Source organism: Camelus dromedarius, chromosome 14, assembly GCF_036321535.1.
Source record: "Camelus dromedarius isolate mCamDro1 chromosome 14, mCamDro1.pat, whole genome shotgun sequence".
In the NCBI taxonomy this organism is placed as follows: Eukaryota; Metazoa; Chordata; class Mammalia; order Artiodactyla; family Camelidae; genus Camelus; species Camelus dromedarius.
In genome coordinates, this window is record NC_087449.1 from 58,537,262 (window position 1) to 58,679,430 (window position 142,169).

Consider the following 142,169-nt stretch of genomic DNA (forward strand, 5'->3'; position numbering starts at 1 on the left):
GAGAGACCTGGGGTGAAATGTGGTTGGGAGACATGGATCTAACATTAGCTGCCTGGATTCCATAGGAGGCTGGTACAGAGCTCATCACACTGCAGGGATTCTATGTGAAGAAGGATGCTAGGTAGCCTTCCAGCTGGTCTCAGACCCTGGGAAGAGAACTCGGCTGGGCTGGATGGACTCAGGTCCTTCATGTACGTCTTATTAATCCTTCTTATACACTTTCTCCCAACAACTCCTTCAACTTGCCCCTCTCTGTGTTCAGATCATCCAAGTAAAGCACCCAGCACCCAGCACCCTGGAATAACATTAAGTGCCCTCGTTTAGAGCCAGGGGAACACACATGGCATAGACGGTGCTGGTCCTTGCCCAGGTGCCCTTTTACTGGGCCAGATCACCTGTCCCCTAACCGATGTGAATGTTGCTGCCGCATCTTTCCTGGAGAACTGCCCTCAGCCCATAGGAGCCACTTTGACTGGAGGTGCTTGAGTACATATGACATTTACCCACCCACCCGCATCCCAGGGATAGCCTGGCAGCTAATGAATGACTGAACTGTGCAAACAAAAGTCCCCTGGTCTTAAGGAGAGACTAACTCCATGCTACAACTCACCCTCCTGAGCTCCCTGCAGTGTCAGGTTGAGGCTAGACTCCAGGTAAAACCTCCTCTCTGCTTAGCATGTTCCCCAGCCCTGGCTTGCTTCCTTCACCCTCTTACAGATGTCTCTTGAGAACTCTCCCTCAGTCACTCACCTGCCCAAGAATCTCCGTATCAGGTTCCGCTTCTAAGGCACTATGGAAGCTTCTGAGCTCTCTCCTACCTTCCAAATTCTATACACTGGGAGATGGCCACAGAGGGTTCTAAGTCTAGCAACATGAAAAGTTTGTCCTGTTGAAGAAAACTGAGGTCTCACTGGAGAGATGCTTGAGAACAGTATCCATTTATCGAATACTAATGAATCTTCCACTCTGCATCCAGCAGCTGCCTAGCCCTGGGGGACCCGGTGGGGAGCAAGAGAAATGCAGTTCCTACCCCGACCCTCTAAATTAAGTCAAACGGCTTCCTGACTGCCCCTTCAGTCCTTTTTAAAGGCAGCCACACAATGGCAATCAACTGAGTACATGGCATCTTGGAAATGCTTTTAATTTCTTTTTAATGTATATGTAACAGTTACGCCTGAGTTACAGAGGAAGCGCTTACAAGCAGGTAGTTAAAGCAAATGCCAGTTTCTCTTTCTAGTCTACTACTCCATATAGCTGAATAAATTATGGTGCGATTATATTTAAACACACTCCTTCGCGCCCACTCGCCCACGCGGACACCCCACTCACACTCTCACGCGCACACACACACACTCCCACATGGAGGAAAATGGCTGTGAGTCAAACACGGATGCAACCAAGTTGCAGTTCCTAGGAAGAAGGAATGATCTAGAGTGCTATGCAGATAGTTTCCAGGTAGAGGATGGGCCTTGTGAGAGCTGACAGAGAGAGCACTGGATACACAGAGGTCTCTGAGCATTTCCAGATGGCGGCCGGAGCGCCCCCCCGCTGGCCTGGGTTTGGTGCCTCTGCAGGAGGGGAGGAAAGATCCGTTGACCTCAAAATGCATCCATAGCGAAGGGCACCCTCGGGAGCTTGATGAGAACAACCATCAGAGAGAGGCCCCAGAGCGTGTCTTTTCTGGGCAACCACGGGGTTTCACAAGTTCCAGGATCCAAATCTCAGAACGCTTTACCCGCTCTGTCTCAAACAACATTGGATTTCAGTGGAGGGATCAAAGTCTGGGACCTGCCCGGTTCTCAGGCCACAGTCAGATTGGAAATCTGACCTTCTCGCTTGTCTTCTGGGCAAACCAACGTCTCTCTTGATTCTTCTCTCCTTCTCTCTCATTCCCCGATCTCTCTTCTCCTTCATGTTCCTCTGGCAAAAGAATGGCAAATGTAAATCACGGAAAACATAAAAGTATAAAAGCAGACCTTGGTTCTTACACATCACTTCTTTTTTTTTTTTTTTTTTTCCACAGCAAGAGAGAAATACCAAATGAAAAACAAAGCAATAAAAATGAAAGAACCCAACAGAGCCTGGAATGTATCATTTGAAACACACGATATGCAGATATATCCCTACAGATGGTCCCTGGCACTAGCACGACACACACTGCGGGGGTTTTCTTTCTTTTTTTAGTGTATATATTTATATATATAGATATAAAAGTCAACTTCCTATAAACGGACAGCACATCACCACATTTCCAACTAATGTACAATGAGCTCAGAAGAGGGCCCCCCCCCGTAGGCAGGACCAACAGCTACTTGTGATAAATTGGAGGAAACATCTTTCGTTTTGCTATGGACTCTATTTACAGGGATGGATGGGGGTGCTTCTGGGCCGGCCTAGCCACAGGGATTCAGGCCTTCTTTCTCAGCCTGTGGTCAACCCTCAAGAGTCTGAGGCCTTGTAACTCTCACTCAACATCACGTTTCTGGTGAAGTTGCAAGCTGCCAACACAGGAATGAATTTTATAGACCGAGTTGGCTAGACGCGTTAATACACTGGGTTTTAGGAAAACCTGTCAGGGTCAGGGTCTCTTTCTGAGGAGGGTGGGGCCCCTAAGGGAAGAAGTCCCGTTTTCTACCAAGATGGTAGCCTGGGAGAACTCTGGAGAAGTTGAATGTACTGAGAAATCGTTTGGTTTATTCCCATTTCACGACGGGGGGGGGGGGGGGCAGATGTTTGGGACCGGTCTTAGCAGTGGAATGTTACCTCCTGGGAGTGGGGCTAGTTTTCATGTCACCTGCCTGAGATCCCTGCTCTTGGGTAACATAGCATGTAAGTAGTTTCAGAGCATTTCTGATACAGTCCTCCAGGGGGAAAGATTGACCATTCAAGGAATGTGAATGAAGATTGTGTTGATTTTAAGGAAGAGTTGCTTCCTGGCTGTGACAGCTTCAAAAGCATGGACTGGGCCACCAAGAGACAGTACACTCTTCCTTCTTGTCCAGAGTTTGAAGAACCCAGAGTCTCCTGCAGTGAATGCTCCCATTGAAACCTTGGCTGAACTTGATGGGCCACACATGTCTGGGTGTCCGCTGCTATCAAAGAGTCTGTCCCCAATTAACAATAGGTTCCTCTAGACCAGAGAGATACAAGCCACCTTGGTCACAGTCCAGGACAGGCTTGATATTACTGAGTCCGAAGACAAGAAGCAGGTGAGCATTTGTCACAGGGGTGATTTCCATGCAGGAAAGTGTCCTAGTATCTTGCCAACCCAGCTCCCCAGTAGGGAGGAACTCAGGTCGACTTCCAAAGCAGCAGCCCTTTCCTTTGGGAATGTCTTGTCAGCTGAGGGCAAGAGGCATGGGTTGAGCAAAGAGGTGGCCTCAGGTGCCCAGGTGGGGACAAGCAATTTGGTCCGGTCTTCGTGGGTTCTGTGCTCTGTCTCCTGCCTCAAGCGCCTTTTACCCAGCAGCACTTGATCAAGACGGTCCAAGTGTAGATGATAATGATGGCGATGGTGAAGATGAATATAGTTGTGATAAACAGGTGAAGATGGTGAAAAGTTCTAAGGGAGGCCGTAGTCAGGGACTTGAACCACTTCCCAAAGGTCTCAGCTTGCAAAGAGAAGGGAGCTTGGGAGAGCACTGGAGTGGCCGAGGAAGGCGACTTTGCCCACTTCTCCAGAACCTTTGGTGACGGCTCCAGGATTGGCCGTCTGGCTGCACTGGATCAGGAGACAGAGGCATTTCGGCTGAGAGTGTGTCCACACTGAAAGATGCTGCTATGGGTGGGATAGGGACGTGCCTTCCACCCCACAAATGCCAGGGGGAACCAGTGGTCTTGTCTGTGAGGCAAGTAGTCCCTGATGATCCAAGAACCCTCCTCCAGAGCTCCAAGGGAAGCTCTCTGCAACGCCAGCAGCTTAAAGGAACTCCCGGACAGATGGAGGCCCCATTCCTAGAGAGTTGGGCAAGCAGGGGTTGGGCCTGGGTCTCCGAGGGAGGCTTTGTGAGAAGTCGAAGCTCCATGGGGTGTGGACTTGAAGGCACAGAGCCATAGAGCCAAAGGTTTGCCGCCTACAAGCAGAGGGACCCCAGTTACAAAACCCCCTTCCGAGCCTACCTCTTCTCTCACGTGTCCTCAGGACTTGATCCCCTGCCCCTGCATCTGATTCAGTGAATGAGAAAACTGAAGGGTTCTGTGGGCTCCCCAGGCCCTACGTGCGTGGGCAAGATTGAAACTGGACTTCCCTCTAAGAGCCCAAAGCTGCTTCTGGATGACTGCGTTGGGTCCTGGTAGCCTGGGCCGACCCATTGCTGACAAGTCCCACCCATACGGCCCCGTCCCCTGGCTAAGCCTCATCCTGGTCTTCCGAGTCCCCCTGCCTGGGCTAGATTCACCCCTCCACCCACTAGAGGTGCATGGAGAAGGTCCTGAAGTCCTCAGTATTCTTGGCTGATTCCCTGGGAAAACCCCAGGGCTAGGGTTCCCCCTCTGCTGAAGTCCCAGCACCCAGAGGAGGAACAGGGTGTGGTTCTGGCCCTGAGCCAGAGACCCCCCCCAGGAGGGCTGGCTCCCAGCACCTTCAGCCGGAGTGGCCCTGTGAGCGCCACCTCTGGCCGGGGGACCCACTAGAGTTAGGTACAAAGGGCTCCAGGACCTCATCCCAGACACCATCCTCCTTTGGGCGCCCAAGGCCCTCTAGTTGGGGTGACCTTTGGTTTCTGTGTCTGAGATGGCACAGAGACCATGACAGGATTTTGCTGGGGAAAGACTGCAGGCTGACCAGAGACCCTCCTGGGGCAAGAGTGAAGGGGCAGACTCCAAGGGGTCACTCCAGGTCCGTAACCACAGGTGAATGGTAGACTGGCTGCTCGTTTCCAGAGGGCTGGCCATGAGAAAGGAGTGGGCTCCTTTCCCGGGCTCTTAGGACCCCAGGGCAATGAAGGGACTGGGGCGGGGAGGCTCAGGGATCAGAAGGGTTAGGCTGGGACTTGGGCTGGGGCAAGTCGCCCCAGGGACCCTAGTAGGCCTGGCCAGTTTCCACAGGCAGGAGTCCCAGCACAGCCGAGTGCTCCCCCAGCTTCATGCGACGCTGTGTGGAGAGGCTCACGTTTTTGGCCAGATAATCAACAGCAGCTGGGGAAAAAAAAGAGAGAAACTCCTAGAAATTGAGGTTATTTTTGCCTATTCTTCAATCTGCCCTAAATCTATCCACCCACTCATTCATCCATCCATCCATCCATTCAACCATACATCTATTCATCCATTTATTCATTCATCAGTTCATCCATCCACCTTTTTGTCAATCTGTCCATCTCTGGTTCCATCTATCCATCCATCCATCTATCCAACCATCCATCTATTCATCCATTTATTCACTCATCAATTCCTCCTTCCATCCTTCTATGCATCTATCCATCTCTTCTTCCCATCCATCCATCCATCCATCCAACCATATAGTTATCCATCTATCCATTCACCCATTTATCCATCATCCATCCATTTATCCATTCATGAATTTGTCCATCTGCCCTCTATCTGTTCATCTTTTCATCCATCCACCCACCCATCTATCCATCTCTTCACAAAGCTCTTTCTCTCACTACCTTGCCAGTCATTCAGCAAATGCTTGCTTAACACTTGTTGTTTACCCAGCTCTCTCGCGGGATCTGCAGGGAAGTACAGAGGGTATCACATTGTTTAGTGAAGAATTAGTCCCTCTTTCCAGCATGCTTCTACATATCCCTGCTATGGGGGATGCCCATGGTACCCAGGTAGTAGTAAGAGCGAGGTCCTTCTGTCTCTTCTGGACCCTGAGCCCAGCTCATAGATGAGGCAAAGCAAGAACTATTACTCAGAAACCGAAGGAGTTTTTGCAGGTGAGCTTGAGGAGGAGCAGGAAGAGTCATGAGCTTGTGATTCAGGGAGCTGAGACCTTTAGCTTTGTCAATTTGGGTCACCCAGAGGAGACGGATGAGAGTCTGAGGGCGTGTACTCTTGTGTGCGTGTGTGTGTGAACGGTGGAAACAAGAATGAAGTCGTAATGGGCACAAATGTCCACACATGAGCAATTTGCACACGTACCCGTGCACAGATGTGGGTGAATTGTGTGCACCTGTGTGAGTCAGAGAACACTGGGGACACCTGTACCTTAGAGGTGACTGACTTCTACCTAGGCCAGGTACGTGCATCAGTGTGTGTGTGTGTGTGCACGCGCGCGTGCACGCGCAGGTAGGTATACATGTTTTCTGTCTTGACTGGACTAATTGTGCCCGCCGGAGGCTGCAGCAGAAATCTTCCCTTACCAAATGATGTGACTGGCATGTAACTGAGGCCTCTTGAGGCCCCGAGATGCCACCTCCCAAACTGGAATCCATGGCTGTGGCCAATCCAGCCCCCTGGGACCTCTTGGGTGTAAGGCAGAGGAAGATGGCGAGGGGGCTACCCTAGGAAACACGAGACCTGGCCCAACATCCTCTCCGCCACCTACCCATGGAGGGACCCTGTGACACTACATGCCTCCCCAAGGTTGGGGGCTCCTGCCAAAGGCAGGAGGGCAGAGCCAGGAGGTGATGGGTGTGGCTGGAGGCCAGATGGTCTGTATCAATGATTGAGTTACAAGGTGCCGTACTGCCTAGGGGCTCAAAGGATGTAGGTCAAACCCTGCGCCTGTCAACTCTTAGTGTGTGATTTGGGAGCACACCATCTCACCTTTCCAAGCCTCAGTTTTCTTCTAAAATAATGATAGCACCTGGGTTGAAGGGTGATTGTGAGGATTAAAAGAGAAAATGTACGTAAAGTGGTTCGTTAGCACTGTGCCCGGCACATAGTGAGTTCAGTAGGTGTGGCTCCTAGGACTGGGGTTTCATAAACAGATGTGACCTTTGATGGGGGCAGGAAGGGCAGGAACAGTGCATGGGGCAATTCAGGGTCCCAGCTACTTCCTGTTTATGAGGCTCTGGGCAAAAGGCTTGCCACTCCATCCCTGTTTCCTTCTCTCTAAAATGGGGAGAACAAATTCCAGCTTCCTTAAGGAGCAAATGAGATAATGTGCTTTAAGATGCCAGGCACAGAGGTCTCAGGGCATGGCCCTCTAGATTTCTAAAGGATGTGCAAATGCCTGGGGTCTTTCTGGAGTGTCTGGACCCTGTGCCCCTCAGCTTTCCCTGGGTGCTGCCTCTGAGGTCACTCAGCCTCCAGGCTTCCAGCTGATAGGACAGAGTGATGGTGGCCAGCTTGCCCTGCCTTCGGTCTGCCCCTTACTCTGGGTAAGGATGGGAGAACCTCCTATCTCTGGCCTCAGGGGGTGCCCTGCAGCTCTGGCCACACCATCTCTGCTACTTGGAGTCAGTCTTATCTGGGCTTCGGTCCTCCCCACAAAGAAGGCATATTGTCAGAGTGGTCAGAGGAAGTGGGGAGGGGAGCTGACATTTACTGAGAACTAGCTCCATGCCCTCCTGTTCTAAGTACTTTATGTGCGTCAGCTCATTCAGGTCTCACAACACTGTGAGGCTGCTGTTAGTATCATCTCCATTTGACAGATGACAACACCGAGGCCCTGCCCTGAGAGACTGCATAACTTGAAAGATCACATGGCTCCTAAGTTGTAGAACCATCATTCAAACTCAGGCAGTCTGACTGACAGATGATTGGACAAAGAAGTTGTGGTATATATATACAATGGAATACCACTCAGCCATAAAAAAGAATGAAATAATGCCATTTGCAGCAACATAGATGGACCTAGAGATTATCATATCAAGTGAAGCAAGTCAGACAGAGAAAAATGAATATCATATGATATCACTTATATGTAGAATCTAAAAAAAGTGACACAAATGAACCTATTTACAAAACAGAAATAGACTCACAGACATAGAAAATAAACTTATGGTTAAGTTCGAGGGGAAAGGAGGGGGGAAGGATAAATTAGGAGTTTGGAATTAACAGATACACACTACTATAGAATAGATAAACAACAACACGATATACACCAGAAACTCAATATTCAAAAGCTTGTAACAACCTATAGTGAAAAGTATATTAAAAATTATATATACATATATAAACATACTCGGGCAATCTAGTGCCAGCTGCTAACCACTCCCCACCACCTCCACCCAGCAGCCTCCTCTAGAGTCACCCCTGGGCTGTGCACAGCGCTTCAGAGTGCATGAAGCACTTCATTCCGCAAAGCCGGCTTTGGCCCCACTTTTCTACCCCAGAAGTTGTAAGTGACTAGTAGTCTAAGGGAGCAGCTCTTCCTGCGGGTGCGGCAGAAAGGTCTGGCTTTGAATAAAAATGATGAGAATCACAGAGTGAGCGTTTACTAGGTGTGAGGTGGACATAACCTCATGTAATTCTCTCAGCAGCCCCCAGGTTTTAGATACAGTTGTTCCCATTTTACAAACGTGGAAACTGAGGCTCAGAAAGACGGCTGGCCCAGAGGCACGCATGCAGCATGTGAGCTGGAGGAGCCCGAATTTGTCCTGCTTGTGCCTCTGGTCACTCTGTACCCTTCTCTTTAGCCTCTCCCTGTCACCAGCCACGGCCCTGCGCACAATAGGTGCTTTTCTAGGAAAAATCGAGAAGTCGAACTTTACTGACAAGCCAGCCAACTTCAAGGGCACCCGTCTTCCCGCAGAGCCTGCCTCTCCCTGGGGTCGAGCCGGGGTCCGGCGAGGGCAGGGCAGTGACATTTCTCATTACGGCCTCTGTCAATGGTCCTTCCTGTCCCTCTGTCCCTCCGTGTCTCCCCTCCTCTGCCTCGTGCCCGCGCCTGGGTTCTAAATGTCTCAAATTAGATTAATCGGGAGTTGGCAGGAGATGTGGTGGCGATGCCAACCAGTAAACAAATCTCAGCCGTCAGCGTCTCGTCAGCCCGCGGCCCCAGAGGAGGACACTTCTAGACACAAATTCTTATTAGACTTGTCAGATCTATTAAAATTCTTTTCACACTTCTGCGTTCTATCAGCCCCATCATTAGTACGGCCCTGGCCTCTGGGAACACCAGGGCCATATTAATCTGCCGTGCGCCCCGTCCCTGCCCCTCCGCCCCCACCCCCTTCAGGGACAGGGAGAGACAGACAGATGGACAGACGATGGCAGGGAGCAGGAAGGGAAGGTGTGAAGGGGTCCCTGGGAAGATGAGAGGCCCAGGGAGAGAGGCAGACTCTGCTGCCTAAGAGCCTGGCCCACGTGTTCACTCCGGGCACACCTGACGGTGAGGCTCTCACATCTAGAGGTGTGGCCTGCGCACATCAGTATGTACTGCCGGGTGACCTCAGGCGAACAGCCTCTCTGGGGATGCCATTTCCTCATCTGTCCAGTGGGAATAACCCCGCACACTGCACAGGATGGCCATGAGGATGGAATGCCAGACCCGCAGGAGATGCTCCATAAACGATCGTTTCTCCTTTCTTTATACACATACCTTTTGTATAGTTATACCCTGAAGCCACGGAGATATGCACATTAGTGAATATTCACACAGAAATACAGCTCTGTCCATGCACAGGTGCCTGTGAAGTTGTGAACGTGACTTCACACCCAGGTGAGTCTAGGTGTGAATCGTTACTCAGCATCTTACACAAGTTTGTGGTTTGGTACAAAGAGAACTCGGTTTGAAGTTAGGAGACCTGGAGTCCATCATTCACTTCCTGTGTGACCTTGGGAAAGTTCCTAGCCTCTCTGAGCCTTAGCTTTTGCATCTGTAACCTGAGGGCAAAGAACACCTACCTTGGGTGGGGTTTTTGCGAATTACATAAAATAAGGAACATGCATTTTGCCCAGAGCCCGATATGCCAGCCTCATGCACGGGACAGATGTGGGAAGATGACAGGTGGTCCCGGACCTACAGGGAGCAACTTGGAACATGAGGCTCTCGCACGTGGACTGTGGAAGCCCAGTCATAGGTGGATTTAGTCGCCCATGCACGTGGGGTGGTGGTCAGTGGGAACACTGTATGTCCCGGGGCTGTTTCAGAATGTCAAAGGTGAGGGGAATGGTACCATGGGAAACTCTCGAGGTAATGGAGTTGAATCCTTGGGCCCCTATTTCATAGATGGCAGGTCTGAGGCTTGGAGAGGCGGGTGACTTGTCCACGCCATGGTAGGGGAGGGGCAGACTTTCCCTCAGGCCCCTCTCAGCCCGAGCTCTGTGGGGTGGGGGAAGGGGTATGGGGTCTGAGCTGAGATTCCCTCTGGGTAAGGCTGGAGAATGTGGCCCAGGAGAAGCTCTGAGCTACCCCTGGAGGAGTCAGGGGAACGAGGCTGGCACTAGAGGGGAAGTGGGGGCAGGAGGGGGAGCGGCAGGGAGGAAGGCTGAGGATGGAGGACGGAGGAGGTGGGGCTTGGGGTGGGGTGGGGGTGGGGATGGGGAGGAAATCACTCCGGCCAGCTTTGCCCCAGCAAAGAGGAACAAAACTCCTTTCTCGCCTCCTGGGCCCTTTCCCTTTTGATCCTCCTCCCCGGCGGCCACCGTGCTGACTTTAGGGTTAATTTTATTTCCGAGTTGGGCAGGCGCCCCTGGAGGGGGACACGGGGCTCTGGGTGTGACTAACGCCTGCCCCAGGCTGGGGCTGCTGGAGCTGCTCTAAACTTTTTATCAAGAGCATGTGTCTCACTCAGTGCCCAGGAACAGGGGCTGGGCCAGGGGGTCACCCTGGGCCCCCTGGAAACACTCCCGTGCACCCGCGTGCACCCTGCTCTCAAACAAACAGGCACACACACGTTCTGTCACCCCCTGCACAACATTTGCACAGACACAGTCATACACACAGGCAGCAAGCATCATGTGTTCACACCCAGATGCACAACTGGACAACAGTGCACACAGCCACACCCAGGCACACACTCACACACCCGTACTTCCACTCTGCATACATAGTCTATGCGCACACGCATCCTCCCAGACGCACACTCACAGACACACTCCAGCATATGGATGTGCTGAACGCACATGCAGACGCACGTACATCCTTGTACACTCACACACACAGCTACACACATGCACGTATTATACCTGCCTGCATAGTGACATGCGTCAGACACACAGGCACTGACGTAGACACTGAGCCACACGCACACACCCGCGTGCACATTTAGACACACGTGGATATGTGTTATAGCTACATACCCTCACATGACCAAATGTGTGCACATGTGTACTCACATACAAACCCACATTCAACCAGGTGCACACGATACACTCATACTCATACACGTGTGAATCGTCACGCACCGCTCACTCATCCACACACCCACGCACCTACACACAAGATGCCTGCCCAAACACTCCCTCAACACGTGGACGGTAACAAATCCGTGACACAGGTGTCCCCACTCACCCAGATACGCATACGTGAACCCGCACACACACAGGGATGGGGCCATGAGCACAGCTGGGAGGTGGAGGCCGGCACAGCTGGCCCTCATTTAGCCGTGGAGGCCGCGGCGGTGAGAGGAGGGGGGTTGGTGTGGGGGGCAGGAAGCAGAGGTCAGGGGGGCCGGGCCAGGGCTGCAGCGGGGACAGAGGAGGCCCTGGGGCTGGGGGGTCTCGCCCTCTCGCCACACGCCCTTCTGATTCGTTTGACACCAGCAGGTGAGGCCTCTGCCGGAGGTGGGGCAGGAGGGCAGCCCGTGACCTCGGCTCGCCCGTCCTGGCCTGCCCTGCTGCTGCCCCATCCCTCCGGCAGCTGGAGGCTGTGCAGGCCTGCCTCTGGCAGCCTCTGGTCTGAGGGTCTGCTGTCCCCGTCTCCCGGCCAGGTGTCAACGGCACGGCGGCTGGGGTGGGCACCCGAGACCTGCTCCAAGTTTGGGGAAACCAAGGCTGAGGACGGGGTGGGGTAGGAGTGGAGGAAAGAGCTCAAAATACAGCTCTGCCCTACAGAGTGGGGCAGAAAAGGGCAGGGTCTCTCCCACCACATCGTCTAACATGACAGCCACCAGCCAAGTGTGGCCAGGAGCTGAATATTATCTTTTGATTTAATTTTATCTAATTTAAATTTAAAAACCAAAATTCGATTTAGCTTCATGGGTGGGAAACTTTTCAGTGTATTTAGAACAACTTGGCTGTGTGAGTCTACTTCCTCAGTTGTAAATTTTACGAAACTTAAGCGCAGACCGAGTATTTGCGGTGCAAACTTAGTGTCTGAATTAAAATGGGCTGGATTTCAAAGACACTGTACCAAAAAAAGAATGTAAAAAAATCTCATGAATGATTTTATATGGATTACATGTAAAATGATCATCTTTTGGAGGATACATATGGGCTAAATAAAATATATTAATAAAAATAATCTCCACTTGTTTCTTCTTATGTTTAAAAATGTGGCTACTAGGACATTTTAAATGACATTTGTGGGTCACGTCACATTCTCATGGGACAGCAGGGCTCTAAGACAATAGTAGCCTGAGTGCAGGGGTCCAACTCAGCAGCATCTTAGGACATCTCCTCTTTTCTGGACCTTAATTGCTTCACCTGTGAAATGGGCACCCCCTACCCCGATACCACCTTGCAGGGCTCTGAGAATCAGCGGGAGGTCCTTGGAGGGGGGCGGGGCAGGGAGAGGGAGGAGGATGCCCAGGGTGCCAGGCACTCACTCTGGCCATACTGGCCGTACTGGTAGCCAGCCACGGGGTCCACGCTGTAGCCGGTGGTGCTGTAGGTGGGCGGGCAGTAGGACTGAGACGTGGGCAGGCTGTCTCCCGGCTTGATGGAGTCAGCCCGCTGGCTGCAACTGGCCGAGATGGAGGTGGCGGAGTCCAGGCCGCCGTGCAGCGGGGAGATGGAGAAGTCGGCCTGCGGCTGCGGCGGCACCGCGCTGGGGTTGCTCAGAATGCTCATTACCTGCGGGGGAGACAGCGTCAGAGCCGGCCCTCCAGCCGGCGAGTTGGGGGCGCTTGGAGGAAGAACCTCGCAAGTGCACGTGTGAGCAGGGTCGATGTCTGGCTGGCCTGGGACAGGCCTTTACTGGAGTTGCTCCCTTGAGGTCCTGCAGCCTTGAGGTCCTCAGTTTACCTGGTTTGCTTGCCCTTGTGGGTAAGATAGCTGGTTTCTCTGGTTAAATCCTGACCCGTGGAACCTCCCTCCACTGAGAGTTTTTGGGGACAGGACCGGCCTAGTTTATCTCTCTATTTTCTGAGAGGTTCTGAGCAGCACCTTGTGTCTGTCTGCTGAATGAATGAATGCATACGTGCATGAATCAATGAATGAATGAATAAACGAGCCAGCTAATTATGTCTCTCATCGGACAGGGAGCTCCCTTAGGACAGGGACCTGTGTCTCCCCCATCAGACTGGGATGCTCCATCTTCCAACGCAAAGGTTAAACTCTGGACCTGTCCAACTTCACCCCCTATTCTGTGCTACGCCTGCTACACTCCTGACTTTGCGGTCCTACCCTCACTACACCAATGTACATGGCCAGGGCTTCCAAATAGCCTTCCAGGCACCCTTGATTCTGGCCACTCCTGGATGTCTATGACCATCACCTCGTTCCCTGCTTGGCCTGGTTTAGCAAACAGGAACTCAGCATCAGGGCTGGCCACTTGGACTGATAGGGTTAGGCTTGTCTTTAGAAACTCAGCTTCTCTAAGCTGGTGTTGGTTCATTGGTGTGTTCACTTATTCATTCAACAAACATGCACTGATAGTGACTATGGCTCCAGGCCTCAGGCTGGGCCCTGGGACTTCAGAGGAGGAAGAGCCATGGTCCCTGACCATGGCGGGATGGCCGTCTGGGTCTGGTGGGGGTGGCAACTAGCAGCAGACCATCAAAATATGCAGTGATGAGGGGTATGGAAAGGCAGCTCAGCGGGGCTGTGGGAGCCCAGAGGAGAGAACCCTTGCAGCCTGGTGGTCCAGTGACCGGAGAGAGCCAGGGAAGGCATTGCAGGCAGCAGGTGCACGCGGGATGAGAGAGCAGGGCTGTCCCAGTTGGTCCTGAGGCAAGGAGGGAGGGGTGGGGAGAGAGGCAGGCCCTTGTGGACCCGACCTGCAGGGCCAGGCTTTGGGCATTGGAGCAATGATCTTTTTTTTGGTGAGGGAGGTAATTAGGTTTATTTATTTATTTAACGGAGGCACTGGGGATTGAACTCAGGACCTCGTGCTCACTAAGCCAGCGCTCTACCACTGAGCTACATCCTCCCCCCGGAGCAATGATCCTTTTGCCAACTAGACACCTTGTGAAATTTTTCACCTTTCCATTTTTGAGTCATCCCTGCCGCAGGCCTGAGGCATGGCCGGGGTGAAGGGCACGGATGTGGCATCCTCAGGCCAGGGGCAGACACCGAGCTCCTCCACTTACTAACTGTGCAGCTGCCAGGAGTCCCTTAACACCTGTGACCACCCCGTCTTCGGGGCGTGGCTGGGAGGCAGAGATGGGCTCTGTGCATGGAAAGTGCTCTGGAATCAGCGGGCCCAGAGCCTCTTCTCCCCTCTTCCCCTTCTCCTTACCTTTCCCTCCTCTCCCAGTCCAGAGCCCTGCAGGGTTGTGCAGGGTGGAACTATGATGCCCATTTCTCAGATGGAGAAACTGAGCCCCATGAAGGGCTGTGGCTTCCCCAGATCTCACAGCAGGTCTGCAAGGGAATAGTCTAGGGTCCAGCTGGCCTGACCCCACTCACCTGATAACGTCAAGTCTGACTCTCAAGGATGGGTTAATTTAGGCGCGCAACCACGGTAGAGATTCTCACTCCAGATGTTTGCTCCCTGGGCAGCTGTTTTGGTGGGGGAGTAGGGTGGGGTCCCTCAGCCCTGGGGGGCCTGGCTCCTCCGGAATGCCCTGAGCACAGCCTCCCCAGACTCTTCCCGCAGTGCACCCAGCACGCTCCCCTCAGCCCTGGGGGTCACCCCTCCTCTGTCCTTCCATTCCCCACCCCCTCCCAGAGCCAAAGTCAAGAGCAGCTGGCCTGCTGGGGCTGGTCTTTGTCTCCATCAAAGCTGGCGGGGCTTAGGTGGGACTTCACAGGGTCTCAGCCCAGTGAGATGGCAAGGACACCAGGGCTGGGTTTGGGAGGAGATGTCTGGGCCACTCTGGGCAGTAGTGCTGGTCTAGGGAACTGACGTTCCCCAAACTCACTTTGTTGGTTACACTTCAGAGGCCTCTGTTTCGGCAGAGCCCACACAGGGTGCTTGGGTGCAGGTAAGAGGGGGTGGTGGTGGGTTGCAGTTTTCTAGCTGTTGACGTGGGGCCCTGGGGGCCTGAGGAACTTGCTAGGGGTGTGTGTTCGAGGGGCTGGTGGGGGGACTCAGGAATCTAACACTGCCCTGGGGTTAGGAGACCCGATTCTCTTCCAGGTTGCCTGTCAGTTTCCCAATCTCGACCTCACTTTCCATCTAAATTAAGAAAATCACCACCATCCCATTCCCTACTAACCTGCTCCTCCCTCCGAGGAGGCCTGGACCCCAAGAATAAACTTAGAGGCTCAAGGAAAGCACACAGGCCCCCTCTCCCTTCCTTCAGAAGGACCACTGTGGCAGTGGGGAGACTCTCGGGAGGGACTGCCAGCTTTGCTGAGACCCCAGTTGAATCCTTCCCTCCTGCAAATCACCAGGATGCTAAGGCCCGGAAAGATGAGATGGAGGGTTAGGGAGAGGATAGGGTGTTTGGGGGACGGGCTGGGAGCTGTGCCTAGACCCAGTACTCATCCTGCAAGGCAGATACCTACTGCCACCTAATTTGAGCACATCCCTCAAGAATTATCGGTGGCTCCTCAGTACCTTCCAGATGAACAGGTCACGGGGTTCTTGGACCCATACTTGCCTGTCCCAACTCCTCCCACCCCTTTCTACCTTGCACTTTATGCCTCAGCTATAGCAAAAGATATAGTGTTTCCTGAAGACATCCTTCATTAATTCACTTATTCATTCATCAAACATTTCACAGAGTGCTACTATGTGCCAGGCTAGAGATAGGGCTGGACTGTGAGATCTTTGAGGGCAGGATGGACTGTGTTTCATCCTTCATTGCAACCGCAGTGCCTGCATTGTACCTGCAACATACTATATGCTCAGAAAATCCTGTTGAATTCATGTATATTCACTTAACAAGTATTTATTGAGCACCTAGTATGTACCAGACACTGAGCCAGGTACTGAGATACAGTCATGAAGAGTAGCAGCTCCCTGACCTCCTGGAGCTGCCAGTCTAATGAAGGAGGCTGACAACAAACAAATGAACAAATAAATAATATAATTTCCCATACTGATAAGTGCCATGGAAGAAAAATTAAAATAAAGGGAGTATGTGGAGTAGCCAGGCAAGATCTCCCCAAAGAGGTGAGAGTCAGCAAGACCGAAAAGAACCAGCCAAGGGAAGATAGAGCGGGCTGGCTCTTCTGCCTGCTTTTTTCAGGCAGAAGAGCCAGCCAGTGCAAAGGCCCTGAGGTCAGAACATGCCTAGCAGATCTAAGACATAGCAAGAAGGTCCATGATAAGAGTGAAGAACCCCCAGAGCTGTGAGCCTTCTTGGCATGCTTTGTCAGAAGGGGCTCATGTGATGCTCAGTGGCTCAGGGAGTCTTGGACCCTGGGCCAGTAACAGACAGCTCAGAATGAGCTTTTTCTGTAATGGGATTTGTTCAATGGGATTTGCCCTGGAACATCAAATCAAATCCACATCTGGGATAGGTGTGAATGGGGGTGTGGGGTATCTGCCTGCTCTCTCCCAGAGTGCTCAGAGGCCTGGGGATCAAAGGGCTTCCATTGCATCCAACCCTGTGTATCAAGGCATGGCAACTTCTAAGCAAAGGGGACAGGACCCGACTGAAGAGAGATGGGAGGGGGAGCATTGAATGACTTCTCAAGCAAATGGGCTATGACTCCCATTCTGCATAAGGGGAAATTAAGGCCCAGGGAAATGAAAAGGCACCCGTGTGATCACTCAGCCAGTAAGCGGCAGAGCTGGGAACTGGACTCACGTCTTCGTGACCCTGAGCAGTGGTCCTTCCCCACAGCAAGCTGTGCTGCAGAACACGGAGAGAGCGGCCCTCGGCAACCCCAATGCAAAGAGCCTTGCGGGCCGACGTGGCCCTTGCCAGCCTCTGGCTGGCCTGCGGACCCCTGGGAGTCCCTCTTTGCCTGCGGAAGCAGGAAGTTTGCCCACAGTTAGGGGCCCAGCTGAGGTCTGGGGCCTGCAAACTTTTGAACTTGAGGAAGTCCTGGTCTGATGCGGTAATCCACCCCCCTCAAGAATGCTAAGACCTCTCCCCTGGTGGGTTTGACTTTTTTCCCTGTGACCTTGCTTTCACTAATGTATTACTTCTTGGTACGTTACCGTTACTAACTCAAAATCAATACCGACCTCCACATCTGTAAGGTTTTATCTGAAGGCAAATCTCTGGGCTGTCCGTCAGGCTGAGTGACAGCCATCCTTTCCTCTCCCCCTCAACCCGCCGTGGCCCCCACCCGCCCCCAGCCCCTTCCTCTCCCTCTGCTCTAAATCAGTCCCAGCCTCCACCAGACTAAATCAATAAGGGGCCCAGCTTCACCCCCCCTTCCGCCGCTGGGGAGAGGCTTGTAGGGTTTTGGGGGGTGGGGGCCCCGGGAGCCCAGCACCAGCCCCCCTTTCGCATCCTCTGCTCACTGCCCCCTCCCCTGGGACCTGCCGGCGCTCCCCGACTTTAAAAGAAGGGGATGGGAAAATGTAATTAACTCCCTCCGTTCCTGAGCTGGCCCCAGGGCCTGGGACCGAGGAGGCTGAGCTGTGAGATCTGCACCCTCTGTGATAACCGAACGTGGCTTTGGGAGCGAGGCTGCAATTAGAAGGGGTGATCGCCGTCATCGGGGCTCCGTGGCAGGGTCTGGGGTGGGAGAGAGGGGGCTGTGGCAGGATGCAGAGGGGAGAGGGAGGGGCAGGGGCAGAAACTAGTGAGGTCAGGATGGTGGACATGGAGATGAGGCTGAGGCTGGAATGAAGCCAAGGACCACCCTGACCAGCGACCAGGGGGCAGGTCGGGAGTCCCACCTCTGTGATGCCAGAAGGTGACCCTGAGGCCTCGCAGGGATAGCGGTTTCATCAAGGGCACTCGGCCAATCAGGGCTCTGAGGGGCTTCCCTGCAGCACTGGGGGCCAGAATATCTGCATTAGCATCCATGCTCTGCTGCTGACTAGCTGGGACCCTGGGCAATGTCTTTAACCATCTGTGCCTCAGTTTCCTCATCTGTATAATGGGAATGATAATAATTGTAGCTCCCTAGAGGGCTATTGGAAGGACTAAATGAGTAAGTGCACATAGAACTCTTAAGACACGTTGTTTGTTCTCAGTGAACGCAAGCTCTCCCCATCCCCTTCCTCTCCTTCACCCACCCCCCCCCGCCTCCTCTGCCACCTGGATTAGAAGGCACCTAGCTTGAGAGACCCAGGGAACTCCTCCCTGCCTTTTCCACCTCTTCTCCCTAGTGGGCCCGGCACACAGTGGGTGCTTTCTGAATGAAGCGTTGGTCTGCCTGCACTCTGGAAAGGGAGCCAGGTGTGTGTCATGTGGACAGGTCACACCTTCCTCTGGGGATGATCCCATGAGCCCAGCTCACAACTTGCCTTGGTCCCTAAGGGTCCCCGAACGTGCTCATTTGTGGAGAGTGGGTCACATCACAAGATACAGGGCCCTGATGGCGAATCTGTGAAGTCACCAGTTGAGAACTAGCACAGCCCAGAATTCACACACCAGAGCGGCATACCGCACGTCCACAGGGACACATGCCTGAATCCAGGAAGGTGAGACATCTCAAAATGCCTCTTCCCTGGATCATCAAATAGCTTTTCATAGAAACCCTAATAAACCGTCACGATAAACTTCACATATGCCCACCTACCTTTCTTAAACTCATCAATACACTTACACGCACGCCCCTGCATGTCAACACACCTAAAGACAAGCCTGGACACAACTTGGAGGCTGGCGCATCTTCAGAGATGGGGATACTGGGTCTCAAAGAGAGGCAGTGGTGTGCACTGGGGCAGAGTGTCATCAAAAGCCAGTGGCCGTGCAGCGGGTCCTGGGGTGGGGCTCACCACCGCCACTCATCCTGACCCCTGTCTGGCCCCAAACATGATTGGTGGCTTGGCACACTGAGCCCTTCTGTCTCCCAGGCTCAGACCCGAGGGCAGCCCTGGCCCACCCTCTTACTAATTCACCCCCTTGACTTCCACAAGAGGTGGGAGGGGGCATGTTTGGGGGGCAGTCTGTCCCCACTGTCAGGGAGAGAAGGCAAGGGCACAGCTTGTCAGGAATGGAGTGCCGTTTTTGTCTGGATTACGTGAAATACGCCTCTACAGACCACACACTGTCCCAGGCTGGGGGCTGATCTGGGGCAGCCCAGCTCACGACTTGCCCTGGTCCCTCAGGGTCTGGGGCCTGGAGTCCACCTCTGTGTCTAGATGAGCCCCATGGGACAGGCTAAGAGCTGGGAAGAAGGGACAGGGAGGCTCCGCTGGGGTCTGTCTGTTCAAATACTGTTTCTCCGCCTTGGCTGCCCGGTGCAATCGCCTGGGAGTCTTTCAAAATGATGATGCTAGGACCCCACACCTTAGAGACTCGAATGACTTGGCCTGGGGGTCTGCGCATCAGGCTTTTTCCCCAGCGGATTCTAATGTCAAGTCTGAGGACCACTGCATTCAGTCACTATTGTTGCTGCACACACAACAGGACTACACACCCACACCCACGTGGGTGACATCATGGGCACGCACACAAGATTCACACGGACAGTCGTACTGGAACGCACACAGCATTACACGGACGGGCTAACACGGACATATAAAGAATAATACCCACGAAAACCTGCCTGCCCGGCCACCCTCCACACACTTCACACACGCACTTGGGCAAACAGACCCACACACATTCTGCACACCGCAGCCTCTCAACTCCAGAAGCACCAGCTCGCTAATGCAAGCCTGTATGCCTGCCTTCACCCCCCACGCACCCCCAGCAGACACCCAGACACACATCACGCAGATGCACGCCCGCCCGGCCCTCTGCCTGGCCCCGGCTCCATGCTGGGATTACTGCAAGCGAGAAATCACCCACCCAGGCAGCCGCCCACCATCGCTCCCCCCCTCTCCAGCTCAATTCTCTGCTAAGAGGATCTGGGCCCCCTCCCCTCTCCCTGCCCCCTGTGGACAGCAGTAATGGGCTTCGGGTGCTGACTTTGAGCTTCCAAACAAGATTTCCTGCAGGTCTCCCTGTCCCCGACCACCTCCCCCACTTTGCCTGCCATCTCTCTGCTTATGGCCCTTGCCCTCCCCACCTCCCCCCACACCATCCACGTCTTACACAGCCCCTCACCAACCAGGAGAGCTAGTGCACAGGCAAGCTCCCCTCCCCTACCCCAACCCCAACCCCAATCCCAGCCTCCTGACTCCCGTTCCCCTCTCGTCATCCCCACCCAGTCTCCCGTGAAGGCTTCTCTGAGTCTGGCTGCTGCCACCCTCCTGCATGAGCCCGGCACCTTACAGTTTCCAAAGCATCTCCTTTTAAGCCTCATAGCTACTCTATGAAGTGCCGTTACCCCACTTCTCAGATGAGGAAACTGAGGCTTAGGAGGAGCTCACCCAGAATCACCTAGGGGTGAGTGACAGCACTGGGGCAAGAACCCTTGACCTCTGACTTCTAGTCTAATACTCCTACCTTGCACTTGGCTGTGGTCTTCATTTACCATAGGTGGCTCTGGGTCATTCTTAACTCTGTGTGTGTGTGTGTGTGTATGTGTGTGTATGTGTGTGTGTGCAGGCGCGTATGGGAATATCGCATGTGTCAGATTAGTGTGGGTGTGTGCCAGCATGTGCACATGAAAGTATTTTGTGTGTATATATTTGAATTTTCTAGGTGTGTTTCTGAGTCTGTGTGTGCATGGATATGAGTATCGTGTGTGCATGTGCGAGTCTGGCGTATGTGCATGCATGTACACATGGGAGCATAATGTGTGCAGGAGTGAACTTTGTGTGTGTGCTTGTGAGTTTGTGGGAGTATTGTGTATGCTTGTGTGTGAGTTTCGTGTGTGATTATCATGTGTGAGTGTTCTCTGTGGGTACCGCATCTGTGTCTGGGCACATGTCCGGTCTGACCCTCTACAGTTGACCTCACCAAGGGCACACACTGGGGCTTGGGGACCTCAGAAGCTCAGAGGGCACTCGGGATACACCTGGCCATTGACGGTCCTCTCTGGCCGGAAGGGGACTCCCTACCCACCAAGTCCACCAGCTTCCCTCTCCCTTCTACATGGAAGTTCAACACACCAGACCTGAAAAGACTCAAGAGACAGGCTCTGCTTGAATGGAGAGGAAAGCAGGGACCATCATTTTTGTAGAGGAAGGATTCAGCCAAGGCTGCACGAAGAACCTCTGGCTGAGCAGAGGGAGACCCTCTGAGAGACGAAGCCAAAAAAGGCTGACAAGCCTTGCGTTTGGGTCCCACTCAGAGAAAACTTTCAGTCCTCCTGTGGTCCCCCTCCTGTCTTAGGCACAGACCAGCCTTGACCTTGGATTTGACCAGGAGCTGCTGGAGGCAGACTTGCTGTCCCCTTCCCAGTGCCTGGCAAAGAAGGTGCCCAATAAACATTCTTTGAATGAGTGAATTCATGAATGAATGAATGAATTTGCTTCTCTGTTTATCTCCAGCACAGAGCCTGGCAGAGTTGCATGGATGAAAAGAATAAACAGAGGGTCACGTGGCATACTCACCCCCATCCCTCAACTCAACGGGTTTCAGAGTTCCCTCCCCATCCCAGGGGTCCTTGCAGTCTAGAAAATGGGAGGATGCATAGAATGACTTCCCACTCATTGTCCAAGAAGCTAAAGATTCACACACACACACACAAATTCCCAACGTTTGGTCTACAAGAGGTCAACCTCCAAATGTCTGGAAACATCTAGAAATATCTAGACTGGCGGGGGCACTGGCTGTGGACCTGGGCTGGCCCAAGTCTGAAGGTGTCTGTGCCACGATGGGCCCAAGGGCTCCTGGCCCCCGGCGGGTGCTGGAGCCGGTGGGGTGCGGTGGGATTTGGAGACCATCTCTGATGGCGCGATCATGGCAGGCGGGGGATTAGCGCAACTCTGCTCAGAGCGGCGGCGGGGCTGGGGAAGGAAGGGGCCGATCGCCGGGAAAGATATGACTATTTAAAGATAATGATTGCATAAATTTAATTAGCACACTTTCACGCGGCAAATGGCCGTTTTGTAATTAATGTATCTGGCCTTACTAAGCATGAAAGATCCCATCCCCTCCCCCTCCCCTCCCGCTCCCCCTCCTCTGCGGCCCTAATGAAAGACAGAGAGCAAGTGACAGAAACAGTTTGTCAGCGGCTCCAGGTGTCAGGGGCCTAATTGGCTGAGCTGAGGGGAGGAGGGGGAGCCGGGAGGGATGAGAGCGGGAGGGAGGGGGCCTGCTTGACTTTGGCCGGGCCCAGGTTGGGAGAGGAGGCGGGGGACCGGGAGGCCGGGGCTCTCAGGCCCCCTGGCGTGGTGGGGGAGCGCCCCTTCAGTAATTGCCGGCGACGAGGACGCAGATTGGCTGTGGCAGGGAGTGAGTGGTGGCAGGAAGGCCTCGTTAGTACCTGGGCAGACAAGCTGGCACATATCACAATGCGTTAAGGACTCCCGGCCATGATAGCTTTGCCCTCTCTGAGGAGCAAAGCCCCTTAAAGTGGGAAGGATGAAAAAGCAAATGAACAAATCTTAGTGTCCTCTTCTATAAAACAGGCCCTGGTTATCAAGAGGCTCCCAAGGAAACAGGATCCTAGCCTTCCATTGTTAAGCTACTACTATGTGCCAAGCACCTACTATGTGCCAAGCACCTACTATGGGCAAGGAGTACAGCCAATCACTCCTAGCACAGCTGTCAGAGGGATGCGGATTTTAATCCTTCTAGAAGTGGGATGCATTTCACCCTCCAGAGCTCCCTGCTGCAGCTGTGGTAGCAGCCAGGCAGCAGGCAGTGAGGCCCCCAGCTGTGTGCAAAGCTCCAGTTGAGGCCTTCTGAGAAGATCAAGAAAGGGCCAGCACCAAATCATCTTAGAGTCAAATAATGTGGGTCTGGGCTGTTCCATGCTACAGATCAGGAAACTGAGACTTGGGGAAGCTAAAAACTTCGCCCAAGTCTGTACAATTGGTAAGAGGGGCGGGGTGGGCTGGGATTTGAGCTCAGAAGGTGTGATTCCAAAGTCAATTCTCTCTCTAGCATCTCCCTCAGGGACCCACAGCAGGGCCAGCTTCATGCCTTTCCTGCCTCCCACTCCCATCCCCCGTGGGCCCATCCCCTGAAGGCTGCCTAAGACGCTTGCCTGGCACCAAAGGGAAGCCTCTTTGTTAGGTGAGTACATGAGTTGATTGCAGTAATGTCTGCCCAAGTTAGAGCTGTCTGGTTTTCCTGTAGGACGAGCAGGTAACGGGGTCCAGAGGGTTCCAGCGGCCATGCCTGCCCCATGTGTCGTGGCCACCTTGCTGGCTGTGTGCATTCTGATCTCTCTGACAATGACCATCCACCGTCTTCACCAGCAGCCCTCTGCCAGCCTTAGCCACCAGCCCCTGCCCGGGCCAGCCCAGCCCCTGCCCAGTTTTCTCAGAGGAAGGCAGGGCTGGGAGGCCTTGAGCCAGCCTAGGCCGGGTGGAGCAGGGCCCAGCCAGCCCTCTCCCAGACCAAATTCAATTTCAAAGCTTAATGAGTTTGCAGAGGAGCCGGGTGAGCTCACTGACGCCACTCCTTGCCGGCTGGGTGGTTCCCGGCCAGGCCACCGAGCTCGCAGTGGCCCGAGCGGGGAGAGCCCTGGGTTCCATCGAGAGTGGCGGGGGCACTGAGCGAGTGAAAAATGTCAGAGCAAATTGCTCTTGACAGCGTTAATATCTGCACCTCATAGCAATAATTACATGTAAATAAATAGCAAAATCACACTCAGCTGGAGGCAGCTTGGGGAGGACAGCCGCTGTTAAGGACCAGCTGGGGACCTGGGATGCTCTGTTCCATCCTTTTCTCTCCTTCTTAGAGTCTCCGCTCCCCCTCTCACCCTCAACCAGATTCTTACTGCAGCACGGGGCAGGGACCTCAAGATCCTGGCCACCCATATTAAAAATGGGGAAGAAAAAGGAAACATTTGGGTCCCCCTGTGTTCTCGTCCAGCCTAGGGGAACAGCTGGACCAGGCATCCTCCCAGCTCTTTCTCTCCCTCCCTGAGCATTCTACTCCATCTCCAGGTCTCTTTAGAAAGATGCTTCTGAAATCCACACCCCTTTCCTGGGAACCCCCTGGCCTTGACCTCCACACGTCTACCCTGATCCAAGTCCTCCTCCTCTCTCTATTTGCTTATGATTACATCCCCTTTTTGGGGCAGACTCCACGCCTCTAGTCACCTTTGCCGCCCCTGGTCAGCCTCAATATCTGCGATGCTACAGATAACATGGCGCCACTTCCTGGAGTGTCAGCTTGCCCCGATGCTAATTAATTTTATTACAGTGATCAACAAATATGGCTCCACAGTGGCAACGAATGCGAAACGAGCGTGCATTTTCAAGACAACACATGAAAGTCTGTTAGGCCCCCACCCCCGGGGCCTCGGGGGGAGCACACTCAACTGTTACCAGAAAGACTTCGGAGGGAAGTTGGAGGAGCCCAGTGCGCAACCATAGTTGCCTCTTGCTATCATGTTTGGGGGCCTCTTGGTTTGGTTTTGTGTTTTTGTCTATAAAGGCAAGGACCGTGTCTCGTCCGTGTCTGGATTCACAATACTTAGCAAAAGGCCTCTGGGGGTGTTTGAGGGAAGAAAGAAAAGAAAAAGGAAGCAAGAGGCTAGGAGGAAAGGGAGGAAGGAAAGGAAAGGCGTTGGAAGGTAGGAGATGGGGAGGTGGAAGCTGCCGCCCACGGATGGGATGCTCTCCAAGTGAGTTCAGGGATGACAGGGCTGGATTTAACTCAGGGTTCCACTCTCCCCTCCCCAGTGGGACCCAGAGGCCTGTTCTCCTGGGGCCCAACCTCCCTCCCACTTCCTGCTTGCACCACAGAGAGTTCCCACGAGTTCGGGCTCCCCTGCCCGGGCAGAAGGAGCTCAGAGGGCCCGCCCTCCAGCTACTGCGCTTGCACAGGGCAGGAACGCAAGCTTCATTCTTTGCAAAACAAATATCTTCTCTGGAGCAGCCCCCGCGTCCCGCACCGTCTTGTTTAGCTCACCGACTAATCCACTTATCGAGGATAAAGCGCCTGTGAATCCCTATTTGATAAAGGCAGCCACAAAATTAGCAGAAACGTGCCCACGGCTCCGATGTACCAAACAAACAAGAGGCTGGGGACAACGGGCGGCAGAGAGATGTTGTCTCTGTGCCGGGGGGGGGGGGGGGCCCAGGCTGGGAGAGATGGGGGGAGGAGATAGCAACTTTCTGCTGGCGCCCGCCGCAGGCTGGGAAGGCGATGCTCTGGGTTATTTGAGAAGGGGGTTGGGCAAGGTGGGGGAAGGAACCAGAATGGAGGGCCCACCCCATCCTCTACTGCGTGCGCCCCAAGGCAGCTGGTTCCTCAGCTCCCGAGAAAACGCTACTCCATGACCGCACGCTGCCCACGCTTCCTAATGGAACCATCTGTAACCCTCGCTAACGCTGCTTCAGCGCTTACTTCACACCAGGCAGCGTTCTAAGCATTTCCTGTGCTCACTCATTTACTCTTCACAGCGACCCTGTGACATAGGTGCGACTGTCATCCACCTCTTATAGATGAGGAAATGGAGGCCCAGAGAGGTCAAGTCACTTGCTCAAGGTCACCCAGCTGGTAACCAGTGCTCCCAGCTGGAGAGTTATGACCTAAAGCTCTCCCATTCAACCACGACCAATTCGAACTCAAACTGCATCTCCAACGATGGTCCACAATTCTGGCAGCAGTCCCCCAAACCACCTGGCAGTACCCCCAACTATTCATGGTGCCTTCCCCTGCCTCCCCACATCAGAGTCTTTAAGTGGCTAAAGTCCTTTGGGCCCCCTACCTGGCTTGATGACTGTCAGGTTCACCTCCCAAAGTCACTGTCTGAGCCAGTTATTCTTCTGCGCCCATGTCCACCTTTAGTGCCTCTGTTATCAGGGTGGTAGGAGCCCCCAGCGGGCCCCCAGAGGTCTCCCTGCTTGGCCCTTAGGGGCTCCGGGCGCTTTGCTGACATAGCCCCCAATGATGGCCACAGGATTATAGGTCTCACAGAGACGGGAAAACAGGGACTTGGATGAAAGCTCAGCTCATCTGAGTTTAACTGGCTCATCTCAGGGCGACTTTGAGGAGCGTCCTTCTCTGCTCTTAGGTCCAGGAAGAGGGAGCGACCAGGAGGGGATTCTGGAAGGCTTGGTCCTTGTGCTGCCCACACACCCACCAGCTCTGGCTTGCAGAGGAGGGGCTGGTCCCTGGCCTAGGGGGTGGGGACATTAATCACAGGGGAGCCCCTGTCAGGGTGGCATCTGGAACTAAAGAGAAACACTCGTCAAAAGGCCAAGACTTCTCACCCCGGGCTCCCAGGGCTCGGAGACCAACCACTGCCACACCAGGAGGCCAGGGATGGGAGTGGGGCATCTGGGGTTCAGGGCTGGGCAGGCCCCCTTTGCTTGGGAAAAGGTCCCTGCCATGGACACCTGACTTGTAGCAGGGAGAAGGGAGCTTGGAGAGTAGCTGGGCTCCGGCAGGGTCCCACATCCCACTGATGGAGGAACCCAAGGTGAAGTACCTTCCCTCCCCAAGGCCACACAGCTAGGTGGAGGTGGGGCTGGGATTCAAACTTGAGTCTGACTGCGGAGCTAGATCTGTGTTACCCTCAAGCCCTCTGCACCTGCCCCTCTCCAGCTCTGGGGTCCTCCCATCTGTCTCGGCTCCCTGTCCCCACCCCATTTCCGTGAGTTCATCTCCCTGCAACTGTGTCTCTGACTCTCCATCACTCCTTGCTCATTCCCATCATCCCTGGCCTTTCCCTGTTTCTCCCTGCCTTTTGCTTCCTGGCAGGTCCCTGTCTGCACATCGCTCTCTGTGATGTCCTTTCTCTCTCTCTTCCTGTTTCTGCCTCTCTGTCTCTGGGAGTCTCTCTCTCTGTCTGTCTCCCTGTCTCTATCTCTCCATGTGCTTCTCTCCCAGACTCTTTATCTCTTCCTGCCTCTCTCCCTCTGCCTCCACTGCTCCTCCATGCCTCCCTTTTCCTGCACGTCTGGACTTATCTCCCTTCTCTCCACCAGCATCTCACACCCCCCATTCTCTCTATCGCTCTGTCAGTCTGTCCATTTCCATGCCCCTCTGCCTGCCACTCCTATATCACTTCAGCAGGGGGCACCTCCAGAATCAGCCCCAGAGCTTAGTGGGCCAGAATTGAGAATGCCATGCCAGAAAGGCTGGGCTGGCACCCTGGTCCAGCTGATTGTCACCATCGCAGGCTGGATGAGCCCTCAGCCTACTTCCCCTGCTTCCCTGCTTCTTCCTTTGGGCCTCTGAGGGATTTCAGCTTCCCTCCAAGGCTCTCCTCCCCTTCCTCCTTCCTCTGCTGCCCAGGGTGGTCCATTCTGAGTCACTCAAGGAGCTGATGGGGCATCTGAGAACCAGGGAGTGGGGAGGGCATAACGCAGTCATTTCATCCAGGGCTTCTCAAACTCTGCACCTGCGAATCCTCTGGAAGCTTATCAAAGCACAGAGCAGACCTGGGGAAGCAAGGGTTCCGTTGTGACAGCCCGGCACAGAGGACTGAATCAAACCCCTGGCATCAGGCAGATGTGGGTTTTGGATTTCGACGTGGTTCCTTGCCACTGACCCTGAGCTTTGCTTCTTTGAGTCTGCAAAATGGGTGTAATGGTTCCAGGCCCTCAGGGCTCAATGAGGACCAAGTAGTGAATGGGGCAAAAGCACCTCGGTGACCCCTCTGGTTCCGAACACATCAAGGCTAAACAGTAAAGGTGCTAAAGGAGCAACTGCATTTCTTCAGGGACAATGCAGGTGGGGTCACAGCTGAGACAGCTGCTTCCCCCAGAGGCCTAGAGAGGGAGGTCGGAGTTGGCTGGGGTTGGAGTCAGCACCCACGGGCTCAGGGAAGGATGCCACGGAGTCAGGGGTGGGGAAGGGCATTATCTGTGGTGGGGAAGGGCAGGCAGCCCCTGAGGGCGGCTCAGGAACCCGCCTCTATTTCAGCCTGGTCGAGTCCCCTTGGTGTAAGACACCTGCCAGGGTGCTCACGGGAACGCAATCCTCTGATGAAGCAGCTCAGACCCCGATCTGGAAAGAGGGTGGCAGGCATGCTGAGCCCTCACACTTTCTGCTGGCCCCCCACAGACCAGCGGGACGGAGGGCCAGGAGCTGCGCAGGGGTAAGTATCCGTCACGCACCCCACCAGGGTCTCCTTATCTGGTGCTGGATGCTTGAAGGGATTTTTCAGGGCTTTGCATCAAGCAGGGATTGCTGTGTCGCTGGGTGCAGAGACAGAGGTGACTGGAAATGCTGTCCCTTGACCTTCTGAAATGATCCAGCCATTGCCACACCCACTGTGCCCTGGGAAAAGCCCTGCTAATCCCGAAGTCTTTCTAGGCAGTGAAAAGCCTGCAGGGCTACCGTGGGGGTCTCTGTTGCAAAAGGAGGCAGTGGGTTAACTACTTCTAGGTACGGTCTAAGCTGGAGACTGCTGGAGAGGGATCTCAGTTCAGCTCAAACAGCCCCATCCCAGAGTCAGTTTCTAAAGAAAGAGCAGGAGGGGTCAAGGTGCTGATGGGATGTTGACAAGCTAACCCCCTGCTTTGGATGTGCCAGGCCTTGGAAGATGCCTTCTTTAAAACATAGATTCCCCCAGGACCACAACAGACCCACTGGATCAACCTACCAGGGTGGAGCCTGGGAATTTAGATTTTTAACAAGCATCTCAGATCATTCCGATGCACAATGTGGGAACCACTGACTCTAACTGGATTAAATTACCCTTCGAAGAGCCCACTCCCCAACAGTCTTGACAAAACCAGATCCGGCCTGCACCCCCCAGAAGATGGGGTCCTCACTGCTTTATAAGGCTGTCCCTTCCATCATCCTGAGCTGGATTCTGCCTCCCCACGACCTCTGCCTCTTACCATCACTAGGACCACAGTGGCTCTTTCTGTCCCAAGCAGTCCCCTGGAGATTTAGGGTAGGATTGTGAAGGTTCCCTTTTGATCTCATTATCTGACCTCCAGTCACCTCCTGAACCTCCGATCTCCGCTTGCCAAGGAGGGTGGTGGGAAAGCAAAGAGGCACCTCTAGGTGATCAGTCCAGCCTAGCCTGGTGGCCCTGAGGAAGGTGTTTCCCACGTCAGGTGGATGCAGGGGCCACAGATCCTTCACCTCCGCGCCCCCTCTTGTCTGGGGCATCCCCTTCCCTCTGAAGCCTTCTGGCTCCTGGTTTGCTTGCTTGTCTCTTGCCAAACTAACTGAAAGGTCCTGAAGGCAGGGGCCATGGGGCCAACATGGGATGGAGCTCAGTGTCCAGTGCAGGCCCACAGCTGTTTACTGGACCCCTACTATGTGCCAGGCTTTGTGCTGAGGCCAAGGGCCATCGGAAAAGACTAGTCCTTGCTTTAGGGGGAGAGAGCAGTACCCAGAAAGTTAGAGTTCAGAGGCAAAATTGCTACCCTGGTCGGGAGTACAGCCACCTAGACTGGAGGATGGTGGAAGTGAAGAGGGCTTGGCTAAGTGAAGAAAGGGGAGGGTGAGAATGTTCCAGCAAGCGCATTGGCTGAGGGGACCAAAGGAATGGCCGGGGAACCGGGAGGAAACCCTCGCTGTAGCTGCCCAGGAAGTTAAGTGCCTGCCTGCAGAGCGCTGGCTCGTGCTCCGGCCCTGCCCCTCGGCCACCGGCCACCGTGCGCGCCCCAGATGGACGGGCCTGCGGAGGCAGGGCCCGCGCCCGCACCCGCACACCCAGCACCCGGCCCCGGCGTTCTGGGGGCGGCCAGTCTCTCTGCTGCTCCCCGATCCCAGGCCCGGGCCGCAGGAATTAAGCAGGCCGCCGAGCCCGAGCGCATCCTTATCTCGGGGAGACAGTTGTTGGGAATCACTTTGACTGAGTGGTTTTGTCTCCCCGCATTTTCCACTGTCAGGCGGCCTCGGGCCATGGATCAAAGGCGCGGCGGCGGCGGCGGCGGCGGCAGCAGAGCGCAGGGAGGGGCGGCCGCGCGGATCCCGCCGATCCCCCCCCCCCCCCCACCACCAACCCTCCCGCTTCCACGCCGCCATCCCCACCCTGGCCCCGGCCCCAGGTCGGCCTGGCCCCGGATCCGCGCCCAGCCCTGCCTGGAGCCCGCCGTCAGCGAACTGGAGGAGAGAAATGCGGGACAAGTGGAACGGGAGGAAAGGGGAGGGGGTGGCGAGAGGGGGCAGAGGGTGAGGGGACCGGGAGGGGCTGGAGAGGGAGAAAGAAGAGGTGTTCGCGGGAGAAACCGGAGCGGCATGAGAGCGATTAGGGGAAAGAGAATGGGGGTGGGGGGGTGGGGACTGGATTTGAGAGGAAAGAAGGAAGAAGGGAGAAAAAGGGTCTGACGCAGATGCAGCTGAAAGGGGAGAAGGAGCCGGAGATCTGGGGATGGGAGGGAGGAAATGGGGGAGGAGAGAACCAGGAAGCAAGAAGAAAATCAGTGCAGAAGAGGAAGCAGCAGTTAATTTCCCATCAGCTGGGCCCGAGAGAAAGTTAGGGGCTGAGGGACAGGACCTGAAGACAAGACTGTTTGGATGAGAGTGGGAGGGCAGCCTGGCTGGGCTGGGGGTGGGGTAGACGCTGTCCTCCCTCCAAAGAAAGCGCTGACTCTTGTCACTCAAAAGGAAACAGACGCACAGAGTGGCCATGCCTGGCTGAGGCTGCCCAGGAGTTGGGGTGGCACTCAGACCTGACCTTCCAAAAGTTGCCAGTGATGCTCAGGGGACACTGGCCCAGGTCTTGGAGGCTCCCAGAAGCCCCAGGAGAGGAGCTTCCTCTGCCTGTCTCCATCCCATCAGCTTCCACCCCATAGCAGAAGTCCCCAGGGCAGCTCAGAACACCTGTCCCAACCCCCTAAAGGTGTCGGAGAAACATTCCCATCTGGGGAGAGGGCCAGGAGAGAGAAGGGGCCGGTGGGGAGGATGTGGAGAGAGGGGTAGCCCTGGGGCTGGGGTTGGGGCAGGGCAGGAGCCTGGACAGGGAGGCCGGGAGGAGCAGGGGAACTCAAAAGATGCCAAAGGGAATTAATTCCCCAACTGGAGATCTGGGGCCTGGCCCTGTGCCAACTCACTGTGTGGCCTCGGAAGCCCCCATCTGCAAAGAGCTACCCCGCACTGCGCTGGATGCCACACTGCTCAGCATCCATCAACACATGGACCAGCTCTAGGAGATGGGAACTGTTTATTAGCCCCACTTTACAGAGAGGGAAACAGGGAGAGAAGAAGCCGTCTGGAATCACACAGGTAGGAAGTGACAGTGCTGGGGACTGGCCGCAGGCCCAGGGGATCGAGAGCTGCTGCCTGATCTGCCTGCTCTCCTGCCTCTTAGGGGGCCCTGAGAATAGCCGAGATCAAAGAGTTTGGGGCCCTCAAAGATCTCACCAGCGGGTGGCAAACAGACCCTAGCTAAGAGCATGGTCTCTGGGACCAGGCAGGCTGGGTTCAAGTCCAGGCCCTGACACTTGTTAGCAACTGACCTTGGACAAATTATTTAAACTGCATGGTGCCAGTGTCCCCTCCCTGCCCTGCCATTTGTAAAACAGAAATAATTCCAGACCTTGCCCTTCCAAAGGTGATGTTCTGAAGATTAAATGAGATAACGCATGTAATGAGCTTAGCACAACATCTGGTCTGTGGTATATGTGCCCCCCCCTCAGATTGAACCATTACTGTTATTACTTAATATTTGTCTAGTAATAGAAGCCCTTTTAATACACAGATAAAATATGATAAACACACAGGGTAAGGACAACTAATTCAGCATGAGGGGGTGAGGGAAGTCTTCCTGGGAGGGGCCAAGTCTTAAAGAGTAAGTAGGAGTGGGTTTGAAATGATGACTGGGTGATAGAGAAGGAATCCCAGGCAGAGGGAGCAGCAGGTGCAAAGGCTTGGAGGCAGGGGACAGCATGGCCCTTTGGGGACCCTCAAAGTCACCCCCGCCTCTCCTACCTGGAGTCTTGCCTGGCCTTCCAGGTCCGGTTACCGAGCCATTCCGGAGGCCTCCCTCCCGCTGGGGACCCCAGGGACGGACCTGAGCAGCTCTGAGCCTGCCCGCCGTATTAATTGCTAATCTCCCTCATTTTCTTCCCCTCTATCTGCCGGGACTGTCTCGTTCAGAGCCCTCGTGCTAATCAGAAAGAAGGACAAATCCGCTATTTGCATTTTTTCCCACCAAGCCAGGCAGGTCTGGTTGACTAAACCCCTCTGCCTGTTGGGAAGCCCACCAGGCCCAGGCTGGGGTCCCAGGAGGGTGGGGAGGAGGTGCAGGATGGAGAGGCTGAGATTCAACGTGCTCTTGTACAGAGAGCCTGCAGAAATCAAGGACTCTGAGCAGGAAGGTTCCTTACTAGCAGATGGTCCGTCTCTTTCATTGCACAGATAGGAACCTGACTTCTCCAGAGCAGACAGGCATTTACCAAGGTCTCACGGTGGATCAGGAGAAAAGTCTAGAGGGAGCTCAGATCGCCTGACTTTCCAAGCAGTGACCAGGCCTGGCCCGGGCTGACCTAGACCTCTAGTCTCTGAAAAGAATGGCTAATTCAATTTCTAATTAGGGCGAGGAGAAGCAGAGAGGGAAAAACTGTCACTTATTCAGCTCTTCCTATCTGCCAGGCATCGTTTCTGGTATTTCGCTTGAAAGTCTCATTTATTTCTCAAAATTCTACAGGATTAGTATTGGCTCTATCTTCCAGCTTAGGCAACTGAAGCTCAGAGAGCTGATGTAACTTGCCTGTGGTCACACAGCAAGTAAGTAGAGAGGACCTGGGATCCCAACTCCGGTCTGTATGATCATTTCACTGTGCCTGTGACGTGTCTGAATTAGACGCTGTTTTAATTTTTGCCATATTATTTGCTGCTGTCTAGTCTGCACCAACCTCCCACCCCTTCCCTTATTTTCCTCTGAGCTAATGCTGCCTCTGCTTTGAGACTCCTCCTCCAGGAAGCCTTCTTTGACCATACCCTCCCTTCTCCAAACTCCTCTGCTCTTCCTATCCTGTCTGATCAGAAATCCCCGGAAACTGTCAGTAAGTGATTCTCTCACTGCTCTTTGGTGGTGAGCGGGGGAAGTAATGTCTCGTCCAAAACATACTTGGTAAGAGCAGAGACAGCCATGTCTTTTTCTTTTTTTCAGCCCCTTCTATACGTTGTGTCAATAACATGAGCTAGACAAATGCATTTGAACTGAATTGCACGCAATGAAATTCAAGTGCAAACTAACTGATCAGCTGCCTCAGAAATCTCTTGGGTACAGAGCACAGTGTGTGTTGTCAGGCCTGCGAGGCACCCCAGGGGGTTCACCAGCACTTGCTGGATGCTTACTATGTGCCAGACACTGAGTTCTGTGTGTCACCAGAACGAATCATCACGCACAGAAGACTGCTGCCTCGCCTGCGATCCTACTGAAGACCATGGTCCCCAACACCAAGTAGTGCGTGGAAATACCCAGGTCTCTCCCTCCCCACTAGTTTACGCCAGGCCTTACTCTGCCCAGGGGGAGGGGCAAGGTCGGCTCCCGCCCACACCTTCTTAATGCACAGAGTCTTGATTGCTACAGGTGTATCAGCGGTGGACAAAAAGGAGGCCCAGAGCATCACTTGAAGACAGCCCTCAAGATGCCGTCTTCGCAGAATCCCATCTGGTCTCTAGGAAAGAAGGAAGGCCAGGGTTTCCCCCAGTGATAAAAAGGTCCTGAAGTCACTCAGAAACTAGGCACTAAACCAGTCCCCGAATTCCTAGCAGGGCCTGCACGCAGGCCTGACCCGCCCCCATCACTAGCATTCCAGAAAGTTCCTGATCCCAGTCTCGCCTTTCTGTCCCCCACCCCCTCCGTTCCTTCCACCCAGGAAAAGGGGGTGAGAAAAGCAGAGACGTAAACATGGGTCTGTTTTCACAGGAGACAAGGCGGTCCCGGCCTCCCTCTGTGGGCCGGAGCTGGGCCCCTGATTGACGTGAGCAGGTGGCGTTGTTTGGCAAAGAGCCGCCAGGGGGGAAATAACTCAGCTTTTCCCACTGAGGTAGGTTAACCACGGACAAAAGCAGAGCTGGATGTGAGAGCAGGATCTTGGCAGGGTCTGTCCCCCCAGGAGCTGGCCGGTGCCACGAGGATGCCCAGGGCCTCATGGCTGATTCTCGGAGCCTGTAGCCCATCCCTGTGCTGGGGTAGGACTGGCTGGGAGTCATGGGGAAGGGGCACTTAGCATGTAAGGAGGCCTGATGTGCTGAGTGGACACTCCCCAGGGCCCCCAACTGGTACCCTGATCGGCGCTGTGATGGGGGCTGGCAGATATGGCTGCTGGGGAGGGGGGCGATCTTGGAGCTGGGCTCTTACTGGTACAGGGAAAGCCAGTTACTGCAAAATAGCATTTGGCTTCAGGTCCAAGAAAATCTGGCCAGATTTTTGGTCCTTTCCACCAGCTGACCCTTGACCCCACACCATCACTACTGGTCACCATGAGAAGTGGGTACATGAGTGGGTGTGTGAGGTGACTCAGTTAGCTTTCCCCTAATCCTGGGAAAAACCAGCATCAGAGCCAGTGTCCTTCCAACTGAGACTGGTCACTCCTTCCATCCCAACTCATCCTTCCCTGGAGCCCAAGGACAGAGCAGGGAGATGGCCTTTCCTGTACTTTCTGCAGAGAAGGATGCTACCTGCACCCTGGCCTCCTCCCTTCCCAAGACTGGAAACCAACTCAAGCATTTTCCAGGAGTGGAGGAGAGAAGGAAGGGGGAAGAGATGGAAGACATGGGGCAGCAGAAAGGCAGAGTTGGGAGGCCAGGGCATGGATTGGGGAGAGGGTGGAGAATGCACACTTATAAAAGCACCTACTGTGTGCCAGGCCCTGTACTCAGATTCTCCCTTGGCTCTCACAGCAGCCCCTGAGAGGTGGGGATTATCCTTCCCACTTTCCAATGAGGAAAATGAAGCCCAGAGGGGTTAGGCCAGCTGTCCCAGGGGCACACAACAGTTTAGAAAGTGGCAGGACCAGAACAACAACTCAAGGCTGCTCGTTGGCAAAGGCCACACGCTTTCTCTTGCCCCAGGCTTCCTCCCACTCATGGGGCCTGCTGGAGAGACCTCCCGGGAAAGAAGAGTCTGGAAGAGACCCTGAGAAGGCAAAAGGAAGGAAGCTGGAGGCAGAAGAGCCGCAGGGAAGGGCGGAGCAGGAAGGGCTGGGCGGAGCCCAGAGAAGCGCTCGCTTGGCTGGGGTTAAAGCCCCCATGTTCCTACAACCCGCTAAGCCGGAGAAATGAATTCTGATCCCTCCAAAACCCAACCTTGGAAAATGTGCAAGAGAAGGGTCTCCTTTCAGGGGAGCAGGAAATCCTCCACACCTCCTCCCGACGCCCCGGTAATGCCAGGATGTCCCCAATCTGCTTTGAGGAATGGAGAGATTAAGAATAATAAAAAAATTGCAATAAAATATGTGTGAAGGAGGGGGTAATTGTGGACAAACGCAGCATTCAAATTCATTTTTCAGCTCTTTTACACACCATTTCAATCTTATTTTCTGCTTGTTAATGAGATCTTGTTGCCTGGGCTAGGCAAAACCTTCCAATATCAGGACGTAATTGCACATAATTTTCTCTCCTACCAGTGATTTGCATCAGTTTTTTAAAAATTCTGGGCTATTTAACACCCCACAACCCCCCTCCCCATCTTCCTGCCTACAAATCTCCCCCTCCCTCCTCCTTCCCTGTCCCTGGTCCAGCAAGACTCATTTTGAATGCTTATTATAAACGCAGCGTTGCCAATAAAGGGGAAGAAAAAACACATAGAGGAAGTGAGGGGACAGAAAGGCGAAGGGAGTTTCCAGTGGCCACCACAGGATGCCCGGCTCAGTTCCCTTGCGCGGGCGGACGGTCTTGATCTCATCCCGCTGGGAGGGTGATGAGAAGGTGAGCTGCATGGGTCAGGCAGATCTGCCTTAGAACCCCATGGCCACCACTCATGTGCTCTGTGGCCTTTAGCAAGTGACTTAACCTCTCTGTGCCTGTCTCCCCAAGTTCTGTGGGGCTGGAGTAACGTCACAGAAGTAAAGTGCTGGCCAGGGATGGGGGCATCCTGTAAGTGTTCAGCTGATGGAGTACCTTCCCCTGCTGGTTCAGCTTCCCTGGAGGCCTGGTGATGCCAGGAGGGCAGTGGTGGGAGTCTACTGGGGAGACACATTTAGGAGACCACATCATACAGAAATGAAAAGTCTTGAGCTTTACTCCTGCTGGTCTCAGAAGGAGGGGGAAGCTTGGCTTTTGAAGGTATAGACTAGGAACCTGGCTATGCTCTTAACTGCCACTGTGGCTTCAAGCCTCCATTTCCCCATAGGGACACAGGACCAACCTTACGGGGCAGAGACAACAGAGCAGCACGGGGGCTCTGTAGCCAGACCATTGGAAGCCTGGCTCTGCCGCTTCCCAGAATCTACCACAAGACCTGGTATGTGATGGGGCTTAATAAATCTTTGTTAGATGGGTGGATGGATGGATGACCCCAGACAAATCCGATGCCTCATCTGTAAGCCAAGGTCACAGGGCAACTGCCAAACTTCGCAGAGTGGAAGCAGGTAAAACGTTTAGCCCCATCTGCAGCTGGCCCGCGGGAAGCATTCGCTCCACGGTCACCGTAACTCTTTCGTGCACGGAAGGGAAAGGAGAAAAGAAAATCAAGATGCAGGGAAGAACAAGGCTAGGTCTACTGTGATCCCGGCTGTGTGATTAACTGCACACTTAGAGAATATTTTTCATTAGTTCTGTGTGGGGGAAATTGTAAATATGGAAATCTCTTTACAGGTTCCTGCAGGTTAAGCTCCAAAGAGAAGCAAAGGGGGTGGATGGTGAATGAGGGAGAATGAAGGACGTCGTGATGAAGCAAGAGGAACAGCGGTGATGAGACCGAAACACCCCCCTTCCTGTGAAGCAGCAGCTGGAGCCCCGGTGTTGGGTCCGGAGCCCTGGGTGTGGGTCCCAGCTTGGCTGCTCACCCACCGTGTGATCTGGGCAATTTCCTCCCCCTCTCTGGACCTCAGTTTCCACTTCCGACTCTAATAGAGTCTGCATCTAGGAAAGTACAGGGAGAAGGCAGCTCCAGTTCCAGGCTGCCCCCCGGGGACACATTACACAGGCCCCCGAGGAAACCCCAGCACAGGGCAGCCTGTCCGTGACCTCCAGCCCAAATGACCCTTGAAATGGCAGAAGCTTGCTCCCGATTTCTTTGCTTGGGAGCTTGGACTGGTCAGCACTGTGGCTATGAATGGCTTCCGCTGTCTGTCTCCCCCATCACGCTGGGGAGTCTCCAAGAGAGGGCTGTGCTTCCACCGTCAGATTGGGGTGCCTAAGGACAAGGGGTTTCTTTCCCAGCAGGCTATGAGTTCCTGAGGACAGGAGCTGGGTCTCTCCTCTCAGATCATGAGCTCCTCAGGAAGGGGCTGTGTCTCCATCATCAGACAGAGGAATCTCTAAAGGGCAGGCCAGGTGTCCCCTTTCTGTCTCTGCCCACCACCCCTAAAAGCCTGCCCTGTTCACAATTCCTAGATGTGGGCTGGTAGGAACTGATCCATCTGCAGGAATCAGATCACTCGAAGTGTTGTCACAAAAGCTTTTGTTCTAAGCTGTCCTGAGCTGGTTTCTAAGAGTTATTCCCAAGCCACTGGCCCTTAACCTGGAATGAAGGGGAGAGAGTGGGCTGGGGGCTGCGAGTCCCAGCCTCCGACAAGCCATCAGAGAGGAGGTCAAATGGGCAGTATTTGTTTTCCTTGCACCTCTTCAGAGGGCCCCAGAGCGGAAAGCCAGGGGTGTCCACGTGTTGAGTGCTGAGCCCCTAATCCTATCAGGCTGGGCTTTGGGGGTGGGTGAGGGGCTGGCCCCTAGGGAACCGAACCTCGAGGTCATCCAAACACCCCCTGGAGGCTTTTCCCCATCTGACTCAGTTCCGCCTGTTGGCTCCTAACCTGAGGGCCTGGCCTCAGTGTTCTTATCCATGACATGGGCTGAAGGAGATTTCCCCGCCACTGAGCTGAAGGGACTGGCTGCCGAGATGACTGCTTCTCGCTGCCTGCCAATCTCTCAAAAAGAGAGAAAGTGTGTGCATTTCTGGGAGGCAGGAGAGCAGTGTGAGTGGTTAAAATCTCAGGCTCTAGAGATGAGCATTGAATCCTGGCTTTGGCCCTCAGGTGGATTAACATACAGAAAACACTGAGAAGAGGGTCTGAACATCACAGGAGCTCGGAAGGTTTAGCTGCCCTCATTGGTCTGTATTAAATGTATTGTATGACTTGCTGTTTGATTCTGTTTATTGCTTCTCTGTCCTGTTAAACTGCCAGCTCCTCTAGAGCAGGGGTCCTCATCTCTCATGGTCACTGATTTACCCACGTGCGGAGAACAGTGCCTGGCACGTAGCAGGCACTCCGTAACTACCTTTATATTAGAGTCGGGGGACAGGCACGGAGCTGACATGAGTAAACAGCTTTTCCACGAGATTCTGCTGGGCAGTCTCTCCGTGGAGTCTCTGAGGCTTGGCAGTACCCACTTCCCATGCTGGGTCTGAGACAAGGACCTGGGTCCGCCTCCGGGGAGGAGGCATGTCCTCCCCAGGCAGCATCAAGCCCACCAGCGTGATGAGCAGATGCTCCAAGTGCAACCCTAATGTAATCCGTTTGGGCTTTTGTAAGAACCAGGGCCAAGGCTACCTGAGTGACAGTGGACCTGAGATCCTGGATGAGGGGAGATGGTGCTGGCCCCATAGCCCACATGGGGGTCCCATCCCAGATGGGGTTTCTCCTCTCCCTGCTGTTCAGGTGAGCTACAGAGAAACTCCTCATGGAGGAGAAACAGGACATGGTAGTGGATCTGTCTTGGTGGAGAACCCCCACACCCACCCTCCTGGGACCACAGAGATGTGCTGAACATGTGTAGTCGGCCTGCTCGGAAGGAAGACAGAGTTTACTGGGAATCAGAGCTCAGAAATGCCAGGAACTTCTGTATAAGACCCAGAAACGCCCCCCTCGCTGCCCCCTTCCTTCAGGAAGTGTTCGTAGCTCCACCCCGGCAGTTCACGTGCACAGAAGCACACAGCCTGCCCTGGCCCCCGTGACCGCCCTGCGAGCAGCCCCCTCTCCCTGCTCCAGCAGCTGTTCACCTCCTGGTCCCCTATGCCCCTGTCAGACCTTCCATTTGTCTTCACACCTTTGGTGGGAACCTCTGGGCAAGTCTCCGAAGTTCACCCAATCCATCATGCCCCCACACCCTCTCTGCCCTGAGGAATGGGGAGGAAACCTGGAGGGCCTCTTGGAGGATGGGTGAGGGTCCAGCTTGGACGGGGAGAAGGTTGGGATTGATCTGGCTGCTCAAAGTAGTGGGTCGGGTTCTCTTCCTCCTCCTCCCTCCCTCCCTGAGGCTCATTTCTGGGCCCAGCCAGTGCAGGACACATCCTCATTCTTTAATCCCACTGCTGAGCTATGTTCTAGAAGCCAGGGGCCCCTTGTATGCCAGTCTCTTCTCTGCCCTGTGAAGAAGATGCTGCTTTGATGATAAACCTCCACCCACACTGAGAAGGGTGGGCTGGGAAGAGCAGTGGTCAGAGAGCCAGGTGTCCTGGACTCTCAGGCCTGGCCCAGCCAATGTGTCCTGGGCCCTCCAACTGAAAAGTGGGATGGGGGGCCCACCTAATCTCAGTACCCCTCTTCAGATTTCCAAGTGATGCTTCTTCAAATTGTTCTGTAATATAAGGCCAGGCCTGGACCACATTCTCAGATGTGGACACCTCAGGTCTCTGCAGCCATCCTCACCTGGCTGGTTCTGGATCCCCTTGTGTCTAAACTTGGCTCTGGAAGGTTAGCTTAGCCGGTTCATCATCCTTGGCACTAACGAGATGGAGGTAGTGGCCTTGAACCCCGATGAGGCCAATTAGATTCTATTGGAAAAACATTCTGGTCTGCAGGCTGCGTCACCCCCACAATATGGGGCCCACGAGGATGTGGTGCTTTACCACTGAGAGCCTGGCCTTCAACTGCTTCTGTTCACAGGACACTCAACTCTGCACCGGACCTGGGCTAAGCGCTTTATGTATATCATTTCATTCGACCCTAAACAACCCTATGAGGTAGGTGCTAGCATTGTCCCCATGTCATGGATGGGAAAGCTGAGGTGTAGAGAGGGGAAGGGATCTTACCCACAAGTAAACGATGAAACGGAAATTCAGTCAGCCCTCAACCACACACAGGAATAGAGGCAAAAGGAATGAACACAAAACATGCAGAAAATTAACATTTGGGGGAATCTTTTAGACCAAGGGTAGCCTTTTTTCTGTAACAACCAGAGAGTACATGTAGGCTTTCAGGCCACGCAAAAGCCTGCAACATGATCTCTTTTGAAACTACTAAATTCTGATGTTACAGCACAAGAGCAGCCATGAGTATGTAAATGAATGGACATGGCTGTGTTCCAATAAAACTTTATTTACAAAAACAGGTTGTTGGATGGAAGTGGCCTGGGGGATTGTAGCTGATCTCCCCTTTGGCCCCTATTTTCCTTCAGGCAACAGATTTCTCATACCAACCATATTGTTCTGGTAATAGGGGGGCAGGAAGGGAACTGATGTTGATTTGGCCCCTATTTTGTTCCAGGCTCTGTGCTAAGCGCTTTGACCCATTAGCATGTTGAATGCAGAGAACACCCTTCTTAGGAGGTTATCAATTCTTTGTTTAATCACTCTTCTGTTAAATGGGGGATACACTAAGGCTCAGAGATGCTCTGAGTAGTGCAGCCTCACCTCTTCTACCACGTAACAGCTGTTCAGGTAAGTTTGCATTATCTGTGTTCTCACCACAGACACAGAGAGGTGTCTCAGAAGGTGGAAGGAAGGGTAAAAGGAGTCTTGGATTTAATTCCTTCCGCTAGGGATATTTAAGAGCCTGCTATAGCTACAAAAATGAACTCAGCAGTTCCTCCAGTTTGCTAGAACTTCCAGCATCACGGAGTCCTGTTCCCCAAACCCACCAATAACCACCACCAGCCTCAGCCTCATCTTTCTGACTCCATCTAAAGATGGTCCCGTGACTTTCATCAGCATCATCGGGCAATGAGTGACTTAACCAGCAACCAATCATATGCGAATGAATAGAGTTCCCAGACCCAATGGGAGTAGAGTTCCCCAGCTAGAACCGCCCCACCACAGTTCTCTCCACCAATAGGATGCGGTCCTGCCTTTTACTCATTGGTCACTCCTCATGAAAGGCGAAAGATGGAGCACAGGAAGAACTCCTGGGTCTAGAACAAAACCCCAACCACAGTCAGCATCCCATAGGAAATGGTGCAAGGCTTCCACCAGCACACTATCTGAAAATGCTTGACTTTTCTGGAGTGAACAGCCACGAAGAGGCTGGTGGGCCAGTTTAATAAGTTCTGGGTGGCTAACCGGTCAGGAGCAAGTCTATAATACGGTATCTGTCTCTGGGTAGCGAGAAGTATGGAAACCTTTTCTCTCCATCCGCCCACTGCATCACCCAGGTCTCCAGCTTGAAGAAGATAAACCCAGGGTAAAGGGTCACAGAATATAGACAAGTGAAAGTGGAAGGTGCAGTTCCGCCTCCCACTTAACTATTTCAAGGTGTCCAACAGCCAGTGGGTTTGGTGGAGAGCAGTGAATTCTTCCCCAAGGGAGAGCCAGCCTGTGTCCCCCAGAGCCCTTGCTGACTGGGCTGGCGAGCACCTGGCAGTGGGACCCGGGGAAGAGAGGCGAGGCCACCTACCTGAGGAGACAGGCCGTTGCTGACGGGGTTCATGTGGTTGGAGGGCGCCGCCGGGTTCATGAAGCTGTCCGAGTAGCTGGAGAAGCTGTGGCGGGCTCCGTAGGCAGAGCTGGTGTCCGCGGCTGCCGCGGCCGCAGCCAGCCCGCCCTGGTGCATGGTGGACGGCGGGAGGGGCTGGGGCCGGTGCACGGTGCTGCCGCCATCTGCGGAGAGACCCAGGAGCGGGCTTGAGCAAGCGGCCTCACCCCAGAGGGTGAGGGAAGGTAAAGCGCCTCCTGCTTGGAAGGTAGACCCTGAGCCTCCTTCTCCCAGCCTCCAGCCAGTGGAGGGAGAGGGGAGGCGACCGCCTTCCCTCGCTACTTGGGACAGGACAACGAGCTTCTGGGGAGGACACTGGGATTGGGCAAGCCTTGACTGACAGCCAATCAATACTCCAGATAACCTCTAGGCACCTACAGTTACCGGCCCTGATCTCAGCGGTTGACACATAGCAGGTGCTCAATAAACCTTATCTGGACTGAACGTCAGAGCTCGTTGAGGACTCTGTCAATCTGCCCAGGCCTCTCCTGATAGCATTTTGTGAGCACTGACCACTCGCCAGGTGCTTTTACAAATACTAAGAATGGGAAGCGAGAATATGATTACCATTTTACAGATGAAGAAACCAAGGCTCAGTGAGATGCAAGGTAACAAGGTTAGTGAGTGGGGAGCCGGGGTTTGAACTGCTGTCCTGTTCCTAGCTACTGGGCTGTTACTCCCCTCTGTCACGGCCCCTCCATGCAGCCTTCCAGAAGATGGGACAGTCACCCTTGGCAATGGTTGAGTTTCTTATCAAGAATCACAGGGAGGCCTCTCTCCTCAGCCTCCAGAATTCCAGCCTGCCGGTCCTTTAAGAGGGAGCCACGGGGCTCCATGAGGCAGAAGTCAAGTAGTGGAACTCTTAATGTGTGCTGGGGAGGGGGCAGAGTCTGGGACCGGAGCCAGGGACGGAGGGGAGCTACCCTTCTCTGCCTACAGGGCTCACCACCATTTCTTCTGCATTTTAATGAGACCCAGGAGATTGACATGACTTTACAGTTGGAGAAACTCTGTTCTGACCGTGTGCATGGAGGCTACCTTGCTCATCTTCCCCTGGATGCAGAGTGAAGAAGTTCAAGGGCAGAACCCCATCTCTTTTGTCTTAATAGTCTATCCACATGAAAGTAGACAAATGGTCATTAAAAAACACCCAAACCTTCTTATTCCTTCTTTGTTAAGGAAGGAGGCAGACGGGGGCCGGGGGAGGGAGGGTGAAAGGATATGGCTGAGATGCCAGGGTGGGGCTGAGCACTCACCTTGGGAGATGGTGGTGGTGGGGTAGGTGGAGTCCGGCAGCTGGTAGGGGGGCAGCGTGGGCATGCCGGTGGGCGGGAAGCCGCCTGGCAGAAGGTGGTTGAACGCTGCCAGCTGGTTGGCTCCTGCCTGCTTACGCCAACGGGCACGGCGGTTACTGAACCAGACCTGGGGGATGGAGAGCGGAGCATGGAGAGCCCTCAGCCTGGCTCCTGGCAGGGATCTGAGACATAGCTAGAACCGGTCCCCCGAGCCATCACCCTCGATCAAGCCGGCATCCTCTGCAGGAGGACAGTTTGCAGAGCGCTTTTATAGGTGCCATCGCATTCTGTCTTCTCGACCACCCAGTGAGGAAGTCATTATCATGACCTGCATCTTACAGATGAGCAAACTGAGACCCAGAGAGAGTGGGGAACTTGCCTACGTGACAGGGTGGGTCAGAGGCACAGCCAGGTCTGAGTGACTCTGTCCAACGCTCTTTCACTGTAGCTGCTCCTGCCCTGAAGGCTGTCAGTGGGTGACCATCCTTGTTCCGATACACGCTCACTCTCCACCTCCTCCAGGAAGCCCCCCAGGAGGAAGCCATACATCGAGAACCCACCTGAATGAGACCCACCTGCCAGACTCAGATGTAAAAGCCAGTTCTTGGTCAAGAGCCTGAGGCCCTGCTTGGCTTATGCTGCACGGGCCCCCTTGGATAGGAAAGCCCACCTCACACAGACATATACATAGACCCATGAGGCATGCCCTACTAGCCCCATTCCCCAGAAGGGGAAACTGAGGCTCACAGAGGTCCAATCACTTGCCTAAGGCCACACTGCTAGTCTGTAATGGATCAAACTTCAATCAGTCTGATTTTCTAGAACCCTCTTGTCTGAATTCGCAGCCAGTTCCCTGGGACCGGCCAGAGAAAGAGAATGGGCATGGGAAGTGGGGCTGCTCTGGGGAAACTCTTTTCTACCTTTGGACTTTGCACATGCTGTTCCCTCTAACCCTAATACTCTTCCCACTGCTGGTTCCTTGGCCTGCAGGGCTCAGCGGAAATGCCTCCTGCTCCAGTGATGGATCCCTGCATGAAAGTAAGTCCAGGCAGGTCCCCCCACCTTCTCAGGAGGCCTCCAGCTATGAGCTGCCTCACACAAACCATTATTGTCTTTATCTGTTTCTTGGCTCTGTGCCTTCCCTTCGAGCCTTGAGCCCCAGGGGCAGAGGTCAGGCATTCCTTGTCCACTGCTCACAGCTCTATAGGAGTACTTGTTGAATGAATGAATGAATGAATGAATGAACAGTGGAAGGCAGAGATGGCTCTAGTGGGTCTTTGCTGGTGCTGGGGCCACAAAGGCTCAGTGGGGAGCCCCCCTTGGTGAGTGACGACCTGGCCTCCCCTGGCATGGATCATTTAAGACCCCCAAACCTCTAGGCCGCGTCTGCTGACACGCGGGAAGGGAGTCTCAGGCAGGTGGCAGGTGCACATGGGCCCCTGGTATCATCTGTCTTTTCTCCAAGGGGAAAACAGAGTTCAGTTTTTCAAGCTGGATGGACAGAGCAGCTGGCTCTGACCTGCTTAGGATTCACAGAGAAAGGAGATGTGGCAGCCAAATCAGGATTGCAAACTGTCCGGAATAAAATGAAAGTCCTGGCTTCTCCGCACCTCCCCAGGGCAGCCAGGGCTCCCCAACGGGCGTCCTGGGTGGGATGGATGCCGACCAGTCAGACTGAGGCTGCCTCTGAAATGGTGAGGAATGGGCAGTGTTCCCTGCTCCCTGCTTCCAGGCGAGGGTGTGGGGAACAGTTTTGTTTAAATTGTGTTTACCAAAGGGTGGGGCTCCTGCCACTCCTTGGTGCAGACATCCCAGAAGGTGAGTGACACAGACTTAAATAACCCTGAACCAGTCCCTTCTCCTCCAGGCCTGGAGCGTGTGGAAGGGAAGGTCTCAGCTTGGCACTCACACATCCTTAGCGCCTTTCCAACACTTGCCAATCTCCCCATTTAATGCACAGAGAGGATGCCTTGGCGAGTGATGTTTCCTGCAAGACTTTCTCCGTGTTGTCTTGTTTCCCCCGTGTGTGTGTGTTTCCAACTGCCTTCCTTTTATGAGAGTGATACACACATTTATTTTAAAATACACTGAGGGGATTAAAAACTACAAACTACTATGTATAAAATAAATAAGCTACAAGGATATACTGTACAGCACAGGGAACATAGCCAATATTTTATAATAAATATAGATGGAGTATAGCCTTTAAAAATTGTGACTCACTATGTATACCTGAAACTTACATAGACTTGTTAAATCAACTATACCTTAATTAAAATTTACTTTTTAAAAACAGACTAATTTTATAAAAAAAGAACATGACAATACGGATAATATGCAAATGTGGCCAAAAGAAGGTTGGAGAGTGACTTCAGTTTGGGGCACGCCGCTACAGTTTTGTTGGACGCAGCTGTCCCTTCGGCAGGGGTCACCGTCCCTCAAATGGAGAGGACCCAAACACGCTGGAAGCGCTCTTCCCCCTTCCCTTCCTTTCCCTTCTCCTCCCTGCCTTCCTGACCTCCCTCCTCCTCATCTCAGACTGTTCCCAGGACTCCGATCCATGTCAAACAGGACAGTAAGGATAGATGGTGAGCATGACCTAGTCCGAGCCTTCAAGCTGCCCTTGGCCAGGTGCACGACAGGTGAGTCAAAGGACAGTTACCCTCCAGAGTAGTAAGCTCAGACGGGGTGGTATGCAAGGTGCTATAAGGAGGTCTGAGAAGGGGCTTCTAACTCCTTTCATAATCCAGGAGGACTTCCTGGAGGAGAGGACATGCCTTTTGCTTTTTTCTCTCACCTCTTCTTCCTCATTGTCCTGTTTCCCCAGGGCTGCCTCCACCCCAGCAGGCACCTCCGTCCTCCCAAAGTGTAACATGATGGTTAAGAGCCCGACTGCCTGGGTTTGAATCCTGCCTCTGACTCCTCACTAAGATGGACAAGTTCTGTTGTTCCTCTGTGTCTTACTTTCTTCGTTGCTAATAATAGCATCTCACTTCTAGGTGGCTCTAGAAGGAGCTAACACAGGCAAAGTGCTTACCCAGAATGGCATCTACATCTTATTCCTACACTGGAAGGTGGCTGGGCTTTCTGTGGGCTGAGACAGGGCATCTCTGCGAGATATCAGGGGCACCAGGCTTCGGAGAATGGCTCCTGACCCTTTGCTGGGGAGCAGGCTGTAGAGGAGGCAGAGGGGGGTCACATACTTAAGTGACTAGAACTCTGCCTAATTAAATGATGTCTGGCACACAGTAGGTGCCCAATATGATTGCCAGATGAATGAACCTGGAGTTTCAAGGGTGGCCAGAATTGGAACCACCAAAAACAGGTGGAATTTTAATAATAATGGTCCCCACTCATGGCCCTTCTGTGTGCCAGGCACTTCCTGACTGCGTGTGTGTATGTGTGTGTCGTGCGCGTGTTTACATGCAATCATTTAATCCTCAGAACAAAGTGAACCCTATTACTGTCATCTCCATTTTGCAGATGAGGAAACTGAGGGCAGAGAGAGTAAGTGATGGAGCTGGAATCCACACCTAGGCATCTGGCTCTGAGCCCACTCTGAACCACTCGACTCTCCCACCATCTCCCAGCGCCACTGAAATGAGGTGGCACAGGATTGCAAAAATCCCTGAACCACAGACTCTTAGAATCAGAGGCCAAGACACCAAAAGTATAGAGCCGTAAAACCTAAGCAGTGCTCAGGGGGCTTCAAGGACCCTGCCCCGCTGTCCACAGCAGGAACTGTCTCATTAGGGTCTCCGATCCACTGGACATTGTACTTTTTCTTGAATACTTCTGGTAACAGGGATCTCATCACCCCACAGGGCAGCTCTGATTGTTGATGTGTAAGGACCCTAAAACTTTAAGGAGACTTGGTGCTCATTTAGTTTGATCCCTTTATTTATAGATGGGAAGTTAAGTCTCAGGAGAGGAAAGTGACCTGTTGAAGGTAAGCCAACTGATCAGAGTCAGAAACCGAGGGGAACCCAGGCCTGTGGCTCCCAGTCTTGCACTTTCGTCCCTGCAGACCTTTATATGGGACTTTTAGGATATCCTCTTATCCACCCTGGTCCACCCCCTGGGGTGTCTCAGAGCAGCAGCGTTCTTCAAGCCTTCTCTTCTCCAGGCCAAATGTTCTATTATTCCTGTCTTGACTGTTTGGGTCGGCCTTTGTTCATTCTTTAAAAACTCAACATGTATTGATCCTCTGCTGGGATCAGTCCAAGTTCTCAGGCTAAGGGTTGGGGGGGAGACTGAGCCCCGTCCTGGGGCAGCTCATAGTCTGATAGGGGGAGTCAGCATGTGGAGGATGTCTGCTCTCGCCCCCCTCACTGTGGGTTTGCCTGGGCTCTGGCCGCTCCCCCTGTTCCCAGCCCCCCTCTATCCTTGGACCTTGAGTGACACCTGTTTCTGGGTCCCCTGGGCCAATAAAAGCACTGCCCTGACAGCCAGGAAATTTTACAAGGAGCAGTCAGGCTTCAAGGTGGTGGGAAGCAGCCGTGGTCGCCAGACATGGGAGTGAGAAAGCACCCAGGAATGTGCCCAGGAGAACAGCTGCAGGAGGACCGGGGCAGGGGAGGGAGGCCGGGGCTGGGGGCAGGCTCGGGTATCACCCCAGAGAGGCGGGGAGGGAATGAGGTGAGCCTGCTGCTGCCGCCGCCCCCCTCCCCTCGGGGTCCCCCTCTACGGCAGCCAAGGGTCCCCCACTCCAGGATGGGGGTGGGGTGGGCAGAGGGAAGGCGTTGGTTCCTGGATTGCTTAAGTGCCACTTTGCTTCCAGAACTTTGTCGCTTTCAAACCCCAGGCTCTGAGTCCATTTCCTTCTTCCGGATGAAAAGACCCTGGAGGGTTTGGAGTTCCAGGCCCAGCTCAGCCTCCCTTGAACTCTGTGCCCTGCCGCGTGTGGCTCCTCTGAGCCTCAATTCTGTGCCTGTGGCTTGGGGAGTGACCATCCTGACCTGAGGAGGTGGTCTGAGGTTCCCTTGGGTCAGGTGGGAGAAGCTCTGAGCATTGCCCCTGGCACAAGGCAGGTGCCCAACAAAGGCTGGCCGCTCCTCGGATAGAAGCACCCCCAGTGAACAGTTGGGGGCGTCCCTCTGCAGACCCGCCTCCCCCATTCACAGAGAGGCCAGACCAGGAACGAGTTCCCACCGGAGCGGGGCATCAGACCCCTCTCTTGCTCCTCTGCCCCCACCCAGCCCGAGCTCTTCCCAGCCCAGCCCCCAGAGACTCCAGGAGAACAAGTGTAGACCTCTCGGAATCTGAGAGCTGCCCCTGGGGAGAGGAAGCAATAACCCCTCGCAACTGCAGGCCTTGAACCTTAGGCAGATTGTGCTTTCTCTGCCCTCCCTTCCCCAGCCCCACTGATCAGGAACCACACATTTTGAGGGTGTGGAGGAGGTGTTCAAGGTCTGCCCACCCTCCCTTGGATGCTTCTAATCCATCAGGAACATGCACCCAGGAGTCAGCTTGCATGCTTCTCATGACAGGAGACTCATTACCCATCTTAGGAAGCCAGGCCTGTTCTGACATTTTCGTCCATTTCCTTCCTCCCCAGTCAGAGGTTTGGATTTTTCTCCTCCCTGAGCTGTCTTTTCTGGCTGAACGAATGGCCCTCCTTCTTCCCTCCCTCCTGCTTTTCTCCTCTTCTTCTCTGTCTCTCCCTCCATCCTTCCTTCCCTCATTTTCCTGAAGTACTTGTTGGCAGATGTGAAGGCAATCCAAGTCCTCACTGCCGCTTCCCTGGGGCTTGTCCACCACTTGGGCAGTCAGTTAATCAGCATTTGCTGCTCACTTACTCTGCACCAAGGGCTGGGGGCATTCCTTGCCTACACGGTCCGTGGACCACTTGCTGCAGAAATCCCCCCACCCCGGGGGGCCCACTAAACCTTCCAACCCGGGCTCCCCCTACCTCCTCAGTCCTGGTCTCTAGATGATGCCCACAGTGCAAACCCCCCCACCCCAGGCACCTCCTCACCTGGACGCGAGCCTCGGTCAGCTTGGTCCTCTGTGCCAGCTCCTCGCGTGTGTAGATGTCCGGGTAGTGAGTCCTCTCGAAGGCCTTCTCTAGCTCCTCCAGCTGCTCAGCCGTGAACGTGGTCCGACTGCGGCGCTGCTTACGCTTCAGAGGGAGGTCAGGTTCCGACTCCACATCCGAGCCCTCGTCCAGACGGTTCCCTACAGCCAGGCGAGAGTGAGGGAGAGAGTGGGGGCCCAGTGAGATGGAGAGGTGCCTTGTGCCCATCTTCAGGCCACCACGGCCCTGAAGATCAGATCCCTCCTGAGCACAGGAAGGATATTCACACAGCACTGTTCACCAGACTGAAGGCTGGGAAGCAACCTCCCTGTCCAACCTTAGGGGATTGGTTAAATAATTTACAGCCCAGCAATTTCATTAAAAAAAAAAAATCCCCTGTAGCTGGGCATTTAGATTATTTCCACTGATGTGGAAGAACGTACATGACATAGGACTCAGGGGATGGTTTCATGATGAAATACATTTGTCAACATTTCTAGAACTATGGTCTCCGAAAAAGGGAGAACTTCACAATATTTTCACTGTAGCTCAATAAACCTGACTTTAAAAAAAAGGCAAGGTACAATCCAGTTTGCAAAGCTCTATCCCACTTTTGGAAAAAACACGCTTCACACATTATAGAACATTATACTTGAAAGAGTAGCAAATGTTAACCTTCAGGGTGATAGGACTTTTGTTTGCTTTTTTAAACTTGTTTATAGTTTAAACTAACTTATAGTTCAGTATTTTTAAAACAATGATCATTTAAACAACGACCCTATTACATTTTGGGAAAATATTGCAAAAACTAAGGAAAGGAGGAAGCAAGAAGAAAGGAAGGGTCAGAGAGAGGGAGTCAATGCTTGTGCCCAGGGCCAGAGACAGGAAGCCTAGATTCCAGCTTCTTGTGATGATAGGAAGGCTACCATCCCTCCTCAGGCCTGAGTTTCTCCATTTGTAGTATGAACGGTTTGGACTACATGACCTCCACACCTGGGCCCTTCCTGGGATGTTTCAGGATCTTCTGGGCTGGAGGAGGAGACCTCACCTGCTGATCTTGGTCATGGCCATGGCTCCCATCCCATCATCCCCACCAATTTCCACCCTGGAGCCTGGGTGGTGGGTGAAGCCTTTGCTTTCTGTGCAAAGAGATACCAGGAGTCTGGGGCCAGCTCACTTCCCAGCCCTGGATGGGCTGTCAGGCCAAGAATCTACACCTGTAGGTCCAGGCGAGGGAGGCTGCAGGAAGGGCTTGATCAAGTTCCTCAGTAGTGAGGGCTGAAGACACTATTGGACTGAACTGACTTTCTGCCCCCAACAAGTTTGGGCCTCTTGTTCATTTCTGCTCCAGCAGAAGGGATGCTAGTAAGCAGTTCCCTAGCCAGGCCTCTGAAGCTGCACCCTCGGCAGCCCCAGTGGAACTGGAGTATGGAGGAGGGGCTGGTGAGAAGAGGAAACCAGGGAAGGGAGAGGGAAAAGAGAGGGCCAGCCATCAGAGATTATCTTCCTCCTCCCCACTTCTCCCTTCCCCCTTTTATTTTTTGCTTCATGTCTCTCTCCTCTCCCTTTCCATCTCCATCTTCGGTATTTCTGGACGCAATTCTACGTCTGGTCATTCATTCATTCCCGAAAGCACTGACAGAGCACCTGCTATGTAAACTTTGCTTGGAGAGCTCGCCTGAGTCAAACTGGAGAAGCCTCAGAGATCATGCGCTCACACCACAGATGGGAGAAACTGAGTCACAGATAAGTAGGACAAATGCCCAAAGTCCCTCAGCAAATGTTCACACACACGCTTGGACCCAGCTCTCCTGTCCCCTGTCCCGTTCTTATTCAATTGCTTCAAATGTTACTTACACAAATAAGGCCTAGCCTCCTCCCATAAGGGACGACCTTCCCCCAATCCTGAAAAAAAAACACCTAATGCAGACTCTTAGATGTGAAGTGGAGGTGAAGGGAAAGGCATTCCAGGCCCGGGGAAGAGCATGGCATGTTAACAGGCATGATGGAGGAGGCTACAAGGGGCCTGCATCCACAGCCGGCAGGTCATCCAGTCTTGGATGGATTCCTTTTCCCTCCAACCTACTAACTTGGCATCGAGAAGTCATCTCTGCTTTTTATTGGCCACTGACTGTGACGTCACACAACAAGGGAGCCAATGGCAAGGGTGCCCTGTCTTCATCACTGCCCGCCTTATCCCTAACGGCAGAGACCTGGGATAGGATCCAGCCCTTCCTCTGCCCTCTCCCAGCTGCCCAGCCCCCTGTCACTGAGAGGAGGCCACAATGGACACAGCTGGCATCCTGGGCTGCTTTCCCCAACATGTCTGGGGCTCAGAGCCAAATAGAACTAATCCCAAGGATTCATTTCCTGAAACTCACTGCACAACCTCAGTTTTCTGACATTGACAAGGAGAGCCCTTGGGGCCTCAGAAGGAGGAGGCAGAGATTGGCAGGCAAGAGAGGAGGCCGGCCCACGGATGGGGAATGGGGCACCAGGCTCCATCCTCCAGTGAGGACCCTTGGGCTCAGACAGGAGCTGAGTGGGGTGGGGAATCCGGGTTGTCGGGGACAAAACCTATGTGTAGACACTGTACTCAGATCTGTAAGGTCAGAATGGGGAGGAGACGGAGCGCTCCAGCCTGATGGAGGAGGCACAGCCCTATCTTGGGAGAAACCCCAGACGGATTAAGTCTTAGTTCAGTTCTAGAGCAGCGCTGTCCAATAGAACTTTCCATGATGATGGACATATGCTAGGTCCGTGCAGTTCAATATGGTATCAGCCACGTGTGGTACTGAGCGCTTGAAATGTGCCTCGTGCAACTGAAGAACAGAGTTTTTTATTTTACTTTATTTTAGTTCAAATTTACATAGCTGCATGGGGTTGGTGGCTGCCCCACAGGACAGCACATCTTTAGCACCGTTGGTCCCCCTTTTTAACTCAGGCTCTTTCTGCACACAAAAGTCTCCAGGTAGGATTGAATGCCATTGTTTGTTTTTATAATATTTGTCTTTATGGTTCCCATCTATTTGTAGGACATAATATGCATATTCTACTTAGAAAAGAATTAGTTTCCTTGAATTCAGTTTTTAAGGATACTTTTGGACAAAGTAAAACATTAAGGAAACAACAGGACAGGCCATAGGGTTGTCACCAAAGTCACATGTTAGCAAATGAGGTGCTGGGCGGATAAGTTCGCGGTGCTTCTGATACTGATCCTCACCCAGCCTTAGTGCCCATGCAGGCCCCCGTACCATCCAAATTACTGGCGGCTTTCCAGGTCCTCATGGAGTTCTGAGTTTATTTCTTCCTCATCTCCCTGGCCCTCCTGCCCCTTATTCAGAATGGATCTGGGAACTCCATGGGCCTAGAGAGATAACCAGATGGGAACCCAGCCTGGAGAAGACACAGCCCACAGGTCTCTGTGGATGGAAGAGATCTGGGAATGGTCCTCCAGGATGATGGTGGTTACCATAACAACCTTCTGGACAGTGAGCGGGGAGAGCACAGCTGTGTCCTGCTAGCTGGGAGATCCAGAGAGATTTCAAGAGAGCTGGACTATCGTCTGTGACTTTAGGCCCCTGGAAAAGATCTCCTGCCTCCTCCCTGGCCCAGCTCAGGGGAAGAGATCCCACCCCGCCGCCTTGTAGGTCTGTGTCATTCTTTGGTGTGCCAGGTCTATGAAGCTGGGACTGTTGGATCTTTTACAAATAGGGAAACGAAGCTCAGAATGGTTCAGTAACTTGCGAGAGGCCACAGAGCCAGTAAGCTCGTGCTTGTTCCTGGAGACGGATGAGGAGGAGGTGCAGATCGGGAGGGAGTCTGGGGGGAGTCTAGGGGGCCTCTGGGGCTGCTCTGGTCTAGTCCAGAGTCCTGGTCTGGAAGGCCTGACACTTGAATTCTGAGCTCTGTCTCTCCCCGTGCTGTGTGGCCTTGGACAAGTTGCATCGCCTCTCTGGACCTCCATTGTCTCAGATGTGAAAAAGGATGATGATGCATCCCTGCATGCCCCACTGGACTGCTCTGAGGACAGAATGAAATGAAGACCATGGGAGTCATTTGGAACCTGGAAAGGGCACTTGAAGGATTATCATTATTAATGATGATGATGATGACAGAAAAAGAAAGTGGGGGGAGGGGATACAGAACTGAAGCATCATAAGTAAGAAGGAACACAAAGATCCCTGATGCCACCGCATTCGGTTTCCAAAATGCTGTCCCTTCCCCCCACACCCCTGGGAACCCTTTAGCCTCAGAGTTTAATTAATCAATCGGATTAGGTGGACCTGGCCACTGAGAGGCCCTGCTGGCTGGAGCTGAGTCCTCCATGCACCGAAAGCTGGTTGTCGTCTCTTGGGGAAGCCTGTGCAGCTGGCACGGGGAGGGGGACCCGCTGGGAAAGTGGACGTGGGAGCGCATTCATTTAACAGAGGCTGGATTTGGGGTGGGCAGTAGGGGAGCAGCCTCCTGGCCCCCTGCAGTGTCTGCACTCTGGCTCTCAAACAGCTGTGGATGGAAAGGCCCCAAGGGAGGGTGGGACAGAGCCAGGTGCTGGCCTGGAGATAGCCCCAGGGAGGACTATGGTGAGGGACCCTCTCTCTGGGTTCCCAGATCCTGTCTCTGCTCAGGGAAGTGGGGAGTCCCATACAGAGCGAGGAAGAAACAGCCACTCCCTTGGGCCAAGCTTATGGGGGGAAAGCAGCCTCTGTCTTAGAAAGCTCTCAATCTGATGAGAAGGCATCACCCCGATGCTGGGAATTCCCCAGTCTGCTGGAGGAAACACTGCTTTAGATGAACTGAGGCCAGGACAGGCATAAAACAGGAAGTTCTGTGATTCGAGTGAGCCCCAGAGCAGCCTGAGGATAGGATAAGGGACAAGAGGGTGATGAGCTCTCTGGCTCATCAAAGCTTTCGGGTAGGCAGGAACGAGGTCTGCTCAGGGCAGAGTCCAGCCCAGGTTGGGTGGATGGAGGTGGACAGAAAATGGCTGGGGCAGATCTCCTGTTCTTTACCCGAGCCTCTGCCCTCTCCTTCGAAATCCACTAGCTTCCACAGCCCCTGACTCCGGAGACCCCACCCCTCCCTGTCCAGCTCTTGGCTTCCTAATGGTCCAGCCATGCTGTCTCATACCTCCCTGCCTTTGAACTCCAGCTTCCTCTGCTTGGAATGCCCCACCCTTTCATTGGCACACTCCTGCTCACCCGGCAGAACCCAGCTCGTGGGTGGCCTCCGCCAGCAAGGCTGCCGGGTCTATTCAGGCTGGTTTCGGTGACCATCCTCGGGTTCTCAGGGCTCATCAGGAGACACCAAACTTGCCTGTTTACAGGTCTCCTGGTCCCACTGGAACCCGGAGATCCTTGAGCGCACCAGGGCCTCTGCCTGGCACACAGCAGGGGCTTAACAGCACCTTCTTACATGAAGAGGGCTTAGCAGAATGATCACAAAGTTCCTTTCGAACTCTGACACACTGCAGCAGCCATCACCTCATACTTGGGCACGCACTCTACAGTTTACAGGCCCTTTCATTGTTCTAATGCAATCTCTCCCAATAACCCTGGAGGACCAGACAAGCAGGATCAGCCCCACTTTACAAGTGGCTGATGCAGTCTCAGGACAGCGGGGTTGGGGAGAAAACCCTCAGACGCAGGCCTCCCGGCCCAGGGAGAGCCAACTTTGCTACATTTCCGGGTGATGGGGAATTTGATTTCTGATCGTGAAAACCAAAGTGATGTCTTCCCCATCCTACCCCACCCCCAAACTTTCTTTGTTCTCCCTTTTACCAAAGGAAAAGCCCAGAACCAATATGGTCACAATTTCTGGACCCACCCAGTTCTCTCCCGGAAGGCAAGAGGGAGCCGACCCACCTCCAAACCACGTCCTTGTCATCCTAGACCCAGGGAAGCCAGCAGTGGCCTTGAGGTTTGGGGTCCTGATTTCAGCTCCCCCGAACTCAGAGACGCCCTCCCAGCCCGCTCCTGAGCTCGCCGTCCCCGCAGCTTCCCAGCCCAGCCTTTATTACAGTTTAACATAGGCCAGCTCGGAGCTGCGGCTGAGAAATGAATCACATAATAGTTGATATGCGTTTTAATCAAGTAATTCGGGCAGAGCCGAGAGCTGGCGAGTGTGGGCCGGGTGTCCCTGAATACCAAACAGGCCTGGGCGCAGGTCTCGGGAAAATGGAAAAGTCATTTACAGCTCAGCTGGGGGCCCGGCGAGCAGGGGCCGTGGCGGGCGGCCTCCCGGCCCCCAAACTGCTCAGCTGTAACCAGCGCGTGGTGCCTGCAGCTCGGGAGGGTCTGCGGGAGCCAGACCAGACCGCACACAAAGGCTGGGCAACAGAGGGTGGATGGAGAGATGGGGCTCAGAGCCCAAGTGACACCTCCCTGGAACCCTGGAAGCGACCCCTCCTGTCCTCCTCCTCTGCCCCCCAGACTGCTCTGGGATGCCGTTCTCAGCACCACCACCCAGGTGTCCAGATCGCAGACCTTAGTAACCCCTGTGCTCTCCCTTCATGACTCGCAGGCCACCAGCCCAGCCCCAAACCCGGGTGATTCAGCATCCAGGTTACCTGCCAACCCATCCCCCGCCCCACCCTGGCCCTACCCCAGCAACTGCACGGGCGGTGCCCTCCGCCTGGAGCACCCCTCCCATCACCCTCTTGGCCTGCAGTTTGCTGCCGGCCAGAGCCAGGCATTTAAAAGCACAGGCTCCCAACACAGTTTGCCTCAATTATGTGGATTTCATGTGTATAAAACATGGATAATAACGGGGATCCACTCCCCTTCTACCTCCCCGCCATCGGGAGCCACCTTCCTTGCTTTGCAGTTTCTCCATAGCTCAAGTCACAATTAGATGTGTCAAATATTTCACTTTATTGCCTCCTTCCCGCCTGCCCTCCACCTTCATCCTGGCTGTCACTACAGTGCAAGCTCCAAAAGGGTGGACATTTTGTCTTTTTTTTCCCTGCTGAATCTCCAATGCTTGGCACAAAGTGGACCCCGAATATTTGTTGAATGACTGGAAGAGTCAGTGAGTGAGTGTATCAAGGCTGTGAAAGAGTGCCAGGGGTGAGTGCAAGCATGAGCTTCCATGAAGCCTCATCCTTTTCCGACTCAGTTTGGGACCACTCCTCCAGGAAGCCTTCCTGACGGCGCCCTCTCCATCGGGGTCTGGGGTGCCCACCTCTGTGCTGTCATGGCCGGGGCTCAGCAAAACTGTCTACACGGCTTCATTTCAGTCCTGCTCTCCGAGAAGTCTCCCTAGGAGTCCGGAGGCCTTGGCAAGGTGGGGGTCCAAATAGGTTTTGTCTGACTCTGGATCCTATGCTATTTCTCAATGACTGAGATGAGTCAACACGCCCAAATTCACCCTGCCAACTTGAGGAGGAGAGGGCAGGGAGAAGAGTATCTTTAGAAAGCCAAGCTGGAACTCTCACTTTGTCCACAACCTAAATTTGACAAAACTTTCCCTTGTCCAGGAAATGCCCATCTAACCCCAGTAGGCTGCTTTTTTTTTTTTTTTTTTTTTAACTCTGAACCTTTGGTAGATGATTTGCATTACAAAATACGGGGCCCACTTGGAATATTCTCTGATTGTGGCTTCTATGCTCACAGTATAGTTCCGTCCTCAGGCACTAGAGGGCACTCTTTATACATCCCCTCCAGGAAGGGGCACATCCAGGAAGAAGGAAGTAGTACTGCTTGAAATGGTACTGTGTAGTTGCATCTCCAGAATTCCGAGCCATGTTTTCTCATGATGGATCAAGAGCTCTTTCTGCACTGAACTGTGAACCAAGGGCAAGTCTTGTGTAGGAAAGAAGAGAGGGGCAGTGGCCATGGGTGAGGAGAGAAGGCAGGACATTTTTAGCAGACACCTTAGAGGCAGAAGCCAGTCCACAATAAGAGGAGTTCAGCTCACAAACCCTTTTATGTTCTTCTTGTGACTTTAAGACAATCTTGAAGACAATCAGCAGTTTTCCTTTATTTCTTCGCTGGGTTATTTCAGTTGTTTACTCATGGAACCCATTTAATGACAAGAAGAGCAGTGATTGGTGCCGGGCAGATGGTAGAGTCCGCTATGTCAGCTCCATAAAGGGGGCTTGCCAACTGGGCCCCATCTTTCAGAGCGTGGCTGAGGTTGCCACCAGCAGGCACTGGGGGCAGGTGGACAGAACAGAAGCTGTGGGGCCAAATGGACTTGGGCTTGAATTCTGGATCTGCCTCCCACAGCTAGAGATGCTGGGTATGTTCTTTCACCCCCAAGCCTCATTCTCCTCCTTTCTAAAACGGGGGCAGTGATGGGAGTCAGGGAGGAAGGGAAGAGCAGGAAACTGTCTGGGGGTTGAGCTCCGAGAGCTGTGGGTGATGGGGCATCCTGGCTGAGCTGGCCCATCTCTCCTTATTCAGACAGAAGACTGGCAGGTGGGGAGCTGGCACTCCAGGCTCAGTCCTTGAACTACTGTGTGACCTTGACCATGTCATTTGTCCTCCTGGCATCTCCATTTCCCCCTCCACCCACTGGGAGTAAGAAGGGCCAGCCACCTACCCTTTAGAGTGTTGGGGTGGCTACACGGGTGGGACCTGAGAAGTACCAAGGGGAGTCCTGGATGCTGTGATCACAGCCCGCTCCCCTACTAATTCAGGAAAGTTGCTTTACTCCTCTGGGCCCCAATTTCCTCATCTGTAAAATGAGGAAAATCATACTACTGACCTCAAGGAGTTGTCACCCACAAGGATGAAATAAATTACTGCAAGACAAGGCTTACAACACCGCCAGGTATACAGTCAGCACTCAATATATGTTGTTGTTGTTGTTGTTGTTGTTGTTGTTGTTGTTGTTATTACATCCTCCCTGACTCCCATCACTGCCCCCGTTTTAGGAAGGAGGAGAGTGAGGCTTGGGGGTGAAGGAACACATGCAGCATCTCTAGCTGTGGGAGGCAGACCCAGAATTCAAGCCCAAGTCCATTCAAGCCTGAATACAATAAGAACTTTACCTACCTCTGTAGCCCCCAGAGGCAACCACATTTGCCTGGCCCCAAACACAAAGGCAAGGAATACATGCATGTGTGAATGAATGAACGAGTGAATGAATGAATGAATACCCCTTTGTCATTCCTTCCTTATTCTCCTCTGGTGGGGGCTTTGCACAAACCCAGCCACATCCACAGACCGCACATCCCATCCCCGGGGGAAGCCATCCCAGATGCAAGTGGTACCCAAGGAGAGGAGAGGGTACGAGGGTCTCAGGTAAGTGATTTAGCCGGGACTCAAATGCTGGCAGGCACTAAACAGCCAGAGATGGAGACAGACCTCAGGAAGCCGAGCTGGGGGAGGCCTCAAAGTCAGCGAAGGGGAAACAGCAGCAGCTGGGGCCCCAGCGGCCAGACGAAAATGCCCTGCACGGCGGCAGCGGGAAAAGGCAGCCTCACCACCCGTCAGCGCCCCACAAAGCCACTGTGAAAGGACCATATGCCTGGGAAGTCAAGCCTGCCCGGATCCTCCTGCCCCTCTCCCCACCCTCCTCTCCCCCTCCTCCATGCTGGAGCCTGGAAGGCTGCAGCCGTTGGAAAGGCAGCAGGGGAGGTGGGATGGAAAATTGTTTCAGGATGATGGCCCCTGTCTCCCTCCCTCTGTCAGATCCCCTGCCTCCAGGCTCAACCTTGAGGAAGGACTTAAAACTGGGGCTCCCTGTACCCCGAAGACTGGGCTCTGTGACCACACAGTCTCTGACAGCAGGACGGGGCATGAAAGTCACAGAGGAATAAACACAAAAATAGCTATTGATGTTCTGAGCTGCCTGTGTGTTTTTCCCATCACAAGGCATCTAGTCCCAGGATAACCCTAAGAGGTGAGTGCTACTATGAGCCCCACGTGACAGATAAGGAAACCAAAGCTCAAAGGGACTAACTGAGTGGCAGAGTGACAGTTAAACCCGGGTGGCTGGATCCAGAGGCGCCGTCTTAACCATCAAGGTGATACTTGTGAGCCTGGCATTCAAGGCCCTCCCTGCCCTGGCCCAAATATGTGTCCCCTGCAGGCCACTTCCAGGGCTTCACTCGCTGCTGTGGCCTGGTGAGGTGCCTTCCACTACTTCTTACTGTCTCACTTTCCCCCTCCTTCAAGTCTTGACTCAAAGTCCTCCTAGTCCAGGAAGCTCTCCATGACTGCCACACCCTGGGTGCTCACTTTCCTGGAACCCCTGTGGCATCTGCCCCCCCGGTGCCATCCTCAGCACTGGGCATAGACTCTTGCTGGGGACCGACAATGAAGTTCTAATGCTTGTGTTTTGTTTACCAATACACCTCATCATCCAGTTTGTAAAAGGTCTATTTGAACTTCCTGAGGATGGGAACTAGGCCTCCCTCATCAAGCTGGGGACACCCTGGAGTAGAGACTGGGCCTTCACAATAAGACTGGGAATTTCTTGAGGACAGAAGCTATACTTCTCCTATAAAAGGGCATTACCCCAGGGGCGGGGTGACTGGGCACAGCTCTGTGTTTCTATCATTCTAGAATGTTCTTAATAACAGGCTCTAACAGGAGCCATCAGTTAAACAAAGAAACCATGGAGCTTGCCGTCACAGACAACAAGGAGAAATAACTCAAGGTTCCCCAAAGTCAAAGGTTCTTTCTTGGGACTCTGGGCTGATTCCTCTTTCGTCAGAAGTCCTTTCTAACCATCCGACGTCTCCATCTCTCCTCATCTCCATCTTTCTTTAAATGGGCCTCCCAGAAAACTCTGAAACCTAACATTTTATTGAATATCAAGGTGCACCTACTGGGGGACCCAAGACCCACAAAGACAAAAGCTATAGCAATGAACGTCACTGCCACGGAAACAAGTAGATTTCTCAGCATCCTGCCTTTTGGAAGAGAACCGCTCTCACAGGCGGGCAGTGCTGCCGGCTGACTCTAGAGCGCGCATCTGAGAGTGAAGTAGAATTGCCAGAAAAACAAGCCGGACCTTGAATGTCGCTTAAGGGAGGCCAGCCCCCCTCCTTAGAAAAAGAAGCTTTACCTGGGAAGCCCACCTAACAGAACAGACTTCCCCTCTGTAGACCCACATCAAGGGTCTCAACTTGATTCACTTCTCCACCTATTGCTGCCTCCGAGAACTCCAGACTAAAATACAGACAGTCACTGCGGAAGTGCCCTCCAAACCTGCTACAGGCAGCCGTGGGCACCCCAGCTAGAGGAGGGGACAATTACCTTGCCCAGAGGCAGGTCCCCAGGGAGCCCGTAGGCTGATTGGAAAGACAAGGGGGTTCTGGATTGGAACTCTGATGTTTGTTCTTGACTTTGCGAGGGTCTAAACCCTTCTCTGGACCTCCTTTTCCCCATCCCTGAAAACCAGAGGTCATCCTGGGACTCTAAGAACAGCCCTGAGAAGGGGGCCTGCACTGTATCTGATTTATTCACCATTTCACACACCAGAACCCAGTACAGTTCTTGGTACACAGTAGGGCTTTTGCTAAATGTCTGTTGCTGGATGGAAGCATGATTTATGGATGGAGGTAATGAGGAGCTCCGGAAGGGACTGAGATTCTAAGTTAGGGGTGCAGGGTGGGCTGCAGGACACCCCAAGATCATCTGACTCCAGTAGAGGCAGGAAAGGATGGATTTCACCCCCTTGTATTCTGCCTGGGGCCAGCCCCGCTTCCCAGTAGTCCCCAGACCCTTCCTCTCTAAGGAGAAGGGGCTGGGGAAGGCGTTCTCCTCCTTTCGCCTCCCTGTCTCCCCTCCCCTCCCCCACCCTTCCCGGCCAGGCCAGAGCCAGTCTCGGGGCCCCTTGTGTCTCAGGCTGGTCGCTGGGCAGCCCGGCCTTTCATGGTGCATTCTCCCGCTGCCCCCTCCCCACCCTCTCTCCCCAGCAACCCCATCCTGCCGTGCCCCCATCAATCTAGGGCAACCCGGCCTCTCCAGCTGGCCTGGCCGGGCTGTTCCCAGGCAGAGCAGGTCCACAGTGGAAGATGGTGGAAAAATGTGGACAAATTTCTGATTTGCAACACTCTGGGAAAGAGTTTATTGCCATTGTTTGAGGACGAATGTATAAATAAAGCAAGGCGAAGATTGCAGGGGGAGGCTGATGAAAGGCAGAAAACGAGAAATTTTATGGCCATAAGGAGCGTACTCTAATGGTGATTTTTGAGGCACTGGACCATGGTAGTTACTTAGCCAAATGATCGCTGTGAAGCTGCGCAAGGCGGCTTATTTCTTAATTACTGTTCCGTATTATGTCAGGCGGACGCCCCAGCCCTGGAAAACTTGGTCCTGAAGCAGACACCAGCTCCGAGCCAGGTCCCGGTGCTGGGATGCTGATGGGTCTGTGGGAGGCCATCACCTGTGCCCATCAAGGGCAGGGGGTCCCCAGGGTCTAATGCCCTCTCCCCACTGCTCAGGCTCCTGTTCCCAGATATAATTCATCCTTTCAACACACAGGTGTCAAACACGTGTGGGTTCTGAGCCAGCTACGGGTGATACGACGATGAAATGGACACGATGCCCAGCTTCCAAAAGATATTTACAAGAAGCAGCTAGGAGACCATCTGGGGCTCCTTTTGCAAAATAAGCCAGAGGACAGGACAGACAGAGGAAGGAAGCAGCAGTGTGGTCAGAGGGGGGTTGAGGGAGATGAGGGACGGCTCTGGTGTGCTGTGTCACTCGGGCCAGGTACACAGCCTCTACGATCCTCTGTTTCCTCACCTGTAAAGAGAGGGGTGGGACTAAATTGTCCCGTTTCAGCTCTAACATATTATGGTTCCAAGATTCTAAGGCGCCATGATTCTGTTGCTCTTAGAGATGGTGAGTTTGATTTTTCAAAGGTGATCAGCACTTGTCCCGTTGAACCCCTTCATCTTGTTACGGTTTGCTTCCGTCACATGATACGATACAGTTAACAGAAAGATGAGGGAGTTGACCGTTTATTCAGGGTCTGATATGTACCAGGAACTCAGCACACATTATGTCCTCTCATAAAATCCCTGCCATCACTTCTTGGGGCCAGGGCTCTTGGGGAAATGCTCAGAAAGCTGCGGAGACCCCAGCTGCTCAGTGGCAAAGTCTCCCTGCAGCCCAGGCAGGTCCCACGCCTAAGCCAATGAATGCGTTTTAAGTAAACCAAGACACGTCCCCAGCGTCTCCTGCACCAGGGGTTCTCAAGCTTTAGGGCATCAGGATCCCCTGGAAGACTTGTGGAAACAGATTGCTGGGCTCCCAGGGGAGTTTCCGATTCAGTAGGTGGAGCCTAAGAAGTCACATTTCCAGCAAGTTCCCTGGTGAAGCCGCCGCCACCGCTGCTGGGGGCCACACTTTGAGAACCACTGTTCTGTAGTAATTCAGAGAAAAGGAGCAATAGCTAACAAAATCCACGCTACACTAGGGAAAGGGGAAACCACGCAACTCTTCTTACTATTGTCAGGTGGAAATAGAGGGGTTGAGAGAGGGTGCCAAGCCCACAGCCCCTCATGGCACCAAAACGCTAGATCTTTTTCACATGGTGGGGGTGGGGGGATCGGGGAGAAGACAGCCCAGTCGGGACGCAGCCAGGGGACAGTTCCACAGGTGAACTTTCTTCTCTGCAGTCCTTGCTCCTGCAACTTACCATGGTGGCTGGGTCATCAGACTTGTGCCAGACCTCAGCCAGGGATGCATGGAACCCTGACCAGGGCCCAGCCTGTCCTCCACCCACCCCAGCCTCTGAACCCACCTCTTTCTACTCCTTCTGTTCACCCCAGCTCCCGCCCTAAGCCCTCTTCCCCCCCCCCCCGCCCACCTTTATCCTCGAGTTCAACAATCAGATGTGCACAGTCAGCAGGGGACAGCTGCTTCAGCATCAGGAGAGTGACTTTAAAAGGCTGAAGTCAGGGACCACACCTGACACCTGCCTCCTCCCCGACCCCTCCTCCAGCTCCCAGCTTGAATTATTTGAAGGGGCAATGCTTCCGCTCCACGAGGACAAGGGTTTTTTATCTGTTTTGTTCACTGCTTTATTCTCAATGCCCAGAAGAGGGCCTGGCCCATGGGAAGAGCTCAACACAGACTTGTGGAATGAATGAATGAGGGGATAAATGCACATGTAAAGAATAAATGCAACCCCCATACACTGAGATCGGTGCCATAACTTGCAACTTTGCAACAGATGCCGACGAAGGTTCGCTCTTCAAGCCAACGTGATTATCGGTGGGTATGTTCAGATCATCCTGCACAATCATCTCATTAGAGATGTATTTATGCATCGCCAGACACCTGGCACCCCGCTGCAAGCCCCAGCTAGCCAGCTGAACAGTTCCAAGAGGTCTGGAGGATTGACGCTCTGTAAACCAACACATCGGTACTCTACTGAATCCCTGCATCCTTATCCAGATGTTTGGTCCACTCAGAGGCAGCCCAAATGCAAATGAGGTGTCTGAATGATGGCGGCAAAACTGCTGCGACGGCCCTAAGACCCCTGGGCCACCCTGGACCGTGAGCATCTCAAGGCAGAGCATCAGACATCTTTGGAAATGGGTTGCTGGAGGAGTCAGTTTTTAAAGGAGTTAAAATCCAATTTGAGCCTGCTGCTTACGCCTTTTCTCATTTGATGTGTTTTTGATAAAAAAATTTTTTTGATCAATAAAAATAAAATCTGTTGCTTGCACCCTGGGGCAATTATTGCCCTGGGCCCAGTTTGCTGAATCTCGATAGAATAAATAATGCTATTTTCCCCAAATGTGGCCAGCCATGGGTTAGTTACATTAAACTAGCAGGGAGAGGGAGGAATCTGAAAAGACAGGGTTCTCAGAGGGCAAAATCATGCTTCGAGATGGGGAGAGATCAGGCTTCTCAGTTCTGAGAAACAAGTGGCATTCTCCATGCGGACACAACAGTGATAACAGGCATTTGTGGTGCTTTTACCAGGTGCCAGGTTCTGAGTTTGGCACACATCACTGGCTTCACCCCACAACACTCAGAGCTGGCAGGCGCTGATATCGAACCGGTTCTAAGGATGAGACTCAGAGAGGGGCAATGACTTACCCAAGGTCACATAGCTCTATGCGACTGTGCCTGGACTTGAACCCGGGTCCATCAGGAGTCAGAACCACGGTCAGACCCCTGTGCCACTCTATCTCCCTTTCACTAAGTGAGCGCAGTGACATGACCTTGGAAACTGTAGGACATTCACAAGCCAATGTCTCTTTTCTACACTCCTTTGCCATCTTCCCCTCTCCCTGCAATGCCATTCTTTGCTTGCTCCGAATCACCCTGACAAGGCTGCTGAAAAGACCAGTGCTCTCTGGCCTGGGGTGGCATTGGTGGGAAGGGATGCTGCACTCAAGCTAGGGATGGACCTCGTGAGAAGATGCTGGATCTTGTGCTTTGTGAAATAAACATGGAAAGACCCACATCCGCTGTTAACCATGGTCCTGCTGGGTGTGCGCACGTGTGCTTACAGTTCCTGGAACTTTTACTCTCTGCTGTATATTTCTGAACAAAAAGTTGATCTTCCACTAAAAGAATCTGAAGTATCCCGCAAGAGGGCAGGGAAGGAGGAAGGTTTGGCGACCTCTGAACTAGACGTGTAAAACCAGGAGGCTAGGGGACCTGGTGGCTAGATTCAGAGGGTCAGTGGCGAAAGAGAGGGAGGTGGTGAAGGGAGATTCTGAAAGTGAAGGGGTTTATCACAGTGCCTAGAGATTCGGAAGTTGTCAGTGATGGAGGTGGGGAGGCTGGTGATGGCGGTGAACGAGGAAGGACAGAAACATACAAACACAGAGTGCCCGGGGTGTATCCGGCTCTGCTCAGACCTTCCCCCATTTCATCCTGACAAGTATACGGACAAGGAATTTTCTCATTTTATCATTCCCATTTTTAAATGAGGTAGCAGATGCTCATGTGAAGCCAACTCAAAGACATAAGGCAGAGCCAAAATTCAGGATTCGAATCCAAGCCAGCTGAGCCTCCCGGGATGCTGGGAAGGGAAGTGCCTCCCCCAAAGCCCAACCTTTACCCTCTCAGCCCTCCTCCCACGCAGCCCAGGGAGCCCCCCAACCCCAGCCTCCAGCTTTCACCCCCCTACAGGCTGGACCGCTTGCCCTCTAATTAGATTCCCCTGGAAATAAGAGTTCATTGTACCGTTCTGCTAAAGGCAAACTGATTTTACAATTTCTTTTCTTTCCTCCTCTTTAATAACTCACAATGTCTCAAGGAGGTTTTACTTAGGGCCTGCACACTGGAAAATTATTCTGTCTCTCATACACTCATTTTTCTCTTGAGGAAAATTGAAAACTGGATTTCTCCTCCATCACTGGCCCCCTCTCTTGGCCTGTCTTGTGCCCAGAATATGCTAGTCCCTTCTCAAATCCTTCCTTGCCCTTCCCTGCCTTGAAAGCAAGGCCCCCTGCCTTCCTGCCCCACAGCTTGGAAAGGCTGGCAGCCCCACGGATCTTGGGAACAGTGAGGAGTCTTTCAAAAGCTGAGAGAGGGAGCAGGCGGGAGAGCGAGCAGGAGGCAGGAGGTGGGGGAGCAAAGCGGTTTGCTCCACTTTGAGATGCATTTGCCTCCAGAGAACTGGACCGGCTCCAGCACTTTTGAGGTGGGAGCTGGGTGACGGCAGGGCCTTTATCCCATCGGGTTCCCGTTAAGTGTCAGGGAGTAAATTATAAACAAATGGGCCGCATTTCCATTTCTGAAAGCATCTCCAGCCCTGCCTTCGCTCTCCGCATTTAAGGTACATCCCCTTAAGTGGTTTCTGATGGGACAAGGAGCCAGGTGGATGGTGTCACACAGGCCGGGGCTGTCATCTCTACAGCCCACAGGCCCCACCGGCTGGCTGGCATTCCTTCTTCAGGCATTGGAGCCAGACTAGCGCCGATCTGAGCCGGATGGACAGACAGACAGACGGACGCCCCTGGGGGACTGCAGATCTGGGCTCTGAGTCGACAGGTTTCATAAATTAGGGTTTGAGAGCTCTGGCCCAAGGGGAAACAGGAGGGTGGAGCGGGTGCTCGCTGGAGAACAGGGCCTGGGCTGGGGCTGCACCGAGGGTGTGGCTGATGTGACCACGGCGGGGAGGGGCACAGCAGGTCCCTGAGCCTGGGTACTCAGGGGGTGTGGGACAGAGTGTCTTTTGCACCCTAAGCAGGGCAACACTCCCCACGTCACCCCACCTCCCAGCTCCTTCTGCCACTGTTCCCATTAAGGAGGATGGAAACGGGAGAAAGGCTCAGCTACACCCATGGGACAGAAACATACAAACACAGAATGCTCAGGGTGTGTCCAGCTGTACACAAGTCATTTCACAATAACTGGGACCATGGCCAGGCAGCCAGGTCCGGGCTCTTATTATCTCATTTGATTGTCTCCTGGCAATATCCCCACCAGGCAGGCACTATTACCCCACTTTACAGATAAGGGTTCTGGAACGCAGCGAACCCGTTACCGGCCATCAGGACAGCTCCCTGGAAGTGTGTTCTCTGTACCAGGTGCCGTTAAGGTTCTTTTGTGGATGAGTTCCCTTAACTATTGCAACACATGGCAACTATTACGATTCCACTGACAGATCAAGAAACCAAGGCTCAGAGAGGCAGAGTGCGGGTTGATCTCAGGGCTGATGCAGGCACCAACCTCTCTGCTTGGGAAGAGGAGGCTCCCCCCAGATGAACTTGGCCTCTCATGTTTGAAACCTCCTTTTTGTGTTGAAAGAGTCAGTTGGCTCAAGCTAGGAGCAACCTGAGAGATCATTTAGCCCCACCTAATTCATGGTCTGACAGTTGAGAAAACCGAGACCAGAGAGGGGATGTGACTTACCAGAAGTCACACAGCAGCTCAGTGGGAGAGCCGGGACTGGTGTCAGGCTGCCCTCTAGTCCCAGAGACACTTTCAGGGTACGTCAGCAACAGGGCGGGCGCGGGATGGGGGTGGCGGCAGGTAGCAGGGCTCCCGGGCAGGGCTCTGCAGAGGGTGTGGCCAGTCTGGCCACTATTTTTCCTAAGTCCTGGAACCACTGACTCGGATGCAGGTTCTGAGTTCTTACAATGCCCTAAATTCCTCCTGGCCCTCCCCTGCAAGCCCGGAAGTAATGCCTTTGGCTGCCACCCCCAGTCTGAGGGTGCTCTGAGCCTGGGTGGAGGAAAGAAAAAAGTGAGAGTGAGGCCAAGAGCCGGGAACTGAGCGGTGTTGGCCAGGCTGGGGATCGGAGCATTGTTCCTTTGTTCACCACATGGTACTAGAGGCTGCCAGCGAGAGATGGCTTTGGAGACTGAGAACTGGGAGTTTGAATCCTGGGTGACCTCGGGTTGATCACTTAGCCCCTCTGAGCCCCAGCACCTAGGAGGCAGGTGGGTGTTCAGGTAAAGCAAGTATCTGAGGAAGGGGAGGCAAAACAGACAGCCGCTGTCCCTCGCCTCCATCCCTGCCAAGGGCCCCCAAGGAAAACAAGACACAGGCACTTGCCACAATCTCTTGGGCCCTGACATGTTGCAGGAAGAAACTTGAGTAAGACGAGTCTGGCCGGGGAAGGGACTTGGCTATGGCTGAGTCACTGTTTGCTGAAGGTTACCTAAGATGTGCCCAAACAAGAACCAGCCAGGGTCCTCCCCTAGGGCCTCCAGACACACCTGCTCGCCCAAAACCAGGACAAAGGCAACCGTCCTCCTGGGAAAACACGCGCCAACCCAGGAATCATTGGGTCCAGAAAAAAGCTGATGTAAATGCATACAAAAGCAGGTGCTCCATGATTGGGAGCCATTATTATTTCAACAAGCATTTAATATGCACCTACTAGGTACCAGGCGCTTTTTCACATGCTCTCCTTTCTCAGCTTCCTGCCAGTCTAAGAGGTTTCTGATGGTTTCTGGTCATTGCAGGGGAGGATGCTGAAGCTGGGAGGGTGTGGCTCAGGCATCCATGTGGCTGGAACATCCCCATCTCTGACTCTGGGCCAGGGGTTCTCAACCTGGACCACTCATTAGAATCACCTGGGAGCTCTTAAAAATACGACCCACCTCCATTCTGATGTAATGGTCTAGGGGTGCAATTTGGGCACTGGGATTTTAAAAAGCTCCCCTATTTGCGGCCAGGGCTGAGAACTGCTGCTCTAGGGCTCTGGGCTTTGCTCCAAATCTTCCCACCTCCTGTTCGGCTCTGGGGGCAGCATGGTTAAGAGATTTAGAGCAGAAGGGAGAATCAGGAGCTGGGGAGGGGTCATGTGTCCCACTGACCTTGGCTGAGGGAAAGAGAAGAGCAAAGACTGACTCCTCCCCATCCCCCCGGTGCTGGTTGGGCTGGCTCAGGGGCAGGGGTCCCAGCCAAAGCTGGTAAGTGGGCAGGAGCTCCTGGGACTGGGCTAGGAGGTCATTCACAGCATCCCCCTGCCTCTACCACGTTCTCCCACCCCTGTCCTCCTAATCTTCCTCCTCACCCCCAGGACCTCATGACTTACAGGACTCACGTGTGTTTCCTTAAATCTAACCTTAGTCCCTCCAGCTGCATCCTCCAGAATTCATCTACTGGAATTTGTCCTCCTTGCATTCCATTGCTGTGTGAGGATCTAGGCTTCTTGGGAGGAGGGTTTCCCCTTATGGGACTGCTGCAAAGCCAGGGGTGTGTGTAGTCTGAAGCATCCTTCCTTCCCCTGCATCTCTCTGAAGGATGGAGATGAAGCTCAGCCACAGAACCAGCTTCTCCCCACCTCTTCCCTTTTTGTAGGATTTTACACTTGACCAAGAACCTCAGACTGGGTATTACTATTCTCCCTCATTTTACAGATGGGGATCAGGCCCAGGGCAGCAGCGTGGCTAACAGCACACACAGCTGGCTGTGGCAGGGTCAGGACCTGAACCCAGCTCCTCAACTCTCAGTCACTGAGTCAAGGGCAAGTAGTTGAGGTCCCACCATCTTTGATCTGCAGCATGAGGGAATAAAGTCAGACTGAAGGAAGAACTGCCCAACCTTAATAGTCCTAAGCTGTAGAATCAGCTGCTATGGGGAAGCTTTAGAATGTCTCAGGGGCCTTGCTGGATGACCCCTAAAGCACGCCTGCCCCCTAAACTTACCACAGGAGCCAAGCTTCCATATGCCCCCACCACCTAGCAGTTGGATATTTCCCCCCAGGTGAGTCAAAGGGGATATTCAATCCTGTTTCCTTTTCTCTGAACTTGCCAAAAGCTTGTTTGCTCTGAGAGGCCCGTGAGGCCTTGGCTTCCCCGGTTTCAAATAATTGACTTTCAAAGCCCGTCTTCAGGTGGAATGCTGCCACGCACCACCTGGGTGAAGGGCTGGGCCCCAGGGACTGTGCCAGGGAATGAACGGGGAGGTGTCTGGGCTCCATGATTGGTGGATGCCTCCCAGATTCATCTCTGGGCCCCACCAGCCCCTTTCCTCACCCTAAAGCCTTGTCCATCATCACTGGCTGGCATGGAGTCGACTCTGATTGGGGGTTGAGATGAGCAGGGCAGGAATGCAAGCCCCTCTGCACCCTTGAGGATCTTAGTGGGCAGCTAGTAGCGAGAACGCAGCATTTGCAGGTATGTTCATCAGTGCCATTAGCCCGTCTGGGGCTTCAGGCTGAGAGTACACCACCCCGCACCCAGGACCTCTTCTCTGGAGCGCCTGTGAGGTCCCCACGGGCCAGAGCCCTCAGGGTCCCCCCTGGACTGAAACCAGACCACTGTGTGTGGAGGGGGTGGGGAAAGGCCCGAGGTTTGGAGTTGCAAAGCTGGGTGGTGGTGGTGGTTTTTTTTTCCCACTCCAGATTAAATTATTATTTTGAAACAGAATGAGTTGAATTGGCACCGTCTCCGGAGAAGGGAGGTGCTGATAACCACTTCCTTTCTTTCTCCTACAGGCAACTTCACCACTTCTGCAGCTGGAATGCCCCCCGAGCCTACCCGTGCCCACGTTTGTGTGACTCCAGACACGAGACAGCTGCTTCCTCCAACTTCCGTGTTGGCTAGAGACCTGGGAAGGACACGTGCCACAGGTGTGTTGTCAAGGCCACTGGGGCGGAGAGCTGGGCCAATCTCAACCCCTCAGTCTGTCCCGGAGATAAAAATAATCAGCCACCACACTGATCAAGCACTCACGGTGTCCGGGCTCTCTGTTAAAGCTGCGTGCGCGTTATCGCATCACATCACCTAACCTATTCAGCCACTATCGGTAATGAAACTCCACCATAGACATGAGGAAACTGAGGCCCAGAGAGATGAGGTAGTTTTCCCAAGGACACACAGCAGAGTCAGGATTGGAATTCGGGTCCGGCTGACTCTGGAGCCTAAGAGTTTAGCCATCCCCCTACACTGGCATGTTTAGAATCACTAGAAGCAAAGGGTGGTATCTCAGGCTGGGCCTCATCCCTGATGGGAATGGTCCCTGGGAAAGGTAACTCATTGCTCTGTTTCCTCTTGTGATCAGGGGCTCACCTGTCTCAGGGAACACTGTGTGTCTAGGGGAGCAGGTCCTAGAATAGGGAGCTCCTGGCCCCTCTCCTCTGGGCCTTACCTTCCTCACCTGTAAAATGGGGGCAGAGAACTAACTGGTCCCAAAGCTCCCTGCCTCTCAGCCCCAGTCTGACACTCCATTGTTTACTGCGTGGCTTTGAGCTACCGGTGTCACTCTTTGGGCTTCAATTTCCCCATATGTAAAGCAGAGTGACAAGGCCACCGCCCAGAGGGTCATGAGGATCACAGCCTTGGAAGTGCTTTGTAAACTGTAAAGTGCTGGTCACATGAGAGGTCTGTGTTAGCTTCGTAAATGGACCTCCAGCATGGCGGTCTCACCCTCAGCCCTGAGAACAGCTCCTCTCTCCCTCCCCCAGCCCCCAGGCTTTGCCTTCATTTTTCCAGGTCACCAGCTCCCCATCTGTGAAGCCTCCTGGCCTCCTCCAGGTGTGGAAGACTCTCAGCAGTTGGGAAGGAAAAACCCAGATGTGGCTCTAGGCTGCGTGGGGGCCAGGAGAGAGGTCACCACCGCCTCAGAGGAACGAGATCATCTTTCCAGCAAGATGGAATCTGTCCCAGCCCTGCCACTAATTAGCTGTGTGACCTTGGGCAAGTCACTTAACCTTTCTGGGGCCTTTGCCCCTCCATCTGTGAAAATGAGAGGGTCAGACTAGCCGCTTCCAGAGCTGACATATGAGGAGGATCTGCTGCAGGAGGAGCTTCTTTCAGCTCCAAATCCCAATCTGAGTGCAGTGACTGGGGGGGAACTGTGAGTTTCAGGACCCTAGATGGGAGAGGGGATTTCGGCCCCGGGATCCCACGTCCTTAGAGCTGGTGGCTGCGATGTGGGCTTACATCCCCCTTTCTCTCTGCGCTCTCACTGGGAGGGAGAAGGGAAGGCTGTGGTACCAGGGAGCCGTCCTGGACGGGCTGGTAGCAGCCGGCCTTAGCTTCAAGGCCACGTTAAAGTCTCTAACCTTTTCTGGGAGAGTGTCAGCAGTGCCTGTCTTTCACTGTGGGACCAGGCAGTTCCTATCTGCAGTCTGTCCTCTGGACTCATCAGCAGTTGCATGTTATGATGGGGCCAATTCCTCCGCACACCCCAGAAAATTCCAGACGACTTAGAGTCCGAAAACCCAAATTCAAATTCCAGCTGAGCTACTTTTTAGCAGGAAGCTGAAAGGAACATTCTACTTCGCTGGTCATTAGTCTTACCATCAACATAGGAGCCGAATGGTTCCTTGAGCAAAAAGGTGAGAGTGACAGGCACCGGGCCAGGCATTCTAGCTCTCACCTGCCAGCTGGGCAGCGACAAATCAATCAACAAAACCCACTGCGGGTGAGGCCTCGAGGAGGAAGCACCCTCTTCTTCTAGCCTCCAGAAAAGGATGTCCTTGACACTTGAACTGTAAGTCTAGAGCAGTGCACACTGCACAAGCCCGCTCTGTCAAGATAAACGTATGTGTGGATGTGCACATTTCCCTGCAGAGAAATATCTAGAAGATCAAACTTCCAAATTATTCTCAATATTTAACTCCAGGGGACAGATTAAGAAAAGAAGGGAGTGACAACCTTTTAACTTTCTATATTCTTTGGGTGTTTGACTTTCCTTTTAGTGTTAAGCATGTAATTCTTTTATAATAAAGAACTAATAAAATGTTTTTGGATGTTAGAAACCAGCTTTCTTTTTTTCTAAAGGGTAAATACCTATTTGATTTATTTTTTTTAACCTATATCCAAAACTGGTAACACAGTATTACTCTTTTGTTTGGCTTTTTCCTCCCTCCTTTTTTCTAAATCAAAGTATATTTGATTTATAATGTTGTCGAAGTTTCTGGTGTATAGCACAGTGATTCAGCTATACACACATATTCTTTTAAATTATGTATTATTCCAAGATACTGAATATAGTTCCCTGTGCTATATATACAATAGGACCTTGTGGTTAATCTATTTTATATACAGTAGTTAGTATCTGCAAATCCCAAACTCCTAATTTATCCCTTTCCCCTCTCTCCCTGTTGGTAACCCTAAGTTTGTTTTCTACGTCTGTGAGTCTGTTTCTGTTTTGTAAATAGGAGAAACCAGCTTTCTGTTTTCTAATCCAAGCAGAACTCTTGACCTGTAGCTATAGACTCTCTCACAGGGCAAGAAAATAAGTGAATGAATGAATGAACTAAAGAAGAAATAAAGAAGCCACTACAAACTCCAAGACTTCAGAAAGGTTACCTAATTTTTCCACACCATTGAGCATCATTTAGAGCACCTTACAGATGGCTGGGCAGGGATCATTATTTTTAGGCTGGTTTTGAAGACAAAATCACCAAAGCTCAGAGAGGATGAGTGACTTGGCCAGGGCCCTGGTCACATGCTTTAGAAGTGCTCGTTTCAGGCTCTAGGAAGTCAAAGCTCCCTCCCTACTCCCAGCTCGGGGTCCTCCCTGGCCTGCCCGCAGCTCATGGAAGACAGGCTGCCTTCCTGGCTCTTGGGTGCTCACCTTGTCCTTGGCAAAGCACCCACCCCAGTTGTCCAGATCCTGAGCAGACTCTGAGGATGCCGGTGCAGGTAGAGGTCAGGCTGGGCTCAACCGGGGACCAAAAAAAAAAAGACACTCTCTGGGCTCCGAGAGGCTGGTTTCAACCCTCCTCTTTGGAAACATTCTTTGATTTCAAAACAGGCTGGAGTGTAAAACCAATAAAGTTTCTTGTGCCCATAAACAAACAGGCAGCCACTTAACCTCCTTCTTCCTCGCGCCCTCAGCCCACCCCCCGCCACTCGAAGGCGCAGGCAGAGGGCAGGGCTGAGCACCATTGTCCCGGGTAATTAATTGCGGTAATAAAGAGCTGCACTGAGCTTCAAAGGCCAGCCTGGCCACGGGAGCTGGAGCCCTGGCTCCTGAGGGCAGCCAGAAGCCAGCCTGGGCTCCAGGCCTGCCTCTGCACCTGCACACACTCTCTGAGAACCTACTGTGTGCAAGCATGGTACCCGGCACTTGGCTTTTCCCAATACTATTGTGTGTCATTCACTCTATTTTACAGATGGGAAGACTGAGGCTCAGAGATTACAAGAGTCAGGGAAAGGGCCAATTTGACACGGAATCCAGCCTCTTGTGGGCTCCCAGAATATCTAGAAGGAAAGATGCGACAGGCCATTAAGAAGATGGGAAGAAATGCAGTCTAAGGCAGGAGATGTGGACACAGCACAGTTGGTTTGCGGCAGACGTGGGGGGCATGGTGGTGGGTGGGAGGAGGAATCGGAAAGTTTCTGGAAAAATGCACAGGAAATGTGAGTTTGAAAAAAATAAAGACAAATTCATTTCCATCTCATGAACCCCAAAGCCTGAATCTCATGCTTCAGCCCAGTGCCTGGCATTTGGTTAGTGCTCAGCAAAGACACTGATCAACTGACAACAGGCTGTCTACGAGTTCAGTCCTCACTCATCGCCCCATCCTGTGCCCCCGGCTGTATCACATTTTTCTTTCCACCTTTCCCCTTGCGCTCTCTTGAGCCTCTGTGATGCTCCAGGCTCACGTGAGCTGCTTTCACCCATTATTTCACTTAATCCTTACAAAACCCCTATGAGAACAGTATTTTTAGCTCCATTTTACAGGTGAGAAAACTGAGGGTCCGAGAGAAGAAAGGCTTTCTTATTCGGGGGGTCAGCTGCCCACTTCTCCTCCCCAAACTCCTTCCACCTCCTGATTATCCTCCCAGCCCCCCACTCAACCCTCCGCCCCCACCCACCCCCTTCTTGGCCAGGAGCTCACCGCCTAGGTCCTGCCCCACCTCTGAGCTCCCTTCTGTTTTTTCGCTCAGGATTCCAGAGCCCAAGGAGCTGGGCTTGTTTATAGCCCTGCCTGCCCTGTTGCCTTGGTCCCAGCTCAGGTCAACTCTCTGGGGCTAGTAGGGACTTTTGAACGTGCTAAATACAGGTTACAGGGGTCAGGGGTCACAGCCCTTCCTCGGGGGAAGTTTGACTTGAACCATCCATGAAATAGCAACTCTTATCTTGTGGGGAGGGAGGAGAGGCAGATTTCTTAAATTACGATGATTCTTCAGCCACCTCCCCCGGCACCCCCATGCCTCACTCACCCCCTTCCCCCTTTGCCCTCTCTGGGTATTTGGCATCTGGATTTCCCGTTTTCTTCCCTCTAATTCTGTTCTTAAGCCAGAAAAAAAAAAAAAAAAAAAGAGGGGTCTGGGGTGATGAGCAGAGCAGAAGTGGAGGGAGGAGTTTAACATTTGTTGGAGGCCTGTCTTAGTCTGAGCAGACTGGATTTGAGGGGTGTCACCATCCTTTCCTAGGCCGGGTGATGACTCGGTGATGACCCAGTCGGAGTCAGGGCTGAAACTTGGTTAGTCTAAAGCAAAGGGTCAAATCACCAAATGGGAATCGGGCCGGCCCTGGAGGCCCCTCCCCTGGCAGAGGCTCCACCCACCCAGCAGGCTCCGGCCCCGAGCTCCACTTCCACCCACCTGGCACAAGCATGGATGCCCCAGACCCCAGGTACCGCCTCGCAAGCACAGAGCCCTGTGCGCTGCTCCAAGTCCCTTCTCAGTCCCTCTTCTCGTCCTGCCCAGGCCTTTAGCAAAGCTGGGATGAGACTGAGATGATCCTATGTGATGGTGGCTTGTCCTCAAGGCCAAAGAGGCTTGTCCCTGTACCCCAAGGAGTAGGGTGACCGGCCTAGGACTGGTTTTCTGGGATGTGGGACTCTCAGTGCTAAAACCAGGACAGCTCACCACCCCACCAGAGAGGGAAGGTCCAAGGCAGAGTCCGGGCTCCTACCTCCCAGGCATCTGCATTTTCCTTCCACCTGCTACTTGGCTAAGCCCCTTCCCTTCCCCTGTCCATCCTTTTCTCCAGGGAGGCTGACTGCAAACATCGTCCCTGGCATTGCTGGAGGGAAGCTGTTCAGAAAGTGAAGATAAATCGTCTGAGTTCGATTCTCTAGCCCATGATCATTAGTGATGCTCCCTTTTCAGGCCCCGTCGGTATCCAAATTAAAACAGGTGTGGGATGGAGAGAGGGATGAGGAGGAGGGCAAGGGGACGGGCAGGAGGGGCTCGCCTCAGCCTTCAGCAGAAGCCTGGTTGCCCCTCTCCCCTCCACTGCTCATGGGTCTCAGGAAAGTTCCAGATTTAGGGGACACTTCCCGAGCACCGACTCTGCCTACAGCATGGTACTGGGTAGAGGGGATCAAAACGGAACAAGATGCAGTTAACAGGTCCTGGGCCTCAAAGTTCTAATCTGGCACTGGAGATGGAAGCATGGATGTAAACCCACTAGGACGGCGAATCTTCAGGACACCACATGTACACATACATGCCACACATGTGCACAAGTGCACACACACACACATGAACACACATACACAAACACATACGGACAGACACGCTTCCCAACCCAGTTAGAGGGAACCTGGTTTTTCCCTTACTGTGGCTTCTCGGAGTGATCTTCAGGGACGGGTTCTCCGGAGGCCACCTCCTGTCCAGCACCTCAGCCAGATCTCCTCCCATGCCCCTGCCCGGCCCGGCATCCTGGAGGTCCAAGCACGGTCCTGATGCTGCCACTGGAGAGCAGGGCAAGGTCTCAAGCCTCAACCAGGCAAGGAGCGCATCCCAGCTGGATGCCTCCGGAGAAGGGCACTTTTCCTCTCTCGCCTCACTGTCCTGTCCATGGCTTGGGGGAAATCGCGCCAACCTCCACATCAAAGCCCACCCCAGCGATGACACACACCAGTCCCTCCTCCAGCCCCAGTACATATAGAGTAAGTGTTCAATCAAGGTGGTTATTACCATGAGGACAGACGGGAAGAGACGGAGGCTGGAGAACCCTGTTCTCTCGCTCTCCTCCAGAAATACCCACCCTGGGTTCCCTCGAAGACTCCAGCAGGCAACATATGGCTGGAGAACGGCTGGGGGGAGGGGCGGGATGGGAGGGGCAGGTGGAGGCAGGGCAGAGGAGGAGGAAGGGTGTACTTTGGAAAAAAGAAAAACCCACACAAAACCGACAGAATTCCAGCCGATTATTCCTCCTGCTGCAGACGCACATTAATGCAGGAGAAGCGGGGACAGAGCTTTGGGCCGCGGACAGAGAAACAGTCGCAGTTTCTTTTAACAAGCCCTTGTCTGGCTTGATCTTGTCACTCTAAAGAGGGCCATTGAGGGGTATTCAAGCGTCGGCCCTGGGGGGACAAAAGGGCCCAGTATATATACTGACTGCTCAGTTGCCTGCGGGCCCTGGGGCCTTTGTCTAACCTTCCCTTAATAAACTTTTGGGAAGAGTTCATCAATCTGCTTCAATAGCTGATGGTCTCATTTTCAGAGAGAGAAGAAAAATAGCAGAAGGCTGGCGTGGCTTTTTTTTTTTTTAAGAAGGCATTCTCAAAAAGAAGGGGAATGGGAAAGAGAGAGAAAGGGAGAAGGCCCACAGACACCCCACTTTAAAAGGAAAAAGAACACATCACAACGAGGGCCACAAATCCTAGATAGGAGCCGAGACAAAACAGCTATTCATCGGCCCCGAGGTCTGCCTCCGTCTGAGCGTCCCAGGGCCACCGGCGCGGGGTCCCCTTGGCGGAGGCAGGGAAGGCTGAGTTCGCTGCTGTAGGGGAGTCGGGGTGCGAGGAGAAATGTCTTAGAAGGAAAAGTGTGGCTGAGACACAACAGCCAGGCAGGACCCTTCCCTCCAGTCTCTTGTCATTTTGTGTCTTTTCCATCCGGCAGTTTTTAACAACTGTAGGTGGTTTTTCTTTTCTTTTCTTTTCTTTTCTTTTCTTTTCTTTTCTTTTCTTTTCTTTTCTTTTCTTTTCTTTTCTTTTCTTTTCTTTTCTTTTCTTTTCTTTTCTTTTCAATTATGGGGGTGGTGGAGTTGGGTGGGTGGATAGTTTTTTCTCCTCTAAGCAGTTTTTTCTTCTCTAAGTGAGGCTTCTGCTTCGAAGACCACAGGAACCTCCACCCTCAGGCCGGGGTGAGGTTTCCTGAAAGGCTTCAACCCCCTCAGCTCTGCCTTAGGTTGTACGAAGTGTTTCTCCCCAAACAACGCGAGACCCAGAAATCCCCCTGCCCGCCTACCCGGTTCCCTGCTGCAGGGGGAGGGGAGGGGGGTGGGTTCCATCGAGAAGGAGACGAGAACGGGAAAGACAGGCTATTCCTAATATTCCTACAATGCCAGACTCTGTGCTGGTTTTGACTGAGTGTTAACTCACTTCTCACCACTCTCCTATTTTCCAACGCATATTTTTTTTTCTTATTTTACTTGGGGAAACTGAGGCTCAGGGAAATGATCCCTGATTCCGAGTCCCACAGCAGGAAACTGAGGTCCAAACTCGAATCTTATCAAATCCACATTTCCAACTAAGCTGCTTCTTACATTTTAAGATATTATTTATTTTAAAATTTTAAATTTGTATTTATTTGGAGGGGAGGTAAATTGGTTTATTTATTTACATACTTATTTATTTTTAATGGAGGTACTGGGGATTGAACCCAGGAACTCGTGCATGCCGAGCTTGTGCTCCACCACTCAGCTATACCCTCCCCGCCTTAGGGTATTATTAATAAAAATACTAGCTACAGAAGTTGTGCTTTTAAAACGTGCCAGAAATTGTTCTAAGGCCTTATGTACATTGTTTTCCAAACAGCCCAGAGAGGGCTCCTACTGTTATAACACCCATAACACAGATGGGGTGACTGAGGCTCAGAGGAGAAAGAACTGGCAGCTGGCCAGACTCCAACTCAAGGCTGACTCTGGGGCTGGAATTTTGGCCCCCTACACTGCTCCGCCTTCGATGAAAGGCAGATGCAAGAGGATGGAGGAAGCAGAGGAACAAACGAATCTGACTTCTGCCCCCTGGACAAGCCTCGGAGGTGGGTCTCCCAGGTCCCAGTTCAGATTTGCAGTGCTGGCTCCCAGACACACACACACACACACACACACACACACACACACACACACACACACACACACACACACACACACACACAGACACACACCCTCCAAGTCTCCCCAGTGGCTCTAGTTCAATGTTTTACAGGCCTAATGAGTGTTGACAAGTTTAATGAGTTTGTTTTAAAGAGGGGAGGGGGGATCTGGTCAAGTTGAGATTTCCGAGTCAAATGAATTAGTGGAGGCCGCCAGACTTCAGCTGACAGGCCTGGAAACCCTCCCACCGACTGCAGCCTTGAGCCCTGGACCGGGGCTCCCTCAGTGGGAGTGGGGGGCCCCACGCCAGACACCCGAGGGCAGCTCCGAGGCCCCTGGGTGCCTGGGTCCTGGTCAAAGCTCATTTCTTCATCCCACCGGTCCCCTCCCTGCCAGCCCACCAGGGCGGGCCCCTCTTCTGCCGGACTCTCCTCCCCCTCCGGGTCCCCAGTGAGAAATTTGATTCAAACCCAGTTTGGCACTTGTTTGCATATTGATTGCGTGGTAATTAAGTGGCTTCATCTGTGGAGGGGACGCGCCACCTGCATTTCTAAGCTTCCCAGTCAGGGGCCAGGACGGGGGCTGCAGCCCTTGTTTCTGACCGTGCAAACCGGAATCTGGGGAGACCGGCTTCTGGTTGCTAGAAGGGACTTACGTCGCCTGTCCTTCAAATAGTATTCTCTTTTTGGCGGTGCTGAGATGAGTTGAGAAGGAGCTTGCACAAACCTGACCAGCTCCAGATGAAAGAGTAGAGTTACATGAAATCATCATAATTATGCCAAAAAGAAAGGAATACATATGCGCTTCTGATGTCACTGTGTCATGACAGGCACGTGCAAGGCAAGATTAGTTCTCCCTGTGATTAGCCCCTCCTGAGCCACTGGGAGGCTGACCTGAGTCCCGGACCCAAAAGCCAGAGAGGCAGGGATTCAAACTCCTGCCTCTTTCTCTAGACCTGATCTTGGGCAAGTGACTTTACCACCCTGAGCCTCAGTTTCCTCATCTGTAAAATGGGTTTAGCAACACCTGTGATATTCACAGGGTTGTGGGTTAACGGGGCTATTGCCTGGCACACGGTGAGTCCTCCACCATCCCAAGTTTGTTTTCCAGAGCCGCATCCCAGCTGGAAATGAGCATGATCTGTTCATTCCTAATTATCGCAGCCTTGCAAATTAGTACATGCTACCTTCCAGCCCACCCAGTGTTCATTTTTTTGTTTTTTTTTTCCTTCACTAGCCCCAGTAGTGAAGTCCTCAGGGGGCATCCGTCACCTTTGCGGCTCTCCAGGAGGAAGTGGGTGAGTGGATTCAGGGAGAAAAAAGGCTTTGCATCTCTGTGCATTGGTTTTGCTTTATTATGTCGTGTTTTGTCGCCCGTTAAGGAGAAAAGAGTTGGAGCTGACACATCTCAGGCTGGGTCACAGCGTCCAGCTGGGATTCCAGACCCCACCCCCGCCCTCCCCTCTCTCTCTCTCATGTGATTATTTATTGGATATTTCCCCCTGGGAGGGGGTGCCCCTCCTCTTCTTTAACTTTCCCCTAATCTCTGGTCTAAGGTGATGGACTTGTGGGAAGTGTTCTTTGGAGCGAGAATTTCTTTACAGACTGTTTCCCCTTTCCAGCTGGGTGCACGGAGCTGGGGGCGGGGTGGGAGGGGGAGGGGGGCTGGGTCACACCAAGTCAAGTGGGCAGACCCTGTGAACCGCCCCTCTGGACAGGGCTGTGGTGCCTCTCTGGTGATTTCTTCACTTCCTAGGTCTTGCCATTGTTCAGGGCTGCAGCCAGCTGCGGGCGTTAATCTTTGGCGTATTTGCAACCCCAAGAAAGAAAGGCCCGTGTGCAACAGGGCTGGGCTGGGGGCCCAGGGAATGGGCAGAGGCTGAGACGCCAGAGTGAGGAGGGGGATATGCATGTGACTGCACACACGTCCGTCCGCCAGGCCCCGGGACAGGGACCGAAGACAGAATAGCATCCATGCACGCTGGCGTGTGAACCTTCTGTTGTCACTTAACTCTTTCCAGGGGGACAGAAGAGATGAGCTCAAGGCAGCCCTGGTTTCCCTTCCTGGCTCAACCCCTGGCTAGCTAGGTGACTTTGGGCAGATGACCTGAGCTCTCTAAGCCTCTGTTCCTGTCTGTAAAATGGGGGCAAGTGCATTTGGACCACAGACAAATGCACTGACCTGCCCCCGAGCCCAGTGGAAATGACGCAGCCCCATGAATACACACACACCCAGGGACATCCACCCCAGAGCACAAAGAGATGCACCCCTGTATCTATACAACCACACAGCCCTGATCATGTTCACACTCAGTCCTCACACTTCATATCACGAGGACACACCCCCACACACCAACAACCCAAGACAAAGCCCCCCACCTAATCTAACCAGGACCCACCTACCTTGACCTCCTTCCGGACTCACAAAATACGATCCATCAGCAACCATGCATACACAGTACAGTTGCAACAACCACAAAATACACACAAGAAAGATGCTCCCTTAACAGAGGCCCCAACAACTGCCTTCCAGCACAATCCCGAGGCCCACTGGGATTCTCAGTTCACAGTCCCAAATGCAAGTCAGAAATGTGGGCGGGGTATTCCATTAAAAAAAACAAATCAGCAAGCCCTCTTCTGGTTGAATCTTCTGTTCATGACAAGCCTGTTGCTCTAGAGATGGGGGAAGCCACGCCCCTGGGACACGGGGACCCCGTGAATCCGTAGAGGGCATTTCAAAGTCAGCTGCCTACCAAAAGCTGGTGTGTTGTAGCAGGAAGAGTTCATGGCACCTGGATTCTATTACTGGCTCTGCTGTTCTCTGGCTGTGTGACTCTGGGGAATCAAGCAAACCTCTCTGAGCTCCGCTTTCATCTGCAAAATTGGGATAATAAATAGCCACAGGGCAGGGCTACAGGGTTAAGGGTTAAGTGAGAAGAGACAAATAAAGCACTTGACATGGCTCCTCACACGTAGCAAGAGGTGGGCAGGTTGAGAGCACAGGCATCCAATCTTGCAATGAGATGTACCCACCTGTCTGTGCCCAAATGGATGAACACCAACTTGTGCCTCAGTTTCCTTATCTATGAATGAGCATCTTAATGATCCCTCCTGCAATGTGCGCTTGGGAGGATTTCACGAATTCATTCCTGTAAAGCGCTTAACCCAATGCTTGGCACAGAGTCGGCTCTCATTGGGCTACTCTCCTAAGTAGATGGTCAATAAATGGCTGCCTCTTTCCTGCCATCCAGGCTGCAGGTCAAATATCACCTCCTCCAGGCAGGCCTCCCCGATAACCCACCTACTGTCACTTCCCTGGCCAGCCACTTTCTATCATGACTCTGCTTTATCTTCTTCAAATCCTTGTCCACCTTCTCCAAGTATTTTCTTACTTGTGGAAGTGCTCGTTGTGCAAGCTCCGTGAAGCCAGGGCCTTGTGGGGTTTGAGGCTGTCCTCCCAGCTCCTAGAACAGTGCCTAGCACATAGTAGGTGCTCAGTACAACACTGTGGGAATCAAGCAGTGATTCTAGCTCCAGCTACCCGGGGCACTGGCGTTGGGGAGGGGAAGAAGGATGGTCGAGGTTGCAGGTGCAGGAGGGGCCTTCCTTCTCCTCCCAGCCCTGCCTTCCTGCGCACACCCCACCCCCCTCGGGAATGTGACTCCCGGCTGCTGGCCCAGCCTTTCCGCTGCCTGCTGCCAAGCCCAAGTGGCCAGCCAGTGAGCCCTTGATGGGTTTACCTGGGTGTTAATCCCCCAACAATCCCTCCTGGCCTGACCCGAGAGCCAGCCTCCATTCTTGTCCTGGGTCTAATTAAGTGCCTGAAATGCCACTTCCCCTTTCAAACCAGGCTGCTTTTCTCCGAGGCGAGTCAGGTAAAGCCCAGCCTGTCCCTCTGAAGCAGAGGAGGCCGGAAGCCCAGGCAGGTGCACCGGGGGGGAGGAGGAGGCGCTGAGGGGCCTGGGGGTGTGGGGGACTTCTGCCTACCCCTCTTCAGAGAGGACAAACACCTGCAAAGCCCCTGACGCTGCCTAACCTTTTGGGGACCCTGAGCCCTAGGAGGCCCAGGAAGACTAAGGATCCCTCCCCAGGGAACTGAACTGAGAATTCAATTCCGGGGCTCCATGGTCACCTCTAAGCCTCTGTAGTCCCCGGGTTAAGTAGACGTGACGCCACTTTCCTTTAACTGCACATCTGTACCTAGATGGATGGGTGGAATGGATACTGGTAAAATCTAGCTGTGTAAATCTAGACAACTGGACCCCCCAACTCAACAGATTATCTCTGGGGAAGGAGAGGATTCTCAATTTTTATCTGTTATACCTTTGTCTGATTTGAAATTTTACAAGAATATGTTAACTTTCATACTGTCTCTTTCAAACTCACGTGAAAAGAGATCCACATATATATTTCAGAGCCCCTGATAAAACAATGGGCGTTTGACTTGGGAAACCCTCTTCTTAGAAACCATCACCGAGCCTCTCTATGCCACACAAATTACTTCCAGGTGTTTTATCTCATTTCAGTCGCACGCTCCCTAGGTGCCAGCCACCTTTTCTGTGTTTTCACTCATTTGCTCCTTTTGTAATTTTTATCTCCACTGGATGGATGAGAAAACTCAGGCTCAGAGAGGTGAAGCGACTTGCTCAGGGGACACAGCACAGGAAGGCTGCACCTGGGTCTCACTGATTTTGAGCCCAGAGCTCCTTTGTGGCCCAGTGTGGCTGCCTTTGGATGCAATGGCTGAGGACCCAGAGCTGAGATGAAAGTGAGTGTCTGGAGGCCATCCTTGTGGTGTGGGCAGGAGCTGGGGACAGCAGGACAGGCATGGTGCCCTGGCAGATTATACCCTTGATAGGGGCCAGTGACACTAATAAAAGGCAAGGGACCCAGTGACTTTGAAAGAAGGTTCCATTCATGGTGCCTGATCGAACAGCCTGGTGATCGGTCCCTGTTCTGACCCTGTTCTCTATTTGCTGTGCAACAAGGAACAAGTCCCTTCCCCTCTCTGGGCCCCAGTTTCTCCATCTGTGAAACAGGGAGTTGCACTAGATCAGCAGCTCTCAACTCAGGTGGCCAGGACAGCTTACCCAAAAGCCACTCCCCTCAGATATCCCAAATCAAGAAAGTGCCCAAGTGTGTAGGCTTTGCAAAAACAGCTGGATGATTCTGCGGCACACCTTCTGCTCTCCTGGCCTGTGGATTTTTCCATCTCCTCCACTCGGCATTGAGTCCTCCCAGGACCAAGCCAGGATGGTGCTGCCACCCAGCCACATCACCAGTACCCCAATGAAGCACAGAGAGGGCAGCTGCCTCCCCCTGGTCACACAGCAAGCTGGGCAGGGACTCAAGAGGTAAACCCCACTGTAGAGACCAGCCTAGCTCTTGCCAGAGAGACCTCCCAGCCAGGAGAGAAAGTTCCCTAATCAGGGGAACAGAAGAGGAGGGGAGCCATTTGTCACCAGATAAGAAATATCAGCTTATCTCTGAAGACCAATAACCACAGCCTGGGGCTCTGATTCCAGGCGTAAACAGAGCTTCTCCCTCCTCCCCTCCTTCAAAGTAGCCACCGAGAGGAGGTAGCCCTGACTCCTCCTTGGGACAAAGCCCTGTCTCACCAGAGATTCCTCCATCAATGGGGGAACAGCGCTGGTTTTGACCTCTTCCCCTCCAGTGCAGACATGCCCAGAGCATCAGAGCTTGAAGAAGCCTCACCTGCTGCATCACCCCTGAAACTTCTGCTCAGAACACCAAGGCTCCACGGAACACGGTTTGAAAACCACCGGCTGATTGTGCCCTGCCATTGTTCGGACAAAGGGACAAGAACCGGAGAGACTAAGTGGCCTGTCCGGAGTCACACAGCAGTTAGCGCTGAAATCAAGGCCTCTTTATGGGGCCACAGAAGGAGCTGAATTCCAACCCAGCCAAGATATGTGGTTACTTTCCCTTGGGGCTTCATCTTTTCTTGCTGCTAAAAGGACTCTTCCCAGGAAGATGAACAGACCTTCAAAGGGCCAAATCTGGGGCATCTGTCAAGTCTCAAGATTCCCAGTAGGTATTCATGGGTGGCAGTGAGGGTACCAGCTTAAACCATCATCTCCCCAGGATCTAGAGTTCACGAGGGATGGGGAGGGTGCTGAGGGCTGCATTGTTCAGATGTGGCGAGAAGCACAGCTGGATTTGTGCCCTTCAGGTTTCTCGGGGTGAAGGTATCAGGGTCCTGCAGACCCTATCAGGAGAGAATTCTCCTCTCCCTACTTCCTAATCTCTCTGTGCCTCAGTTTCCCCCTCCAAAATGGAACTTAAAAGCACGTATCACTTAAATACAAAGGTGACAGACTGCAGGGATGGGAAAGGCCCCCATCCCAAGCTTTCAAATTCCTACTTCAACCAGCTTTCAGGGCACACCTGCCAGGGGACCAAGGTTATTTTTCCCTTTGGGGGGCACACTCATGCCACGCCCTCTGGACTTCAGCTTTTCCATCTGTAAACTGGCCAGATGACCTCTAAGGCCTGTTCAACTCTGTCTTACTCTTTGGGGTCTCAACTTGGAGAGGAACTCCAAGGTCCCTTTAATTGACCTAGCCAGCCCTGGGCTCAGCACACCTGGGCATCAGGTGGGAAGAATCTGGGAACAGCTGCTTCTCCCTTCCTCTCCACCTCAGGCTGGGGCCGCCCTCTCCTAAAATCTCTCCACTGGTCCTCGGTTCTCCCTCCCACGCCCATGTCACAGCATTATCATCCCAGCTGTCTCTTCACATCTTCCAGTACATTCTCTGCTCAGTCCAACCCCCTGCCTTGGCTCGCCTGCCCTTGAAATAAGTCTTAGCTCCTTAACTCAGCCTCGGGGAGTCCACGATTGAGGCTCTGGTGCTATCATCCCCAGAGCAGCCCACAAAAAAAGAAGGGCTTCATACATTGTTGTGGGATGAAAGGATGAACAGCCAAGATGCCTTCGAAGCACTTCCAAGTCATTTGGTCAGGGACCGGACATACCCTACTTCGAGGGGGAAGCAGCCATGGTTGAGGAGGGGATGTGACTGGGGGTCTGTGTCACCTTCACCTCCCTCCTTTACACCTGGGAGATACTTCCACCATCTCCTTCAGTCACCACGTGGTGCTCACCCCCACCTCCCCACCCGGCCAGCCAAAGCCTTTATGGGGGAGGGGAGAGGAGATCACAACTCATTAGGGGAAGAGAGTCCGTCCACACATCTAAGGGGCTGCTGGGTTCTGTTAGTTTCCGCCTTCTCCCCTTGGCCTCTATTGAATGAGGAGCTGCCCACAAGGCACACTGATCTCTTTCACTTAAGGAAGAATACTATTTATTGGCACGTGGCTGAGCACCTGCTCCCATCCGACCCCACCCCAGCCCAAATATGGTGGTCCCTTATAGATTTACAGCCCCTATTATTTTTAAAGTCATAGGGGCTGGGCTCTGGATTGAAAGAGGTCTTGGAGAAGAGGAGGTGAAAGGGATTGGACAGTAATATTTATTCAGTCTCCCAGTTTGTCTTGTGCTTTATGTAATCATACTGTTGACTCTTCCCAAGGCACTTTGAAGTTGTCACCCACGGGGCCATTTTGCAAATGGGGACACTGAGGCTCTCAGGGGACCTCACTCAGCTACCCAGATCCTTCAGACTCGGACTTTTCTCCTTCATTCCTCCCTCCCCGCCCCCCACTCAGGCACCTCCTCTAGAGCATCTCAGAGGAGCGGCCTCTGTTCACCAGACATCACTGATCAGACCGGCAGGTGGACGCGGCTGCGGATGGCTTTGGCGGGGGGGTGGGGGGTGGGGGGTTCTGGCCCCAACTCTGGGGTTCACAGACGCAGAAAGGATGGCCCGAGGGCGCTTAGCGACCGACAGACAAGCCTGCTTCGAGGGCTCTAACTTTCTCCTTTCCTCTACCACCCCCTCCCAAGAAAGCCACCGACTCCAGGTTCCTTGGCGACCCCCCCCTTCCACCTCCGTGGGCCGCCGTGGGCAGCTGACCCGGCAGAAGCTCGGCAGTCGCAGCCCACGGGGCCCGGCTTCCCCTGGCCCGGAGCTCGGTTTTGTTGTGGGGTTTTGTGCGTCCTGTTTTGTTCCGTCTCCCCGCCCCTTCCCGCGCGGGGCCAGCCCCCTCCCCACCCGCTCCGGTCCCCGTCCCCTCCCCCTCCCGGGCTCCCAGCGCGCCCGCTCTTGACTTCATCCACTAAGTCAATAGCCCGGGCGCGGGCGGGCCGCTCCCCCCGCTCCCCCGCCCCGCGCCGCCCCCCGGTTTTCTTCTCGGGATAATGGGGGCTCTTTGTGGCCTAATCAGCCTCCTGAGGGGCCAGGAGGCCGGGAGCGCTTCCCCCGCGGCCGTCGGTGAAAATGAAAGCGGGATTAGGCCGGGGCCTCGGCCCACACCATAGTAAAGCGCCACCAGGCATTCGCCCCTTCAAAGCCCCTTTCGGGGGTTTGGTTACTTTATTTCTAAAGTTGTTTGTATTTCTAAAGTGGCCATTGAGGCGCGAGCGGGGACTGCGCCGAGAGGGCGCTGGGAGGAGGGGGCGGCTGGGCGGAGGAGAAACTCTCGCAGCCTCCCTCTCCCCCTCCTCGGACCCGCTGACCGGTTTCCAAAGAGCCTTTCCTGGCCCTTATTTCCTCCCGCCGCGGGAGGTGGGGAGGGGCTCTCATCCCCACTAGTCAGATGGGGAAACTGAGGCTCGGGCACTGGAAGTCACTGATGCAAGGCTCCACACTAGGAGATGGGGTCCCGGCATTAAAGCTCAACTGGGAGCCAGGAGGGGAAAAGGGCTTTTGTTTTTGTGCTTTATTTTTCACGAGGAGACGCTCAGGAGCATTTACTGCGGTAATCGCCCATGGCCCACCAGCTACATCTCTTGTCGCCTGCCAGTACAGGCCATCTAAAGGAAAGTCCCAACCCGAACACAATTCGACCCCCCGAGGGAGGGAAACTCAGTTCCACTATTAAAGAAAGTTCCAGAGCCTCTTTCCTTAGGGTTCACTCCTAGGACCTTCAATAAATCCCAGAAATGCTGGCGCCATAATTCAGAATCTTCTGCCATCACGCGATGGCGGGGTGCAGAGATTTTGAATTTTGGAATTTGCAGGCTGCTGGAGGGAGAACAGAGGAAGGGGTAGAGATAGAAGTTGGGGGGTGCAAAAAGCAGCAGAAGAAAGGGGTTTCTCCTAGCTGCACCCTGTCTCCCACATACATTGGAATCTTTGTTTTCTGTTGGAGGTTTTGACCCTCTGAAGGGTGAATCCAAGCTCAAAAAGTCCAGGCGTGGAGAAAAACCTGTAAAACTGGGGATCTGGGGTGGGGGTGGGGCGATGCTAAGTGCAAATTCAGGGCTCAGCTTCTGGTTCTGCAGCTGGACCAGCAGTCAGTTGTGTCCGTGGTTACAAGGGAGCTCGGGAGATAAAGGCACATCTGCAGGCTTTCACTGGGACCAAAAGAGTTCTAGAAGGTTCTTTAGGACTCTTCCTGACCCCTCCCAACCTCAAAGTTGTGCTTTAGAGAAGAACTTGAGCTTGAATCTGATTTTCTTGTCTACACAGTCCAGGTAAATCCCGTGCGGACTTCTAGGACAAGTTTCCAGGGTACAGGAGGACTGGAGCCCATCTCCACGAAAAAGTATATACAACACAGCACCCAAATACACATACACCCCACGAAACTCTGCCGGAATGTTGCGCCTCTCCACCTTCCCCAGTCACCTAGTGACTCGCAATCTGAATTCAAACCCGAAGCCTTAGTGGTCCCTTTCCACCTGTCACCGCGTGCCCTCGTGGAGTCTTGGGATCGTGTGAGGGCCCCGCGGAAATGTGGCTGCCCACTCGGCTGGGGCTCTGTTGGGTCTGGGTCCCACGGAAAGGACCCCAGAAAAGTTCTGGGGAGAGTTTTCCAAGCTACTTCTCCAGTCGATGCCCCACCCCCTTTTCTGTTCGGATCTGGGGGCCTCTTTGATCTTCTGTCAGACAAAGAGCGCAGTGAAGGCCAGAGGCTGGGGAGCCCCGCGGCCTGACTGCTCCTCCCTCCTCCTCAAGCTCGAACCCGCTGCACTTCCAGGCTCTAGCCAACGCCTGCGCCTTCTGAGATCAGGTTGGCGGTTGCCTGCCAAATTCAGAAAAGGCCCAAACACATTCTGCTGTTGTGTTCATACCTAGAACCACCACAGACACACACTTCACCCCCTCTCCCAGCATTCACAAACACCCAGACATACACAGGTTGCCTGGCAAGGAGGTGGGCGCACAGGGAGATGTAGGTAAACACTCACACAAACACGTGAACTGAAGCACGCCTGTTTATCGCAGGCTTTTAATTTTCTGTCTCCACCACCTGTCTCAGAACTCCACGAAGGCAGGGACCCTTCTTGAAGTCTTGGGTATTCCTGGGCACTTAACACGATGCCTGGCACATAGTAGGTGCTCCAGAAATTTTTGCAGAATGAGTAAAGAAATTCATCCCCTAAGAACATTTCTTTTTCTTTCTTTCTTTCTTTCTTTCTTTCTTTCTTTCTTTCTTTCTTTCTTTCTTTCTTTCTTTCTTTCTTTCTTTCTTTCTTTCTTTCTTTTTCTCTCTTTTTCTCTCTTTTTCTCTCTTTCTTTCTCTCTCTCTCTCTTTCCTTCTTTCTTTTTTCCTTTTCTTTTCCCCCTCCCTCCCTTTCTTTCTGACAAAAGGCGGGCACAGCATTTGTGCTTACCTCTGTATGTAACAACCTCATTAAGGACCCCCTTCAACCACCCAAAGTTGGGTGGGAAGGTGGGATCTGCTGCCTCTGTTGTGGAAAGGAGAGGATCAGCAAAGGCCAGACAGGGACAGGCTCTCAAGCCCACCTCTTCCCCCACCCAGCCCCTTCCACCATCCATCTCCTCCTCCTGGGCTCCTGCTCCTGGAATCAGAGTCTCCTTCAGGAATACTGGAGTCACCAGGAAAAAATTCTTAATGGGGGTATGGCCTCCAGAAGCCCAGAGATCACTTTATACTGTCTGTAAAATTCTTCCTCTGTGAACCTCTGTGAATGACCAATTTCTTAGAATTTTGTCTTAGTGCAATTCTCTGGTCTGTCATGGAAGGAAACTGAGACCCAGAGGGGCTGAGAGGGTTGTTCAACATTGCATTGCTAGCAAGTTGGGAGTGGGATTGATGGCAGCACCCTTACTTCCTGGGCCCGCGGCAAGGACTCTGCCCCTCCTGGACTCCTCCTGCTAGATTCAACTGGAGATTGGGAGAGCAGGCCATCGGAGGCGCCAGGAACTGGTGGGTGTGAACTGGATTCAGAGTTGTCTGAAGCTGTCAGCTCGTGCAGTGTTGTAACTTCACCCTTACTCACGCTCCAGTCTGTAGGGTTCGAAGCTGGGGAGTGGGATGGTCGCCTGCGCGCCATCCCTTCCCAAAGCTGAGAACTTGGAAGGGGCGGCCGCTAAAAGCCAGAAGGCGGGAGCCTCACTCTCCGGGCAGTGAAACCCGGACTAGGCTGTTTATTTAACGACGCTATGAATAAGGATTCTCCGCCCCCACCTTGCTCCCAGTCCCGACGGGGCCAGGCCGCTTTCCAGCGCCCGGGTCTGAGCGTGGAGCCCGGGCCCCCGCCTCGAGGTCGGCCTCCCTCCCGCCCCGCCGGCCCGACTCGCTCGCTTCTAATTAAGCGGCGGGATCGCAGCGAGCCGCCGGGCCGCGCTGTAATATGATGAACTGCCTTTGTGCCAGTGTCACCGAAAGCGCTTCTGATAAGGGGAAGCCGCGGAGGATCAAAAGGACGACAGCGGCTCGCCCGCCTCCCGCCGCCGCCCGGCTTTGCGCGCTCGCCCTCTCCGCCCGCGCTCTCCCGCGGGCTGTCTCCGGGTCCCGCGGTCTCTCCTGATCTGCCCGTCCCAGGCCAGCCTTTCGGTGACTCTGCGCCTCTTTGTCTTTCTCCCTGCTGTTCTGCGCCTCCCTCAGCCCCTGCGCGTTTCTCAGCGTTTTCAAATGCTCTAGGCAGGTTCTCTTGTCCCACGCTGGGTCTTTCTCACTCTGAATTTTCTCGTGCGCGCGCTCGCTCGCTCTCCTGACGCTCTTCCCCTCCTTTCTGACTCTCTCTCGTCCCCACTCTGTGGCTCTGTGTCTCCCCGGCCTCTGCCCATCCCTCCCTTGGTCTCGACCCGGGCTCAGGCCCTGTGCAACCCCAGGGCTTGGGCGGCCGAATCTTGGAAAGGTCCACGAGCTGAACCGCGCGGTCTCAGGGAAGTCGGACCAATTAATCCGCAGCAGGCTCGCAGGGCTCCCAGACCCCTGGCAACCCACCCTCACTTAGCTGCGGATCGGAAGGCTAGACACGGGCGCCCAAGGCGCCCTGGAATGCTGTAGGGGCCTATCCCGAGCGTGACTTGGGGTGCACACAACTTCGCCTCACCCCTCTTTAGGCTGCAGCGGCCAGAGACGCTCTTCCTCTCCCCCGGGGCTGAAGTTCCAAGTGCAGCCCACTCCCCTTTAGCATCTCCTTTCCTACACCCCTTCCTTTGGCCCCCACCTCCCCTTTGCCCTCGACCCCTTCTCTTCCTCCTCCAGGCCCCTCCCCCTCGCTTTCTCCCGTTCCCTCCGCAGCTCTCTCCAGACTCCTTCCCTGCCTCCCCTCTCCCTTCCCCCCACTTTGTTTGAAGTTCTGGAGAGATCTATCTACTAATGGGGAAGTTTCCCCCCTTAGGTCACCGTTCTGCCTTGATTCGATTTGGGAAGGCGAGTTCCCTCCCTCCCCCTGCCCGACCCCAGTCGAGGCCAATTGCTCCAGAGCAGGTCAGAAAGCGTTGACCCCATTTCCACCTTTCCCTCTTTCAGCCAGAGCTGGGGGAAGGGGGGAAGAAGAAGGAAGGCGTAGGACCGCAAAAACTGAGGGGGACGTCCCAACCTTCCAATCCCATCTCATCCCCATCCCCAACTGGGTTTCCTAATTACCTCATTAGTCTGGAGTGGGAGAGGGAGACAAGCTATTTTTCTGGAATCCCTGGAATGTGCACCCCCCCCCAAGTCAAGGCCTTCAAGGCCCCAAAGCCCCTGGAGAACCTCCCCTTTGGGGTGTCTCTTCTGTGTTCTATGTCGCAGGAAGGCTTCCCCTCTCTAGGCACTGTCTATTCTGTGGTGTGAGTTCTGTCTGGCTTTAGACTATGCGCTTCCAGGGCCAGAGCCAGGGGTCTTGTACGTTTCATGTTTGTATGGTTAGGTGCCCATTAGGAATGAAGCTTCATCAACTTTGCTGATGATGGCAAATAAAAACTCCAAAGAGGCAACCTAGAAGGAAATCTTATTTGCTGAGTCCTCTCTCCCTATATAGAAAAATATGTTTGTATATAATATTATTTATATAAAATGTAGTGTGTGACAACTATCATTTTCAGAAAGATATTCTTTAGGAAAAAAAAAGAAAAGCTCAAATAATCACCTTACTGCTTTAAGGCTACTGTTATATGTGCTTTTAAATCCTTCCATGTAAATTCCACTGAAAAATTTGGAAAGCTGTGAAAGGGGAGGGGGCCGCGGAGGTAGGAGGGGGGAGGTTAATCCGGGTTTAACGCTGCGATGCCGTCTTAGGACCAGGGTTAGCCTGATTGCGTTATCTCTTCCCAACATTTGAGACGCCCATATTTCACCCAGCCAAATAGCTCGGAGAGCAGCGCAGATGGCTGCCGTGGTCGCGCCTCAGGAAAATGTGTTATTAATATCTAAATAACTTCCCAATACTGTCTGGTAAATCTCCCTTCCACCATTCCAAATGATGAATTCGTTTGAAGTCTTCCCCTAGCCTCATCTTTTCAATGTCTCTCTCTCTTCTCTCTTCTTCTTAGCCAGGCTTATTTCAAACTGGTAAATATCTAATTCCTTTAACGGCTGGGCCGTGCACACGAGTCTTTTAGGTACAAACGCCTGCAAACAGCCGGTGTGTGGCGGTGCTTGCCCGGAGGTGAACAGAAAACCCGCACGCCCTCGCAGCAGGGACCCCACCCTGTTAAGAAATGCGTTCGGGAGTCTGGGGCCGCGGGGGAGCCTCAATCTGGGAGCAGAGCCCTTCCCTCGCGTGCCCCGGGGACCCTCTCCTGGCTCCCCGTGGAGTCCCAAAGGCACCCCTCCTCCCCAGCGCTCGGCTCTTCGGCGGCTCCTGTCCCCGAGACCCCACCCGCAGCCCCCCGAAGGCGTCCCTGGCTCTCTGGGGCGGATAATTACTCTCCGCTCGCCTGTTCTCCCTTGTTTAAAGTTTGTTTTCTAAATGTCTTCTATTAGATTATGTTCGTTCATTCCCCCTCCAACCTTATCTCCTTCTGTCTCTTCTCTCCTTGCCCGTCACACTCGATTTAGGCACGAGTTTATCTGGCAAACAGTTTGCCGACTTTGTTTATTTACCGCGGGTTCTGGGGCTGCGAGCGCGCGCGCGCCAGTGTTCGCCTTTGTAATAGTTATCTCATTGTTGTTCTTCGTTAGTCTCAGCTTCCTCCACCCCCTCTCTCTTCTTCGGTTGGGGGGAATGAAGGAAAGAAAGGGGGAGTCTTGTCAGCCCAGTGTGGGTTCGCCCCCTCGCCCGGAGCCCCCTCCGCAGGGATATCCCCCACCCCCCCACACACACCCCCTTTCTGTTCACCCCATCCCCCCACCACCCAGGCGCGGCGGAGCCCTCGCCCCCTCCCTCTCCCCCTCTGGTCTCACTGAATATCCACCGCCGAGCGCTGCCTAAAGCCGGGGAATTGCCTGACACCCTCCCATCTTCCTCCGAGCCCCCATTATGCGAAGCTGATCCCACTCTGAACAGCCTCAAATCCCGCCTGGACTCTGTTTGATTAGATTGCCAACCCGGGGTAATCCTTTGATTTGGTGGAGTGTCAATTACCTTTCTCTAAACACACATTTACAGAGGAGGGAACTTGTTGGTTTAAATCAATGCAGATTGTTTCTTGATAAATGGACTATCTTCGACCCCTCCCTCGCTCCCTCTTCCAAGGCCCCTCTCCCTGAGGGCCCCTCCCCTCCCAGTCCCCGATCTCGCCTATCCAGTAAACAATGCCCCTTCCAGGTGTGAAGCCGAAGAAACGGTGTGGGCTGAGGAGAGCCGTGCCCCCCTTCCCCTATTCATTCGCTCCCCCGGAGCCTAATTAAATTTGGCAGGTCCTTGTACACACAATCAAAACAGCTTCCTCCAGTGTAGCAAACGACCGAAAACCGCATTAGCAGCTATCGCTGCTGCCAAATTAAATTGTTTCCCACCTCCTTTTACAAGTGTCTAAAACCGACACTTCGGGCTCTCCCCTCCTTTCCGATCCTTCTCCGTCATTTCCCACTCCACACCTGTAAGTTTGCTGTTTTAAAAATAAATTAAGGAAAAATGCAAAGAAACACAAACCTGCCTCTCACACACGCCCTCTTTCACACCCGGAAGTCAGCAAATTCACCACTGGACTGTGACATCCCCACTTCTCCCCCACCCAGAGGAAAACGCACACTCTTCTTTTTAATCTTGTGACTTTCCCCTTTATTTCATATTAACTGTGTCCCGGCTGGGCTTTCTACCCAAGAAACCAAAATAGTCTGATCTGGTCAGTTTCAGCCTAAACTTGTGCTTTGTCAGATGCAAGGGGCTCCTGGTGCTGTTTCTTCCTGTTGTTACTGCTTTTCTAAATTATTGCTTATTTCTTCACACTCATTCCCTAGCTCCCACGGAGAAATGGTTCGACTCTTTGCAAACCCCTATCAAATTTCCCACAAGAGTCTCCCTGGGCTCAGGTTAGGAAAATCTTTTTCTTTCCCATCCCTCCTCAAATCCTTTCCTAGCTGGGTCCCTGGCCTGTCCCTCCCCTGATCCTCAGAGGAGAGAGTCCAGTGCATGATGGCAAACAACTGTCCATTTCTTTTTCCAGGTGTGTAGAGTATGGCCAGAGCCCCTGTCCACAGCGGTCTGAGAATTCTCACAACCAACAATCCTAATAACTCAGTCTTAACAAGGATAAGAGCAAAAAAAAAAAAAAAATATGAACAGCCTCATGAATATCAGCCCAAGGGGAGCAGGAGTGAGCTGTTCAGAGATGAAAGTGCACAGAAATAAAAGCTCAATTTAATCTGCTTTAAAACCCTTCAACTTAACGTTTGTGCTTCAAACTCTGAGAGTGAGGACTGATTGCGGATAAATAGTTTCTTACCATGCCTGGAAGCTATTACACCCCTCTCCAACACAGTTTCCTATTCAGCAGTCCCAGTTTTCATTACCAGCTCTAATAAGTCTTAACATTATTAAATGCCAAGCGGACGATAGGAAAAAACGGACTCAGGGAGGGATCTCTCTTTAGCGCTTAAAGAGGCGAGCTCTTAAACCCCTTCTTCGGTGGCTCCCCGCCATGAGAGGGGCAACCCTCGGAGAAAGCATTTGTCAGGAGCAAGAAGCCAAAACAAAGTTTGTGGGTGTGCACCCCTCCCCCTGTTCTGCCCATGGGATATCTCTGCCTCTCCCCACCTGGCTCACTCTGTTGGAGGCTGGGAATGTCTTTCCACCTTTAACTTGGCCATGAAACTGCTATCTGGGGCCTGGGAGAGAGATGAGAGGTTCCCACTGGTTGGTTCCCTGGAACGCCCGCCACTGGCCAAGGTACTCAAATCCGGAGCTGATACCACAGACAGAAAGACAACCCTCTCTCACCCCCACTGTCATACTGCCCATTCACACCCACCTACAATCACGCTGCACATCCACACAGAATCCCACTTGCGTGGAACACGACCCATGGCACTTGGATCCAAAGGCCCGTGGGCAAACAGCCACACCGAGAGACACATGGGCTTCCACAGCCATCCAGCTCCCAGTCACAGGGCCCAACACGCCCACTGTCACTCAAAAACCACAGTGCTTTCTGGACACCAGAGCCACCAATTTCATTTCATTTCTGCCACTCCTCTCCAGATTTAGCACATGTACTTTCAGCCTCCCCATCTGGAACTGCCAGCCTCCTCATTACACGCTTGGAGATTTGGAGCTTCCTGGTTCTACTGTGGGGAAAACCTCTGTCCAGCGAAGTTGCCTGTCGGCTGATTTTGTAAACCCAGATCAGCACTGGAAACCCCTGGACTCCTTTGAGCCAAAGGCATCTCCAAACTCCCCAATTTGCTATCCTCTTCCTCTCCTTTCCTTCTTCCTCAGAAGAAATGTATCTATTGTGCTTCATTACAGACTGAATTGGACATACTCCTGCCACACACACCTACCCAAAGTCTCTCCAAATAAAAGCAAACCTCCTTCTTGTCTCCCGGGGTACCTCTCAGAAGCTATGTCTGCTGTGTGGTATTTGGCCAGGAAAGATTATTCATGTTCTATGTCCCCCGCCCCACAAAAAGAAGTCCAAGTCCCTTTCCAATCTGAACTGAAACAAGGAGGGGGCTCCCCCACAAGGATCCCCGGGGCCTCAGCCGAGCCTGGGGCCACTGGGCAATGCAGGGCCCCCTCCCGCTGCAGACCTGAGGCCCTTCGGCAGGCCCAGCACAGCGGGGTGCCAGGCACAGCCCGCTCCCTTTCTTCCCTGCCCTTTTGTCCCCGGTGAGACTGGGCTCCACTTGGGGCCCTGAATGTCAATAGCCTGCCCCCTCCCCAGCTCCAGGCTGCTCTCACACTGGGCTGCCCTGGCCCCCCCATCCTCCCCCCTCAGACGAGGACTGTGGGGGCTGGGCCTAGCTGGGAGTTGTCTTTGGAAGCGGGCTTTGTCTGTGAAGTTCATCTTCAAGGTTGGGAGAGACTGCTGAAAGCTGGAGGGAGATCTGGGCTAGGAGTTGGAGGAGAAGGGTGCCTTGAGAAACCTCTAGAAGGGAACTCGGGCAAAACACGCTCTTCACAAGTTTCTGTTCAGAACACTCCCTCACTTTTTGCAAAGCCACTGTGGTTTTTGGTTTTTTTCTCAGATTATGATGGCCACTGCCTTTCCTGTCTGCCTGCTGCCTCCCTGCGTTGTGTGTTGGGGGCTTAGCTTCTTTTCCCGGTCGTCTTTGTGACTTTCGGTCTTCCATTTTTATTTCTTTTCCCACATCCCAACTTGACATGCGCTTGCCAAGTCTCAAAGAGACCTGCGAGGGGAGTGGTGGTGAGGGAGGGCTTTCCCTTCTCCAGAAGCTTCCCCTGTCAATAAACAAAAGCATAGTCCCCTTTCCTGGGCGTGCAGGCGCTTGAAAGATAAATGTCTTCCGTCCTGATCTCTAGAAAAAGTCAGACGCGGAGCTCAGACTCCAGCCCACGCGGCAGCCGCGCTAAAAGCGGGAAGCGAGCGTGTGGAGCCTGAATCTCTCTCTCCCAAGGGGATCCTCTGATCCTGGGCATCTGGGAACTTGGCCTCAACTCCTGGCCTCACCGGCGCCAGCCTAAGAGGAAAGCACCTAGAAAGAGCACCCCTCGGTCCCCTCCTGCCTCCGCGCTGTCTCTGTTCGGCCTGGCATCGCGGGACTGGGAATTAGGCGGCGGCCCACGCGGCCTTCGCTAATTTTTATTGATTGCAGCGGTCAGTCAACTGTCAGGCGGGGTTTCAAGGGACCGTTTAGTGAGCGTGTGCGGGTCTGGTTAACAAATTCATTTAGGGAGCGGAGGGCCGGCTCCTCCTTCCTCGGCCCCCGCCCCCCTGCCCAAGTTTCCTATAAATAATAGATCGACACCGGGACTAGCTGCCAAAACGCCAGCCCCGGAGGACACACGGCCCGGCCCGGAGTCCTCGGCTAGAGCAGGCAGTCTGCGGCGCACGGAGCACCAACCTGCCGCCAGGCTCCCCGGAGATGCGGTGGCCGTCTGGGCCAGCGCCGCCGCGCATCGGAAACGCGAGCTCCGCGCCCCGCCCGGCCCGGGGGCGCACCGAGGGGGCGCTCTCTGCACATCCCGAGAGGCCCCGATAAAGTTCCGCCCGCCCGTCTGAGCGGCAGAGGCGAGCCCCTGGTCCGCCGCACCCTGGCGCGTGGGAAACGCGCGCGCGGGCGTCGCCGGCCCCGGGGCGGCTTCCTACCTTTGTCGCCCAGGATGCCATCGATGCTGTGCTTGGCTTTCTTCTCGCCGTCGTCCTCCTTCTTGTCCGCTTCGTCCTCCTCCTCTTTCTTCCCGAACTTGATTCTGAGCACGCGGCTAATCGAACTCACTAAACCTCAGAAATTCAAAGGCAAAAGAGCGAGTATAAGTCGTTGGGGCTGGGGAGCGCAGCCACCTGGGGCCCTGGGAGAAGTCACGAAGCCCACTCCCCCTCTAAACACACCCATGAGGATTTCCATCCGTGCTCCCTCCCAACACACATTTCAGCATTTACACCTACTGGGAGGCACAAGTAGAGTCACCCACGGAGTGACTCACACCTGGGGCACTCACACAGTGGCAAGACTGGGGCAGAGGCACCCACCTAGAGCACTCCTATACAACATCCTTGCACACACTTGGGCTTTACACTATCAATACTCTAGATGCACGTTGACACCCAGCTCCCCAGGATCTCCCCGAGGCCCCACAGCCCCTGCTGCTGCTGTCCCCACACTCAGATGCATGCCTGAATGCTCAGGTACACACACACATACACCCAGGACACTTTCCCTCTCACAGCCAGCATGGTTCAGGGGCTCCATATTTGCCGACCCACTCACTCATGGCTGGTGGCAGCGACAGAACAGAAATGGTGACTTGGAGAAAGGAGTCCAAGGAGTCCACGATCTACCCTTCTAGGATGGATTCACCTTTCTAAGTCACTGCTTTGACAAGGCACCAAGGGAGCTTCTCTTATCCAACTTTATAGGATAACTTTTTGCCCATTTCTTTCCTTCCTTCCTCCCTCCCTTCCTTCCTTCTTCTCTTTCTTCCTTTCTTTCTCACTCCCTTCCTCTTCCCCCTTTCTCCTTCTTTCTCAACTTCTTTTCTGTCCTTCTTCCCTCTTCCCATCTTCCTTTCGATTTTGATTCCCTCCTGTGCCCTCACCCTCTTCATGGGCACTCTGGCTCTTTTCCTTCCAACTTTTCTTCAAGTCACCTGTCATCCATCATCTCCCCATCCTTTCCCACCTCCAGCCCCACACACCCTGAGCCCTGGCCAGACTCCGGGCAAGCTCTGCTGGCTCAGCTGCCTTCTCACCTGAGGGCACGGTGCTGCGGTCACAGTGCCCATCCTTCAGCAGCCGGTCTCGGATCTCCCAGCTGAACATGCCTGGGTTTTCCCTCTTGTACTCCTCAATCTTCTTCTCCACATCCGGAGTCGCCACCTGCTTCAGAGGTGGAGGTGGGAGAGTAGGAGTGGAAAGATGGGGTGGGGGGAGGGAGATACTTTTAATATCAACCTCCCAAGAGCCCCAGGCCAGGCTGGTGGCTCTGGTCACCATGCTTCCATTCTGAGATTGGTTTTATCTTTCCAAGAGACCTGTTTCTGGCTCCCAGGAAGGCAGTTGGGGTGGGAGTGGGGAGGTGTGGAATAGAATAGTGGTAGGTAATAAAATGGAAACCTAATTAGGACCCCCAGGACCCACCTCACTGTTTCAAGCAAGACTGTGGGAAGTTTCCCTGGTCTGGGATGGTGATAAAGGATTTGGGCAGAGATAGGGACAACACAGGAATGACTCATTGGCCTCAAAGTCTTGGGCAATCTGAACCTCAGTGATCTCCATCCCTGAGAAATTCAAATAATGGGGGATGTCTGGGGCTGGGGGACACTCCTACTGTATGGAAGCATATAGACACCCTGATGCTACTGGATGACACAAGGAATCCTAAAGCCAGGATCCCCTAACCATGAGAAGGCTGGCTGCCAGCTCTGAGGCAGAGACACTCACTCTGGGCTTGCTGCCGCCAATGGCCCCAGGTCGGATGGACCCAGTCTCTTGGTAGCGGCAGAGAATCTTGGAGACACAGCCGTGGGAGACACGCAGCTGGCGGGAGATGACACAGGGTCGGATGCCGTGGTGGGCCATCTCTACTATCTTGTGGCGGATGTGGTTAGGCAGAGGTCGCCCGTTGATGAAGACCCCACCAAGCTGATTGACCCGGCCTTGGCCAAGTGGGGTGGACACTGGAGAAAGGAGGAGGAGATGAGGAAAGAAAGAGGCACAGAGTGAGGACAGGGAGGACATAAAGAGTACAGCCCTTTTGACTCCAGTTTTGTTTGAGCCCCAAGACTCCTGAAAACAGATCTGTGTTCCCCACATTTGGAGCTGTGGCAGTTCAGAGGTCAGGGAAAAAAAAACTCATGAAGCCAAGAGAAGGTCTGGTGGGGATGGAGAGAGGGGACACAGCTGGCTGCAGGAGTCCCCCCAGATGTTTATGTGTCCCAGTCCTGCCACACTGTGGAAAGAGAAAACACCTGGGGGGGTCCGAAGCCTCTGAGAAGGGGAAGGAGAGAGAGATGAGAGGACAGAACCTAGAGTCTGGTGGAGCCTGGAGATTCTGGGACCAATGGCTCTCTGTTGCCCAGGATGCAGCTTGGGCGGCAGGCCCACCTGCCTCTTAGAAAAGCCAGTAACAGGTAAGATGTGGCCCATCTGGTCAGTTGTTCCATGCTCTAAGTGGTCAAGACATATGCATTTTATTGGGGTCGAGAAGGGGCTGGTTGATTACTTGTATTTACAGCCCTGGCTTGGGCAGCAGAACTGTCCCATCCGTAACTGAACAGCCGAGGCACAGCAGAAGGACCGGCAATATAATGCCGTTGGCCGCTGCCTCTGGGGGCACCTGGCTGTCTCTTGAGGGCCTCTCCTTCCTTCCAGCCCGTCTCAGAGTTCTAATTTCGTTTTGGGATGATTTGGGGACATGATCAATTGTCAGCAAGATCCTAAATCAAATGCCTGTTTGGCCTCAAAAATCCATGAACTGTCTCTGCAGGTTCAGAGAGTCTGGTATACAGATGGGCCAGAGTCCCTGGGTGTGGATGACTTTGGGAACCAGGAAGACAGCCTTCCCTGGTGTGTGCTGGGGAGAGGAGAACGCCTGGAAAGCCTTAATGCAAAGTCCACACAATTTCCTCCCAGAAGGTTGGGGGACACGCGGTGCACTAATCCGGCCTCGATCCCCCGATATGGGGACTCGGCGGCTGCGGAGATCTGGCAGATTAGAACGATTTCACAGCCGCCCGAGTAGAGGGAGCTGACAGTTTAATTGGAAGGGAGGAGGAGAGAAGGGGCTCGGGCTGCTGAGCTGTTCCTACCGCCTCCTCCTTTCCTCGGCCGGTCCCCCCACCCTTCTCTGTAAAAGTAGGTGTCTGAAGCCACCCTCGGATTTAATCAGAAATCGTGCGTCGCCAAGTCAGAGTCACTCGGTCTCCGTGGCGGGATATGCCATTAGCGCTCGAGAGCTCTCGAGCGCCCAACTTTATATTCAAGAGCCTCTTTAGCGACCGGCACTCGGCTCTCCTCAGTATTCTTCGTCATGTTGGGCAAATATTGTCCTAATCCGCTGTGCGTCCTCGGCCGCCTGTTTCACTTGCATTCGCCACAGGAGAGTGCTACGACAAATCCCCGGGCTTGTGCGCTCTCCCGCCTGCGTGGTTGCTCGCGCGCACTTGATCACGGAGCCACTCTCTTCGCCTCTGTCTAATTCAGAGACCCGCGCCGTCTAGCTGCCAGAGGGACCCCCCCCCCCCAGATCTCAGGCTGCCTGCCCATCCATCTCCTCCCTGCCTTCTCTCCCCTTCCTCACGCACAAGGGACTCATACAATTACAAGCAGAGTAGTTTAAAAATAAAAGTCGCACCTATTTCTAACCACTTCTCTCTCACACCCTGGGCTACCTACCCCTAGAAGCCAAGTGATCCCTCAGTTGACAGGTTGAAGGCTTTTCATTATTTTAAAAAGAAAACAAGACAAAAACGCAGGAAAGGGTCATGGCGGTGCGCTCCCAGCCCTTCCTCGAGCCGGGAACGGGTTCACCGCCCGTCCTTTCTGCTCACCCCGGGTGTTGGATATTCCGGGAGGACACCTTACAAAATTAACACTTTTCCCTTGTCTGGACATTTCGGTGCCCTCTTGCCGTCTTGAGGTTTCTCCTGGGAGATTTCCAAAGTTCAGGAGCCCAAGTTAAAAGTTTTTTTGGGGAAATTGTTACTATTTATTATTTCAAATTAGTTTGTTTCCAAACCCCAAAGCAGGAATTTCTGTCCTAGTTTAAACATGTAAAATATCACACATTGCTGGTATTTCGAAATAAAGGGGATTGGAAGACCATCTTAGGGGTAAAAACAATTCAAAACAAGAGTAGAAAGCGTGTAGCTGGCGAACGCAGAGAGCGAGAAAGTCAGGGGGAAAGTATCTAAAAATAGTGGAATGAGCAGAAATTCACCAAGACTTGAAATTGACTAGGAGCCGAAATCTACTCGGAGTTTAGTCCTGCGGGTAAAGGCCAGAACCCGCGACCTGTGAAGCTGAGGCCGCGCGGGTCAGTAAAACCTACGCGAAAACGGACAAGTGTCGGTCCCAGAAACTTCCTGGGTCTGGCGCCCGGACTTGCACCCAGAAGAGAAGGGGACCCCCTGCTGCCGCTGGCGCCGCAGCCACCCCGTGGAGATCGCCACTTCTCCAAGGACCTCGAGGTCCTGGCGGAGGAGGGAGGAGAGGCAAGCCCAGGCGCTCTTACCTTCCAGAGGAAATCCCGTGCGGGGATAGTTCTGCCCGGGAGCCGGCCGCATCATCCTCGGTACAGTGCCGGGAAGGGCCGCCATTCTTGCGCACGCCGGGGACGAATCCAGAGTCGGCAAAAATCGCTTCCCGTCCGCTCCCTTTACCCCTGCTGCGATCTCTTTCTTTCTTCTTTTTTTTTTTTTTAACGTCTTCCCCCTCCCCTCCGCGAACACTCCCTACCCCCACCCCCCACCCCCGGCTGCAGTCAGTCGCGTCCAGAAGCTGGGGAGGGGGGTGAGGTGGGGGCGGAGGTTGGGGGGAGGGAAGGTGGCGACAAGGAAGTTCAAACAAACAAACACACCAACCCCAAGGCCGCCTCTGCCCGCTCCGCTCGGCTAGAAGTTGTGCGGGCGGATGCGCCGGGCAGAACCGGGAGATGGGGCCAGGCTGCGGCGCGGGGCCGGTGTACGCGGCCCGAGTCAGGGCCCCCGCCTGGGACTGGCAGGCGACGCGCTCTGGCGCTCCCGGCCAAAGTTTCTGAGCCGAGAGGCTGCGGAGTGGATTTCTTTTTCGTATTTATTTATATATTTATTCTCTCGCTCTCACTCCCCTCCCTCCCTCTCCTCTCCGACTACTCTCCACGCCTTCTTTCTGCGACCACGCTCGCTACTCCCTTACACACCAGCTTTCACCTCCCCCGCCCCTCAGGAGACTTGGGGAGGGAAGAAGGTGCCTCTCCAGTTTCGGGGCTTGAGAGGAGGCGACAAGGGGTGACGGGGTTGGGAAGAGAAGAGAGAAAGCGAGGGGGCGAGTGATCCACTGGGTAAGTTGTGCAAAAGTGCTCACTGGAGTACGCGGAGGAGGAGGAGGAGGCAGCGAATGAGATCTGATAGGTTCGGACTTTTCTTTTATTCATGAGGAGGGAAGGGGGCCAGGGAGCAAGGGAGCCGAGGACCAATAACGAAAAGAAATCTCCAACGAATATTTTCTCCGTCTTTTCTAATCCCTGGCTCACCTCGCTTTTGGGGGGAGAATTTGAACGGCCCGTTAAAACCGAGGGAGCAGAGGCGGGGGGTTGGGGGCTGGAGGAGAAGGGAGAGGGGGAGGGGGCCAACTTAGTCCAGTGTCTTCCTTTGACGAATGGGCTGGACCCGTGGAGTCCCCGGCCCCTGGTGGCCCACCGCCCCTCTCGGCAGTCCGGCTGCATGGGAATGCCTGCCTCCCGTTGGTGGCTTCCTTGGGTTCTCACCTCTTCTCTAGGCTCCCAGAGTCCGAGTCCACTGTATTTCACATCTTCTCGCTCATCTCACTCACACAGTCTGAAATTTCCTCTAGTGGGGCCCACCCAGAATTGGCATAGGAGACTTAAAGGAAGGGGTTTGTGACTTTCTCTGTGAAACAGCCTTTGAGCCCCGATGTTCAGTTCTTGCCCGGCCTCCTGCAGTTCTGAGAAGGCCAGAGTGAGGGCTGGGTCTAGAGCTTAGAAAACTGGGTCTGCCCTGTGTTAGGGACCCATGTCCTCCTCCCCTGCCAGGACCCCACCCCTCACCCATCTCCGGCCAGGATTAAACCCGTACTCCTTTTTGGCCCCCAGCCCACACCCAGGACCCCTCTCCAGCAGGTAGTCGGTGCCCTGAGGCTAAACAGCAAGTGTGCGCCCAAGATCTGGGGGTCCCAAGGGGTGGGAGCTGTCAGGACTTGGTACCACCCTGAGCTCATGAATTCTGAGCTCTTCTGCTGGTGGATTTGGGAGGAGGATGCCCCAATTAATGGGTGAGGAATGGGGGCAGGGTGATCAGAGGTCCCGCAGTTCTGTGCTCTCCCCCTCGCTCTCCGCTCTCCAGGTCAGAGTGACCAGACGCCTCTGCCTGGGGATACTGAGTTCTGGGGGTGAACCGCCCTCCCAGCGGGGCAGGACGCCACGACTGCAGGTCTTTTGTCTCCCCCGGGAAAGAGTGTCTCCGGCCCCTTGCTGGAGGCAAAATACAATAAAATAAACCCAGCCCTTAAACTCGCCCCCAACTCCCCAGCCTGCCCCCTGCCCGCCCTCTCCCGGTGCTGGGGTCAGCCTCTTCTTGGCCTGGGGGCTTTCCTCAGGCTGGCCCCAGTATGCCCCTCTCCCCTCCCCTTTTCCTCACCTGTGACCTTTGCCCCTCTCAGCATGTGATAGACTCCCTCCTCTCCCCTCTGTCCCTGTACAAGGGGCTCCTTCAGCTCTGGGAGGAGGGGAGAGGCCTTATGGAAATGGGGGCTTTCTGAAAAGCTGTTAAACTCACGCCCCCCAGTGGCCCCAGAATTGAGGGGGCAGAGGCCAAGTACCTTTAGAATTGGAAAGTGGAGTGTGTCTCTCCCCGACTAGGATGCCTGAGTAATAGGGCCCCTCCAAGGATTTCTGGGATCCTGTATCCACTGCCCCCAAGAGAGACTGGAAGATAAAGTTTTAAGCCCCAGTCTGTGTATCCGGGGAAGATGAGTTAGACCTGAGTCCTTTTTATATCTCATCTTGCTGGAGGATCTGGCCTGCCTTGACCTCCAAAGGTGGTGTTTTATATACACATACACATATACATATACAACACAGATATACACACACAGACATAGGTATGTAATATACACACATACACACACACATATATTATATATATTGTTCATTCATTCATCCATCAGTAATTTCACTCCTGGCAAAGAAGGATTTAAGGCACTTCTCTGTATCTCTGGGTGGAATGGGTCAGTGGGCTTGTGTGTGAGTCTAGGTTTATGTCTACGTCTGTGTGTGTCCAGGTGAAGGTGGGTTTGTGTGTAGGTCTGCTGTCGGCTTGTGTGCCAGTCTGAGTACATGTGTTTCTAAGTGAGGGTTGGTGTCTGAGTTTAGGTTTTGGAGTTGCTTCCTTGTTACCTTAGTATAGCTCTAAAGGCCCATCAAGAAGGTGCGAGCCTATGATTTGGTCAATTTCTGGGCGAGAGAAGCCTTCTGGGGCGTGCCCGCCATGGCCGCCAACGACTCCGTCCCACCTCACGGACCTGGTTGCCAGCGCAGGCGCGTATCCCGAGCCAAGTAGGGCGAGCGCATGGCTGGACACCTCGGTTCAGGGCCACCGGTCGGCTGCCGCCGGGGACATAGGAACCTCAGGTGACCCCCGCGGGGACCATCTAACCTTTGGCCTGGTCCAGGCCCTCCGTTGTTACAGAAGACTAGGAGCCGCGGGTTTGTTTGCGAAGGAGACCCTCTCCCCTGAGCCAGCTCCCCAGAACCCCACGTTGGCGGCTCCCACCCAGCATTTCCACGGCTGGGGGATTCCGTGGGCTCCCGCGGGGCAGGCGGAGGGGAGGAAGGGAGGGTGTCTGTCGGAATGAGCGTGGCTGTTCTCGCCTGTTGGAGACCAATTTCACAAATGATTTTTGCAACAATTAAGAAGTGTGGCGGGGTGAAATGGCAATTTCACATCCAGCAGGGGAAAGGGGGGTCCACCTGGGATCTGGGGCGGCTGCAGCTGGCAAGGAGTCGGGGGATCTTTCCCCCTCCTCTCATATCCCTTTGCTAACCGCCTTGCCCTGATTCACTCCCCATACAGATGTGAATCAACTCGCTGCTGTAAGCGTGGCGGTGTGTGTTGGGCTGGATGTGGCCTGGGAAGTTTCCCTTTCAGCGTCTCACCCCAATCTCTCTCTGTCTCTCTCCCTGTTTCTTTCTGCCTCCCACTCCTTCTCTCTCCCTTTCTCTGCCTGTCTCAGCCTATCTGTCTCACAGCACACTTTTCTGTCCGTCTCTGTACCCCCTGCTCCCAGGCTGTCTCGTGGGCTCCTCCATCTTTCTTTTTGTGCCTACCCCCCTCTTTTCCCCCTTGCCTGTATGACTTCTCCCCAGCGGTTTCCTCTCCTTGTTGTTCATCTTGTCCACGGCCTTCCCCATCTCCATGGTTTCCTGAGGTATGTAGGGGCTTCCATTGCTCTCTGGACTGCAACTCAGACCTGAATCGCTGGGGAAACCCTTTGGTCAGATGGGGCTGGGCAAAGACCTTTGGGAAGGGACCCTCCTCTGTTTGGCATCCACTTAAACTGTCTCCAAAGGAGATTGTCCAGGCCGGCCTAGCCTGATTCCAGGACCCCGCCCCCTGCAGACATCACTTCTACCCTAGTCCTCTCTGGCTTGAACAATGGTCCCCTGCGTCCATCTCTCCTGGTCTGATCAGAGATCACCCCCTGCCTCCTTTCTGAGGTCCACAACAATACTAAAAATAGGAATTCTCTCTCCCAAGTCCCCAAATGGAACCCTCCAAACCCGATTAAAATGGGAAAGAAAGAGTCCTAAGGGTCAGGAGCAAGACCTCAGGTTGACTTCAGCTGGGGAAGTTGGCCTTTCTCTGGCTGTGAATTGATGGGAAGTGTGAGTCAGTTATGGCCACCACTGGGGCTCCTTTTCCCTGCCCCTGGGGGGCCAGTGGTCCCTTCCCCCAGCCCAAGGGAGAAGACACTCTTTCTTTCAGGTCCCTGTGCGATGAGCACTTTTTGAAAGCGATTAACCAATAAATCTTCCTTTAAAGGGTGATAAATCCACCTTGAAAACCAGGGGTTTTGATTTCGGCGGGGCCTCTTGCATTTTCAGAGGCTCTGGCCAGAGACATCAACAAATGGAATTATTCAGTCTTCAAATGTTTGATAATGAGAGAGGAGGGGGTGGGCATGGGGGTGGGGAGAGAAATGAAATCTCCGTGAACAAAGGACCCTCTGGAGGCTCGCTCCAGGTTCCGGATGCCGGAATTCCTCAGTGCCGCATTTGAAGAGGCACCCTTGAGAAAGAACACCTTTTCCCCTACTCCCCCAAATCTTTTATTAATATTTTTTTCCCTCTTAAAAAGTAGCACTCTTCTAAGAGTGACCTTGAAATATTTATCCAAACCCAAAAAGAAAGGAAAGGGAAACTGGGATGTTTTCTTGCTTGACATTTTAATTTTCCCCAGAGAAATAAAATAGTATGCGTTGGATTCCAGTTCTCCACGTAAATATCAACAACAATAACCGTAATCAGGCTGCTCCCAGGCCCACTGCTAAGTAGGACCCCTGTGAGCCTCCTGCTTCCCCTCTTCTTCCTGGCCCTTCATCCTCCTCTCCCTCCTTCACCTCCTCCTCCCCCTCTTCCTTCTCCTCCTTCTCAGGCTGGTCCTCTTACCTCCTGAAGTTCTAGAAATAAAGACAGTGAGGCTGAGGCTTGGAGGTGCCTCTCTCACTCACCTTGATATGACCGACTTCTGAGGCCTCCCCCACCCTCCTCATCTTCCTCCTTCTCCTCTTTTTTTTTTTAACTGAAGTATAGTCAGTTACAACGTGTCAATTTCACATGTACAGCATAGTGTTTCAGTCATACATATACATACATGTATTCATTTTCATATTCTTTTTTATTACCTCCTCCGCTTCCTCCCCTCCCTCCTCCGTCCTCCTCCTCTCTTCCCTCCACCTCCTCTGCTCCGTCTGGACTTCCCTCTCTTGCTAACTGCTTTCCCACTGGCTTTCAGAAATGCAGTTGAGGCCATCTTTATGGTGTGTTTCCCAATATCTGTAAAAACCTTTCCTCTGCCTAGTAATTCCTCTTTCTTTTCCATTTCCAGTATGGGAAAAGGGCTGCCCCAGGAGTAGGAGAATGCCCCTCCAATCTGGTCCTAGCGGCCTACGGGGAGTGGAGTGGGATGAAGGGGACTGCGTGTGCGAGTGTGTGTGCAAGAACATGTGAGGCTGACAGCACGTGGGTACCTGAATACAAATGTATGAGAGCGTGAGGGTGTCTGGACACGAGCGTGTGTGCAGGTATGCGTGTGTACACATGCAGATCTGAGGAGGTGGAGGTGTGTGTGCCACAGAAGTTTCCTAGCTGCTTGAACAAAAGACCAAGTGGTGGATCAGACCATGCTGGGCTGCCTTCTCGGGCCCCTTTAGATCACTTCTCCAAGTTCAATTTGCACTCAGTCCAGCGTTAATGGGTTGTAAGCTGCGCCCTTGGACAATTACCTTATCACAGCTGAGCATCTATAGAACCGGCAAAGCATTTTCATTAAACAAATCAAAAAGGAGCGGGGGCGCCCGGCTCCGGCTGGCCCTGAGCTCGTGGCTGTGCACTCGTTCCAGGGAAGTCCACAAGCCCTGACTAACTTTCCCTCCAGGCCCCCAGACTTTTGCGGGGGGGTCGTAGGGTGGGATGAGAATGAGGATGAAAAGATCAGACGCTGCTGGGTCCCCACCTCAGATGGACTTGTTGCTCAGGGGAAGCTGATGGAATTGGGTTCCTTTGGCCCCCAGGGCTCCTCCTTCCTCCTCTCTTTGAGAAGCCCCCTCCTCTGTCCTGGTCTACTCAGTGGGGAGGGGTCTTTCTTTTTCCTGGGTACAGGAGCACTTGTTCTGTGTCTTCACTGCTGTCACCTAAGTTCCCTCGTAGACAGATGTTCAAATATTCACTGAATGAATGGCTGAGTGATTTCACCACAAGCAGGATATCTGGACCTGGGAAAAGGCGAGGAGACCTGGGCTTGAACCAACCGTGTGAGGCCAGTGATTTGTGGTGATATTGAACCTTTGGTGTGCCTTCTGTGTGCTAAGACTTTCTCGATCCCTTGAAGCATCGGCAGGACGAATAGTCACGTATGCATAGAGAACTATGCTCAAACAAAACCCAAAACACGGCTAATCTGTACCATCTAAAGTGGCAGTGGTGAGTTGGGTGCAGACACCTAGGCTAGTGTTTGCTCTGCAGTCGGCACTCAGTGCATGCTGACTCTCTTCCTTCCTGCTTCCTCTGTGTAGTGGGCCACTGGGTCCCTTTTGTATTCATCTCTGCAGTTCTAGGGCTGAGCTCGGTGTCTAGAAGAACACAGATGGTGTTCAAGAAAGGGCTAAGTTGAATGATCATGTTACTCTTTGACCTTGGGCACCAATGTTACTAACTAGCATTTTTGAATGCCGACCCTATGCCAGGCATTCAGGCAAGCCTGTTTAACCTCAAAGCCACTCTAGGTGGTGGATTTCAGCATCTCTGTCTTACAGAGGGGGAAATTGAGACTCAGTGAGGTCCAAGGTCAAACTGAGACAGATCCAAGGTCAAAGAGCTATCAAATGGTAGGGAAGAGATTTTAACTTAAGCCTCCTTGACTCTAAAGGCTGCCATCATTCCTGCTCACATTTCTTCTGCTGCCTCAGTTTCCCCTTTTGTAAACCAGATGATTCCCAGCACTGAGCAGAGACTGTTACATAGCAGGTGCTCAGAAGGTGCTATTGAAAGAATGAATGAAGTCGGAACATTCTAATGAGCACAGGATATTATGTCCTGCTACCGGAGTCCATAGGGCTGGGACAGGGGACAAGGACAGCAGGGCCAGTGCATGTGAGAACTGGGACGGAGCCTTTGAGATGCCCTTGTTCAAGGAGTTTGCAGGTTCAGGAGCCCAGCCGCTTCCTGGGGGCTCTGGGGAAGCCAGAAGGTGCCTAGCCAGAGGGAGGAGGTGGCCGCTCCAGGGGTGGGGGTACTCCAGAGCTCCCGATGGGTGCCAGGTCTTCATTAGAATGTATAGATGGAAGGGAGAGTGCACCGCATATTTGTCTAGGTGAATTAAAAGCACAATCCCCATTTCCCAGAGGGAGCAGTTGGTTCATATTTATACATTTAGTCTTACAGGTGTAAAATAGGTTTCCTTTATGCTTATATAATAATTTTTCATTTGAATTTCAAGGCTTTATTCCCTTCTTTGGATTCAAGTCTTCTACCTGAACCCGATTCTCTCCATAACCATTAATTCCTTCATCATAAAAATGAATTCCATCTAATTCTCTATAGTGGCAGTTAGAGCAGATCAAAAAGTACCTTTGCAAAGGGGCTCCCCCCACCTCCACCACTGTAGTTTTCAGCTCGCCCGGTTCGCACCCCCCCCCCCCGCCAATGCTGAGTTTCAGAAACCAGGGCTTGGAGCAGAAAAACTTATTTCCCTCGCTCAGGAAGTGTGTGAGTGCGCGTGTATGTGAGCATGCTTTACAGAGAGCTCTTTAGTTTCAGAAAGACAACAATAACAATAATAATAATGGTGACTCAGTACTTAAGACGAGTCAGACACCTGCCGGGCACGTTTATAAACACGACTGAATGCTTGTACACACCCATGAAGTAGGTATCAGTACCTTCATATTACAGGGGAGGAGATGAAAGTCCAGAAAAGTGAAATAAATTGTGCGAGGTCACATGCAGCTGGGCTTAAAATTAAGAAAAAAATTATTGGGGAGAAGGGCATAGCTCAACTGGTAGAGTGCGTGCTTAGCATGCATGAGGTCCTGAGCTCAATCCCCAGTACCTCCTCAAAGAATAAGTAGGTCCAATTATCTCCCCCCACCAAAACAAAAATTATGAAGTATTTCACACAGACACTATAAGTGAATGGGCACCTCCAGACTAAGTTGGTACCCCTATACACCCCTCTGCTGTACCATTCCCTTTATTTGCCCCCATATCACGAATTTGTTATCATTTCTGCACATACTGTTGGAGGCTGAATAATAGCCCCCAAAGATATCAGGTCCTAATCCCTGGAACCTATAAATGTTACCTTGACATCAAAAAGGATGTTTGCATATGGGACTAAGTTAAGGATCTGGAGACGGGGAGATTATCCTGGACTATCTGGGAAGGTCCTAAATGCCATCACAAGTGTAAAAAAGAAGAAAAAAGATACCTGACACAGACAGAGGGGGACAGGGTTCTGTGAAAGTGGAGGCAGAGATTGGAGTCATGCGGCCATAAGCCAAGGCAGCCACCTGAAGCATAAAGAAGTAAGAAATAGATTTTCCCAGAGAGCCTCCAAAGGGAATGTGCCTTGTGACACTGATTTCAGCCCAGTGGCAGTGTGATTTAGGACTTCTGACCTCCAGAACTGTGTGAGAGTAAGTTTGTGTTGTTTTAAGTCACCAAGATTGTGGTAATTTGTTTCCATAGCCACAGGAAAGTAATACACATGCTTTTATAATTTTATGACCTTTTTACATTAAAATATGTAGTTTTCCCTGTTTATATAATGGTATACTGTAGGTTTCATCTTGAAACTTGCTTTCCTTACCCAACCTAATGTTTCTGCGATTTAGCCTTATTGACACAAGTAGTGTTGGTTTAAAGACAAAGAAGAATCTAATTTGGCAGGCAGATCCAGTTGCATTTTGAGTGGCTTCCTTTTTGCCTCTGCAGGATGCTCTGCTGGGCAGAAGCTGAGGTACCTCTGGCTGCCACATTCGGCAAGGGCAGGACCACACTTGCCCTCTGTGCACCCCTAGGTATGGGGACTCAAATGAACAGGGATTTGCTATGTACTGGGAAGGCCGGGCTCATTAGAAACAGAGGGAAGGTGTCAGGACCTGGTTTCAAGTAAACTCAAGGATTCCATGTCTCCAAGACCTCCGAGAGTCGAGGCTTCCCAGCCACGAAGAGAAGGACACTCAGAAGGAGCGCTCAAGTGGAGACGAGATTGTGTGTGTGCATGTGCATGGCGTGTGTGTGTGTGTGTACACGGCACGTGCGTAAGTATGAGTAGGCGTAAGTGCATTAGCGTGAGCTCCTTGAGGTCACAGACACAGTCTGCCTCTCCCCCCAGGACCTGGAGAACAGTGGCTGTTTGTTGAACCCATGAATGAGTGTGTTTGTGAGGGTGGGAAGGGGGTTGATGATTCGTCCTGTACATGTAAGTATCTGGCTATATATGATTGATTCAAGTTCTGCAAGTTGATAGAAATTGTAAGGTTGTGAGTGAATTAATGAGTCTGTGGACTTCATCTCGGATTTACACCTTTGTTGAACACTTTTATGGCTTATGGAGTTTTCATGTCCGTGTTTAAAAAGCTTGACTCTCGCCTCAATAATGTGTAGTGCAGAGGCAGGCTGTGATGCTCCCCAGATGAAGGACAGCTGGGGATGAGGGTGTGAAAGTTTACCTGGTGTCATAGAGCAAGCAGGTGGCAAACTGGGTCCAGTAAGTGGCTCAGCAAGAGGACACATGCTTTGAAACCCCATGAGCTCCATTTAAATCTCGGTGTCAGTCCTCAGGAGCTGGGTTTCCTGGGACAAGTGACTTAACCTCTCTGAACTCCATTTCCTCATTTGAAAAATGAGCACAGAAACACTTAGCTTGTGGGGATTGCTGAAGAGAGATGCATGCACGAGGGCTGGCATACGGGAGGGTTCCATCAGGGGCAGCTCTCGTCACTCCTCAATTGGATAGTGTCTTTCTTCTTGCAGTCCTGGGTTATAACCCACATTCCACCAAAAATTATCAGGGAAATTTAGAGAAGCAAGCTGCCAAACCAGTTAGCTGGCATCAACTGCTATCACCAGGGGGTCTGAGTTATCCCTTTTTGGGGGTCACTGGGGCGTGATGACCTGTGACCTGTGCAGCCAGCAGGGGTAGGAACCCAGCAGATTTGGGGTCATCTAGGACTTCTGGAAAGACCCGAGAGACCACTTTCCAATCTGGGGTTTTTCATTATGTAGGGGGCAGTAAATCAAAGGGACTGCCCCAGGCTACAAACTTGAAAGGGCCCCAGGCTGATGGAACTGGGCAGGGAAGATACTGATGGGGGAGGGAGCTATGGCTCCCCTGGCTGGTTACCAAATGGATCTGAAGACAACAAAGTAACACACAAAGTGGAAAAATCCACTAGAAGTAAAACTGAGAAATCAGTGACAAACTGGAGAAAATACTGTTATCATCTCTGCGGCAAAAGGTTAATGCCTTTGCTATATAAAGAGCTCCTGCAAATCAATAAGGATGAGGAACAACCCCTGGGCAAAGGACACGGACAGGGGTGAGGGCTAGAAGCCAGTGAAAAACTGTTGGTCTTATCAGATACCTAAGAAAAGAAATTAACACCTTAACCATGCTCACCCATCACAGTGGCCGTTGTGAGGGGGGAATTCATGCTAACCAGGGTTGCTGAGGGTTCTGGAAGCTGGGACTGTCATATAATGTTCGTTGCAGAGGACACAGGTACCAGCTTTCTGAAAGGCAACTTGGAAAGTATGTTTCAAAAGCTCCAGAAATGTTTAGAACCATCCTTGGGCCATCACTTTGTACTTCTGGGAATTTATTAAGCATATAGGCAAAGATATAAATGCGCTCATCACAATTTTTTTTATAATAGGGAAAACAGGGGGAAAAATCTTTAACAAGAGGATATTGCCAATACACTGTGAGACTTCCATATCTTCCACATATCCAATACACTGGAACCATCACAAGCACCCGTAGTGAAAAGTGACACTCGGGTACCGTCTCTTTCTCTCCATGCTAGCAACCATTCTAAAAGCCTAGCTCATTTACTTCTCACAACTGTTTGAGATACGTACTGACCTCATCATCCTGATTGTACTGGTGAAGAATGTGAGGCACTGAGAGGTTAAGTGACTTGTCCCTGGTCTCTCACCTGGTAAATGGCAGAGGCTACTGTGAACTCAGTCTGGCTCGGTCCTCTGTCTTCTTAACTGAACTGTAAGACCTCTCCAAGTTTTTAATGACTTGGCAAAATGATCGTGGCACGTTGAGCGAAAAAAGAAGCTTCCAAACAGCATGATCCTACTTAAAAAAAAAAAACAAAACCAACAACTTATGTGTAGAGAAATAGCCCTAGAAGAATGTTTATCCAAAAGATGAGTAAGTACCACTAAGGGGTACTTTTGGCTTCCAGGTATTTTCTAAATTTCCTATAATGAGGATTATAACTTTTAAAAATCAGGACAGCCACATGAAAGTTATTACAATGAATAGAAACAGACTTCCGGCCCATGTTCAGAATCTAATTACTTTTCAACCCAATGTCAAGGCGAAGAAATGAGACTCACGGCTGACCTGTGATGCTCCCCAAGACCCGTGTCCATCCCTCCCTTCCTGTCCACTTAGGAGGTGGGAAAGCCGTGGGATGAATTGCCTCCACCCAACAACCAAGATGGCATCCAGAAACACACATTTACCTGACACCTACGATGGACCAGCTCTGGGACCAGGCACCAGGGAGCAGCAGTGAACAGGCCAGCACTCCTGAAGTTTATGGTGGAGCCCTGGTGCCAATGCCCCTGCTGGACTTGGAGTCTTGTGTTTGACGCAACCACTGTGTTATCCGGCTCCCAGATGAATAAAGCAGCTTTTTTGCCCTTTTGTCCGGATCTTCTAAATAGCCTCAATGGCAGAGAATGCTGATTCTCAAAGTGTGGTCCCCTGAACCAGCAGCAGAGCATCACCTGGGAGCTTGTTAGAAATGCAACTTCTCAGGCCCTCGCCAGACCTGCTGAGTCAGAAACTCTGGGTGGGGGGCAGCAACCTGTGTTTTAACCAGCTTTCCAGGTGACGCTAACGTATGAGCGTCACTGGATCAGAGGGATCACGGTGCCAGGTTAGAGTATTTCAGGGCGTGAGAGGCATTTCTCATCTCTTTTTCAGAGGCCCCCAAAGTGACTGGCTCTGCTAAACTCGTTTTTGAAATCCCGAAGACAGGCTCTGGGAAATGAGTTAGTCCTTTCCCCACCCCGCCTCGCCTCCCTCAGAACGCTGCTGACAGCTGATTAATGGGGAATGACTCTCCAAAGATTTCTTTACATATATTAGGTTAGGAAAGGCTTTGAAAACTTTTTGTGGCCATTGTGCCTGCGAAGATTCCCTGCATTGGCTCTCCTTGGGGATGGAGAAGTGCTATTTGTCTCCTTGTGATGTAGACAATGACCTCTGTTCTTATACCTCTCTGGGTAGTGCTGGGCTGGGAGCAGGGGGCCTGGAGCCCACTTGGGCTCCCGTGCAGATTCACCGAATGACCTTGGGCGAGTCCCTTCCCCTCTGGGCCTCAGTGTGCTCCTCAGTGTTCTCCTCTGTTTAATGACAGGGTCATAGGGTCCCTGCGCTTGTATCCATGATTTGAAACCTGGAAGATTTCTTCTGTTCTGAATTTCCAGAGCTGGGCTTGATTGAGAAGGTTCACAGAGCTGTGTTTCCTTTATTGAGTACTTTTAGGGAAGAAACCCACAGAGTTGTAAAGACAGAGTGTGTGTGTGTGTGTGTGTGTGTGTGTGTGTTTGTGTGTGTGTGTGTTTGTGTGTGTGTGTGTTTGTGTGTGTGTGTGTTATGTGTCTGGACCCTAAAGACTGATTTGGGCTGGGTCATGGAAGATGTGGCTGGATACAGATTAAAGGAGCAGACTTCAATTTTCTTTGTTCCCTGAAAGATATGTTAACCAAAAAGTGTTGACTGATCCTGGGTTGGTTGCTCTGAATTGCAAAATATGTGCCATTCAGATGTGCTCACTGGAGGGGGGAGGGGATAGCTCAGCAAGCACCAGGTCTTGGGTTCAATTCCCCAGGACCTCCATTAAAATAAACAAACAAATAAATAAATAAAAACCTAATTACCTCCCCCTCCAAAAGAAAAAAAATAGTTAAAAAAAAAAAAAAAACCACCAAGTGTGCTCACTGGAAAGTCAAACATTTCTTCAAGTGCTCATGGACACCAATGGCTTCCATTAAAGCTGGGAATTTGCATTAGAGTGGAGCGTCCCTGGAATGAACTGGGGAGTCCTTTTAAAACCCTTTAGAGGCAAATTCTTAATTTCCCCTTCAAGTGAAAAGTAACTCCTAGAGGGTGGGGATGGGAGGCGGCAGGGGCTGGGTGCTCCTGAACCAACTTCCCTCTTTCCATACCAAGATCTGGATCCCCTCAAGCCTGGGGTGGGAGTAGGGGGGCTGAGCCAGGGGCCTCCAGCTGCCAGTGGGACTTGCCGATTTACCCCAAGTACTATCAGTTTCATTATAATATAGTTATAATACACAATGATAATATTTCATTATTATGTCAGTATCCATGTGTGCCATGATGTGTGAAGGGTTAAGAAGTGAGCATCTATGTTTTGTCAGTGGGCCACCTGCTTGGCCTGTAAGGAAGAGAGCATCTTACCTTGTCTCCTTCAGCTGGGCGATGTCCACTGACCTGCAGCTGGGTCACAAGGTCCCCCCATCCACAGCTGGCTGAGGCTCCCTGCCCCCACAGTCTGTGTTGAGTGGAGGGAGCCCCAGGGTACCAACTGCAACAGGCCCAGGGCGCAGCCGCCCAGCCCTAAGCTGGGATCAAGATTTCCAGTGGCTGAACCTACCCAGGGCAGTCCGTTTTGAACCCATTACCTCTGGTCCTATTTAGTTCTTGGCTGTTAAGTCCCAAGCCACAGAGCTAATAATCTTAACCTTTAATACGTCCGACACCCTTGGGTCCAGATCCCCTGCTCACCAGCTGTGTGATGCTGGGTGACTCTCTGTGCCTGCATCTCTTCATCTGTAAAACGGGGATGATAATGCCCCCCTCGCAGGGACTGATTTAAGATTGAATCAGATGATACGTGGAAAGCCCTTAGCGCAGCGGCTGACACCTAGTGGTCCCACGAGCAATGATTATCATCATGACAGATTCTTCACCAATGTTTGCTGAGCCAGAGGTGATGTGGATTGTCAAGTCACAGGGCAGCCAGAGGGACAGTAAGGACACACAAATGAGAAATAATTCAAAGGGACTTTGACCCTGGGTCCAGGGATCTGGGTTCAGATCCCAACTCTGTCATTTTCCAGCCGGGCAGCTTTGGGCAGCTCTTTCCATCAGTACGGCTGCATCTGCCTCAGAGGGTCGTCCAGGTAGGCGAGTAAGTAGACCAGAGTGGCCTGAGTGCGGGGTTAGAATCGCAGGCAGGACTGGAGCCCTGCGGACTTGCTCATTGGACTCTCACTGGAACAACTACACTTGTCCCTCTTCAGTGTCCGTGCGGGATTGGTTCCAGGAACCCCCAACAGATACCAAAATCATGGCTGCTCGAGTCCCTTACATAAAACAGCCCAGTGAAGTGAATGCAGCCAACCCTCCATATCCCCAGGGTCAGCATTCGCCAGTTCGGTGTCCGCATCTATGGAGGACAGACTGTATTTTTTTTTTTTTTAATGGTGGTGATTCAAATGACATGCCTAAGGGCACACGACCAGGTAAGTGGCCGATGCAGTAGTGGAGAGCATTCAAGAGGAGGCTGGGGAGGGGGGCGGGGAGAACCGCCTACACTCAGATGGAAAAGGATGGTCCTGATTCTCTCTGAGGAAGAAGTCCATCATGGCTGGAACTGGGGAATGGAGAAGAAGGACCATGTTCTCCTGGAGGGAGGCTGTGTGTCCCCGCAAAGCCCCATGGCCTCTCTAGGACTGGGTTTCCCTACTGCTCTCCGCAGAGGCCGCATCTTTGGGAGGTGGCCAGGAGCAGCCCGCCGCGAGATGCTTCTTTCTCTGTCTGTGATCTGAATTTCCCCCACTGCGGCGGCGGCGGTGACAGGCGTAGAGCAAAGAAGCGTTTAGGCCACTTGCAAGATGGAAGCCATTTCAAAGGGAAGGCTGGTCCTTGATAGTCCCTGAAAAAATTTTGGGAAAAAAATGTTTCTGGATTATAAAAGCAACACTCGCTCTTGGCAAAGTGTATAGGACAAAATGAGGACTGGCCATTGTGAAATCATTCTGTGTGTTTTCACGTATTTGCTTCCAATGTTTTCCCTGCACCTATATTTGCAATCGTATTAAGGGTTCAAGTGCTATTTTACTCAAATCTAGATGAAAATACATCTTCATGTTCTCAGTTGTTTCCCAACTCCCCCCACCACCCAGTCCAGACAGCATATTTGATAGCTGCGTGATGTCCCATTGAATGCAGACAGCAGTTTCATTAGCTAGTCCCAACTGAGACTTTTTCTCCTTCCCCCAGGACACATCGTGCTGTGATGAGCCCCCTGGCACACCTGTTATATAAAACCCTCCTCTCTGGGGCCCCAGGGAAGAGTGAAGCCCTTGCGTCATTTTCCCATCCCTTGGAGTGGGACCAAAACTCACTCTGGCTCCAAATGCCTGAGGCCAGCTCCTTCAAAGGAAGGACTTTCCCTCTTCTATTAATTGGGCAATTTGGAAACCAGGGCTTGAGGAAAAATATTATTTTTCCCCAGTCATTCTCAAGTTGCATATTCACCAAGTTAAAGCAGCCAGTCAAAGCGAGGGAAAAGAAAACAAAACCCCAAACTTGGAACCAGCTGTGCTGTGTTGTGTAGACAAAATAAGCCTTTGACAGACCGATCGGATCACCTTTTTTGACCTGTTGATTCCTCACCACGTCAGCGAGACTTCAGCTGTTTCAGTGGTTTGGGCTTGTTTGTTTCTTCCATCTCCTTCTCCCCTCCTCCTTCTTTTTTGGTTGGTTTGTTGTACAAACAATATTTCAGAATAGAGAGATGGAAGGAAAAGAAAAAAAAAAAAAAACAATGCTCACATACACTCCAGGCCCAGAGGAGTCAGACTGGTTCTTTTCTTTTTTTCTCTTTCTTCCTCCCTTCCCTCCTTCCTTTTCCTTCCTTCCCTCCTTCCTTTTCCTTCCTTCCCTCCTTCCTTTTCCTTCCTTCCCTCCCTCCCTTCCTCTCTTTCTGTTTCCTTCTTTCATTCTTTCCTTACATTTAAAACAATTATGGGAAAATACATACATACATACAATACACCGTGTTTTAACCATTTTAAACTGTATTGTGCAGTGGCATTTAGTGCATTCACACTGTTGTGCAACCACCACCCCATCTAGTTCAGGAACATTTTCACCTGTGAAAGGAAACCGTGTCCACACTAGCAGCCACTCCCTGTGCCTCCCTTGACCACAGCCTGAAGCAACCCCTAACTTCCTTTCTGTCTCTATAGACTTGCCTACTGGGACCCTTGTCTATAAATGGAATCATACAATGTGTGTCCTTTAGTGTCTGGCTTCTCTCAGCGTAACTCTTTCCTGGTTCATCCATGTCGTAGCATGAATCAGGACCCCATTCTTTTTTGTGGCTGAGTAATATTCCCTTGTATGGATATACTTCTTTCTGTGGTTTTGAGTCTGGTGTTTCTATCAGGTAGCCTAGTGGTGTGGATTGGAGCGGGGCACTGGGACCATGGGCTGGCTGAAACACGGGCAGACTGCATCAAATGTGCCAATCTTCTGGGTTAGTTAGCCTGTGTAGACCACAGAATTAACCAAATCAGCTTCTGGACAAGGAGGAAAGAATACCTCCTCCACATTGGTTGAGAACCTGGGATTTCCTCATCTTAAAAAAAGGAATAATGTAATAATATTCTTTTTTTGTAAAGAGTTGCTGTGAGAATTAACTGGTTCATTCAGGCGATACACTAAGAGTTATTATTCTTCCCTATCTAAGCAAATCAGTGTGATTCATTTAACCTCCAACAACTCATTTAATTCAGGTGTAAGTCTCTGCTTTCTCATTTACTCACAAGTCACTTGGCTGAGCCTGTTTCCTCATTTGTTTGTTTTACATAGCTGTTGAGAGAATGAAATAAGTTCTAAATGAAACTACAGACCATAAAATTCTTTTAAGTTACTTTAAAAACCAACAAGAGTTAGTTTTGGTTTAGTTTTTATACCTTTTTCATGTAACAGTAGAACGTGATTAAAATGAGACAAAAATCCCACAGACCTATTGAAGGAAGGATAAAAACAGATATAGAGTAACTAAAGATAGGAGTAGTGGAAAGAGTTGAATCAGAAACCTAGGCTGAGAGAAGGTATAGCAATTGGGAACTTCACTCTGAGCTTCCTAGTGGCCAAGGCAAAAAGGGAAAGCAAGTGGGTTTAATCAATCTGATGCAGGATGTCTCAATCTAAGTACCATTGATATGTTGGCCTGGATGACTCTGTTGTGGAGAGCTGTCCTGTGCTCTGTAGGATATTTAGCAGCATCCCTAACCTCTGTCCTCTAGATGCCAGAGGCAGCTTCTCGCCCCTTCCCTGCTCAGCTGTGATTATTAAAAATATCTCCAGGTAATGCTAAATATCCTATGGGGGTGAAAACTGCCCTGGTTGGGAACTGATGATCTAGCGAAAGGAAACAAACCTTGAGGTGGGGTCTTCGATAAAGGACTGGGCAATGTGACTGGCAGGGCCTTTAGGATCAGGTCTCAAAGTCCATAGCTTTTCAGCCTGTGCTGTTCTCAGCCCACGCAGGCATCAGACCCAGCTCCAGTGGCTTCCATCATTGATGTTCGTCTTCTCTGGGCGATGCTCTCTCTTCCTCCCATCCCAGGACCACTTCCTTGGTTAAGCACGTTTGCCAGGTGCTGGGCTGATGTCCTTGCATGTCACTAACATGCCCATCTCACAGATGAGGAGACTGAGCTTAGAGAGGTTAAGCGGCTTGCCAATTGTGACCCTTTAAGGGGCAGCAGGGATATTTGAACCAGGGTACCCTGGTCCCTGTATTTTTAACTGCTAGTGCAGGGGAATCTCAACTAGGGGGTGATTTTGTTCCCTGAGGGACTCTCAGTAAATACCTGAAAACACTTGTGGTTGTCGCCATGTTAGGGGCAGGGGGAGGATACTGGTATCTAGTGGGTAGAGGCCAGAAAAGCAGCTAAACATCCTACTACACACAGGGCAGCCTCCACAACACAGAACTGCCAGCCCAGTGGGTCAGGGGTGCTGAGGCTGAAAAGCCCTGCCCTAGATGGTGGCCCAGTAAGGGGAGAGGTGAGCCTGGTGGGATGGGAGTCCTAGAAAAGGAGAGAAGATGGTGAGTGTGAAAATAGGGTCCGTGGGCAGGTGAAGCCTCCACTAACTGGGCTCAGTGCACTTCTCCACACTCTCGCCACCTCCTGGAATAAAGACCCAGACCTGGGCTGCCCTGGAGTTCAGCTGACGTTTGCATTGGCCCTGGAGGGTAACATGGCAGCTGGGAGCTTCTCCAGAAGGCTTTAAGATTCTAGACACATTTCTTTCTTTGTTTTTAGTTGATGAGAAAATGTTGGAAGAGAAATGTACAATCTTAGACAGTCCGAGGTGGTGATGCCGAGAGTCACGAAAGGGGGACGTGGACTCAGGCAGGGCAGGGGTCCAGGCACCACTGCTGCCTGCCTGAGGACAAGGCTCTCTCCGTGGCCGGGGGTCACCGCACTGGCTGCTTCTGCTCCCGCCCCCTCATCGGCACGGTGAGGATAATAATACCCAGCCCACGGTGTTGTTGGGAGAACTCAGTGGCATGATACCTGTGACAGCGCGGCGCCGGCCGCTTGTCTGCTCTCACCACGTGGCGCTTCTTGTCATTACTATTACTAGTTAATTATGATTACGATGATCAGAATCAGGACTAGCCCCAGAGCTGATCTAAGCCAACCGCTCGGTTGACAGATGGGGAAAAGTGAGGCCCAGGGAGGCAGTGACCCCCTCGGCATCACTCAGCAGATGAGAGGGGTTGCCGGCCTTGTTCACCGCCTGCCAGTTGCTCTGGGGCCCATCCTGGCCAGAGCAGGAATTTCCACCTGAGGTTGGAGCTGGGATGTGTAAATCGTTTCTCCAGCCTTTTTGCTCCCTGAACCAATTTGTAATTAATGGCTTGTGGCCACGTTTCTCCCCGCCTCTGAGGCAGACCTGCAAAACCTGTATGAGAAGCTGTTGTGGGCAGGGCAGCCGGCTGGGCAGCCAGCCTCTCTGTTCCGGCCCTTTGTCCCTTTGCTCCTGCGGGAGGGGGTGGATGGGCCACCTCCCCATCCTGGCGGCCCTTGCCTCAGCTCTTTCCTGCTGGCCGTAATCCACACTTGTCTGGGCTGTAATTTGTGGCTGGTGTCGAGGCCTTTCTGGGGTGTGGTGCCCTGCTGGAGGGGGCTGACCCAAGGGGCAGGGGCTCCCTGAGGCCAGCTGAAGAATTTGGGAGGTGGTGAGGTGGAGGTCCTGGGGGGGGTGGGCGGTGGCCCAGAAGAATGAGGACCTCTTCCCCCACTCCCCAAGGCCCCATGGGCGATGCCATCACAGCCGGAGTTCCGGGAGCTGGGACGTCTCTGCCATAGCTGCTGACTTTGGCAAAACAGAAATCCTCCTTCTTAATACACTCTCCTTCCAGATAGACGGGGGGGTTTGAAGTCGGCTGTGGAAAGGGAAGACAATCTCGTTACTAATGCACCATAAAGTACAATAAATATTCTGCTGACAGGCTCCAAACCCAGGAAACAATTCTGAAACTCTAAAAAATAATAATAATGAAGAAAAAGAACCCAAATTTTCCCGAAGCCTCGTTCTCCTTTGGTAAAATTTTATGAAGATGGGAAGCAAAGTCACGCTCCCTCCCTGTCCCCCCACCTCCACCCTGCACCTCCCTTTTGGGTCAAGATCTTCCTCCCGGGCTGAGGACTCCTGCCTGATTTTACAACTTTGAGGTCGGAGCATCCGCACGTGGGCTGGGATGCGCTGCGTCGTCCCACACCCTCCTGATGGAGCAGGGCCTCCTCTGAGCCGACCAAATAAATGCCTCCCAGCCCCCTTCTCTCTCCCTCCGTGCCCCACAAGCACACCTGGCTTCAAAACCGGTTCCATTTTTTCATTAAATCTGAGAGTCACAGGGAGGGAATGACCTGGCTACTTCAATTAATTTTTTTTTCCCCTTTCGAATCATAAGGTTCAATTTCCTTCGGAGGAGGTAGTATCTTGCAGGGGGAGGGGGGTTTAAAACGTAGGGCTGCATTTGAATGTTTGGTCTTGATAGGAGATAGGGACCAGCATGGAAAATCATCTTTATCACCCCAATATGGAAGGGAGAGCGTGTGGCCTGGGCTGGCATACCAAACGGCCTGCCAGCCCTTATCATAATCCCAGGAGCCGGCACCCCCCCAACTCGGTCACCTCTGCTATTCCAGGCAAGCGTCAGACGTCTTCCTGCTGTAGGGAGCCAGATAGCACCGAGCTGGGCCGGCTCAGCGGGCATAATAAGAAGTGGAAATTGCTCCCAAGGAAAGTTTCCGAGGAGGAATTAACTTCTGATGGGTGGAGGAGGCAGTGTGGGGGGTGGGGGGGGGGGCAGGGAGGGGGCGGGGGAGCAGGGGGAAGAAGATGGGGAGCTGGGTGAAGGCAAGGAGAACGCTGGCAGCATCGGACGAAGGAAGGGGAGGCCTTGGATTTGCCCAGAAGGGATGCGTTGCTTTGAATGGGAAAGACAGGTGGGTCGGCCGTGCTCATGGGGGAGAGGGCAGCCAACGGACGGCAGCAAGGGCTCTGGGACCCCAAGACTCCCAGCTGCCCGAGGGGAGGGGATCTGAATTCCCCTCTGGGTACCAATTGTGCCAGAAGCTCTGGGCTGCGTGTTTGTCCCAGGAACCGTGCCACTTTGGGTCAGGCAGGGCCCCTGGCCCAGATGTGTTTGCTGATTCTCCTCTGAGAAGCCTCCACCACCAGCCTCCTTCCCTCCTGAAGGCTAGGTCTAAAGTTCCCACCCCCGTGCGGAGGGCTCCTCAGCCTGCAGGATGTTCCTTACAATCCTTATCTACAAATACATATTGAGCACCTACTGTGTGCCTGGCACCGTTCCAGGCACTGAGGACCCAGCAGAGAAAAGGACGGGCGGGATGAGGCTGCTAAGTCAGGACCAGCTGAAATGAACACCTTCCTGCACACAAACCGAGAGGGCTGAAGCCCTGACAAGGATGTAAGATCCGGTGCCGTGGCGTGGATGGTGGCGTGGCCGCGATGCAGCCGTGAGGCCTGGGACAAAGGACTTCTCCCCATGCCTCCAACTCTTCACCTGTAAACTGGGGATGAAACACCCCGTTCCCCAGGAGGCGAGTTAGGTACAAAGGGATGGCGCTTGGCACAGAGCCCTCCCTGTATATAGTATATGCTCAATAAAGCTTTGTTCGGGTTTAATCAGCAAGGACAAGTGCCAAGCTGGCGGATATCCCTGTCGGGAAGTTCTGAGTCTGAGGACGTGGCAGAGGAGCTAGGCCTCTGGGATCTGAATCCTGGCTCACCTGGGTCCTAGGTGTGGGACCTTGGACCGGGATGTGCCCCTAGCCTCAGTTTCCTCATCCATAGATTGGGGGTAATTCTGCAGGTTTCTAGGTGCGTTACAGAGCTGTGATGCGGAGTAAATGTGCGGCTATGAAAGGGACTTCGTCGCAGCAGTGTAAATGGGAGCTATTCTTATAATGCTGGTACCCACTGGACCATGTGTCTGGGGCCCCAGTGGATGTCAAAGATGTGGGGCAGGGATGGAGCTTGCGCTGGGAGCTAGCACCTTGGCTTCCTTCCTGGGTGGACACCCATGCACATGTCTCTGGTGTAGCCCTCTGGGGCCACGCAGGAGTGGAGGGGCAAGCATGGTGCATGACTGGCCTGTTGATTTGTCAGGATGCTCAAGACAGCTAATGAGGCAAGATACTCAGAGAAGGTGTGGGAACTTCCTAAGGCCACACAGCAAGCAGACGACACCTGCCTGCCCCAGCCGGGTCCTGGCAGGGGTGATGGAGAGGGTCACAGGGAGGGGGTGGCACTTCAGTTTTAGCTCCAGGGGAGCCAGGAATGATCATCCCAGAGTAATTGGGTGCTAATACCATTATGCCTCCCATTTCATACTTCTCAGGTCCCCAAGGCTCTCTCTCCAAGGATCTCAAAGCCCTTTACATGACAATGCCGCCATTAACTCCTAAATCCTCCCCGGCCTGCTGGGAGGAGAGGTGGGTGGTGTGCGTGAGATGCTGAGGAATTAACCTCAATTATTTTCCTCTGATTTAGACTTCACAGCATTGTCAGGTTGGCTCTGGGGTTTGGCGGGCCCCAGTCAGTGCTTGTGGGGCAGAGGCCGAGAGGCCGGGAGGGGCTGGTGGGGTTTGCTGAGCAGCGCTATGTTCTCCAGCTGAGCTGCTCCATTTCACTTCCTAATTTTCAGAACAGCCCCGGGGATGTGGGCGCAGTATTCCTATTTTACAGTGGGGGAGATTCAGGGAGGGCGATGACGCACTTAAAGTCACACAGCGAGTAAAGAGCAAGGCTGAAATTTAACTCCCAGCTGCCGCTCTGTCACCAAGCACAGGGCTGTCTCAGAGGGGTGCAGGGCTGAGTCCCAGCACCGGGTCCTGCAGGATGGACTGTCTGGCCTCCACCCACCGAGCTGTGTGATTCAGGGCCATGGCTGCCTGTCTCTGAGTGGAACCCATGAGCTGATGGTCCAATGTCAGGGTCTTAGGTCTAGCGCTAGCTTCCAGATCTGAAGGGGTTGCTTTGCCCCACACTGTCGGAGAAACCTAGGGCCCTCAGGGGGCTGGGTGAGAAAGCATTCATTCATTCATAAGTGCATGTATTCATCAATTCCTCTTTGTGCTGCTGCCGCTACGTAGGGTGGAAGTTAATAGGATGGACTCTGGAGTCAGACTGCAGGGAGTTCAAAATTTCACCTCTATGTGACCTTCGGCAACTGACTTCATCTTTCTAAGCCTCAGTTTCCTCATCTGTAGAAGGGGATAGTAGTGGCGCTCCCCATCCAGACATTCCCTCCAGAGCCAGGTCTTGAGCACCTGCTCTGAGCCAGGCACTGCTCTCCAGCCTGCGAACACAGCATCAAAGCAGGCAGGAAGGTTGGCTGCATGTCCCCATGACCCAGTGGGGGAGACAGACAACGCCCATTGAAGTAAACCTCTAATCATCAGGTGATGGACGCACCCAGGGGGTGTGAGGTGGTGGCGGGGATTAGACCAGATGATCTGCATAGAACGCTTCACGTGGGGCTTGGTGCCCGGACAGTGTTTAATTAGCGTTGGTGGGGATGTTGATGCTCTAGGGAGCATCTACGCTGGGGGCTGGGGACATATGACGCACGCACCGTGATTATCAGAGCCTACCTGCTCCCCGGAAAGGGAGGCAGAAGCAGCATCTCCCGGTAGGAGGGTTGGTCTGTCCTCCCACCTTCTGCCCTCCACCTGACCCGGGAAGAGGAGGGGCGTGAGGCCAGCACAGGGACCAGAGCCTGGCCCCTGGAGGCACAGTGCCCTGTCCCTGGGCAGGGGGCTTGGAGATGTTTCCAGAGCCTCAGTCTCTTGGGCCAGGGCTGCAGAGAAAAGAGAATCTGCTCCCATTTCACAGATGAGGAAACTGAGGCCCAGAGTGGCAACAGGGCTCCCTTGAGATCACAAGGTCAGGCCTTGACTGAGTCCGAGACTGGCTGCCCTGACACAGAGGCCTGGGGAGCTTCAGGGGTTTGGAAGAGCATTTTGTTTTTGGTTTTGTTTTAAAATTTTTTTTAAAAAATTGAAATATAGTTGTTTTGCAATGCTGTGCCAGCGTAGTGCCTCGGCTATTCGTACATGCATGTACACACATATATATATCTCTTCCTCCACCCCCCCCATCACAGGCCATTAAAGGTGTCGAACACAGTCCCCTGCGCTATACAGTACGACCTTGCGGTTGATCTGTTTTTTATATAGTAGTTAGTATCTGCAAATCCCAAACTCCCAGTTTATCCCTCTACCACCCCCTTTCCCCCTCCCTGATAACCGTAAGTTTGTTTTCTATGTCTGTGAGTCTGTTTCTATTTTCTCAATAAGTTCATTTGTGTCATTTCTTTAGATCCCACACGAGTGGTACCATATGGTATTTTTCTTTCTCTTTCTGGCTTAGTTCACTTAGAATGACGATCTCCAGGTCCATCACGTTCTTTTTTATGGCTGAGTAGTATTCCATTGTATAACTGTACCATGACTTCTTTATCGAGTCATCTGTCAATGGACATTTAGGTTTGTTTCATGTCTTGACTATTGTAAATAGTGCTGCTGTGAACACTGGGGTGCAAGTATTTTTTTCTAGTTAGAGTTTCCTCCAGATACATGCTCAGGAGTGGGATTGCTGGATCCTAGGGTAAGTCTATTTTTAGTTTTTTAAGGAATCTCCAAACTGTTTTCCATAATGGCTGCACCAACTGCATTCCTGGCAGCAGTGCAGGAGGGTTCCCTCTTCTCCACGGCCTCTCCGGCATTTATCGTCTGTGGACTTTTGAATCATGGCCATTCTGACCGGTGTGAGGTGATGCTCAGTTCTAGTTCTGATTTGCATTTCCCTGATAATTAGCGATATTGAGCAACTTCTCACGTGCTTATTGACCATTTGTATGTTGCAAGAGCATAGTGACGCCCTCCTCTGATGGCCCCAGAGAGTTGGGGTGTGTATTAGAGACAGCTGGGTGCCAATGCTTTCTGGAAAAGAACTGTTTCCCGAGTATTTGTTCAAATGTTCACTGCAGGGCCCAGAATTCCAGGTGAACGTAGCCCGAATGGGGAAGAGAGAGACACAGGATCTGGGTTCCCGTCATCCCCTCATTTGAATCCTGATGGATGTGGGAAGCAGGGAGGTGGTGTATCCCTCGAAGGGCAGCCAGATTTAGCAAATAAAAATGCAGGACATCCCGGTCAGTTTGAATTTCAAATAAACAATGCCTCATTTTTTAGTGTAAATTTGCCCCAATATTGTCCTGTATTTTATCTGGCAACTTGCATCCCACGGGCGGAGCAAACAGGATGCCCAGAGTTACATAGTCTCTTCTGGGTTTCTCAGTTTCTCTGTCTGTTCAAGAAATCTTTTCACGTAAGATAGATTAAAACAAGACGTTTCCTGGAATCTCCAAAAGATGCCTAAGTACAGGGAACGGGCCAGTGGTTCTATACAGATAGAATACTATCTGTATTTCTTCCCACCCTTGCGCAGACATCGCACTGCGGGTAGAGCAGGGACGAGCCGGGACTGTGGGGTCGTCTCTCCTGCATCCATCCATCTGACTCCTCCACTCTTCTAAGTCACTTCTGTCTAACCCTCAGTTTTCTCATCCGTGTGATGGGCACTGTCATAAAGTCTAACCCACAGGGCTGTGGGAAGGCTCAAATGCAGTCGAGGGTAAGAGATGTTCTGTGTTCTGACCAGGGCTGCTGGCTCTGAGGGAGCCTGCTGGGTGAGGTGGGAGCCCAGTCTATGGGGACATGGGACACCAGGCTCCATCCAGCGCTCACTCCCTTGCGATTTCCTCCCAAGGGGAGTGAGCGTGGTCATGGACTCCTAGCACTGGAAGACTCTCTGGGGGCTCAAACGACTCCATTCTCCTCCTGGAAAATGAGGCCCAGAGACACTCAAGACCACACTGTGTTCCTAGCTGACAGGTCTGAAGTCAGGGTTCCCGAATCCCAGTCTGAGTTGTGCCCCTCCACAATGTGAAATGGTAATTTAGGTATTTCTTTTCTGGAGGCAAACGTTCATTCTGTATGAGGCATCACGGTGCGATGGGGAAATGATGACGGGTCTCGGGGGTGAGAACAAGGTGAACGCAGCAACAGATGGAAACAGAGAAAGTGTGGGAAAGTGTGACCTCTGCACATCTGTCCTCGAGGACCAGTAGGTTCTCTCCTTTCAATGAGGAGACCCTGAGAATCGCACTTAGCACTGGCCCAGGTGTCCTGTCCTAAAGTCCCTGGATCTGCCACAGGTTTGCTGTGTGACTTTGGGCAAACATCTTCCCCAGTCTGGGATTTGGTTGGGAAGAATTTTCCCTCTCTGGTACTCAGGACCACTAGGACCATCAGTCTTATCTTTCCAAGAAAGACACTATGGCTATGGTCTCCCGGCATCTAGGATCTGGAAAATAGATGCGAGAGGCGAGGGGCTGTGCTCACTCACCTGGCTGTATAGGTGTCTTAGTCATCCTTCCATCCTCTGTGGCCCACGTCCTGCCCCGCGACTCTGATCCTCATCACCTCTCTGGTTGCTCTGTCTCTGTCTCTCTGTCTTTTGTTTCTTTGCCTTTTTTTCCTCTTTCTCCTCCTTCCCTCTCTCCCAGCTTGCCTTTCTCCCTTCTCCCCTTCCCATCCCTCCTCCTCTCCTTCCCTTTCGCTGCTGGGTCTGTTTATCCCTGAACCACTTTTCCTGCAGGGAGACACTGGAAAGCCCTGGCTCCAAACCGGCGCGATCCTAATCTTCCCAGCGGACTGCCTGGAATGTAACTTATAAGCAAGGGTCTCCCGGCTTCTCCATCCAGCAGTCTGGGCAGGACTCCCAGGCATCGAAGGGGCTGGGGGAACAGGAGTGGGGAAGGGGGCTGGCGTCACTGGGTCATCTCATGTTCTGCTCTATCTGCCCATCAGTGGGGGAACAGGTTCAAACCGGGCTGGGGAAGCTTTCGACCTGGAACCAACTTTGGTTCTGGGTTCGTGGAACACAGTCACCCCTGAAGCAGCAGCAGATTGCTCTCCTCCTGTGGGCTCTGCAAAACATGGGGGCAGGGGGTCCTCGTGGAGGCCACAAGATTAAGCCAAGGCATTCATGCACTCGTTCATTCATTCATTCACTCATTCGTTCATTCCTGTTTTTTGAGCACCTTCTATTGGCCACACAGCAGTGCTAAGAGATAAGGATACAATTTAGAGCACAAAGAGACCAGTTCCTGTTCTATTTGGAGCCAGCTCTCTGGTGGGGGAGAGAGATATTAATCCAATAGTTACTTAAGCAGGTCTCCTTCAGACGATGTTAAAGGAGAGGTTGTCGGTGCCTGGTAATACAGGGTGACTGGGTCTGTAGGGGACGCCATATCCGGAGCCACACTCTCTTTCTGAGTGATTAAAAAGAATAAAAATATCATTAACTGAGTGTTTATAAAGACATGGAATCATAGACATAATTTCTTTTGCTTCGCCATCACTTTTGGTCCTGTTTTCATTTTACGTGAGTCAACTTTAGATGCCCCTCCAAACTGATGTGCTGGGCTTCCGACCGCCCCTAAAAGAGTCCCCAAGAACGTGCACTGCTCTCAACTTTCCTCCCTTCTCATTCTCAGAATTGCCTGTGCCTCCTGGACCCCATAAACCAGGACACGTAAAGGCGAATTTCCCCTGCTACCTCCACCCTCACTGCTCTCCCTGCCTCTGCTTCAGATTCAAGGAGGCGGGGGAAGATGGGGGAAGAGGCCGGGGCTCTGCCCTTGGAGGATGTGGCGTCTGCCTTACTTCCCTCTTCGGACCTCTGCTCTTACCTGTAAAATGGACTACTGGGTCCCAATAGGGAAAATTTTCTGCGAGGGTCACGCAAGACAATTGATGTGAAAGGCATTGTTTTGGAACCCCTTGGAATAATCCCCAGACTCACTGCCATCATCCCCATCAATAAAGGGTCCCTCCGAAGTGGGGGGCAGGGGAGGTTCAGCCCCCTTCTGTCTGGAGCTGAAACTCCCAGCTCCAGGAAGCACGGTGTTGCCTTCTCGGCAGAGCAATGCTGCCACCTAGTGGTCACCCTTTGCCTTTCTCTTCTGGAACCTGAGGGCTCAGCCAGACTTGAGAGCTGCCCGCCCAGGGCCCCTCTACAAAAGCTTCCCCCTCCCCTCAAAGCCCCCAGGGACCAGGGATTCCATACCTAGTCATTAGAGGGTAAACATTGCAGTGGGGAAAGAAGGGAGTGAGGATATAGGGTCCCCGCCCTTAGGAAGAACAACTGATCCTCAGCTGAGGTTCCGTGGGCGTTGGGGGTTGTGGGGTGAGAGCAGAGGCCCGAGGCTCACACAGCGCAGCTGGACCTCAGCTGCTGGATGCCTGTTGGTGTCAAAGGCACGAAGCTCATTCAAGAGAGCCCGACCCTGTTTCTGCCTCCCGCCTTTCTACAGACTATTCTCTATACCATTTCCAGGCTGATCCTTTTAAAAGTAAATCACATTAGGCCACTTCTCTGCTCAAAATCCTACAGTAGCTTCCCTCCACGTAGAGGAAGCCAAAGACAGCATCCTGGCCAAGGATGACCCTCCCTGGCCACATTTATCCCTCACACCTCACCTGCCCCTTGTTCTCTCCATTCTGGCCACGTGACTGGCCTCCTTGCCGTTCCTAAAATAGGCATGACTCCCCCACCCCAGGGACTTTGCACTTGCTGTTTCCTCTGCTTGGAATGCTCTTACCCCAGATATCCACCTGGCCTGTCCCTTGTGTTACTTAGCTCTCTGCTCAAGCATCACTTGCTCAGAGGAGGCTGCCCTAATTAAGCAAGGAGCCTCCATGACTTTTATTTCCCTTTTCCTATTTCATTTTCTCCGGGGACTCACAATAGACTATAAACTTGTATGCTTATGCGGGACCAAGGGAGAAGACATAGTCTCTATCTTTGGAAGTTTTCTAGTCTAGAGAGGGCGACATCACTCGTGTCCTTTAAGAATTCCTAGGCTGATGGAGGGAGAAACAGCTTCTGCCCTTGGGGGTCTCCTGCCCTGGGAGGAGCCTGACGGTGCCTTGTCAAAGGTGGGAGCTGTAACCCTAGTACCCGGCCCCTAGAGTGTAGCAGGTGGGGAAGGGCAGCCCTGGGATGACTCAACAGAAAGCTAGCGTGTTCTTGTCAGCATGAGATGGCAATTTTCATTTTTCCTACTGGGGATCCTACAAAAGGCGAAGAAAGGGCCCCACAAACACTATCGTTGGTAAAACTAGAAATCAGAAGGCACAGACTCAGAAATAACGCACAGTGGCTACGATTGGTGTAAAAGCCACGTGGGATGAAGGGTCACAGAATCTACGCAGGAGGATGCAGACGGTAAGACGTCGGCCACTGGGGGGCTCAGAAAACATGGGCAAAAACATACTCCATGGTCAGCGGGGGGCTCGCCCTGCAGTGAGAACACCTCTCTCCCTCTCTCTCTCTCAAATATTGCAGGAGCAGGAGGAGCTGCCTACAGTCAGACCAGGAGACCCCAGCTCTTTCCCCAATCTGTAATAAGGAGGGAACTACACCCCGGCGATACTGAGACACTGTAAGATGGTAGAGATGGAAGTGAGGAAAGAAAGTGTGAGGTGGGATTCTGCATTGAGCTGAGCCGTCCTTCGAGTCTAAGGGCCCCCAACACAATTCTGACCATCGCAGCCTGCGTGGTTCCCGTGGAGTCTGTCTTGAGGAAACTCAAGTTGAAGATGAACTTCGACCACTGAGATGACTGACAGAGAAATGGGGGTTCACTGACTGTGATTAAGCTTGGACCGAAGACCCCACAAGTGTGGGGAATAGAGGGGCAGTTGGGGTGTGAGCGATCTTTTTCTCGATGCTGTGAAGTGGTGGGAGGAGGTGGGAGAGGGAAGTGTGTGTTTGCTGGACGCCTCGTCTGCAGTTGCTAGGAGCCAAAGAGCATCACTCAGAGCTGACAGATCAAAAAAGAATTATAGAAACATGTAACAATTCACAGGACATCACCAAGCAGGAGACTTAAAAGGGGGAGGTGGGGGAAAGCAAGGAGGAATGAGCAAGAAGAAGTAACACTTTGATTTTTCTCACATTCTGAGAAATCGTGGACCAGGAATAACACAAAAAGTTATCATAATAAACAAAGTATGGAACTCCTTGTGCAGTGGAAGAGCCACAGACAAATGCAAAGGGAATGAGTCACATAGTAAAAAACTTTAAAAAACTCCAAAAAAACAAGGGAAAATGTCATAAAATAAAGAGACAGAACAGATGTTAGAAATGTCAATAAAAGTAAAGGGCTTAAATTGTCCAGTAAAAGGAAGAAAAATTCAGTTTGGAGCCTAGAACCAAATTCAACTCTACGCTCTACATAAAAGGCATACTTAAACCAACGTAATTCAGAATGGTTGAAAATCAAAGTTGGGCAGAGGTGTACCAGGGAAATGCAAATAAAAATATTAATATAAAGTAGTAATTACCTTCATGGAAGATGGTGTGGATTTCAGACCAGAAAAGTATTTAATACAAGGGAAGTCACTTTAGAATATATGAGTGTGTTTTCCACATGGAGATAATAAGACTTATGAACATCAGTGCCCTAGATAACATAGCAGGTGCATTTATAAAGGAGAAGTTACATGAGATACAAGGAGAACACACTTTACTTTCTTCATTACAGGACAGATGAAAGGATATAGAACATCTTCATAACGTGAGGAATCACTCTCATCCACTGCTTGGCTGTTAAGATCACGTCACATATTGGTAGCCCACTTCAGGGACCAATTCCTGGATTACTGAGGATAAAAGATCTAACTCTTATAACCAAAAGACCCAAAGTACATTGGCCTGAAGAACAAGGAAGCCTACCTCTCCCACAGCTGCTTAGTTGGTGGGGCAGCTCTGCTCCAGAGAGGTCTTCAGGAACCCAGATCCAACAGGTCCCTCTGCCCTCCCACAGGGCATGGGTCACTGTGGGTTCCAGAGAGAGGGAAGGAGGAAGGGAGTGCAGAGGAGGTGCACTCTCTGTGGGGCATGGAAGGGGCACAGAAGGGGCACAAAGTCCCCCATCATGGGCCATTGGTGAGGACTTGGCATCACATGGCTTATTTAACTGTGAGGGAGGCTGGGAAGTGTAGTCTCACTGTGTGCCAGGAAGAAGGGAAAAACGGATTTGAGCGGACAAGTGGTGGAGTGGAAATGAGTCCCAGGACCTTAGGAAACTGTTAGAGGGCATCTGGCAAAGTTCTCAGACACACACCCTATGAGTCAGCCATGTGACATCTAGGAGGGCTCATGTCTGCACCAAAAGACGTGGACCAGAATGTTCATGGCAGCACTCCTCCTGATGGCCCTAAACTGGAAACAGCCCGAATACCCACCGGGAGCAGAATGCTTGAACACAGTGAGAAAACATTCAGTAGTGGAACTGAGCCAAGTGCAACCACGTAGAGCAGCATGAATGAATCCCACCAACACAGCGTCGAGCGGAGGAAGCCGGATTCCAAAGGGTACAGGCAGCGTGATTTAAATCACACCGTTCAAAACCTGGGAACACCGACGGGGACAGAGTCAGGGAAAGTGGCTGCTCTTGGGGAGGGTGGGTGTGGAGGGGGCGCTGGTCACTTCCTATTTCTCCATCCGGGCAGTGATTTCGTGGGGGTGTTCGCTTTGTGAAGATTCATGCAGCTGTACCTTTAACGATTTGTGGCTTTTCTGTATACGTGTACTATTGATACATATTTTAATTTACACAACTAAAGACAAGCAGATGTGAGCGAGTGGAGAGACACATCGTGTTTGGGGAAAGGGAGTCAGCATCGTGAAAACTTAATTTTCTCAAGGCGAATTGATAAATATACTTCAGTTCTAGGGGAAATATCAACAGTTCTCAGCGTACTGAGTGTTTATCCTGAAGTTCCTGTGAAAAATTAACCAGGAAGCATAGCCAGGAAAATTCTGGAAAAAAGAGGGCACTGCCAGAAAGAACCATATTATATGTGATACTTCACTCATTAACGCGATGTGGTTTTGGCTATGAATTCTCCAATGCACCAGTGAGATGGAACTGAAACCAGAATTTGACCTCAATTCAGATAGGCGTTTAGTATTCGATAACGTTACCATATCACCAGTGAAAAAAAGCTGAATTATTCAATGAATGGTGCTAGGACAACTGAATGGCCACCTGGGAAAAAAAATTGGATTTCCACTTTTTCCCCGAACTAAATGATGAAGGTTCCATTTGCAGTAATGCGGATGGACCCAGAGATGGTCATACAGAGTGACATAAGTCAGACAGAGACAGACAAATATTATATGATATCACCTACACGTGGAATCTAAAAAGCAGTACACATGAACTTATTTACAAAACAGAAACAGACTCACAGATGTAGAGAACAAACTTACGGTTACCAAAGAGGAAAGGATGGGGGAGGGATAAACTAGGAGAATAAGATTAACAGATACACACTACCATATATAAAATAGATAAACAACAAGGACCTACTGTAGAGGACAGGGAACTATATTCAATCTCATAATAACCTCTATTGGAAAAGGATGGAAAAAAAGAATATATATATAAAACCAAATTACTTTGCTGTACATTTGAAACTAACACAATATTGTAAATCAACTATACTTCAATTAAAAATAAATTTAAATAAAGCAAAACCAAAAAGAACCCAAAGGAATCAAAGATTTAAATGTGAAAATGAAATCATAAAGAAACACGGAAGAATTCCTCTATGATTTTAAAGTGCCGGTAGTTTTTTTTTCTTTTTCTTTTTTAGAGTTAAATTTTTTTTCTTGTGATGAGAACTTTTACGATCTACTCTCTTAGCAACTTTAAAATATGCATACAGAGTTATTCACTATAGTCACTATACCGTACATTTCATCCCCATGATTTATTTATAACTGGAAGTTCGTACCTTTTGACCACCTTCATCCATTTTGCCCTCTCCCCACCAGTCAGCTCTCTATATGAGCTCAGTGTTGTTGTTTTTGTTTTATATCTTTTTTAGGTTTCACATATATGTGAGATCATACTGTATTTGTCTTTCTCTGTCTGGTTTATTTCACTTAGTACAATGCCCTCAAAGCCCATCCAATGTTGTTGCAAATGGCAAGATTTCCTTCTTTTTTTATAACTGAATAATATTCCGTTGTTATATATACCACATTTTCTTAATCTGTTCACCCATCAATGGACACTCATGTTGCTTCCGTGTCTTGACTATTGTAAATAATGCTGCATTGAACATGGTGGGGGGAGGGGGTACAAAGGGACTTTCTAATTATGACTCAATAATCTAGAAGCCATTTAAAAAGACTGATGAATTTACTTACATAAAAATAAGTATTCTGCATGCTGAAAAAAGTCTTATCATGAACAGAGTCAAAAGACAAATGACAAACTGGGGAAAATGTTTGCAATTTGTATCAGAGGCAAAGGGCTGATTTCCTAGAAGCGCTTACAGAAATTGATTAGAGCAAGTCAGACAGTCCAGAATAACAGAGAGCAATGGTATGAACAGGCAGTTTGCAGAAAAGGAAGTCTCAATGTGCTTAAATGTACAAAAAGAAGTTCAGCTTACTTGCAGCAGGATCAGCGCCCATGAAAACCACAGCCCTGGGTCATTTTCCTTCATCAAACTGGCAAAACTCTGAAGTTAAGATGATACCTTCTGTCGAAACGGAAATGAAATTTAAAATAAAACTGCCCAAGGATGCACATTATGCTTCGTACACTTGTCTCTGTTCTCAAACGCACCCTCTCAGACACACTTAAAAATACAAACCCAGAGAGTGGTTTCTGTCTGGCTTAGCCACTCTCCTCCCATAAATTGAAAATCTCCACTTATTCCCAGGAATCTTCTTGGATTAGCCAGAGATCTGGCTGTGGCCGGTTATGACTGCTGTTTCTGCTCACTTTCTCTCTCTCTCCCTCCCTTATTCCTCAGGGTCCCCACTTCTGCTGTCTCCTTCCCCTGCACCCCCATTCCTAGAACCCCATCCTTTTGTTCCCAGGGGATATGCATACCTCAGACCTGCACCTGCCCAGGTAAACGATGCTGCCCATCGGAGAATGCTAGCACGTTGCCTCTTGGGGATGCCCGGACAAAGATGCCCTATTGTTCCTGCAGGGTATGAACAAGGATGCCTACAGCTACTGTCCTATTGCTGGCCACTATCTGTGAAGTGCGAAGCCCTATAAGAAGACCGGCAGGACCCCCAGGCAGGACCACTACTCTCCTGCCGGCACCATGTGGTTCCCTGGCCCAGAGGCTCTATCTCACTTTGTGCCTCTGAAACGGCTTACTTACCCCTAAAATTCTATTGGTTCCCTCAGCTCACTCCTGATTGGTTATTTCCTTCACTCCTGATTGGTCCATTTCTACAAAGCTTGTTCCTAATTAGTCAACTTTTGTTGTACATTATTTGCATATGATGTTGCAAAGTGTAAACTGGAAGCCTATAAAAGCCTGTGTAAGCCTACAGATGGGGTCCGGAGCTTGGAGTGCTAACTCTTCTGGGTCTGCTGGTGTAATAAACCTGAGTTCTCCAACTCTTTGAGTGCTGCTTGGTCTCTCGCCTGGATCCAGGTTGCTGTCATAAACTTGAGGGGTAACACCGAGCTGTAACACATTTTTCTGCAACATCTGGGATCACGTAGATTGCCAGCTTTGTGGGAGAAATCCATGCTTCAAAAAGCAGAAAGCAGAGATGAAAAGAAACTAGTGTCTTAGTCATATTCCTGAACTGCTGCTGGATCTAACCCAACCTGATCAGAAAACATGGGGCTGCAGTTACGTGAGCCAATGGATTCCTTTTGTGATTTAAGACAGATTGAGGTAGGTTTCCTGAAAGCATCCTCAGAAGGCATCCAGCGTTCTTACCTTCATGTACGCATGAAGAATTGAAGGACAGTGATCCGTGCACATTGGTCACCCGAATGGCCCTGGACCAGGCTCATGCCCAGCTCTGGGGCATGTGGTGTTTTACCACAGATGCTAAAGGCAGGGGTGCCTGTAGTATGCAGGTCCCACTGTGCTGCACCTGGAAGTCGTTGTGGTGCAATGAATAGAGTCCCAGTTCCCCCTTTTGTACTATAAAGGATTGGGATAATGAACTTCAGCCTCCTCCTGAAATCCTGGGCTTTGTGATAGAGGTTGAGATTATGTGGGTCACTGAGGGTCTGTAGGTACCTTCCTTGGACTGTTCTGGTCCAGGAGTGCCTCTCTGTACCTCTGAGCTGCTTAATACCAGACTAATTTTTTTTTAAAGTTTTATTGAGAGATAATTGACATACCATAAATTGCATACATTTAAAGTGTGCCATTTGAGAAGTTTTGATATATGTATCCATTGTGGAAAGCATCACCAAACTCAAGATAATGAACACATACATCACCTCTAACCATTGATCTGCTCTCTGTCACTATTGATTAGTTTGCATTCTTGAAAATTCTATGTAAATGGAATCATGCAGGATGTACTCATTTTGTCAAGCTTCTTTCTGTAACATAATTATTTTGAAATTCATCCATGTACCTTCATAGCTTGTGCCTTTTTGTTGCCGAGTATTCCATTGTATGGATACACCAAAATTCACCTATTCCATTCATCTGGTGATGGATATTTGGGTTGTTTTCAGTTTGGGGCCAGTTAAATAAAGCTTCAGTTGAGCATGCATGCAGAAATGTTGGTGTGGACATTTGCGTCCATTTTTTTTGGATAAATAGGAATGGAATGGCCGGTCATATAGTAGGCACCAATTTAACTTTTAAGAAACTGTCAAACATTTGCAAATTGGCTGTTCCACTTTGTCTTCCCACCAGCAGTGTGTGTAAGTGTCCCAGCTCCTCCACCTCCTCACCAGCACTTGGTAAGATCGGTCTTTTTAATTGTAGCCATTCTAACAGGTGCACAGTGGCATCTCATTGTGGGTTTAATGGGTATTTTCTTAATGGCTAAGGAGGCTGAGGATCTTCTCATAGGCTTATTTGTTGTCTGCCTACCTTCTCTGGTGATGCATCATCTACATCTTCTGCCTGTTTAAGAGTTTAATATGAGATGATGTTCCAGCAGATAGCTGCTGCGGATCTAAGACTTCCTCACTGGTGTTGCCGCTCCTCTCTCTGCTGACGACAATCCAACCACATGGCTCTTGCCAACCCGCTCCACCTCCACCCCCTCCCTGGATCAGTCAGGTCTAGAGAAGATCAACCCCCGTGTGTTGATGTCACTTCCCAGTCTTTCAGTCCAGAAAGCCACAACTTCAGCCCCTGTTCCAGCCCTGCCTACCACCCCTACTCCCGATGGGACACTGAGCAATTGCTGCCCTTTTCTGAACCTTAAGCATCATTTGTAACAGAGAGATTAGATTGTGCCATTCCTTAGAACCTTTCCAGCTTCACTGCTTACCAGCTGTGTGACCTTAAGCAAGTTACTTAACCTCTCTATGCTTCAGTTTCCTCATCTTAACATGAGGATATTAATATGTTTGCATCTGGCTCACAGGGTTGCTGCAAGGACCAGACGAAATGATGACTGCGGATCCCTTAGAACAGAGCTGGCATGGAGTTAAGTGTCCAATAAAATGTGGCTCTTCTTTGACAGTAAGATCTACTCCGCCACTCCTCAACGGTCTGCCTTTGCACAGTCTATACAGCTCATTCCAGGTGTGGAGCTTTTGCATGGTCTATTCCTCCTTCAAGATGCTCGCCCTCATGCTTTTGGCCAGTCTGCAGTTTCCCTTGCTCAAAATACAGTGCTATGTTTGCCTCCTCCATGGAGCCAGCCGTGATTGATTCCAAGCTCTTGTCAAATGTGGGTTCACATGCCCCAGCCTCCATTTCCTGGGCATCTATTTGCCTTCGACTATTTGTAGCTCTGTTTTAACACTGTTTTGATCCTGGGGTTCTGCCTCCTTCGAGGCGGAAGCTACCAAAGGCAGAAGCTTGGTTCCCCCATCTGATTGGGGCTCCCAGAAGGCAGAGGCCAGGTCTCTCTCATCTGACTGGGGGCTCTCATTAGGAAGCAGCCAGGCCATCATATTTCATAAAGAGCCTCAGCCAGTTCCTGGTGTTGACTGAAGGATTTGCATGCTCTGCTCCTCATGGCTTCATTAGAGCTCTGCTGGGTCGGTCTGCCTGGGGCCCCAGCGGAGGCCCCGGCCAGAACTGCACTCATACCCTGGGTCGGCCCCTTCCTGCTGGAGGAAGTTGGTCCAGGTGCCTCAGGGCTCCCAAAGGAGCTGGGTTGTGCCTGGGAGTGAAGGCAGCTTTGATGGAGAGCCGCAGAGCTGGTAAGGAAATGTTTTCCGATTCCAGAACAAACCTGTGTATTGACTAGGGGCCAGAAGAATGAGATCTCTCAGAAAGAGCAAAGGCTTGCCCCAGAGTCTCTGAATGGGTCAATACATCTCTGTGATGGAGGCTGCGTGGGTGGCCTGGGAAGCAGTGATGGGCTTTGCCAGAACCCCTGGAACCTGGCTCAGCTCATCATGAGCCCAGCAATGTGAGGCAGGCAGCATCCTGGGCCCCTGCTTCTTTGGAGAGAGAAGTCTCACACCTGCAGGCAGCGGGGAGCGGGCTGAATGGGCACGCAGCACTGTGAGAGGGGCCGATGTGGACGGATGCTTCAGGGATGAGCTGGGATTCCTTGGGATATTCAGGCTGAGAACATTATAACCAGAAAAGACCTAGGGGATGACCCCATGCTGCTCTGCTACTTACCAGCTGTGTGACTTTGGACAAGACACTAAACCTCTCTGAGCTTGTCTCCTCAACTGTAATATGGGAATAATACTAGCACTTACTGGGAAGGGTTGATGTGAGGAACAATGCACGTTTGCTATTACTATTGTACACCGTTATTATTTTACAGAAGAGGAGACTGAGGTTCAGAGATGGGCAATGACCTGCCCAAACTTCCTCAGTAAGTAAGTGCTAAGTCAAGCATTGCTCCCAGGTCTCCTGACTTGAAGTCCACAGGGGTAAGAGTGGGCACCTTGTTGAGAGGCAGCCTGATGCGGTAAGAGAGCACAGCCACCAGGTCAACATGGAAATTCTGGCTCCGCCAAGCTGTGTGACTCTGGGAGAGTAACTTGACATCTCTGAAGTTCAGTTTCTTTGACTTGAAAATGGAAATCCTGGGAGTGAAACTTCAGGGTTACAAGGATGAAAAGGGAATAGATCAAAAGCCCCTGGCAGTCCTGAGAATGTGGCTGGGTGAGTTAGGCTGGAGCTGGGGGCAAGGAAGGCTGAAGAAGGAGGCTTCATGGACAGAATTACTACTCTGGCTGTGGTGGGGAGCCAAGTTCCAAGGCATAGACTAAGAACTCTTGGGAAAGACTCCCTCTTGCCTTCAAATGCTGGTCCTTCTGCCCAGAACACCCTTTCTTTTCCTTTACTGAGTTAGCTTTTGCTCTTCCTTCCAGTCTCAAGCTCAAGCACCACCTCCTCCAGGAAGCCCTCCCTGACTTCCCCACCCAGGTCATATCCCCTTATTGTGGACATATCCAGTCTTTTCTACTCCCTCATAGCAAACCAAATTTATTATTTAATAACAATAAGTCGTAACTTCGTCTTTATTTTTGCGATTCTTTGATTAATGTCTGGCTCTGCCACTCAGCTCTAAGTTGAGTGAGAAGGGGGTGGTGCCAGCCTCCCTGGGCATACAGGAGGAAATACTATTTAGTGGCCTAAAAAGCCCACCGTCACTTGTTATCTGTCATGATTGTGGATTAACTGGGCTCAGTTAGGTGGTTCTGCTCCACTCTCATCGGAAGAGGTGGTCAGCTCCTGAGTGGGCCACACTGCCCAAGGTGCAAGCTTGGAGACAATTTTATGAGGCACATGAATACAATTTTTGAAGTTATGTATTTAGTATTTACTTTCAAGTGTATTAGGGAAAAATGCAACTAGCATATCAGACTTAGGATTTGATGGATGAAGTTAAGTAAAACACATGTGTTGATTCAGAGAACAATATGTGGGGCAAATAATAGTGTCAGGTGGAATGCCACGGTAGCAAAAATGGAAAGTGCTGAGGAAGATGTGAGATATATATAATGGAATGCTACTCAGCCATGAAAAGAATAAAATAATGCCATTTGCAGCAACATGGGTGGACCTGGAGATCGTCACTGCAAGTGAAGTAAGCCAGAAAGAGAAAGAAAAATACCATATGTTTTAAATCATATGTGGAACCTAAAAAAAAAAAAAATGACACAAATGAACTTATTTACAAAACAGAAACAGACTCACAGACATAGAGAACAAACTTATGGTTACCGGAGGGGAAAAGGGGTGGGGAGGGATAAATTGGGAGTTCGGGATGTGCAGATACTGACTACTATATATAAAATAGATAAACAACAAGGTCCTGCTGCACAACAGGACAACAGGGAACGATAGTACCTTGTAATAACTTATAATGGAAAAGAAAATGAAAAGGAATGCATACATATGTATAACTGAATCACTATGCTGTCCACCAGAAATGAACACATTGTAAACCGACTACACTTCAGTAATAATAAAAAAGCCCAGCCCACGACTAAATCCAGCTGCAGGACCGCTGGAGGACACGAGGTGGCACTAGGGCCCCGCTTGTCGTGCCTTCTCGGCTCCGGACGCCTGCGCCCCTCAGGACGTCTCTCCAGTACCCACTGCTCCCCGGGGGGCCGCCCGAGGGTGGGAGCAGAGCCTTACCAGGCCCTAGGGGTGGGGGTGCGGACTTCTCCAGTGTCTGCAGGCATCGCCCTGTCACCCCTCCGCAGGGGTCCGGACAGAGACCCCACGCTCCGGAGTGAGGGGTGGCTTGCAGGGAAGAGCAGTCCCGACCTGGCGGGAGGGGAAGCCGGGTAGTGTAGGGGGCTCGGATCAGAAAAGCATGAGCTCAAAGCCTGGCCCTGCCGCTCACCAGCTGCGAGACGC

General features: G+C 52.3%; 1 protein-coding gene across 4 annotated transcripts; it reads right to left on the bottom strand.

The window, feature by feature from the left end:
• Positions 1–2,724: 2,724 nt before the first annotated feature.
• Positions 2,725–102,376, bottom strand: PAX7 (paired box 7). Of its 4 annotated transcripts, none has more exons than XM_064493997.1 (9): positions 102,180–102,376; positions 99,389–99,624; positions 98,698–98,824; positions 97,595–97,729; positions 49,235–49,434; positions 43,219–43,384; positions 41,885–42,087; positions 12,603–12,849; positions 2,725–5,136 (listed from the first exon to the last, which is right to left on the bottom strand). In XM_064493997.1, the coding sequence occupies exons 1-9, from the start codon at positions 102,262–102,264 to the stop codon at positions 5,021–5,023; spliced, it is 1,515 nt and encodes a 504-aa protein (XP_064350067.1). In that variant the 5' UTR covers positions 102,265–102,376; the 3' UTR covers positions 2,725–5,020. The 4 variants fall into 4 exon arrangements, with proteins under 4 accessions (XP_064350067.1, XP_031320057.2, XP_031320056.2 ...); XM_031464197.2 differs by having other exon boundaries at positions 97,595–97,723; positions 98,698–98,827; XM_031464196.2 differs by having other exon boundaries at positions 98,698–98,827.
• Between the last annotated feature and the right edge of the window lie 39,793 nt (positions 102,377–142,169).

Bases quoted from the DNA above. Each gene is read 5' to 3' on its own strand.
- PAX7 (XM_031464196.2), bottom strand. From the start codon at position 102,264: ATGGCGGCCCTTCCCGGCACTGTACCGAGGATGATGCGGCCGGCTCCC. The intron at 99,625-102,179 runs GTAAGAGCGCCT...TCCTTTCTCCAG, and splicing joins CACGGGATTTCCTCTGGAAG to TGTCCACCCCACTTGGCCAA. The intron at 97,730-98,697 runs GTGAGAAGGCAG...TGAATTTCTGAG, and splicing joins CCGCAGCACCGTGCCCTCAG to GTTTAGTGAGTTCGATTAGC.